We start from the raw sequence: 144,179 nt of genomic DNA, 5'->3' as shown, positions 1-144,179 counted from the left end.
AAAAAAGGGTAAAAAGTAAATGGATGCAAATAAGGATTTTAAAATTGACAATTAATATTTGCATTTGAAGTTATGAAATATGATTCATTAAACATGTTTGTGGTTGTTACAGTAAAAAATATAACGTTTTCTTCTCTGATTTTTATGGTTTTTGTTTGATTTTAGATCAATTGTGTTAATATATGTCCAAAATGAAAATATAACTATAAATTCAGACACGTGAGGTTGTGCTGAAAAGAATGATACCAAACAAGGCAAAGTAAATAGTTTTTAAAGGTGAAATGTGGAGGGAAAATCAAAAGTAGTTAAAAATGGCCAATTATACCCTGGACCCCAGAGGGTTAAACATTTTTTTTTTTTTTTTAAAGTAACGCAATAGTTACTGTTCAAGTAATTAATTACTTTTAGAATATTGTAAGTCAGTTACTTTTTTGAAGTAGTAACTATAATTGAATTACTTTTTCAAAGTAACTTGCCCAACACTGAGTAATGAATAGGACTGAGTATTGTCACTGATTTCTAGATTTGATTCAATTCGTATTTGGAAAATTTTGCCTCAGACAGTCGGAAATATTATAATTCAGATCATGCATCAGTACATTTCCATTTTTTTTATATCTATAAAAACAAAGCTGACACTTGTGAGACTTTATCAAAGGTGTAAGTATCACAACAGATGCCTTTGTGTCAAAGTAACTGACGATAAAACACAGGAAAAACATGAAGGCGATTTTCCTGGCCTGGGATTTTATAAAAATATTCTGCAGTAGAGCAAAATGAAAGAAAACCTTATGAACATTACCTGATGCTGCTGAAGTGAAGCTGAGCAAAGTTACAGAGGTTTTATTAGAGACACAGCCAAGTGTTGCAGTTTTGCATAATTTTGAGTTGAACCTTGTGCTATATTAATGTTATAATAAAATAAGATTAGTTGATTAAATACAAACTATTTATTTCTAATAAAGGTACTCTGTTTGGACATGAGCAGAACATGAGCAGAGAAAATGAAGGAAAATAAAACGTGTATTGTCTGTTGCCTACATTGTAGAGGGTGACTTTGCCTCTAAACAGGAACATGAGCAGGGAAGAGGTTAAAGTGGGATTGAGCAGGTGGGAACCCTAAAATCAGCTGTAGTGGCTCAGCGTGGGGAAAAGAATCACAGCTCACAATTGTTAGGTCTGCGCTAGCAGCCCTTGCTGACTCAGAGACTTATTCCCATGAACAAAGGGAGACAAATGGAGATCGATCGGTTTTAACTTTTGCAAGGGAAGCACAGTCGGAATCTCACAGCTGCAAACTCTCTATTATAATGGAATAAATTAGAAAATTATACATATTTATTATTGGAAAGAGGAAATATAAAAAAGTATAGAGCTGGTAAACATTTATTACTATTCTGAGTGTGTTAGTATGCTGGCATTAATATTTGTGTACAAGCAGGAGAGATGGACATGATTTTAGGCTACGTTCACACTGCAGGCGAAAGCGCATCAAATCTGACTTTTTTGACCCTATGTGACCCATATCCGATCATTGTATGACAGTGTGAACGGCACAAATCCAATATTTTTAAGTCCAATCTGGGTCACTTTCATATGTGGTACTGAATCGATACATATCTGATGTTTTAGAAGGCGACTGCTGTTTGAAGGGTCATGTCGCATTAAATCTGTCGTTTACATCCCTGACACAAGACAGGCGCCGATTCTCAACGCCAGAGAAGCGCCCGAGAAGACATCGCGAACGCTTCCTGGCCATCCAGTGTAGATGTTAGTGAAACTGTTGGGAAGAGAACGTGAACATTTTATTTGTACTGTGTAATCTGCAGATTCTGACAGAAAACTGCAACTATCCTTTGCTGTTTTAGAGAGGGGCTTCAATAAGGATAATTAATAGGCCATATGTAAATAACAAAATAACTTTATGACTTAAACCAAAATTGGGAAACGTAAACTCTAAAACAAGTCTTTACATTAAGGGCCATCAGTCAAACAATACTGGTCTGGGTCTAAACAGAGCGTGTTGTGTGTGACGTCTTCTTTTGCGCATGTCGGCCCGTTTGAGGGCCGTGTACCATTCATACTAGAGCACGTTTGCTGTCACATTTTATTTGTAGTGTGAACAAGCAGACAAAAAATTGGGATTTGATCAAAACATCGGAGTTGAGCATTAAGACCTGCAGTGTGAACGTAGCCTTAGTGTTTAAACAGTCATGAATTATTTTTAACACCAGGTTGGATGTAATGTGTTTCTACTACCAGCAGGTGGGGATAAGAGACCTTTAAGGTGTTTGGTGCCATACTCCACCTTCAGGTTTAAAACTAGTGTTAATGGAGGGAGTTTGAAGGTTGAGTTTGTTCCGCGACTGCATTTCACTCACTGCCTCTGTTTGTATCTCTGTCACTGCAGGACCAACATGGAGAGAGAAGTCAGCGCTCTCAGGAGGCCGACAAACCTCACAGAAGAAAGAGAGAGAAAAAGCACACCTGTGACGAGTGTGGGATGGGTTTTACTTTTAAGGCATTCCTAAAACGGCATCAGGTCATCCACACTGGAGAGAGACCATTCAGCTGTGACTTGTGTGGAAAGTCTTTTTCCTCCATGGGTTCCCTAAAAACACACCAACTCATCCACAGTGGAGTTAAAGCATACAGCTGTGATCAGTGTGGCAGAGCTTTTAATCGCAGTAACGGCTTACAGAGGCATCTAGTTACCCACTCTGGAATTAAGGCATACAGCTGTGACATCTGTGGAAAGAATTTCAGCCAGAGTGGAAGCCGAAATGCACATCTACGCATTCACACAAGAGAAGATGTGTACTGCTGTGAACAGTGTGGCAAACACTTTGCTGCAGACGCACACTTACAACGCCACATGTTTACCCACACTGAGGAGAGACCTTATAAATGTGACCTGTGTGAGAAGACTTTTAAAACTCCATATTACCTGAAACTACACCAAAGGATCCACACCAGAAAGAGACTCTACAAGTGCAGTTACTGTGAGGTATGTATTTATATTTGTATCTTGTCATTTTAGCCTGACTGTTTGGAACAACTCTGCTCATTAAACTGTGTTAGCATGTTAGCAATTCTACTGCATGGAAAAGCAGCTCTGAGTGATTATTCAGATTTTCATGTCAGTTATGATTTTTGTTTACACAATCATGAAAAAATAAATGTGCCTGAACACTGATATGATTCTGTTATTTAATGTTCAGGCAGTGATATTATTTCTGCATAAATGCTTTACAAAGTTGTATTATTACGTAATGGTATTGTAGTATTTTAGCATTAGTATCATTGCTTCCTTATAACTTTAGTACATTCAGACAGTGTTAAAATACTCATTTAGTAATATAATTGCAGTGTCATGGGGGTAGTAGTGTTTCTCTTGTGTCTTGGTCAGCTGAGTGTTTTAACTGCACAGTTAGTGTTATTAATGCAGTTTTAAATTAGTATTATTGGAGTGTTACATTAGTAATTTAGTACTGTGTTGGTACCCTGCAAATATTCGCATGGTGGTAAGTCAGATGTTATTGTAACATGAAATAAGTATTACTGTAGTATTATGGTGGTAGTATTGTAGTTTTTGCAGCCCAGTAAACTTACTGGGCTGCAAAAACTACAATACTCAGTTGAGTGTGTTAACTGAAACAGTCAAATGTAATTGGACGTCTGCAGAGATGCTCTTTATTTCAGGCGACGTTCAGGATAAAAATGTTGAAGGACTGACTTACACTGTGTTTGTGTCTTTGTTTAGAAGCAGAGCGACACAGATGGATCCAGTTCTCAACCCTGTCATCGCTGTGGAGGTGGGAAAGAGTTTCGTTGTGACCTTTGTGGAAAAACTTTCAATTGGCAAGTCTCCCTAAAAAAACATCAACGTAACCACACTGGAGACAAACTGAAATACTGCAAAGAATGTGGGAGAAGCTTCACCACATCACGTGACTTAAAAAACCATGAACTGATTCACAGTGGGGTTAAAAAGCACCTCTGTGATCAGTGTGGGTCATCTTTCACTACTTCAAGTCACCTTAAAACACACAAACGAGTCCACACAGGAGAGAAACCATACAAGTGCAGACACTGTGACAAAAGCTTCTCACGATCAGGTCATCTTAAACTTCATGAACTTACACACATGGAAGGAAACTACAGCTGTGACCAGTGTGACAAGAGCTTCAGGAATCTCAGTTCATACTCCGAACACAAACGATCCCACGTTACTAATAAACTGTTTCACTGTTACCAATGTGCCCAAACATTCACTTCATTGTCTGCTCTGTGCAAACATCAGTGTGATCACTCAGGGCTGAAATCACTCCCATCACAGTGAATCTGAAGAGACAGAAAAATCCTCTTCTGGTTTCTGTGTCAGACTTTAAACTCTTGAGATCAGGCTCCACAGAGTTTAAGGGAACCTCCTGTAAAGATCTGAGGCAGCTGTGGATGAAAATGTTCCAGTAGTTATGTTATAAAAGAAAAACATGTATACTGGACTGGACATACTCACAGATATACTATGTAATCATATATACTCGTATATAACACACACACACTGGAGTGTTTATATAATAGATGCTTTTCACAGTGATTCCAACTTACATGTTTAAAACCACAAGAACAACATATTTAGGTCAAATATTATCTACAATTATATTAATGGTATTTGTACAACTTGTTGTATGAACACATGTTGATCAATAACATGAGATAATTGGGATCAATGAGTAACCTTTGATTGTGCTATGGCCAACGATGATAAGTGCAAACATGGAGCTAATTCAACTTTCTCTCTGTTCATCTTTATTGCCTCATGTTGTGTCCAGTGTTTCCAAAGCCTATTTGGTAAACAAACCTGGCCTGCGGGGGATGCATCTGGGATTGTTTTTCTCGCCTCAGCTGCCAGAAAGCGAGAAAACCACTTTCTTATCATAGATGGAAAGTGGCACACACACTTAAAAAATGGTCAAAATGATTAACTGTTAAATGTCGTTTTGCAGACTCACTTTGGCCATAAAACTGACAATGGGACAGAATTAAAAATAATGGATTCTCGGATTGGCACTCAACGTTATGAAATAGTGCCATAAAGTTAGCGGGAAAAAAGACAGTTATGTAACATGAGTGTAAGATTAAAAGAATCTTACACATATGATACAGATTTCACACCAGCACATTTGGATGGGGTGTTTAGACAATGGACTTGGAAGGGTATTACAGCATACTGTAAAATCTCAACCAAAACGGACATGGACAGCTTCCTACAACTCAGTGAAACTTACGGGTTAAATAAAACAGACTTTTACAGATACTTACAATTGAGACACCATTTTAATAAAAATATTAAAGTTGCAAGGGAGGATTGTGAGGAGGGAGGGCTCATTGATATGTTTGTCGACACATATAAAGGTAAAGTACATAAAAAGCTGATCTCGAAACTGTACTCATGTTTACAATCATACAGGACCCACTCCACCAAGTATGTTAAGAACAGATGGGAGAAAGAAGCAGATATTACACTTACGTATGAAGATTGGTTGAATATTTGTAAAATAAACATAACTACCTCTAGCTCCCCTCTTTGGAGGGGATTTTCCTGGAAGAACAGTATGAGATTTTTCATTACACCTAAGTATAAATCACTTCAGAATGGCAAACCTGGATCCGGTAACTGCTGGAGGCAATGTGGCAAGACTATGGCTGACCACTACCATATATTCTGGGATTGCCCAGCTATTAATTCTTATTGGGCCGAAATACTAATGAGGATTAAAAAAGTAATGGGTTTTGAGATTGAGTTTTGCTTTACTACAATATATTTGGGAAATGTACCAGTTGAGATGAATACGAAAGACAAATACCTTTTTAAAATACTCCTGGCAGCAAGTAAAAAAGCAATAACTAGAAGATGGCTGGACAAGGACCCACCAACGGTTGGAGAGTGGTCAGCCATAGTAAAGGACATTTGTGAAATGGAAAAGATGACCTTTTCTCTAAGACTCTAAAGACAAATTTCAAAGATATTGGTCAAAATGGTTTTTGAGTATGCAAAAGGGTTGTGAATAATGTAGGGAAATGATCTTATTCATTCCCTTCCCGTTCTGTTTTCATTTAACCTGATTTTCCGGTGCTTGACTGGTCTTGATACCTTAAGATGCTGAATGGACACTTGTATAGACATGCACAAAAATATGTCAAAGGGTATACGTGTGTGAGTCTGCGTGCGTGCACATGTAGATATGTATTATGTATGTATATGTAGATGTGTATGTAGACACTTGAAGGTGTGTGTGAGTATGGACATAGACGTAGGTATGAGGGTGTATACAAACAAGCAAGATGCACGGTGTGTCTCCAAATGGAAAAACTACTTTTTAGTAACTTCCCATAGCCCTGGGTGAACCCCTCCCTTCCATTTTTTTTTAATCTTACTTATTTATATTATTATTATTGTTGTTGTTGTTATTATTTTTACCTCTACTTATTTTGTTAAGCTTTTTCCCTTGCCGTGTTTTGTAAATGTTAATGTTCCTGTTCCTAACAATAAATAAAAATAAAGTTAAAAAAAAAAAAAGATTAAAAGAAGCAAAGTACAAGTATGATTAACAACTGATGGAAAATATTGATGAGCATATCACAATGATAATTGGGTTTTTAGGCCATTTTTGAATTTGAAATTTTACTTATGAGGTAAAAACTTCATATGGACCATGAGAGAACAAAGGATGAAAGGGTACCCAACGGCAGGATGAGGTTGATATGCCCCGGGTTGCTATTTTTTGTGTCTGTCATGTTGTGGGTCTCTGCTGTTTGTGCTTAAATGCATTTTGCCACAGGGTAACAAAGTAAAGTAAAACTTTAAGGTACAACGCTGCCCCCTGGTGGGTAAGGTTTAAATTACAAAATAGTTTTAGTTACTAAATGTTGAAGTAGAAAGGATAGACACAGTATCCTGTCATGTCAGTGCTATTATAAGACGTTGTGGGTTTACTTGCATTACACATTTAAACAAGTATCTCTGTGCTTCTACGGCACTTGATACATTTCAGCTCCACAGAAACACGAACCACAGCACAGCATGCATCTTTGCCAGCAGCCATTTGATAGCAGGAAGCTTCAGCTGTGACTAACCTCTAAAGCAGTCTCTCTAAATCATCTATGATGCAGTTTTCTTTTTAATCCTGCTTTTAGGTTCAGTCAGGAAAGATATGTAGTGTAAAAATAATTCTGAATCAAGTGTGTGAATAAAGGAACAATAGTTGTTTTTGTATTTAATACTGCAAGTGTTTTATCTTTACTTTATATCTTTTCTTTCATGAAGTAGCCTCAGGTCACAGGATGGAATAGATGGGTGTAACTTTATGTTTTTAATCATTCTTGCACGGGTTGCTGTGTTTTATCATTTTTCATCTTTTAATAATGTACAGTGTTTTGTTCTTATGGTTTTATTGCATGCTTTTACTGTACTTTATGTTGACTTGTCCCAGAGAGACTCCTCACCTCCTCATCATCCCTAATTGGACACATGCCCTGACAGATCACAGGGTACTGCAATTAATCAGGGCTCCCTTTTTGGCCGTGAAAGGCCAGTGAGGGCCTGGCAGGACAGAGACGGGGCAAAAAAAAGAGAAAGAAATGGAGGAAATTTGAGTATTCTTTCTACTCTCCTGCTCATAATGTCTATACTGGAATTGACTACTTTCTTATATCGGAAGCCTTAGTGAATAATTCTGTAAATTCAAGTATTGGTAATATAGTAATCTCAGACCATGTGCCAATTTTTCCTATTTCTTTGAAATATTTTGCAGACACCTCGAAGCTGCAGGTGGCATTTAAATGTCTCCTTAATTAAAGACCCGGAGGCAGAGTTAACGGCTCTTGAGGCAGTACATTCTCATACAAAAGACGGAGTTATATTGAATAAAATTGATAATGTTAAATATAAGTTGAATGGCTTGTATAACAAAAAGACAAAATATTCTTTATTCGTTGTGTCCTTGGGCAAGACACTTCACCCGTTGCCTACTGGTGGTGGTCAGAGGGCCCGGTGGCGCCAGTGTCCGGCAGCCTCGCCTCTGTCAGTGCGCCCCAGGGTGGCTGTGGCTACAATGTAGCTTGCCATCACCAGTGTGTGAATGTGTGTGTGAATGGGTGGATGACAGGTTGTGTAAAGCGCTTTGGGGTCCTTAGGGACTAGTAAAGCGCTATACAAATACAGGCCATTTACCATTTATTTCATATAAATCAAGCATATTGGGAAATGGGAGAAAAGCCGAGCCATTTATTAGCATATGGTCTTAAAAAGACAGTATGAACCACATCCCAGGCATACGACAATCGAAAGGGGTTATTTCAACTTCTACCAGACAGATAAATGATGGATTCAGGACCTTTTACAACAATCTTTACTCTACACAAGGTAGTTTAGATGAACAGGAACTTGAAGCAGTCTTTACTGATTTAAATCTGCCACTGCTTTCTCTTACTGACCAGCAGATTACAGAGGCTCCAATTACAGTAGAGGAGATTACCTGTGCAATTAACAGTATGTGACTTAATAAGGCTCCAGGATTAGACAGGTTACCGTTGGATTTCTATAGAGCATTGGAGGATATGTTGAGTCCCCTGCTGTTCGATGTTTATAATGAGGCGTTTAAAGTGGGTTCATTACCTCAGTTAATGCACTCTGGACTTATAAGCTTTATCCCTAAAACTGGGAAAGATCCTCTAGACCCAAGCGGCTGCCATCCCATATCTTAGAGCAATCTGGTTTTGTTCTGAACCGGTATGGTTCAGATAATATTAGGCGGCTGGTCAATTTACAAAATTACGTATCCTACAGTTGCCTTATCGATGGACGCTTCTAAAGCCTTTGATTGTGTTGAGTGGGAAGATCTGTTTAAGACATTAGAAAAATTTGGTTTTAGTGACAATTTTATTAGGTGGATAAAAACATTATATGATTCGCCTTCAGCACGCGTATTGACAAACGGATTTATATCTCATCTCTTCTATTTACAGAGATCCACAAGACAGGGCTGTCCCCTTTGCCCCAGGCTGTTTGTTGCTATAGAGCCTTTCGCACAAAAACTAAGAAATAACGTAAACATATTTGGGATTTCGATGGGTAAAATCAGCATAAACATCTACAAAATGCAGATGATATGTTGTTACTTATGACGCAGCCTGGGAAGTGTATTCCAGCCCTATTACAATGTATAGAAAGTTTTACATCGCTTTCAGGGTATCGTGTTAATTGGGATATATCGGAGGCAATGCCTATATCAGGACACTGCCCTCATAGTATATTTAAACAATTTCGATGGTCCGTGAATAGCCTGAGGTATTTGGGGATACAAATTACTTCGGAATATACTAATATGCAGGGGCGGTCCTAGCCTGTTTGTTGCCCTGGGCGAGTATATTAGTGCTATTTCTTAAATTTGTCAAATCTGTAACACAATGTATTGTTTGGAGTTTAGTCTGTTACTGTTACTATTTTTTTAAATTTCTTCTTGGAGCAACTGTAACCCACATAATTTCCTTAGGGATTAATAAAGTATTCTGATTATTTCAGGATGACCTGCCATTATCCAATGACACATCTGCTTACCTGTATCTTTTGCTTGTTTCTCCTCCTCTTCTTTTCTCTTTTTTCTAAACTGAGCACCTGATGGCTTTGAACTTTTCTTGTCCATCTTCCATTGGTTTTAATTTTGCACTCCAGTATGAAGACCCATCCCCCAACCCGAGAATCACCACAACATAACCTACACCTCAGTTCATAGTTTTTTTTCTGGGATTTTGTACAACCTAGGATTCAAATCATGAATACATAATGGGCTTGGATTGACAACATTAGGAATGAAATGTGCACTATTTGGAAGCACCCCCCCCCCCCCCCCCGCCCCCTCCCCTTTTGACAGGTTGTGTGTGAGATTTTAAATCATAAAACTGTAAATGATAAATTTTAAATTGTTATTGATCCCTTTACCCCTAGTCCTAAAGTGTATATTAGTAGTCTGTGCTTTCCAGCACTAGAATTGTTCTCCCTGTCTCTGCAACACCCTTCCACTCATTTGAATACAGACAGCTCCTTGGATCTACTACCATTACAGTGGGATGCAAAAGTTTGGTCAACCTTGTTAATAGTCATTATTTTCCTGTATAAATCGTTGGTTGTTACAATAAAAAAATGTTAGTTTAATATATCATATAGGAGACACACACAGTGATATTTGAGAAGTGAAATGAAGTTTATTGGCATCTCCGAAAACGTTGGAGCAGTTATGCAAATATGTGATGTCTTGATAAATCGAGCAGATATTTGAAGTTTACACAGCACCATTCTCGCATGAAAATATCTTAAAAGTTTATTTTGTGACCCAGAAAGAGTAATATTTCAAACTCCGCTACTCCGTGTTCCTCCGCCACTGCCTCGTTTGAGTTTTGGACGAAATGGATTCTGGGATATTGCATTTCTTCATTTCGAGCTGATTGGAGAGGAGAACAGCCAATCAGATTTTTTTGCATCCAAGTCTGTGATTGGCTGGTTTTGTGGCACAAATATAACGGTGTACAGAAAGAGTTGAGCGCGCACAGGCAGAAATGTTGAGAGCGCAAGCAACACATTGCGAGCAAGTGCAAATGCAAAAACTGAGCGAGAGGGGCTGTTATTGTGTGTGTGTGTGTGTGTGTGTGTGTGTGTGTGTGTGTGTGTGTGTGTGTGTGTGTGTGTGTGTGTGTGTATAATAGCAAACACGGAAATACATTTTTTGTACGCAGCAATGAATTTTGTTCACTCAAATTCAGCTTTTCTTCGCTCAAAATAAATTTCTCCTCAAAATACAACACCTGCACCTGCAAACGTTTTTTAGGTGCGCTCAATTTTTTTTTTACGTGCGCTCAGAATAGTGGCACAAAAATAACGCCATAGACCATCCGACAGCTCTTTGTTACTTCCGAAACATGGCTTAAACAGTTTCTTTTCCACGACGTAATCCGATAAAAAACGATCACTTCACCCGTCGGCTTCCCGTGGCTGTCATGCGACTGGCTATTGCAGTTAATAATACAACAGCTTCTTGCCATTTTTTGTGTTTCTTTTTATCGCTGTGTGACTGTTTTCATGTGCAAGCCTGTGTGCGCTAGTACCGCTTGCCACTAGCATTTGTATTCTATTTTATTCTATTGTCTATTTTATTTTATTTTATTGCATTCCAGTGTTTTCTAATTTCTGCTACATAACTTTGCACTTTTGCTGTAACGAAACAAATTTCCCACCTGTGGGACTAATAAAGGTACACTGTTAGACATTTTATTGTATTTTTACAGTAACTTACTGGCAACACTATTGCCAGTAAGTTACTGTAATTACTGATCTACAGTATCTTTACTGTTGTGATGTTTTACAGTTCAACCACTTTACTGTAAACATATATTACAGTACTGCAAATATTGTACTGCAAATGTGGTTTATGGTATAACACTGTAATTGTGTACAGTATAATTCTGCAACTGTAGTCAAGCTATCACATATATTTCATTCTTAAATGGTGTAAGCTTTAATGGTGTAAAGTATTTACCTCTGTATCATCTCCAGTGTGATGGACGCTGACTCCTGATACTCAAGGTTGAAAACGTAGTATGACGCAAAGAAGACAGCAAGGGTGCTGGCAAAGTCATGCATCTGCTCAGGCTCATAAAATACCTTGCCCTCCAAACTGATCATCCAGTGGCTTGCAGACATGAAATTATTCCCTAAAAACAGACAAGAGTCCAATAAGACAATGTGCTCACCCTTACAAATAAGGTTTCCACAAGAATGCTGGATAGCAGGCCTCACACTGTACAAAAATAAAATCCACACGGTTTGCTGCTATTTCTCTTATTATTTATTATGTAATGAAAATTATGATCAATTACAGGAAAAAACTGTCTAGTGTTTTGGCATTTTGGCCTGTGCTGTAATGTTAGGCTGTTTTTTCCTGTTGGTCATTGTGTATAATAAATAATAAGAGAAACAGCAGCAAACTGTGTGTATTCTATTTTTATACAATATAAAACAGACAAACCCCTGTTAAGTAAGTTGTTGTGGGTACAAATACCACAATAATTACATAGATTTTTTACAAAAATATTACAAGAGGATTGAAACTATTTACTTACCAAGCGCTATTACCCTTGGTGTGATGGGTAAGGTCATCTCTCTCTCAACAGACATCTTGGTGGAAAAAGCCTTTAAAACACAAAAGGAACTGATTTGAATGATGATACCCCAAATCATTGAAATATTTTTCCTTTGTTTATGTTGACAGTATTGAGAGTGCATGTGTAAAATTTTAAATATAATTACGTCAGCCAAGATGAAGATTGAGTCCTCTTTTTCTTGGAAGTACTTCATCAGAAGAAGGATGGCTGCTGTGGCGATCTGGTTGTGGTTCAGCTTTGCACTGTCGCACTCACGTAGCAGATGTTCAATCTCCTTGTTCCACTGAAGTCTCCGGCTTTGAAAGAACTTCAAAATTCTCCTAAACACTGGAGGAAAAATTTTGGAGGGTCTGTCAAGCTGACGTTAAACCCCTTAACAATGGCACTGCAACTATCCATCCATCCATCCATTCGCTTCCACTTATCCTTTCCAGGGTCGCAGGGGGCGCTGGAGCCTATCCCAGCTGTCATAGGGCAAAAGGCAGGGTACACCCTGGACAGGTCGCCAGTCTGTCGCAGGGCCAACACACAGGGACAGACAACCATTCACACTCACACCTAGTGACAATTTGGATTATCCAATTAACCTATCCCCTCAAACTGCATGTCTTTGGACGGTGGGAGGAAGCCGGAGTACCCGGAGAGAACCCACGCAAACACGGGGAGAACATGCAAACTCCACACAGAAAGACCCCGGCCTGATGGTGGAATTGAACTCAGGACCTTCTTGCTGTGCGGCAACAGTGCTAACCACCGTGCCATCGTGCTGCCCGGCACTGCAACTAACTGCGACTAATTTACAGACCACTACACTGTCTTGCTTTTTAAATGGAACCTATGAAACAATAAACCACAGTTGAGATTAGAGCAGGCTAACCTGCATGAGAAACTTCAAAACTGGGTTAGATTGTTTTAGCAGTCTTTAAATTTCCCCAAAAAATGTTGTCTACCTTTATTCTCACTAAATATGTCTTTTTACCTGCTGTTTTGTCTTGTCTCTCAAAGAACTGAGGCTACATCACACTGTCAGCGCGGCCAGCAAGGGCAGGAGGACAGCAATGCACCACACTGGGCGGGAAAAGACAGAGAGACAATTGTTAATTTAATGTTGCATTTATTTAACCCTTGAAAAATATATTTACATATCTTATTTTATCTAATCGTTCCCAGAATCCTTTGCGGTTTTACCCCTGAATGACGTCACATTTTCAATCCCTATTGAACAACACCACCGTAAAATAAGAAGAATGGCGCCGAATTATAGAGTTAATAATACAGACTTTGTAATATGTCACGTGAAGATTCATCAGCCAGAAGAAGTGTGTACTGACAACTGACAGTGATAGTGGACATCATCGTCACTATTCCAACAATCCTCTCGACACAGACAAGCATAAACACTCGACTATCACTAAATCAAATTTAACACATGTTTGTAATGACGCTAATTCATTTTACAATAGGGTTCATTTGCTCGGTCAGCAGGTGGCAGTATCCTCTTACACTGGGGAATAAAGTGCCATTAAACGAACAAAAGAAGAAGAAAACCCCCGCACATGCGCGGTAGGGATCGGGTAGACCTGATTTGTACAAGCTGCTTTTTCATTCAAAGAGACTACAGTAGTACCAACGTTTGGATCGATATCTGCATCGATCTGCCCACCCTTGTCTCCTGGATCGTAGCTGAGATCAGCGTGAACCACGTGGGTCTCTGCTCCCTGATCTGTTTCCTGTGTTTGGAAAGAGTTCCAGCTTCATCACGGAGTTTCTCTCGGTTTGTGGGCTCATCTAAAGGTAAGCACCGAGCTAACTTTACTGTGAGTTCAGTTCATGTTGAGTTTAGCTCCTGAATGAGGTCTTCTGCTGCTCTCCTCGGTGTCTGTTCACAGTTTATTGTCAACACGTTGAGAGAAGAGTGAGAGAGTGTTTGGAGAAAAACACCAACTAATCATTAGCTCAGCATGCTGGGAGAAGTTGAGCGTTTGCTGGCAGGAAGTTGGAGCAGAAAAGTCTTTTCATTGTCCCTGCAGCTGTTTTTCTGCCTGCACCAAACCTCTACAGCCTCATATCTATTTGAAGTGATAACAGGAAATGGATGAGAGCGATCTGCTGCAGTATCAGGGTCACAATAAACTTTATTGTCCAACTGCTGTGGATGAGATGAGAGGAAGTGAACTCCTACAAAGTCTCATTTTAATGAGTCTGGCTGCTGTAAAGTGATGCACAGGAAGATGTTAACAAAAACTAATGAAACAGAGATGAAAGTAAACAGTGTTCATATTTGAAAGCACAGAGAATAAAAATATATTGTGGTGGTTAATGTGCAGCTCTTGTGATTTGGTAGAAATTTTTTTTAATCATGTTGTGGACTGAATGTTGGGTTTTATTTTATCTACAGAAGTTTTTCCCACCTGTGATCGTTCAGATTGATTTGTTGCGTTGACTTGAATCATGTGAAGGGTTAAAGCTGCTCTTCCCCCAAAAAGAATAAAGTATAATCGTGAAGAATGTAATAAAGTCTTCCTGTGTCAAACACAGCTGCAGTCAAAGCAGGAAGGAAAGCACTGATCAAAGCTCATTAATCAAAGACCGGTAATCAATGGCCATGAGTACCATTCACAGTTGGGGAGTCGCTGCAATCACAGCATTTGATCAAAGCTTTGATTAGTGGTTGTTCATGAGAATTTGCATATTAATGCTCAATAACTGACCTCCCAGCCCATTGTTCCTTCAGTGGTGCTCGTTTCAGTCATTATGTAAATGTACTGTTTATAAGTTTGGAGAAAGCTGCAGTCAGTTGTAGTGATGTGAGAATCATGATCTAATTGTTCAATACTCGAGAATCACTTTACTGTAGGGCTGCCACAAACGATTATTTTGATAGTCGACTAGTCACCGATTATTTTTGGGATTAGTCGACTAATCAGAGCATGCATCCATTGGACGTAAAACTACAGCTTATTGCACCAGCATGCATCTGCTCTTATATAACTATAATTAGCTTATAGCTTTAAGTATTTAAGGTTAGGGCTGTGCGATATGACCAAAATCTCATATCCCGATATAAGAATTCTATCGTCGATAACGATATAAATCACAAAAATGTAACATTTTCTGTAAATTCTGTGAATCTCGGGCAGCTCGTCTTGCGGGAAGTGTTTCCAGCTGCGCGACATGTAGCTGGAGTCCAGTATTTTAACAGATGCATGAAACGATACATTTTTAGACATAAGTTGTAACGGCTGCCGTTTTCTTTGTATTTATTACACGGCGTGCTGCGGGGCAAAGCCTGTTCTAACGTTTTAGTCTAAGGTTTATTTTTTAGCACCTGACGGCTCTTTTTTTACTTCTCATCCGTAAATAATCTGCTCTTTCACGTGATTCAGTTTATTTTGAAAAGTCTCAACAGGATCTTGAGCTTTATTGTGAAAGGCTTATGTGGAACATAAACAAGCGGACACGCGATGCTGTTACCATCGTTGTTGCTAACCACAACGCATAAAAACAGGCGCTTGTCCGGCCGTAGTGTGGTTATATAAAATGTAAGCGAAAGAGAGAACTTTAAGAAATTAATGTAGCCACTACAGTGACCGTCAAAACGATGAAAAAATATTGCCGTAAACAGTTTATTTTGCGACACCACGAAACAAACGATAGCGTAAAATGAAACGATAGACGTTTTTATATCGTCATCCGATATATATCGTTATATCGAACAGCCCTATTTAAGGTATGTGCTAACTAAAAATAAAGACAAGATGATAGTTTATTAAATTTTAATTAAATTTTCAGATTGTTTCGGTGGAGTTGAATAAACTCAGCCGTCTGCTCCTTATCTAAAATATAACAGGACACTGGAGTATATTCTCGAGCATCTCACACTTCTGAGAATCAGTTGTCTGCTTGACGTTTATTCATCTGTGTAAAAACTATAACTTTAATGTCAGCCAAACCGATTTACTCAGGAACAAATAAAATACTAAAAATAGCCAAACAATAAAATTTCTAAGTTATCTAAGTGACTTATATATCATGTTTAACGTGAGTGGCGAAAGACGGCGGTGAGTTTGAAAACGATTTGCTGGGAGTCCGCTGTTCTCACCGGCTCTAGTGAGCCTTGCCCCCGGCTAGCTATCGAGCTGGTGGGTAACAGACGTCTCCGAAAACAGAGCGCTTTTGAAAATATGTGGTGTCTTGACAAACTGAGCAGATATTTGAGGTTTACACAGCTACATTCTCACCTGAAAATATGTTAAACTTTTATTTTGTGACCCAGAAAGAATAATAAGAGTAATATTAAAACTAAACTAATTGTTGCAAACTGAGCAGGGCCGCGCTATGAATTCTGGGACACAGCTTCTTCTTCGAGGTTTAACGGCAGCTGGCATCCTTGTACATGCAGTGCTGCCATCTTCTGTTTCAGTCCGTTATTACACTCTTAAATCCTACTACTTATTCCTGCGTCTTTTGGGATCTTACAAAGCTTCAAACGACCCGTCGACTATTAAATTAGTCGTCGACGATTTTAATAGTCGATGTAATCGTGACTAGTCGACTAATCGTGGCAGCCCTACTTTACTGACTTGTGAATCATGATTCACAAACCCAACTGACTCACTGACTTATCCCTGTTGCTGTTAGCAAACTAATTTCATTAGTAGAAATATATCTAGCTTATAATTAAAATTGTGTGGAAAAAAACAGCAGCAAGTTTCTTTAAAAAAAAACAAACAATCCTGCTCTGAAATGGAAGACAAAAGCCAATTTAAAATATTAATGTAGACCGATCTCTAATCCTTAAACCTAACCAAGGATGGAAAAATGGCAGATTAGCCTGGGTAAAAGACTGAAAGTTGAGGCACACAACGACGTGTGCAGCTGGTAGTTTCTGGGCTGCCTTTTCTCATAACAGCCATCCCTCAAGAGTCTCTCCATCCAAAGTAATGCATTATCAGGGACTGCAACATCTGTTCCTTTTAATTGAATCAGTAGAAGCTCACATCAAGAAAATAGCTCCTCGGTTCACAGTAGCATTGCTCTGCTAACATGCTAACAGCAGAGTTACTCACCCCCTCCCTCCTGTGCTGAATCGTAGCATGAACGAATCACTCAGGACTCACTCACCCCCTCCCTCCTGGCTCACAGCTTCTTCTTCTTGGTTGGGAACCATTGTTAAGGAGCATTACCGCCCCCTGGCACACAGCTCAGTGGACATTTAGATGAGAAAATATACATTTGACACATTTTAGGAAAATACTAATAAAATAAAATAACCATAAATAAAATGAATGTTTCCTTTAGAAAATTTTTTTTTTGCTCTATAAAAATAGTTGTTTTTCTTTTTCAATCACTCGTCTTAGCAGTAGGATTTACATGAAAAGAGAGACAAATTAAGGTTGAGTGAAAGTGTACATTTTTTGCACTCTCTGGGGAACTGACTCAAATGACTCAAAAATCCCGATTCACTTTGGTGAGTGACTCATTCAAACTCGATTCAGTAAAAAGAATCGAATTTACACAACCTTTTCTAAAAGCTTAGCAATTAACGGTAATTTAGAGATAGTTCTGTAGCTGCTCCAAAGAGGAGGGTCTAGCTGAGGGTTTTTTTTAAAGTGGGAGAATAGCAGCGTTTTTAAAATAAACCGGAACTATACCAGATGCCAGTGAAGAGTTGATTAAAGTGAGCACATATGGGCCAATAGACTGGAAGACATTTTTGAACAATGATGCAGGTATAATGTCAAGTGAACAGGAGGATGCTTTCACAGAATTCACTAATTTCACTAGCTCAGGTAGTGAAACAGGAGAGAAAGTATCCAAGACAATGGGCCGGGATGGGGTAGAGATTGAGATAACAGGTGCTGAGTATGTAAAACTCATTCTCACGTTATGAATTTTTGCAAGCAGAAAAGAGAGAAAATTTTCACAGTCCTCGTTAGAAAAAATAGGGGCCGCAGGCAGAGCAGGAGTAACAATGTCACTAATGGTGTTGAATAGCACCTCAGGATTGCCTCTGCTCTTTGTAACCAAGTGTGAGAAATGGGCAGCCCTCGCATCTCTGATCGCATTATTAAAAGAAGCTATAAGGTCCTTAAGATAGAGGTGGTGAACATTTAGATGAGTTTTCCTCCACCTGCGCTCCACTTTACGACAATCACGTTTTAGACAGCGAATACTGTCATTTAGCCAAGGAGGAGATTTAGAGGCAGAAACACTCCTCGTCTTAACCGGACAGATTTCATCTAAAATAAAACGGCAATAATTATTAAAAAGACTGGTTGAGAAATCAACACCATTTTGAGGAGATAGCTCTAAGTTAAAAGCATCCACAAATTTCTCTGCTGTGGAGGAGTTTAAGATGCGAGAGCTAACCATCCATCTGACAGGGGACAAAGGCTCATTAAAAGACAAGTTAAAAACAATAACATAGTGATCAGAAATAAAAATGTCCTCAGAGCAAATAAAATCAATATTCAAACCGAAAGAAAAAACAAGGTCCAGTGTGTGGCCTTTCCTGTGTGTAGGACCGGACACATGCTGAGTCAAATGAAAAGAATCCATAATGCTCATAAAGTCTCTGGCGAATGGGTCGGAGTCATCATCAACGTGAATGTTAAAGTCCCCAACTATAAGCACCCTAGACAGCTTCATAGTAGCGGATAAGAAGTCGCTGAGCTCCGATAAAAATAACCTGTTATATCCAGGTGGACGATACACCACAGCACAGTAGAAAGGATCCTTGTTACCAGTTTTAAGCAGCTGCAGCTCAAACGAGCGAAAAAGTCCAGTTTTCACGGAGCGGCAGGAGAAATGGTCCTGGAAAGCCACGGCAAGCCCGCCACCCCGACCAGACAAACGAGGCTGGGTAATAAAAGTATAGCCATCCAGGCAGAGTTCAATAAGTGACGAGTAGTCTACATCCCGCTGCCAGGTCTCAGCCAGGAATAAAAAATCGAGTTTTTTAGATAATATAAAATCATTCAACAAGAATGATTTATTAGAGAGAGATCGAGCATTAAAAAGCGCCATATTCAGTGAGCTAGAAGCCTCATTATTTGCAGAGGCTCGAGTTAGTGGACGTAAATACACAGGGTTTGAGCCGTCACTTGGATGAGTGACGAAACGTTTCTCTTACTGCAAAAGCTACATCCAGACGAACAGAATCAAACTTCAGGGAATGGTGGAGGTGGTGGGACTGGGGGGTGGAAGGTGTGGAAAGTGTGGGGTGGGGGAGTAACAGGTCTGTCCCTGTTTGTGGAAACCACAGGAGGAGCTGTTCAGGCTGTTGCTGGGTGTGAATTGTTGATGGAGTCTTTAAACTTGTAGTTGCTGTTTTCCAGACTGAAGCAGAGTCGTTAGCTGAAAACTGGTTTTAGAGGTTCATTCAGGACACCTTCTCAGGCTCTTACAGCCTTACCTGTATCATAACAAAGTGTATAAACCCCAATCCACCTTTAACATGGTCCTTCTCCCAAACCTTCAAACAGGACTTTCTGGCCCTGTCATAGTAAAGGGCTGCTTAGAATATTAGAGCCAACGTCACAAAGTTCCTCCTGAAGTATAAGTGAGTGAGAGAGTTCCCTCACTTTGCAGCACAACACGTCTCACAAGATTTCTACAAGCAATCAGAGTGAAATTTGTACTTTGTGTTGTCAGATGAACATATGAGACACTTTGACTCTTCAGTGCAGTGTGGAGCCTAACAAAGATCTGTTTTGTGTCCCAGCTGATCAGCAGGAGGAGAAGAGTCTGACGGAGCAGCAGAGGAACATTTTCAGCCATCTGGACTCAGCTGAGTCACTACAGAGGAAACAATGAGCTCAACACAGAAGGTGAGGAAAATATCACAGTTTCACCAAATAATCAGTCACGTCTAAAACTCTCATACTCCCAACCTGTTATATGACTGTGTTGCATATTATTGTATACTATATATTTTTAAATTATGTGTACAAACATTAAGAAGTCACACGCAATTGTTACTCTTTATTATTATTATTATTAGTAGTAGTATTAATTGAATTTTCAATTCAATTCAGTGTTATTTATTATGGAGCCCCGCAAGGGACATGGGAGAAAAAATATAGAGCTGAAGTTTTGCGAGATACTTCATCTTTATTTTTTCATCTTTATGTCCCTTGCAGGGTTCCGTAATTTATACAGCGCCAAATCACAACAATAGTTGCCTCAAGATGCTTTGTATTGTAAGGTAGACCCTACAATAATACATACAGAGAAAACCCAACAATCATATGACCCCCTTTGAGCAGCACTTTGGTGACAGTGGGAAGGAAAAACTCCCTTTTCACAAGAAGAAACCTCCAGCAGAACAATGCTCACAGAGGGGCGGGGCCATCTGCAGTGACCAGTTGGGGTGAAAGAAGGAAGACAGGATAAATGACATGCTGTGGAAGTACATTATTGTAATAATTATTATTATTGTTCAAATGGACATCACATTTTTTCATCACCCCCATTTACTGATATAAATAATATTATACCACTTATCAGAGGAAATGTACCTTTATTCTGTACTTAAGTAGACATATAGATACTATTGTCAAGAAATACTCCAGTAAAAGCTGAAGTACAGATTCAACTTCTTTACTCAAGTAAAAGTAAAAAAAAAGTATGGCCTCTGAAATGTACTCTGAGTAAAAAATTAAGTAGCTGCACCTATTTTTATGCAAACCTAACTGAACCTTGTGCTTTATTAATGTAATAATAAAATAAGAGTAGTAGATGAAATACAAACTATTTATTTCTAATGAAGGTACTCTGTTTGAATCAGTTAAGTAGAAAATGAAGGAGAATAAAACGTGTATTTTCTGTTGCCTACACTGTAGAGGGCGACTTTGCCTCTAAACAGGAACACGAGCAGGGAAGAGGTTAAAGTGGGATTGAGCAGGTGGGAACCCTAAAATCAGCTGTAGTGGCTCAGCGTGGGGAAAAGAATCACAGCTCACAATAATTTCTATTGAGAGCTCCAGTAGATTTTCTTAAAGTACAGGCTGTGATCAGCTGACCTGCTGCTCTCTGTGGATGTACACAACTGAATTCAACCAGATGTCAGCAGATGTTTCATGAGCTGTCCTGGCTGATTTCCATCCTCTACACCAGTGGTTCCCAAACTTTTTTTGCTAGGCCCCCCTTTGTTTTACAAGAATAATGTTTTTTTTAAAACTCCTTTTTTGCGTTTCCGTGTGGACAAGGAATGCAGAGTTCGCCATGCAATGTCAAGGGTATGTGCCTTTTTTCACGTCACGCTGTGCGCCATGTTATTGTTTACATGAGATGAATTGCAGAATGGCAGATAGAGACAAAACACTGTTACTGTTAATCTGATTATCTTCAGTTTTTACATGCTCACATATACACACGCAGTTACTGTCCCTGCATTTAGAAAGGCAGAGGCGTCACGGTGTGATTATTTTACGTGTAGTTAATTTTTTCCTGTGTAATAATATTCAACATTGCTATCAATACATTGTTCCAAAAATGCCTCTCTGTGCAAAATGGGTTTAAAAACATAAACAGCTGTGGGATACTGTTTGTCCATGATTTGAACAGCCCAGCACGTGCTCCCGACGAAGGGAAAACAGGGCTCGCAAAATTTCAAAATCCCTGGTAGCCCTTCGGGCAGGGACTCTTCAGTTTGTGGTAGCCCAAAATAAATTTAAGTAGCCCGAATAAAAAAGAGAGCAATTTTTTGATTGATGTTTTGCTTCCTGTTTCGTTTCCTTTACAATATTATACATTAAAGTATAATATTGTAATGGAAACAAAACATTAATCAAAAAATTGTTGAAACACAAATTACAACATTGTATAAAAATTACGATCATCAACTCAAATACTTGGTTCTAATTGAACAGAAATTTCTATGAACTTGTAAGAACTGTGTAGAACATGAATCAGTCTGTGTCAGATGCTGAATTTTAAATTTCCACTGAAGTCAAGGGTAAGAGATAAGTGGAACCAAGATCTAGGCCATTTTTTTTTAAGTTTGCAAAGACTGCTACATTTTGCCAATGGTAGTTCACTCTTTGCAACATAGTACGCTGTTCTAAACAGATTTTTCATGTTTAGGTTTAGTAACAAAGGCGCTTGTCGACTCAGAAATCGAGGGAAAACTAACAACACACCCGGCAGAACATTATGTTATTTACACGGTGCACGCACGTAAGTGGGCATGCATAAAGCATTCGCTGTCAAAATAAAAGACGTGCACCAGATAAGAAGTTGCAACGCGCGTTTGCATACATATAAAAGGCTCTGTTTTTTCCGCTAGAGTGGGATTTTCATGGCATATTCTGCACCACATCTCTGTGCGTTCATCATTTCTTTGAAGCCAGCTCACCTCCTGCAACCGCTTTTCCGAGAATACGCGCTTCTTTTGCGGTTCGGACTCCTTCTGACATTTCTTTGGAGGTGGAGGAACACCAAAGTAATTGCTTAAAGGAGCTTGCTTCTTCGACATCTTTAAGAGTTATAAACAAGTGTGTGTCGTCCTCCAGAAAATCTTATGTACGCAAACGCGCGTTGCAACTTCTTATCTTGTGCGCATCTTTTATTTTGACAGCGAATGCGCACCTGCAGACCACTTTTGTGCACCCCTGGTTATTTAGCTTGTCATATTCCAGCCACAGAAATTCTTTTGTCCATGAAACCATAAAGCTGCACTTTCTTTTTCCCCTCATAGTCTGATTTGTCATAACTTTTCTGTTTTGTGGTAGGCTTTTCTTTGGCTGTCACTTCTTCACCCTGACCTGTCTTATTTGGCTCAGCACAACTAAAATATATATCCTGCTGCTTTTACACATGCACTCACATAACGCTCAGCGATTCTCTGCGCAATCAAGCTCTCACATGTTTAAACTTACTGTGGGAGATTTCACTTGTCAGATTTGAATAGTAAGCTAATGAGTGATAAGACGATGTCAGAGGAATTGGTGCGCAATTAATCGTCACTCACCAATCAGTACTGCCGCTTTCCATACACAGTTCGCGCGATCGCAAAGTGAAAGCAAAAAACAAGCGCAATGACATGATTACCCAGCTACAATTCTGAAAAAATGCAAAAGCATTGACATATATTTTTCCTTCCTATGATAGCCCGACGGGCAGGGCTGAGATCGATTTTGGTAGCCCGACTGGAAAATTCGCTAGCCCCGGGACGTCGGGCTAGCGATTTTGCGAGCCCTGGAAAACCAATTCTGCAGGGGAGACCTACCTTGGCACTTGTGCAGGTGAAACCAAAGGGAAGATATGCTTCACCATATTTTCTAGTCTTTGTCTTAGAATGAAGTTGGTTTGGAAAGACATTCAGCGATGCTTCTTCTCCTACTTTGCGTTTGTGTGGGCGCCCATGCTAGCAGTGTCCAAGCCCCCCCCCTTTTCATACCGCGCCCCCCCTTCCCTTTAAATCTAACCTCTCTTCTTCCTCTCCTGTCCTGTGTGTCTTATCTTTCTCCATCTCTGAGTGAAGTTAGCTCTTTCTTTTCTCTCCCTGTGATGTACAGCAGCTGGACCTTTAGCCAGCAACACACTGTGAGACAAACTGCACACAACGTGTATGGCTATCTAGAGACTAAAGTACTGCAACTGCAACTTATTAGCACCTGCAGTCGTTCAGGTGCAAAACAAAAATAAACACTGGCCCACTTTAAACCCTGACTATGTTTTACAGACAGTTTTGCCTCTTTCATCTTTTCATGTTTTACTGTTTAGATTCAAATTGGTTTGATGTTTGATGCCTGCAGTGATGACATAACTCCCCTCAAATGGCTTAAACCAAAATGTTTTCCTTCACTAAATCAAGCTAGTAACTGTTACACTGAATTTATGGTAAATGGTAAACGGCCTGGACCCTTATGAAGAGAATATCGAGGGAACAGTTTACCCTGCCCGGGATAGGGTTACCGGGGCCCCGCCCTGGAGCCAGGCCCGGGGAGGGTGCCCGAGGGCGGCGCGCCTGGTGGCCGGGCCTTGGTCCATGGGGCCCGCCGGGCACAGCCCGAAGAGGAGACATGGGCCCATCCTCCCAGGCCCACCACCCGCAGGAGGCGCCATAGGGGTCGGGTGCATTGTGTGCTGGGCGGCGGCCAGGAGCAGAGGCCCTGGCGGACTGATCCCCGGCTGCCAAGACTGGCAATAGGGACATGGAATGTCACCTCTCTGGTGGGGAAGGAGCCTGAGTTAGTGCGTGAGGTTGAGAGGTACCGGCTAGATATAGTCGGGCTCACCTCTACGCATGGCTTGGGCTCTGGAACCAGTCTCCTGGAGAGGGGCTGGACTCTGTCTCAGTCTGGAGTTGCCCCTGGTGAGAGGCGGCGGGCTGGGGTGGGTATTCTAATATCCCCTCGGCTTGCTGCCGGTACGTTGGGGTTTTTCCCGGTGGATGAGAGGGTTTGTTCCCTGCGCCTTAGGGTCGGGGAACAGGTCCTGACTGTCATCTGCGCTTATGGGCCGAGTGGCAGTTCAGAGTACCCAGCCTTCTTAGAGTCCCTGGGGGGGGTGCTGGAAGGTGCCCCATCTGGAGACTCTGTTGTCCTGCTGGGAGACTTCAGTGCTCACGTGGGTAACAACAGCGAGACCTGGAGGGGCGTGATTGGGAGGAACGGCCTCCCTGATCTGAATCCGAGTGGTGTTTTGTTATTGGACTTCTGTGCAAATCACAGTTTGGCCATAACGAACACCTTGTTCGAACATAAGAGTGTCCATAAGTGCACGTGGCACCAGGATGCTCTAGGCCGCAGGTCGATGATTGATTTTGTAATCGTATCACCAGACCTGCGACCATATGTTCTGGACACTCGGGTAAAGAGAGGGGCTGAGCTGTCAACTGATCACCACCTGGTGGTGAGTTGGATCAGGTGGCGGGGGAGGACGCTGGACAGACCCGGTGCACCTAAACGTGTAGTGAGGGTGTGCTGGGAACGTCTTGCAGAGGCCCCAGTCCCCAGTCCGTGAGATCTTCAACGCACACCTCCGGCAGAGCTTCAACAGCATTCCGAGGGAGACTGGGGACATTGAGTCCGAATGGACCATGTTCAGCGTCTCCATTGCCGGAGCTGCTGCAGTGAGCTGCGGCCGCAAGGTGGTTGGTGCCTGCCGTGGTGGTAACCCCCGAACCAAATGGTGGACACCAGAGGTGAAGGGAGCCACCAGGCTGAAGGAGTCCTATCGGGCTTGGTTAGCCTGTGGGACTCCGGAAGCAGCCGACAGGTATCGACAGGCTAAGCGGAATGCGGCTCGGGCAGTGGCTGAAGCAAAACTTCGGGTGTGGGAGGAGTTCGGAGAGGCCATGGAAAAAAACTTCGGACTGCCTCAAGAGATTCTGGCAAACCGTCAGGCGTCTCAGGAGGGGAAAGCGGTGCTCTACCTGCACTGTGTATAGTGCTGGCGGAGCGCTGCTGACATCGACTGAGAAAATTGTCAGGCAGTGGAAGGAATACTTCGAGGACCTCCTTAATCCCACTGACATGTTTTCCGAGGGGGAAGCAGGGTCTGGGGATGAGGGGAATGACCCGCCAATTTCGGGGCGAGGTCACTGAGGCAGTTAAACAACTCCTTGGTGGCAGAGCCCTGGTGTTGATGAGGTCCGCCCGAGTTCCTGAAGGCTCTGGACGTTGTAGGGCTGTCCTGGTTGACACGCCTCTACAATGTTGCGTGGAGATCAGGGGCAGTACCCTGGACTGGCAGACCGGGTGGTGGTCCCCATCTTTAAGAAGGGAGACCGGAGGGTGTGTTCCAACTACAGGGGATCACACTCCTCAGCCTCCCTGGGAAAGTCTATGCCAGGGTGCTGGAAAGGAGAGTTCGTCCGCTAGTCGAACCTCGGATACAGGAGGAACAATGCGGTTTTCGGTCCTGGTCGCGAACACTGGACCAGCTCTTTATCCTCTCAAGGATACTCGAGGGTGCATGGGAGTTTGCCCAACCAGTCTACATGTGTTTTGTGGACTTGGAGAAGGCATTCGACCGTGTCCCTCGGGGTGTCCTGTGGGAGGTGTTGCGGGAGTATGGGGTGTCTGGCCCATTGCTACGGGCCATTCGATCCCTATACAACCATTGCAAGAGTTTGGTTCGCATTGCCGGCAATAAGTTGGACTCTGCCCCGTGGGTGATGGGCTCCGCCAGGCTGCCCTTTGTCACCGGTTCTGTTCATAATTTTTATGGACAGGATTTCTAGGCGCAGCCAAGTGGCGGAGGGCTTTCGCCTGGTGGCCTCAGAATCTCATCTCTGCTTTTTGTGGATGATGTGGTTCTGTTGGCTTCATCAGGTGAAGGCCTCCAGCTCGCACTGGAGCGGTTCGCAGCCGAGTGTGAAGCAGCGGGATGAGGATCAGCACCTCCAAATCTGAGGCCATGGTTCTCAGCCGGAAAAGGGTGGAGTGCCCACTCCGGGTCGGGGATGAGTTCCTGCCCCAAGTGGAGGAGTTCAAGTATCTCGGGTCTTGTTCGCGAGTGATGGGAGAAGGGAGCCGGAGATCGACAGACGGATTGGTGCTGCGGCTTGCAGTGATGCGGACGCTGCACCGGTCCGTCGTGGTGAAGAGGGAGCTGAGTGTAAAAGCGAAGCTCTCAATTTACCGGTCGATCTACGTCCCCTACCTCACCTATGGCCACGAGCTGTGGGTAGTGACCGAAAGAACGAGATCGCGGATACAAGCGGCAGAAATGAGCTTCCTCCGAAGGGTGGCTGGCCTCTCCCTTAGAGATAGGGTGAGAGGTTCGCCATCCGGGAGGGGCTCAGAGTAGAGCCGCTGCTCCTCCACGCCGAAAGGAGCCAGTTGAGGTGGTTCGGCATCTGACAAGGATGCCTCCTGGGTGAGGTGTTCGGGCATGTCCCACCGGAGGAGGCCCAGGGCAGACCCAGGACGCGCTGGAGAGATTATATCTCGGCTGGCCTGGGAACGCCTTTGGTGTTCCCCGGATAAGCTGGAGGAGGTGGCTGGGGAGAGGAAGGTCTGGGCTTCTCTGCTTAGGCTGCTGCCCCCGCGACCCGGCCTCGGATAAAGCGGATGAAGATGGATGGATGGATGGATGGATGGATGGTAAACGGCCTGTACACACATTCACACACTGGTGATGGCAAGCTACATTGTAGCTGGGGCGCACTGACAGAGGCAAGGCTGCCGGACACTGGCGCCACTGGGCCCTCTGACCACCACCAGTAGGCAACGGGTGAAGTGTTTTGCCCAAGGACACAACGACTGAGACTGTCCGAGTCGGGGCTTGAACCGGCAACCTTCCAATTACAAGTCGAACTGCTACCTCTTGAGCCACGATCGCCCCAATTTATTATCATTGAATAGATTAGAAAATTATAGAAATATATGATTGGAAACTCAACAGAAAATATAATAAAGTAGGGAGCTGGTAAACTTGTATTACTATTCTGAGTGTGTTAGCATCCTAGTCTTAATATTAGTGTAAAACAGGAGGGATGGGCATGATCTTAGTGTTTGAACAGTCATGAATTATTTTTAACACCAGGTTGGATGTAATGTGTTGGAACTACCAGCAGGTGGGGATAAGAGACCTTTAAGGTGTTTGGTGCCACACTCCACCTTCAGGTTTAAAACTAGTGTTAATGGAGGGAGTTTGAAGGTTCAGTTTGTTCCACGACTGCATTTCACTCACTGCCTCTGTTTGTATCTCTGTCACTGCAGGACCAACATGGACCGAGAAGTCAGCGCTCTCAGGAGGCCGACAAACCTCACAGAAGAAAGAGAGAGAAAAAACACACCTGTGACGAGTGTGGGAAGGATTTTACTTGGAAGTATGAACTAAAACTTCATCAGGTCATCCACACTGGAGAGAGACCGTTCAGCTGTGACTTGTGCGGAAAGTCTTTTTCCTGGTTGTGTTCCCTAAAAACACACCAAGTCATCCACAGTGGAGTTAAAGCATACAGCTGTGATCAGTGTGGCAGAGCTTTTACTCAAAGTAGCAGCTTACAGAGGCATCTAGTTACCCACTCTGGAATGAAGGCATACAGCTGTGACATATGTGGAAAAACTTTTCGCCACATAGAGAGCCGAAATAAACACCTACGCATTCACACCAGACATGTGGTGTACTGCTGTGAACAGTGTGATAAACAGTTTATAACGGGCACAGATTTGCAACGCCACATGTTTACCCACACTGAGGAGAGACCTTATAAATGTGACCTGTGTGAGAAGACTTTTAAAGCTCCACGTTACCTAAGGCAACACCAACAGATCCACACCAGAATGAGACTTTACAAGTGCAGTTACTGTGAGGTATGTATTTATATTATCTTGTCATTTTAGCCTGACTGTTTGGAACAACTCTGCTCATTAAACTGTGTTAGCATGTTAGCAATTTTACTGCATGGAAAAAAAGCTCTGAGTGATTATTCAGATTTTCATTTCAGTTATGATTTTTGTTTACACAAGCTGGAAAATTAATATGCTGAAAATTAATATTATAGTGTTATTTAATGTTCAGGCAGTTTCCTGGTATATCATGGTATTGTTATTATTTTCTGGCCTTTTGTTTACAGCGGCTCATTCCTCTGTCAGGAGTACATGGAATAAAATAAAAACACAAATGAAAATAAGTACAAAACCAATCATTCAGTAAGCTTCTCTTATGGTTAACAAAGTTGTATCATTACGAAATGGTATTGTAGTATTGTAGCAGTAGTATCATTGCTTATTTATAACTTTAGTGCTTTTAGACATTAGTGTTAAAATACTCATTTAATATTATAATTGCAGTGTCATGGGGGTAGTAGTGTTTTTCGTGTCTCAGTCAGCTGAGTGTTATAACTGCACAGTTACAGTGTTATTAATGCAGTATTAAATTAGTATTATTGCAGTGTTACATTAGTAGTTTAGCACTATGTTGGTACCCTGCAAATATTAGCATAGTAGTACTTTAGTGTAACTCAGACGTTACTGTAATATTAAAGTAGTATTACTGCAGTATTATGGTGATAGTATTGTACTTATTTTAGCCCAGTAAACTGAGTGTTATAATGTAAACAGTAAAATGTAATTGGACGTCTGCAGAGATGCTGTTTATTTCAGGCGACGTTCAGGATAAAAGTGTTGAAGGACTGACTTACACTGTCTTTGTGTCTTTGTTTAGAAGCAGAGCGACACAGATGGATCCAGTTCTCAACCCTGTCATCACTGTGGTGGTGGGAAAGACTTTTGTTGTGACCTTTGTGGAAAAACTTTCAGTCACCAATACACTCTAAAAAGACATCAACGTAGACACACTGGAGAAAAAATTAAATACTGCAAAGAATGTGGGAGAAGCTTCACTACACCAACTAAGTTAAAACGAGATGAACTGATTCACAGTGGGGTTAAAAAGCACCTCTGTGATCAGTGTGGGTCATCCTTCACCACTGCAGTCAACCTTAAAAGACATAAACGAGTCCACACAGGAGAGAAACCATACAAGTGCAGACACTGTGACAAAAGCTTCTCACAATCAGGTAATCGTAACCTTCATGAACGTACACACATGGAAGGAAACTACAGCTGTGACCAGTGTGACAAGAGCTTCAGGAATCTCAGTTCATACTCCGAACACAAACGATCCCACGTTACTAATAAACTGTTTCACTGTTACCAATGTGCCCAAACATTCACCTCATTATCTGCTCTGTGCAAACATCAGTGTGATCATTCAGGGCTGAAATCACTCCCATCACAGTGAATCTGAAGAGACAGAAAGATCCTCTTCTAGTTTCAGGATCAGACTTAAAACCCTTGAGATCAGGCTCCACAGAGTTCAGGTGTAAAAATGTGATGATGAAGCTGAGAATGAACATGTTCCTCTAGTGCACTGAGAAAAATTAAACAGGTGATGAGTAAGATATACATACTGGGTGCTGACCACACTGCGCAGGGATTGACTTGTGAGACTTCTTGAGGACACAGGCTTGTATGACTGGACAACAACGTTGGTTGCTGCATGCACAAACGAGGCTGCTATCAACGTGGGTATGTTCAGTGGCATTGTGCCAAAACTCCAGCAACTCGCTACAGTTGGAGACTCCCTTGTGCACATTCTGTGCACAGCACACACACTGGAGAATTGCTTAAAATCAGTTGATCGCAACTGTGAGACATTTAATCGCTGTGTGGTCAAGCTGCTGCAGTTTTATTTGCAAATAAAAGTGGAGCAAAAAAAAAATGCTTGAAGACCACCTGCCAGCCATTATAATGTAACTGGCTCCAAGTGATAACAGTGACTTGTAGCATATCTGCAATAGAGTGTTTTCAATGCGTACTAAAAACCGTCTCCTGGGACTCACCTGAGTAGCTCACTAAAAAAGTTATGTGCACCCCTGGTTAGAGTCTGACAGCTGCTGGTAAGAATGACCTGCAGTAACGCTCCTTCCTACACTGTGGGTGTAAAAGTCTACTGCTGAACGAGCTGCTCAGTGCTTGTACCGTCTCATGCAGAGGTGGGACATGTTGTCCATGATGGATGTGAGCTTAGACCAGCGGTCCATCATTTGTTTCGTACCAGGTCGCGAGAGTTGAGGCTCGGGCATGAAATTTATGGTTTTCAGAGTTTTTATCGTTAACTCGGTTTCCCTGGGACTTCTCCCGTGTGTTATGAATTAATTTCAAATATTTACATGTTACCATAGCGACCAGAGAGCATTAACGGGCAGAGAGGAGGATGTTACTCTCAATGTTGTTGGCGCATTTTCAGGAGGAGGCTGCTAATGAAGTTAGCGAATTCAGGTTTACTAAAACATTTACAAAATACCACAGTTTTTGTCTTGGTCATATTATTTTATTCTGTTGTATTTATCCGCGACACCTTAAATGCCGGTACGGGAAAATATTTTTTGACATTAAACTGGTCCGTAGTGCAAAAAAGGTTGGGGACCGCTGGCCTAATACATGATAGACACCAAATACACAACAAACTCAAAACGCTGGGTCAAATGACCCAGAACCATGACAGTGACATCTATATAGTCTATATCTAGACATGGTGTTGCAGTGCTATGAAGGAACTGCAGTGTTTGGAGGAGTTAAGCGTGTCAGCTAACATTAAAATTCTGATTCAAAAGTTTCCATTTAAACTGAGAGAAACATGAAACAGGATCTTCAAGAGGACTGGCCAAAGAGCATGTTTCCCAGATTTTGGATAACAAATGGAGTTTCAGCTGTGCAAATGGTCATAGCAAAATGTTTATTCTGTAAACTGTATGGAGGAAAACCCAGCCAACAGTACAGCGTAGTATTGTAAAACGGTATTTAGTAGTGTTCACTTGCATGACAAGCAGAGCCGTGCACCTTGAAGGGATTACTTTTTAGATACTGACTCATGTTTAATGCAACATCACAAAGTTATTGCTTGTCATGAAGTGAAACCAGCTCTCCCTCCAGGACTATTTGACAAAAAAAGACTTTTTACTCCTAGAAGAAGGTGGAAACAAATCCAGTACATTTCAGACCTCTCTGGAAACTGTGGATTTGAGAATATTTACCATTGCTACAAGAATGACAGAAATGGATAAAAAGGAAAATGTGAAGCTACAAACCGATGAACTAGATTACTGGTAGAATGATGTATGAATGAAACATGGTTTGCCCTCTTATGCATATTGTATTAATGTATCATGACTTATTATGGCTCCTTTAAGTTAAAAACCACTCCTGCATGTTTTAGTAATAAAATCTTTCATCAGCTTCATAAATTGTAACACTGCTCATTTTAAGTGTTTTTCATTTAGTGCTCCAACAGCTGGATATTAAACTCATAATCAGCATAAGCAGCTGTTTGTTTTCATTAGTGTGTTTTCACTATGACAAAACACAACATAAAATACTTAATATAACCATGAGATGTGATTTCAGAAGTATTTTGTATATTGTGTAGGAAAAGCTGCCCTGTACCGTAAAAGCTGAGCATCAAAGTCAGTGTCCAGCCAGAGACGTCTACCTCAGATAAAACTGACATATTAGATATCAAATAACTGAAATGGCTGAAACTTTAATCCCAATGTAAAACAGAAGAAAGTTCCTCCCTCCCTTTAATTGTGTTTTGTTCTGTACTGTGTCATAAATCTAGAGTGAGAACAAGAGTCTGAGACATGAAAACACCCGTTCAAAGGCATTGTGTAGTGCAGATTAGTCTGTGTTAGTCAGATGACTTCAAAACACAAATCTAAAGCAGGTTTTCCATCTATGAAAGTTCCTGTTCTGATGAGTCGAGAGAGAAAATTATTTCAGCTGCTAGTTCAATTCCAGCTTCTTTGGTTTTGTTGTTTAAGTCTTTTCAAGTTTCTATCAGTGCAGTTTGAGAATATTGAAAAAAAATATTCAGTGACAGGAAAGAACCAGCGAGGAAAATCTGAGAATATCAGGAACAACATGAGCGTTCAAAGCTGTCATAGAAAATGTTTTTAGTTTAAGGTCAAAAATATATATGAAAGAAATCTAAAGTAAACCATACTCATTAAACTGAACATATTATTACTGCTTTGAGAATTACATTGAAAAAATAATATTAGATGAAATACTAATTCAAGATTAATGTAAAAATGTCAATATAAAGTTGATAGAGCATGTGAGAGTGGTTAAGTTAATGTCTCTTGTCTAGATGAAGGCGTAGAGATTCAGTATCTTCAGTCTTCAGTGGACACTCCATTTCTGGCACAAAACACCTGTAAAAGATGGTCGATTTAGGAGGTGACCCGACAACTTCAGCTTGTCAAACATAGCAATGGAGCAGTATGTTTTTAAAAAAAAAATCTAATTAAGCATGCACTCAGTACCCTAAGAATTATTATGGTAGTTAAACACAGTGATAGTTGTATATCATATTATATTACTTCAAACAGAGGTGATCCAGTAATGCTGCACTAATGAATTAGACTAACTATTCACTTCAGCTAAAGTTATTAAGTTAGCTAAAGAGTTGGGATGGTGTGTAAGACATAAATAAAGCTCAAATACAAAGGTTTGGACACCGTTTTGCATGTTTGCCTACTGTAGGGGTCTCTGCAAGCATACAGGGCTCTGAGAGGGTACAAGATGACAACTTTGGATTTCTACTAGAAACAGTCGATCATATTTGTTTGTCAAAGCTGAATTCAGGGCAAACTACGCTAAATTAGCGTTTTTAGCTAGCAGCTACAATAAGCATAAAACTTACTGTACGGCTATCATTTGTTAACATGACGCTTGTTCTTATACATGTAATACATTTATTACCAACCTGAGAGTTTATCTGCTGGTCATTCGACATGACGAATGACTTCTGAAGTCTTAATTCAGCTCAAGATGCTGTAGATGCCCGTCAGTAACACTTTCAGTCCGCTAGCAAAATGTAGTTCTATTAATCTGCGCTTGAACCGGAACCGGATGTAAGTCCCAAAAAACTGAATTTTGGAACTGAAACTGAATGGTGAGAAGTGAAACTGAAATTATTTGAGAGCTGAATTTTTAAAGGATAAAATGCAGTTTCAAAGCAAATCAATTCATTTTCAAAATATAAAATTCAATTTCAAATTAGACTAATTCAAATTCAGTTTTCAAAAGCTTTTATTCAAGTTACAATTCAGATTCAATCTGAGCAATTCAAATTCAAATTTAACTTATTCAAATTCAGTTTCTGATGGCTCAGATTTCTGCCCATACCGGAACACCAAGGCAGAAACAATGCGCGTGCTCTTCGTGAGCTCGTTCCCAGCTCGTTCCCAGCTCGTAACCAGCGCGCTTTGCTGTCAAGGGCGATCATTGGTTAATGGTGATCATGTGACTGATGAAAGCCAGGTCCTTTTATTTAGTAAAAATGTGATGAATAGTTAAATATTTTTGTTGCGGAGCACAGACAGGACTCCGCACACACATTAAAATTTTTTTTATTAAAAAACAAAAGATTGCCTCAACAAAAGGGCTCTTTGGTCATCCATCAGGAAAGGGGCCGCCCCCACCCCCCTCTGCACGTGCCTGTAAACCAAAGAAAATAAAATAGAAAATAATGTGAGTTATTTTCTATTCCCCCCCTTCTTCAAATCCAACAAAAGTGGTATCAAACGTTTGTGCTGGTTTATGCTGCAAAAATTTTTGTGTTTGTGCTACTATCATTTTAAAGATATTCAAGAAAATTTCTCGAGGTCATCAGAGGTCAACCAGTCCCCCCACAATAATGGAATCAAACAAAACTGGTGTCAATCAACTGTGCTACGTCTGTTTTAAAGATATTAACGAAAATGTAAAGGTCAAAAGGTCAACCAGCCCCCCCACATTACCCAAATCTTCAAAAATGATGTCAAACATTTGTGCTACGTTTGTGCTGCAATCATTTTAAAGATATTAATAAAATAATGTCTTGATGCGTGCTCAATCATCCAGGGAGGTACCTATTTCAATAGGTACCTCCCACAGGTCGCACTTGTTCCGCCAACGATGTGGAGATCGAGCTCTTTTAGATTGTTAAAATCAAGGCACTCAAAAAGATCCTCTGGAAAAGATTAAAATTCTTGGAACAGAGTTTAATACACAGAATCATAACAACAGGAAGAAAATACAGTTTTTCTTGCATTCTGGCAGCTGAGGCGAGAAAAAACAATACCATGTGGCAAAAACTTCATTAATACAATTGTAGATAATATTTGACCTAAATATGTGGGTCTTGTGATTTTAAACATGTAGGTTAGATGCTTATCACAGTGATTCCATTATATAAACACTCCAGTGTATGTATAGTGTATACATGTCAGTATAAGTCAAGTGTATACAGGTATATATGTCATACAAAATCCACAAAAATGCCTTTTGTGGCGTTTTTGCATTCAGCAGTTGCCTCATTGTTCTGACAAAGAAAACAAGCCTTTCGACTACACTACACACTGGAAACATGGTAACAAATAGGGATGGGTATCCTTTAAGTTTTATCCGATACCAGTGCCAAACCGGAAACTTTGAAACCGTGCCGGTGCTTAAACGGTGCTCGAACTGGAGCTTAAAGAATGGAAAACACAAACTTTGTACAAAAACCTCTTATGTTTTTATTTTTAGCAGTCTCTTTTTTTCTGCAAAATAATAACCAAGTTAGCCTTTTCTGTCGATAAAACATACCTCCTTTGGTTGGAACCGGTGCTACACTGGCAGGGCTAGAGGCCAGGACTCTCCTCTTCGGGTTCATGGGAGATGTTGCTAACTCCTGGTCCGATAACAGGCACCACATCCGCAGTAGATGTGCTCGGTGTGAGGTCTCGCAGCAAGCTATCAAATACAGTGCGTTTTCTAGCTTTTACAAAAACACTATGCATCACCAGGTGTTTCATCAGATGCTGTGAAGTACAGCCAGACTTGAGTGCTTCGCCTTGGGCATTTTTAATCTGTAGATCTGTTGGAGGGTGTTTTGGTACCATTCTTTATTCATGGCTGTGTTTGGGGGCAAAATTGTGAGCAGACTCCCTTGGATGAGAAGCAACCCCACACATGAATGGTCTCAGGATGCTTTACTGTTGGCATGACACAGGACTGATGGTAGCGCTCACCTTTTCTTCTCCGCACAAGCCTTTTTCCAGATGCTTCAAAAAAACCGGAAAGAGGCTTCATCTGAGAATATGACCTCAGCAGTCCATTCACCATGTTTACATGATTTTTGTTTAATTAAATCATGTTAACATGAAATAAACAGAAAAGGAAAATTGTGACAACAAATTCTCTTTCTGACTTCTTTAGAAATATATTTTTCTTTTGGTTTTTTTATTCTTAGTTTTTTGTTTTTTTTTCCAGCTCCAGTCCGTAAAGTTAATCTCCAACAAGTAGGACAAAGGATCACCTGCAGCTCAGACGGGATCTACCCTCAACCTGAGCTCACCTGGTCCACCAGCCTTTCATCCAGCATCACCAACAACACAACAGTCCATCAGACTGACCAGCAGCTTTACAGTATCAGCAGTTCTCTGATACTTCCAAACAGTGACATGGATCTATATTACATCTGTGCAGTCAGCACTTGCAGAAACAGGAAGAGAGCAACCGTCAAATAAAGAGATTATACATCCATCTAGTGCAGACGTTCCCAAAGTGTGGGGCCCGCCCCCTAGGGGAGGCGCAGAGCTATTGCAGGGGGGGCGCGGCATGAAAAGGGAAAAAACAAAACAAAAAAACGCTTGGACACTGCTACCACGCAAAGCAGGAGATGAAGCATCGCTGAATAGGTTTCCAAACCAACTTCATTCTAAGCCAAAGACTAGAAAATATGGTCAAGCATGTCTGCCCTTTGGTTTCACCTGCACAAGTACTGAGGTAGGTCTCCCTGCAGAATTAGGTTTCCCTGCGTCGGGAGCAGCGCTGGGCTGTTCAAATCAGGGACAAACAGTATCCCACGGTTGTTTATGTTTTTGAACCCATTTTGCAGAGGGATTTTTTGAAAAATGTATTGATAGCAATGTTGAACATTATTACACAGGAAAAAAAACAACTACATGTAAAATAATTACACCGTGATGCCTCTGCCTTTCTAAATGCAGGGACAGTAACTGCCTGTATATGTAAGCATGTAAAACCTGCAGAGTCAGATTCAGTGGCGTGTCTAGAAAGTTTTTGTTGGGGGGGCCAGGTAGGGGCACAGATTTGGAGAAGGGTGGCAGATGTAATTGGCAGATAATGTTAAAAAAAGAATTCTACCAACCGTTAACCATAATTCAATAACCCTATAAACCGAATAACTGAATTAGCTTTTAACTCTTATTAGAATGAGATTTTAACCACTACAGTGCAAAGTTTTTAGATACTGCGTTAATAAAGTACAAGAGATACAATCAGTGCTTTGTCAGTGTTTACTCAGCAATCAAGGACAGCAATATTTGCATAGTATTTTTACTGACATATAGTGCACATATGTTTTAGGCAAAAACATTTTTGAATATTAAAATATGAACATTTTTAACATACAACTGTCAAATTAGCCAATGCCAATGCAAAACTTTATCTGCCTATTAAAAAAAGAAGATAATCTTATTGCAAACTGGTGTTTGATTTTGAAACAGGAAAAAAGTGGGGAAACAACTGAAAAGACTAATATTTGAATAAAACCTGAAAGCAAGTAAATACTTTCTATGCTGCCTTATGGTAAACTTTGGTAATATTGATGTATAAAGAACAACACTGGCTGATGATGAAATACAGTCAGCTGGCATGGTGACACTGCCAGTATTAACCCGCAGGGCTGGACTGGGACAAAATTGGGCATTTTGACTACAGACCGGCCCACCAGGTATTGGCTACTGGGTGACCCCCTCGTCTGGGGATCTCCTCAGCCCTTCCCAGGAAGGTGGCACGGATGCCCCTCCGGTGGTACTCCTTGGGCTCTCGCACTCTGGGGCCTCTGGATGTCTGGAGCCTGGATCTCCTCCATGCCTGCTTCATGCCCTGGGGACGGGGCTATGGCCCTCCACACCCTCTAGCAGACCGTTACATGGGGAAACCTTTTTATATACAAGCGCTGATCCACACAGGTGTGCACACGGGTGTTCACTGTTCGTAGACAAACTACACCTTTCTTAGCTGCTACTTCAAAGCACATTGTGCGCTGTCTGTCCTGCGTGCTGCACAACAACTTTCAATATTTAGTATTTACTGCTGTTCACACTTAGCTAGATTAACGTGATGGTGTTGTGTTTAGTATGTTGCTTTGGTTTTTTTTGGTTTTTTTTTTGCTTGTCTTCTCCTTTTCTCTCAACAGGTGATCCAGGAGATTTTTTTTTTCTCTTTGTCTTTGTAAGTGCCCTTTCTCACTGTCCCTTTTCCTTCTGTTTTTCTTTTTTCCTTCCTCTCTTTCTTTCTCCCTTTCCTATCCCCCAGTCATGTCTGTCTCATCTGTAACAACTGAAAATAAAATAAATAATAATAACAAAGTTTGATCAAATGGACCAATACGGCAATGCCATGATGATCCATTTGGCAAAATAAATCCATTTGGTATCCTTGTTGGTCTTCAGACAACAATTCTGACGGCTTAAGAACCAAATGGGACAGGCAAAAAAAAAAAAAAAAAAAAAAAAAAAAAAAAAAGGGGGGGGAAACAACTGAAAAGACTAATATTTGAATAAAACCTGAAAGCAAGTAAATACTTTCTATGCTGCCTTATGGTAAACTTTGGTAATATTGATGTATAAAGAACAACACTGGCTGATGATGAAATACAGTCAGCTGGCATGGTGACACTGCCAGTATTAACCCGCAGGGCTGGACTGGGACAAAAATTGGGCATTTTGACTACAGACCGGCCCACCAGGTATTAAAACCATAAAGCCTTTGAATGAAAACAAACGCTGTTGTGACAGTGATGTACACTGTCTTTTGGTATATGTATGATTTCTATAAATTTTACGTCAGATAAAAACTTTGTTCGCAAGATTCAGATAGTTATTTAATAACAGCCAGACATTTTAAATGAGAATAAGAAAGTATTTCTTTGTGCCCCCCTTTCCCTGTTAATGCCCTACCTGGCCCCCTGGCAAAACTTTGCTAGACCCGCCCCTGCACAGTTACCAGCTGTCAGCTACTTAGAAAAGGATCCTGGTGTTATTTGTCTCTCAGAAACAGCTCATAACTTCCCTTCAACTCATTCATGTCACCTAAAAGGTAAACCTGTTTCTCCATCACCTGTTCAGCTCTGATGATTCAGCAAGGACATCTCCTGGTTTCATCTTCATGTTTCCCTCTCACCACATATACAAACCGATATCATGACCAGGAGCTTTTACAGCTGTGGCTCCAGCAAACATCAGCTGATACTAGAAATTAATATTAAATAAATTCTAACAACAGCTGATCAAGCTTAAACGTGCTGCTGTTGTTTAGCGCAACATCCGCTGGTTTCCTCTTTCTGGCGCAAAGTGGGTGATAAACAAACAAGAGAGAAAAGCCGATCAGCTGATCATTGATCAGTTTCATGATTGAAGTAGGAACAGGAGAGGGAGGGGGAGAGAATGAGAGAAGAAGAGGCAGCTGTGCAGCAAAGACACAGAATAAATCCAGCTTTGTGTCTTTTTCATTATAGCTAAAGTCCGGGACAAACTGCGTCTCTTCTCAGCTCAATACCAAACGCGTAATATTTTCTCTGAATGAGGGACCATTCCATTTTTTAAGGAGCCGTTGGCAACTCTACTAACTAACCTTATGAATAAAATAAAGTTCACCATCAGTAACATCACAGCACCCACCCAGCTGTGTAGAAACTCCGTCATGCTAGCTAGTACGCAGTACGAGTTATTGTAACTGACTGTAAAAAGTCAGCACAACGAAAATAAACTCCACCTAAACTTGGTTCATATCTGACCCAGATAGACTGCAGGTCATAACTTCTTACCTGAAGTTCAGTTCACCTGACACTCGGACTGGCGGCCGCCTCGGGTCTCTCCTCCTGCCTCCCCTTCTCTCATCCACCTGCTGGCCTCTCATTGTTCATTACAAAGAAAATAAATAAATAAGTCATTAGCCCACCGGGCAAATGCCCGATGGCCAGTCCAGCTATGTTAGCCTGTTAATCTTTCGCAGAAAAATTGTTTTCTGCAGCGCCTCTTTCTTGCTTGGCTCTCCTACTTTGCTAACATGACGCTCATAGCGCAGAAGCCGATGCTGCATTCACTTACACTCGGATATCTGAGCTTCACTGTGAAAACATAATCGTGCATTTGATATTTCATTGAATTTTATTGTTTTAGCTTCGGGGTGGCACCTGGGGTGGCCAGTCTGGTTGGGGGGGTGGCCTGTGCCCCCCCAGGCCACCCCGCTGGACACGCCACAGGTCAGATTAACAGTATTTTGTCTCTATCTGCCATTCTGCAATTTATCCCATGTAAACAATAACGTGGCGCACAGTGTGACGTGAAAAAAGGCACATACCTTTGACATTGCGTGACAAACTCTGTATTCCCTGTCCACACGTAAACGCAAAAAAAGGAGTTTTAAAAAATCTCCGTTCTCGGTGATTCGATACGCCGTTTACATGTGGCCGAAACAGCTGCGTGTTCAAAAATACCCGTGTAGGTGCGGACGGAGCGTAAAAGAGTTAGTAGTTTATTTTCTTACTACCTGTAATTTATTGCAGATTATTTGTATTTGCTTAATTGTTTAATAAATGTTTGAGGTGTGAAATAAACCACAATGGAGCAAAATATGGGTCTGTGGTTGAAGGATGTGTTTGTGCGTGCTGGGGGGGCATGAACATTTTTCTTGTAAAACAAGGGGGGGCCCAGCAAAAAAAGTTTGGGAACCACTGATCTAGTGGAACATTTTCATCAGATCTTTACAGGAGATTCCATCTGAACTCTGTGGAGCCTGATCTCAAAGGTTTTAAGTCTGACACTGAAACCAGAGGATCTTTCTGTCTCTTCAGATTCATTGTGATCCAGTGATGAGTGATCACGCTGATGTTTGCACAGAGCAGACAATGAAGTGAATGTCTTGGCACATTGGTAACAGTGGAACAGTTTATTAGTAACGTGGGATCGTTTGTGTTTGGAGTATGAACTGAGATTCCTGAAGCTCTTGTCACACTGGTCACAGCTGTAGTTTCCTTCCATGTGTGTACGTTCATGATAGTTACGACTACCTGATCGTGAGAAGCTTCTGTCACAGTGTCTGCACTTGTATGGTTTCTCTCCTGTGTGGACTCGTTTGTGTTTTTTAAGCCCACATGCAGTGGTGAAGGATGATCCACACTGATCACAGAGGTGCTTTTTAACCCCACTGTGAATCAGTTCATGTTGTTTTAAGTCACTTGATGTGGTGAAGCTTCTTCCACATTCTTTGCAGTATTTCAGTTTGTCTCCAGTGTGTCTACGTTGATGTCTTTTTAGGGAGCCTTGCCAACTGAAGGTTTTTCCACAGAGGTCACAACGAAAGTCTTTCCCACCACCACGGTGATGACAGGGTTGAGAACTGGATCCATCTGTGTCGCTCTGCTTCTAAACAAAGACACAAAGACAGTGTAAGTCAGTCCTTCAACATTTTTATCCTGAACGTCGCCTGAAATAAAGAGCATCTCTGCAGACGTCCAATTACATTTTACTGTTTCAGTTAACACAGATGAAAATATAAATACATACCTCACAGTAACTGCACTTGGAGAGTCTCTTTCTGGTGTGGATCTCTTGGTGTTGTCTCAGGTGATGTGGAGATTTAAAAGTCTTCTCACACAGGTCACATTTATATCGTTCCTTACTGTGGGTAAACATGTGTTGTTGTAAATGTGCGTCTGCTGTAAACTGTCTGCCACACTGATCACAGCAGTACACATCATGTCCGGTGTGAATGCGTAGGTGTGTATTTCGGTGCCTTATTTGGCTGAAAGTTTTTCCACAAATGTCACAGCTGTATGCCTTAATTCCAGAGTGGGTAACTAGATGCCTCTGTAAGTTGCTACTGTGAGTAAAAGCTCTGCCACACTGATCACAGCTGTACGCTTTAACTCCACTGTGGATGAGTTGGTGATGTTTTAGGGATTCCTTCCAGGAAAAAGACTTTCCGCACAAGTCACAGCTAAACGGTCTCTCTCCAGTGTGGATGACCTGATGACGTTTTAGTTTAGTCTTCCCAGTAAAATCCTTCCCACACTTGTCACAGGTGTATGTTTTCTCTCTCTTTCTTCTGTGAGGTTTGTCGGCCTCCTGAGAGCGCTGACTTCTCGCTCCATGTTGGTCCTGCAGTGACAGAGATACAAACAGAGGCAGTGAGTGAAATGCAGTCGTGGAACAAACTGAACCTTCAAACTCCCTCCATTAACACTAGTTTTAAACCTGAAGGTGGAGTGTGGCACCAAACACCTTAAAGGTCTCTTATCCCCACCTGCTGGTAGTTCTAACACATTACATCCAACCTGGTGCTAAAAATAATTCATGACTGTTCAAACGTTTCACTGTAGAAAACATTGGATTAAATTTTGATTAAAGGCGATTAAATGTCATTCATTTTCAATCTATATTAATCGCATTTCAATTTGTATGAGCAAAAAAAAAACAAAAACAAAAAAAAAAACAAAAACACACAAAAGGGAAAATATACACACTTAATGTGTTTACTGCCAGATATCGGGCTACCGTTGTGCTGCTTTGAACGTACATTTTTTGGGGTGATGAACTAATATTAAGTCTGTTTGAACAACAATAATACCAATAATAATAATAATATTTTAATAGTAATCAGAATAATAATAACAATAACAATAATAATGTACTTCCACAACATGTCTTTTATCCCAACCGCTCTCTGCAGATGCCCCCGCTCCTCTGTGAGCCTTATTCTTCTGGAGGTTTCTTCCTGTTAAAAGGGAGTTTTTCCTTCCCACTGTCGCCGACGTGCTTAGTTATAGGGGGTCATATGATTGTTGCGTTTTTCTCTGTATGTATTATTGTAGGATCCACATTTAATATAAAGCACCTTGAGGCGACTATTGTTATGACTTGGTGCTGTATAAATAACACTGAATTGAATTGCAAATTTAACTAATATCTATGGGCTCAAAATGTAGTCATTAATATTTTGTACTTGTAAATCAGGATTTGTATGTGTAAAAAGAATTTATGTGTGCGTAAAAAAGATTTGTGTGTGCAGAGCGACTGAAAGCTATTTTCCCCATAGTACTAAGGTGTGAGGTAGGGCTGCACGATTAATCGTTAGAAAATCGCGATCTCAATTCATACTTATGTGCGATCTCATTTCCAAATGACAACGATTTTTAAAAAAAGAGGAAAAAAAAGACAACGACGATTGTACCGCATTTTGATCCAGGACGTAATCTGCATGAAAACAAGCGCTCACTCTTCCTGCTCAACAAATGACAAGGGCGGAGCCTTATACCACGTAATACCGAAGCCAGCTGGCAGGGAAAAAACAACGGAGAGCACGTCAGGGATGACGAGAAAGTGACAGGAGAAAATCCGTCCCGGTCAACCACCCAAGCATCAATAACGGGAACCTTATACAGCGCTTCCCCATACACGTCGAACTCCCGCAGGCACAAAGAAATTACGGAGGCTATTACTTATCACCTGACCAAAGAAATGGTTCCCATCAACACTGTGCAAAACGAGAGATTTAGGAAAATGATCAACACCCTCGACAAACGCTACACAGTGCCGTCCCGCAACTATTTTTCTATTGTTGCTATTTTTCTATTGTTGCACTACCTGCTCTATACAACGGTGGAGACGGAATTTCAAGCAGTACAACATTTTGCGGCAACCACAAAATGTGGGGCATTTATTGTTTTTATGTTTATTTATTGTTTTTATGTTCAGTCTCAACTGTTACGAAGTTGATGTGCAGTTAATAAGTGCAATAAATATTTATATTGGAAAAGAAAATCGTGAGAGAATCGAGGTCTCAATTCTAAGCAAAAAAATCGTGATTCTCATTTTATGCAAAATCGTGCAGCCCTAGTGTGAGGACGGAACAGCAAGATGAATAGCAGATGATGATCTGAGAAGGCGGGAAACAGTGGTGATATGGAGCAGGTCACACAAATATGAAGGAGCAGATTTTTGGATACACCTGTATGTAAGAAGTAGGATTTTAAAATGTATCCTGGCTTCTATGGGCAACCAGTAAAGCTGATGAAGAACTGGGGTAATATGAGCTCTTGAGGGAGTGCAAGTTATGACCCAAGCTGCAGAATTTTGAAGAAGTTGGAGTTTATGAAGGGACCTTTTAGGGAGACGAAATAGGAGGGAATTACAGTAATTAATACGGGACGTAATAATCACTCAGAGCTGTTTTTACAAGCAGTAGAATTGCTAACATGCTAACACAGTTTAATGAGCAGAGTTGTTCCAAACAGTCAGGCTAAAATGACAAGATACAAATATAAATACATACCTCACAGTAACTGCGCTTGGAGAGTCTCTTTCTGGTGTGGATCTGTTGGTGTTCTCTCAGGCAATGTGGAGCTTTAAAAGTCTTCTCACACTGGTCACATTTATAAGGTCTTTCCTCAGTGTGGGTAAACATGTGGCGTTGTAAGTGTGTGTGTTTAGCAAAGTGTTTGCCACACTGTTCACAGCAGTAGACACCATGTCCGGTGTGAATGCGTAGGTGTATATTTCGGTCCCCTATGTGACTGAAGTTTTTTCCACAAATGTCACAGCTGTATGCCTTAATTCCAGAGTGGGTAACTAGATGCCTCTGTAAGCTGCTACTGCAAGTAAAAGCTCTGCCACACTGATCACAGCTGTACGGTTTAACTCCACTGTGGATGAGTTGGTGATGTTTTAGGGATTCCTTCCAGGAAAAAGACTTTCCGCACAAGTCACAGCTGAACGGTCTCTCTCCAGTGTGGATGACCTGATGACGTTTTAGTTTAGGCTTCCCAATAAAATCCTTCCCACACTTGTCACAGGTGTATGTTTTCTCTCTCTTTCTTCTGTGAGGTTTGTCGGCCTCCTGAGAGCGCTGACTTCTCGCTCCATGTTGGTCCTGCAGTGACAGAGATACAAACAGAGGCAGTGAGTGAAATGCAGTCGTGGAACAAACTGAACCTTCAAACTCCCTCCATTAACACTAGTTTTAAACCTGAAGGTGGAGTGTGGCACCAAACACCTTAAAGGTCTCTTATCCCCACCTGCTGGTAGTTCTAACACATTACATCCAACCTGGTGTTAAAAATAATTCATGACTGTTCAATAGTGGTGCAACGGATCAAAAATCTCACGGTTCAGATTGGATCCATTTTCGGATCAGCAAAAATAGAAAAAAAACAAATTAAGGCGCAATATAGACATTATGGACCATGCTGGGCATCCTCTGCACGTGGCCATAAACAACCAGAGGAGTCTGTTCAGTGACAGGTTGCTTCTCCCAAAGTCAAGGACCAGCAGACTTAAAAAGTCCTTTGTCCCACAGGCCAACAAACTGTTTAACTCCTCGCTGGAGGGGAAACGGGGACAGAGGAGAGGGGAACAAGTAGCTGCAGTGGCTTTTCACTGTGCAATAGTTTTTGTTAATATCCAACGGTGTAATAGACTCACAATACTTAAAATGTGCCGTTCCCTTGTGTTCTTATTCCTATTTATTCTATTTATCCCTTTTGTATTCTCTGTATTTATAAATGTGTATATTTGGTATATGTCTGCTCACATTCTGCAACTTCTGTCGGTGCTGTGCTACTGGAAACTGAATTTCCCGGAGGAACCCACCCGAGGGATAAATAAAGTTTCATCTAATCTAATGTAATCTATAGGGCGGTGCAGGGCTTTGTATCTACCACTCCGCTGTGATATAACGAGCGGTCACGGTCACGTGGCTTTCCGTAGCGCTGGAGCTCCACCCATTTGTAGTTAGAGCAACAGAAGATGCCTGGTACAGTTCAGCCATAACTTTAAACTTCTCCTGCTCATACATGCTTGGAACGATCTTGTCACTGAAGTGGACGCGCAACGAGATATCATAGCGTGGCTCAAGCACGTTCATCATAGTTTAAACCTTGTTTTGCACAACAGACGACGGCCTCCCGTCTGCAGCTAAACACCCCATTAGCTTGAGCCCGGTCGGACTGGGCAGCAAAGGGCTGCTTAAATGCCGCAAACCCCTCTGCTCCACTACTTGGACCGCTAGCGCTGATCATAACTACCGCTTGACAGACTGACCACGCGCACCATACACATACTTTTTTTTCTTTTTCGAATCTTCGGATCACGTGCGTAGCGAACCGTGGAGTGGGATCGGTTCGGATTTCGGATCAACCGTGATCCGTTGCACCACGATGCGCAGTAACTCGTTAACGGAGATTTGCCGTGTTCATCTTGTCTCTGCCTGCAGGTGAAGCGATGGGGGAGGAGGGGGAGTTGTGTTCAGCGAAGGAGAGGCGAGGTTGAGTAACGTTGTGTAAAGACAAAAGTGGACGAAAGAGAAGGAAACTTGCGGCTCCGCAACTATAATTATAACGTAATATAGACTATATCAATATAAAGGATATTGTCACATCTTATATCTCGTATAAAAATAGGAGAAAACGCAAGCCACTGTAAGTCCTAATGTGTTTAAATCAGACATTGGGTCTGTACATGGACATTATGTTTTTTCATATACTGAAAGATGCTGCAAAACAATCTGAGGCAGATTAACTGTGTTATTTAAAGGCTGCATGAAGATCCTCTGCAGGTTAGTGCAGGATAAACAGGTTAGTTTGCAGAACTGTGATGGATTTAAAGTAAAGAACAGTGTGTGACTGGTGCACAGTGACTGTGGTGCTCATGTCAGAGTTAGATTACATCAAGTGTAGCAGAGATTCATTTAAACTGAAGCTCATGATGCTGACATTCATTCACTGAGTTCCACCTTCATACCAACAGTATAGTGTCTAATATAAAGACAGTGTACTGTCAGTGTAGAGGATGGAAATCAGCCAGGACAGCTCATGAAACATCTGCTGACATCTGGTTGAATTCAGTTGTGTACATCCACAGAGAGCAGCAGGTCAGCTGATCACAGCCTGTACTTTAAGAAAATCTACTGGAGCTCTCAATAGAAATTATTGTGAGCTGTGATTCTTTTCCCCACGCTGAGCCACTACAGCTGATTTTAGGGTTCCCACCTGCTCAATCCCACTTTAACCTCTTCCCTGCTCGTGTTCCTGTTTAGAGGCAAAGTCACCCTCTACAGTGTAGGCAACAGAAAATACACTTATGTTTTATTTTCCTTCATTTTCTACTAAACTGATTCAAACAGAGAACCTTTATTAGAAATAAATAGTTTGTATTTCATCTACTAAGATTATTTTATTATTACATTAATAAAGCACAAGGTTCAGTTAGTTTTGGATAAAAACATTCTTCAAGGAGCTACTTTTACTTTCTTACTCTAATTACATTTACTAGCCTGTACTTTTTCACTGTTACTTGAGTAAAGAAGGCTCTGTGAGCCTGGTTCTGCTGGAGGTTTCTTCCTGTTAAAAGGGAGTTTTTCCTTCCCACTGTCACCAAAGTGCTGCTCATAGGGGGTCATATGATTGTTGGGTTTACTCTGTATGTATTATTGTAGAGTCTACCTTACAATATAAAGCACCCCGAGGCAACTAGTGTTGTGATTTGGCGCTGTATAAGTAACACTGAATTGAATGAAAATTGAATAAATAACACTACTACTAATAATAATAAAGAATAATAATTGCTTGTGATTTCTTAATGTTTGTAAACATAATTTGAAAATACATAATATGCAACACAGTCATATAACAGGTTGGGAGTATGAGAGTTTTAGACGTGACTGATTATTTGGTGAAACTGTGATATTTTCCTCACCTTCTGTGTTGAGCTCATTGTTTCCTCTGTAGTGACTCAGCTGAGTCCAGATGGCTGAAAATGTTCCTCTGCTGCTCCGTCAGACTCTTCTCCTCCTGCTGATCAGCTGGGACACAAAACAGATCTTTGTTAGGCTCCACACTGCACTGAAGAGTCAAAGTGTCTCATATGTTCATCTGACAACACAAAGTACAAATTTCACTCTGATTGCTTGTAGAAATCTTGTGAGACGTGTTGTGCTGCAAAGTGAGGGAACTCTCTCACTCACTTATACTTCAGGAGGAACTTTGTGACATTGGCTCTAATATTCTAAGCAGCCCTTTACTATGACAGGGCCAGAAAGTCCTGTTTGAAGGTTTGGGAGACAGACCATGTTAAAGGTGGATTGGGGTTTATACACTTTGTTATGATACAGGTAAGGCTGTAAGAGCCTGAGAAGGTGTCCTGAATGAAGCTCTAAAACCAGTTTTCAGCTAACGACTCTGCTTCAGTCTGGAAAACAGCAACTACAAGTTTAAAGACTCCATCAACAATTCACACCCAGCCAACAGCCTGAACAGCTCCTCCTGTGGTTTCCACAAACAGGGACAGACCTGTTACTCCTCCACCCCACACTTTCAACTCCTTCAGCCCCCCAGTCCCACCACCTCCACCATTCCTACAAGTTGGACTCTGTGCAGCCATTCCCCAACTCTCTGTGAACGGTACTGTCCCGATTCTTTGATGTTGGGCTGAGAACAACAAAACATTACTCAGACCTTTTCCAGTCAACAACAATTATTTATTAAGCACATATGTGGGAGATGTACACGACACCACCCTCAGCGTAGTCCAGTAGATCTCAAAGAGGAAGCACTTCGATACACAGTTTTATGTCAGGGTTCACGCCCCTTCATGCGTAAGCAGATAACATAACATGCGCCAGTGACGGTGAGTGACAGTTGTCTGCAACTACTTTTATAGTATTGATGTTTGTTCCTCACTAACGGTTTCAACACTCTCTCACCTCCATCTGTTTCCTATTTCTCGTTGTGAGGCCCCATGATCGTATATGACACATCCTGAGTCCATCCTGTTCTAATCTGCACAGGCACGTATGCAGTTACAAGCAAAACACTACTTTAAATGTCTTCCAGTTTAAACCTTCTATCACCTCTTGATTAATATGGCACTTATTTAATATTGCAACATTTATATTTCCCACAGTACTGATGGTCATTGATCAGTGGTTTCAGTGCTTTCCTTCCTGCTTTGACTGCAGCTGTGTTTGACACAGGAAGACATTATTACATTCTTCACACTCTCCTGCACATTAACCAGCACAACATATTTTTATTCTCTGTGCTTTCAAATATGAACACTGTTTACTTTCATCTGTTTCATTAGTTTTTGTTAACATCTTCCTGTGCATCACTTTACAGCAGCCAGACTCATTAAAATGAGACTTTGTAGGAGTTCACTTCCTCTCATGTGTTCATCCACAGCAGCTGGACAATAAAGTTTATTGTGACCCTGATACTGCAGCAGATCGCTCTCATCCATTTCCTGTTATCACTTCAAATAGAAATGAGGCTGTAGAGGTTTGGTGCAGGCAGAAAAACAGCTGCAGGGACAATGAAAAGACTTTTCTGCTCCAACTTTCTGCCAGCAAACGCTCAACTTCTCCCAGCATGCTGAGCTAATAATTAGTTGGTGTTTTTCTCCAAACACTCTCTCACTCTTCTCTCAATGTGTTGACAATAAACTGTGAACAGACACCGAGGAGAGCAGCAGAAGACCTCATTCAGGAGCTAAACTCAACATGAACTGAACTCACAGTAAAGTTAGCTCGGTGCTTACCTTTAGATGAGCCCACAAACCGAGAGAAACTCCGTGATGAAGCTGGAACTCTTTCCAAACACAGGAAACAGATCAGGGAGCAGAGACCCACGTGGTTCACGCTGATCTCAGCTACGATCCAGGAGACAAGGGTGGGCAGATCGATGCAGATATCAATCCAAACGTTGGTACTACTTTATTCTCTTCGGATGGAAGAGGATATCCATCCGACGCCTCCACCATTGACTGTAGAAAACATGGACGACGCGACTCCGCCTCCTACCATTGTGCAAAAATGAAGCCAAAATATCCCGCCAGAGTCTGCGCAGTAGTGACTTGAGGTGGAGCGACTGTGTAACTCTCGGCCCACACACCAGCTGGACATGACCGCAAACACGCCCCCCTACACTTTTTACGTAGCCCGGCTGCTCGAGTTTTTTTGCTGGTTTACCGCGACTGACGACTCGTTTAATTAAGGTAAATACAACCATGTCACTGTTATAAAACAAGACGCACAGCTTATCATCTTATAGTTCTAAAACCACTTTGTTGTTAATTCGTTAGCTAGATTAGCCGCTAGCATACGCGCTGTGTTGGAGGCTTGCTGCTAGCTAGTTAGCAATGCTACACACCTGCTACTCTAATAGTCTGTGTTATTGAAGGATTCAGCACTTCTTATGTTTGTTTTTATCCATTTTTAGACAGCGATGAGATCATCTGTACACTCTTCAGAAGCCCAGAGTTACTGTTAATATCAAAAATATAATGCTGTCCTTTGAGATTTTAACATAAGACTGTGAGTGTCATGGATCTAAAACTGTTTAAATCTTCAGAGCCCTCTACAGCTTGGTAACATGGAAACTTTAAAAACATCAGCAGGACCTTTCAGTAGTGTAGTCTAATTTGTTCTTTTCATTTAATAATAGAGTCCATATTATTGTGGTGTAATTGCATTGTACAGTAGATGTTAATGCAGCCGGTCAGTGTAGTTAGGCTGATGGCAGCTAGAGGGCGAGACCGGTGTGTTTGTGAATGGAATGTTATGTTATGTGGGGAGCCGAGCAAGAACGGATAAATAAAGTCTGGTTATGAATCGTACAGTGGACCCGCGTATAATTGAATAACACGACATGGTGTCAGAAGTCCTGTACTGATCCATATAATCTCGACTGAACGAACCTGTGTCTGGGGGAGCTCGCGGAAAAACGAGGGGAGAATATGGCGGATGAGACTGCACAGAGAGCACCGGCGGGGCCGAGCGCGACATTCAGCATCCAGCCACCAGAGTCCTTCGACTTTTCAAAACCGCAGGAGTGGTCCAAATGGATACGGAGGTTCGAGAGATTCCGTCTCGCCAGTAATTTGAACGTCAGCTCGGAGGAGAACCAAGTCAACACGTTGATTTACTGCATGGGAGACGAGGCGGACGATGTGCTTCGCGGTCTGAGTTTAACAGCTGAGCAAAGGACAACACATGAGGGGGTACGTGATGGTTTTCAGGCTTTTTTCATTGTGAAGAAAAATGTGATCTATGAGCGCGCCAAATTCAATATGCGCCGACAGGGAGAAAATAAGTCAGTGGATGCTTTTGTGACAGCACTGTATGCGCTAGCAGAACATTGCAACTATGGAGTGCTACATGATGAGCTGATACGTGATAGGCTCGTTGTCGGTCTCACGGACAAATGGCTGTCAGAACGCATGCGGCTTGACCCAGATTTGACTTTGCAGAGGGCTATCAACATGGCGAGGCAAAGTGAAGAGGTAAAGCGACAACAATCCTCCTTGCGAGGTGACTCTAGAGCTGAGGCTAGCAATGCTAAGTCCGTAGATAGAGTGCACAAAATCAGTCGTAAGCCTGTTAGAACCAAACCGCTCCAGACTGATAGTTGTCAAGCTAAAACATGTGGATTCCGAGAAGACGGCAAAAAAGGGCCAACCTGTCAGAAATTTGGTGGCGCTCCATCCCATTCAAAGCAGGGTTGTCCAGCGAATGAAGTGAAATGCCATGCATGTGGGAAAAAAGGACATTACAGGCGTGTATGCAGGGCACCCAAAACCGTGCATGAGGTTGAAGAGGATGAACATGGTTTGTTCCTAGGCAGTGTTAAGTGTGAGGGTGAGCCGTGGACTGTCGACTTAAGCATAAACAACAAGAATGTGTCATTTAAAATTGATACAGGTGCCGATGTGACAGTCCTACCCCTTAAGGTGTTTAAAGAGCTCTACAGACACAACCACCCCCCCAGTCTCCACAAACCAACCAAGGCTCTGCTGGGTCCCGGGAGGAGTCGTTTGGATGTCGTTGGTGTCAGTGAGCTTGCACTGAGGAAGGGAGACAAAGAAATACTAGAGGATGTCTTTGTCATCAGACACCTGCACACTGCTTTGCTGGGGAGACCTGCCATTAGCAAGCTGGAGCTTGTGGCCCGTCTGGAGAGCATAACTATAGAGACGCTTAAAAAGTGCTACCCAAAGCTATGCAGTGGTCTCGGTGAAGTACGTCAGCCGTACGACATCAAACTGAAACCTGGAGCTCAACCTTTTTCCTTGAAGACGCCACGGAGAATCCCATTGCCTCTGATGGACAAAGTTAAGCAGGAGCTGGCCCGTATGGAAGAACTAGGGGTGATCAGCAGGATTGAGGAGCCAACTGATTGGTGCTCAGGCATGGTGGTGGTACCGAAGAAGACAGAAGATGTACGCATATGTGTCGACCTTATACACCTCAATGAGTCTGTGTGCCGAGAGAAGTACATACTGCCATCGGTGGAGGAAACATTGGGCAGATTGGCTGGAGCCAGCATATTCAGCAAGCTGGACGCTAACATGGGGTTTGGGCAGATACCTCTGACGGAAAACTCAGCCAAATACACCACTTTCATCACACCGTTTGGGCGTTATTACTTCAAGAGACTGCCCTTCGGGATTGCTTCAGCACCGGAGCATTTCCAGAACAGGATGGTCACAGAGGTCACAGATGGTATGGAAGGGGTGGTTTGCCACATGGATGACGTGCTGGTCTGGGGCAGAACACAGGAGGAGCATGACTCTCGCCTACACGCTGTGCTGGGCAGGATCCAAAAAGCTGGCATCACCCTAAACATTGACAAGTGCGACATCGCGAAACAGCAGGTGACGTTTTTAGGGCATGTTCTTTCAGCCAGCGGTATCAGCCCTGACCCAAGCAAGACCCAGGCTGTGAGGGAGATGAAGGAGCCACAATGTGTGAGTGAGTTAAGGAGCTTTCTGGGAATGGTTAACCAGCTTGGGAAGTTTATCCCACAGCTCGCAGAGAGAGACAAACCTCTAAGAGACTTACTGTCTAAGAAAAACTGCTGGAGATGTGACATTGACCAGGCTAGAGCATTTCAGGACCTGAAAGATGCGCTCACATCACCGCCAGTATTGGCCATGTATTACCCAAGCCGTGACTGCAAGGTGTCAGTGGACGCATCATCATATGGCTTAGGGGGTGTGTTGCTTCAAAGATGGGACGAGGAGTGGAGACCCGTTGCCTACGCGTCACGCTCCCTCACTGCAACAGAACAGAGATACGCTCAGGTTGAAAAGGAGGCTTTAGGTCTGACCTGGGCTTGTGAGCGGTTCCGCAACTTTCTTATTGGCAAACACTTTCAAATGGAGACAGACCATAAGCCGTTGCTGAGTCTGCTGGGGGCACAAACTCTGGATGCGCTCCCTCCCAGAATTCAACGCTTTAGGATGCGCCTCATGCGATATTCCTACTCAATTTCGCATGTACCAGGCAAGCACCTGTGGACAGCTGACACACTCTCATGATCCCCAGTGAAAGCAAAAGAAACACTTCAAGACAAGGAGTTGTTGGAGAGCACAAATATTTACGTGGACATGTTAATGGACAATCTGCCAGCTAGCAACAATTTCTTGGAGCAGCTGAGGGAGGAGCTGAAGAGAGACAGCGTATGTGCTCGTGCGATGTAGCTGTGTGAGGAAGGATGGCCCACACATTTCAACAGCGAACCAGCACTAAGACTGTACCGCGCAGAACGGGCGTTCCTCACCGTACATGACGGTCTGCTACTCAAAGGGGACAGGTTGGTTATACCTGCAACTATGAGAAATGATGTGCTCACCAGGCTACACGAAGGTCACCAGGGAGTGGTTAAGTGCAGAGAGCGGGCACGACAGTCGGTTTGGTTTTTGTATATCAATCAATCAATCAATTAGGCGGAATCGTCGGCACCTTGTTCCCATGAAACGCTCTCCAGACCAATCTGAGAGCGATAATGGGGAGCCAGAATCTGCAGAAGCCGGGGAGCAGTGCTCCACGGACATGCCAGAGACAGTTTCTCCAGAGCTTCCATCTACACCCAGAACCACAAGATCTGGAAGAGTGGTTGTGCGACCGACCCGATTGGACTTGTAACGGATCAGAGGGAAAGAACAGTTTTACACAAGAATACCCCTCTTCCGTAGTATTCTTTGCACAGTAAGGGGAAAAGTGTAAAAGTTAAAAGGTTGTCATTTTCAAATATGCATGTTCAGAAGTTGGGCAATACAGGGGGTGTGACGAGTTACCATGTAAGAATTTGTGTTACTTAACGGGTTAATTAGAGTTAAGATTTTCGTTATATAGTATTCCTTACAGGTAAGCACAGGACCAGACCTTCCAGCCACAGAGGCAGAATAACCCTCTAAGGTCTGGTGAGTCAATGGTAGTCTACCCATTGATTCTAGAAAGGGGAGATGTGGTGTAATTGCATTGTATAGTAGATGTTAATGCAGCCGGTCAGTGTAGTTAGGCTGATGGCAGCTAGAGGGCGAGACCGGTGTGTTTGTGAATGGAATGTTATGTTATGTGGGGAGCCGAGCAAGAATGGATAAATAAAGTCTGGTTATGAATCGTACAGTGGACCCGCGTATAATTGAATAACACGACAATTATATCCACAGCTACATTCACCCTGGAGAGAAACTAGTGAGGGAGACCATCAGGACCAAGCTGGGTTTCCTGGGTCCAGAGGTTTGGAGAAACTTCTTCCTTTTCTTTCATCACAGCTGTCCTGTGCCAGATGTTCTGTTGACCGACTGGGAGAGACTTCATTTAAGAAACGCCAGGAAGACTGAAGCTCATCGCATTGATCAAACAGGATACTCCCCAGAGGCTCCAGACTTTTACATAAAGATATTATATTCAGTCCTTTAGAAAGTTATATATTTAAAAATATATGATCCTCTCTGGTTACTCTGGTATGAGTAACTCTGAATCACTTTATGGTAAATAACACATCTGCAAAAAACTGTGAAAGAATTCCAGATGACAAGTTTGTAGTTCAACATACAAGTGACGATCTTTGACCTTCATCAAGTTTTATTTAATTGTGTCAGAGAAAATCTCATATGCTCTTCATGCAGCTGAGTACATCACGTGTTTAAAACAGAAGCTGTGCTGGTCTGAGATCAGCAGCTTTGTGAAACACCAAACTGAGGTCCTGTTAATGCTGATATATAGTGACACAGTTACATGAGTGATTAATCCTTTTGTTTTTTTGTCTTTAATTTTATCAATAAAGCTGCAGCTTTCACTACAGCACGTGTGGTACTTTAACCTTTGTACTGTTTTCATCAGTTCATTTTGCAGTGAACATGTTGGATGATCTGTCTGCTGTCACTGGGTGGTGCTGAGGTCTGAATCTGAGGGCAGCGCCTGTAATCACAAAGAGAACAGAACCATCAAACTCAAATATAAATTTTATCCCTCAAAATTGAAATAAAGCTGATTCTTCTGTCCTCACACACTCAGGATCTGAAGTTCTTCTCTTACATTTTTTCAGTATTACAGTACACTACAGTACTTTAATCCATAGTTCCTGATTAATGAGGAGTTACTGAAGTACAAGCTTTTAAAAAAGATGTTACTGTCTTTACAGATGTGGCAAGAGACTGAAAACATGCTGTTGTTTGCATATATTTGATATTCAGTTCTGCACAGGAGCTGAATCAGCGTGCAGCCTGTTGCTTTTACAGTATAATACTTGTAATAAAAGTACAGTAACAGTAATTAGTGACTGATTAGCCCGGAACGTTTCCCTTGATTTCTTTAGTAAGTTCATTCACCTGCACTGATTAGCTGAACGAACCCCGATAGCCGAGTGCTCATCTTAGCTAGCTGGGTCTCAGGACCTAGCTAAGGACAGTAGTTACGGATTAGGACTTCCTCTCTTTGCCAGCATTGCGACATTCAATATATTTGAATGAGGGGTCCGCGGCAAGATGGCGAACTAAGCGGCTGTCCTTAACTTAGCTCTGGTGCAAGGTACCTTTTATCCCTCCTTTTTTGACGCTTTGTTCCCTCAAAAATCTTACGCTGACTTCACAAAGATGCCAAAAGAACAGAAGAAGGACAAAAGGGAAACCAAGTCTTCCCAGAATGATAAGATACAAGATTTGGCTTCAGCTGCGGATGACCACGACTACTGCCTTTCAGACATGGAGCTTGAAAGTGGCGAGGGGAAAAAAGAAATTTGGAGGAAATGAATGAGTTGCTTCTCTCGACTCCGTCTAAAGGTGACCATCCGAGAAAGATTGCTAGACCCAGTCCCACAGCGAGCGACATTCTGGCAGCTATTCAAGCTCTCCACGTGAGATTTGATAAACAAGATGACAAAATGACGGACATTAACAACAAACTATCGGAGAATGCCTCGTTGATTGCCAGTCTTGCTGAGTCCATTGAGTTCAATGCAGCTGAAGTCCGTGATTGTAAAGATAAAATTGCGGGTTTGGAGAAGGAAGCCTCAACCTTACGGAGAGAAGTTGACGATCTCAAAGAAAAGGCAAGAGAACGAGACCGGTATTCATGAAGGTGGAATCTAAGGATTAAAGGAATGAAAGAAGGCATGGGCGAAGATATCAGAAAAGAGGTGATCAAAATTCTCGCCAAGATAGCCCCAGAATGGTCTGATAATATGGAGTACATCGTCGACACTGTGCATCGGATTGGAAGAAAAGAAGAGGGCAGAAATCGCCAAGTCATAATTCAGTTCACAAAGCGCCTACACCAAGATGGAATATGGAAGAAGTCCAAAAATGCTTAGATTTGTGAGAGGGAAAAAATCCGTTTTGCCGAGGACTTGACGAAGGAGGATCGTCTGGAAAGGGAGAAAGTTTGGCCGAAAATTTTACAAGCCAGAAATGCGGGGGAGAAGGCTTACTACAGAGGAGCTGTCGGTTATATTAACGGCCGTCGCGTTCTGGCGGATGGCTGAAAGCTGTTCACTTTTACTTGTTCTCTGAACTCTACTTAAAGAGGGACGCTTGACAGTTTTGAATGGGATGGGAGGTGCCGGCACCGCTCTTCTTTCACCTTTCCCTAAACAGGAAAGTAAACTAAAATTTCTCTTTTTTGTATATAGTCAAGTTTGATATTATTAATATTTTGATCTCTTTTTTTGTTTATTTTTAATGCTACGCACGTGTTTATCCTTTGTGTCATTGAATGTTAGAGGTCTCAGGGATAATGTTAAAAGAAAAGCAATGTTTATGTTTATCAAAGGGCTAAAAGCGAATTGTGCCTTACTACAAGAAACTCATTCAAGTGACGCTGATGCCACCTTCTGGTCAAATCAGTGGGGTGAAAAAATCCTCTTCAGCCACGGATCCAACCACTCTGCTGGAGTAGCTCTCTGTTTCTACCGATGTCCAGGGAAGGTCGTGACTTTTCAGGCTGATGTTTCAGGACACTGGCTGGCAGTTGTATTGAATATTGATGGTTCATTTGTGATTCTAGTAAATGTTTATGGGTACTCTTCTGTAACTCTAAATAAGCTCATGCTGGAAAAAATAACAGATATCCCTTCCGAGTATAAACTTTTATACCACACAGACCATGTATTACTAGGCGGTGACTTTAATCTTGTTCCAAATGAATGGCAGGATAGAAACCCTCCTAGATACGGTATTAATCAGTGGAATCTAACTCTAACAAAGTTCATTGATTCAAACAATTTAAGTGACATATGGAGAGAGAAAAACCCTGGAGTTACTCAATTCTCTTGGATTAAACCAAATGGTAATAATATGTCCAGATTAGATCTGTGGTTGGGCTCATCTGTACTATATAGATATGTTTCACATGTTTCCATCTCAGCAGCCCCGTTGACAGATCACAGTATTATTACTCTTAAACTTAACCCTGAAAATAAAACACAATTTAAAAAAGATTACTGGAAATTTAATGCAGATCTGTTAATTGATGATGGGTATGTTAAGATGGTTAAAGATCTCATCCATAAAATTTACAATGATGGAACAATTGGTACTTACACACACAGATGGGAATTCATAAATGTCGCTTCTTGAAAATTACTCCGATCTTTGCTGCTTTTAAAAATGAAGTCTTTTTATTGAAGGCTTCATTAGACAAGTGTAATTTAAATAAAGCTCACACCTTACTTGAATTTTTGATGCTGCTTTTCAACTAATGTAGCTAGACTGTATGTGCGTACTTTTCTTTTTCTTTTTTTGTTATTATTACTTTCCTTTTTTTATTTTATTTTGTATCTTACTTTATAAGGAAGGTCATTTAATGTAATTGTATGCTGCTTTATATTATCTCTGACCTATACTGTTCCTTTCTTTTGTTCTCTGTTCGATGGCTGCTTTGTTCTTAACCACTTATACTTTTACATTTCTTTTTGATTTGTAAGATATGCGCTGTATTTGTTAACTTGTACAATTAAAAAAATAAATTAAAAAAAATAAATAAAAATAAAGTAGTTACGGATTAGCTTACAAACACGATTAACTTACCGAAAAAGTGCAGCGTGTCCTCGGGTCCTTCTGTCGGGTAGTCCAGTTTACTGAAGAACACCTCAGGCTGTCAGGTTAAAACAGGCGGTCGTGTTTTCGTAGCGTAAACGCTGGCCCGCCTCTCAGAGCCTACGCTCTATCTGCTATTCCCGAACAGAGATACGCAAGTTTCTCCGTGACTGCAGCTGCCAGTCAAAGCTGCTATGATGACGTTTCACCCCAATTTAACATCACCGCGGTAGGAATTAGAATCAAACTTGTGGGAAAGGAGACCCCTTGGACATCAATCAGCATGATGAGAACTATTGATAACAAAAGAAAGAATATTTGGAAAAAAATTATCTAAGGAGAATAAATTTATTTTAGTCTGACCCCAGTCCCATCCGCTAACATGGAGGAGGCGGGGTTTATGACCTATACTGCAGCCAGACACCAGGGGGCGATAGAGACGTTTTGGCTTCATTTTTGGGGAGCTGTGGCATGTTTTCTTACTTTGCTCCGCCCCCTTCTTCTTCTTCTTTACATCATTTATTGGCGGTTGTCAAACAACAAAATGATGCATTGCCGCCACCAACTGGTGTGGAGTGTGAACTGGAACATCGACCCTCAAATTCTTCCAAACAATTTTCTCTCTTTTAAAAACTGGAATAAGGCCTGATCACGTTCACTTCTTCAGTCCTTTTGCAGTAAATCAATAAGATCCAGTTTCATTTTTATGTCACTGAGGTTTTGGATCAGTTACCTTCTCACAGTGTAATATAACATGTTCTATAGTTTTCTTTTCTCTTTGTTGAATGATTTGAATGGAGGTTATAATCCACCATCACTGAACTGAAATGAATCTCTAAGTAGGAAGTCATCAGTTCAGTTTTTGATCAATTTGAGTGTATTTTACTGTGCAGGCTGAGTTTGATTAGATGAGATTTTCTTAGCGGTTATGTATGTATTTCCTTTTATATATAGCAGTTATTTACAATGGGAGTTTCCAAGGTGTGCTATTGCAAGGTAAATGTCATTTAGAGATTTGTAAACATATTCTAATAATATCTTATCTTTTAACAGGAGTGACTAGTTTTAAAAAAGGGATTCTTTATGTCTGTGTAATATTACTTTAGTCTCTGCTACTCTGTTATTTCTCTCCATACTCAACCTTGTTTCTGTTTTTCCCCTATAACACACAGTTATACATCACATATTATAAATCTGACTTTGATAAATATTTAGATCTTCACACATTTGAGGGTCCAAGTGTAAGCTGACTGAAGTGTTGGGTTTTATCCCTACAACATCCATAAGTTTCACTGTTGTGTATGAGCAGAAACCTAAAACCAAAAACAACATGATATATGCATTACTGTCTTCAGCCTCTAGGCGGCATTGTTGTTCAGGAAGTACATTCTCCTCTGACAAGCTGCTAAAAGCACTTCTCTAACCAAAGACTGTAAACGGAACGTAAAAGTTTATGAACTGTAAAACAGAATAGATACACTGAACCCACAGTGGTATTAAACATACAGCACTGACAGTGATGACAGACAACATTACAGGTCAGCTAAGGTCAGTTTCAAAAACAATAATAAAACAATAACGCTATCAGGATAACTGGTGACATAAATCCAGTATGCCTCTGATGACTGGACATGAGAATTAATACAATTTATAAACTAATGAAAGATTTTATTATTAAAAACTTAAGGAGTGTTTTTAAAATAAAATCTTTGTGGGAAATGAAGGTGTTGCAACAAAAATAAATAAATATATATTGGCAATAACTCAAGTTGTTCAAAGTTGGAAGGAAGCATGATCTCTGGGTGAAGACTGTAGTAACAGGAAGTGGATGAGAAACAATGATGGTTTAATGAGCACTGAATAACAGAGGATCTGTATGTCTTCCATACAGTTACTGGATGAAATGTTGGAGTGAAGGTGTCAGTCTTTGTGGGCGTTTCACTTTCCTCCCTTTCAGGTATTGCTTTTTGTTCGTAGTGTCCTTCTCTGGTTTCACGTGTCTCGTATTTCTTCACATGTGTCGTATTCCGGTGATAGTGAGCTCCTGTTGGTGATTCAATAATGACTTGGTTTCCAGTTCTGCTTACAACGGTGTTGCGTTGAATGGTGTTGTAAACTTGTCCACTTTGTCTTGTTTAACCAGCACTGTGTCTCCCGTGTCAACTTTCGAATACTCAGCTCCCCTTCGTTCATCAGCAGAAATCTTTGATTTTCCTTTCTGTTCTCTGTCACGCACGTCCAGCTCCGTTGTTTTTACCTCACTGATGTTCGGTAACTTTCCTCTCATTTTGCAGTTGAACAGGAGTTACGCTGGACTTTTGCCCGTGGTTGGATGTTCAATGCTGCGATAAACTGCCACATATTTTCTTAGCTCTCGCTCCCAGTCAAGTCCTTCGGCTTGTGCGATCCTGATTCTTTTCATCAATGATGCATTTTGACGTTTCACTTCTCCATTTGCTTGATTCCATTTTTGGTGTAGTTCTTATATGTTTGATTCCATTAGTTTCACAATATTCTCTGAACAACTCAGATTTGAACTGTGGGCCGTTATCAGATTTGATGGTAACTGGTAGCCCATGTCTGCTAAATATACAGTCAATAGAGTCAATGACTTTTTCAACAGTTGTCATTACATCATATTCATAGTACCGACAGTACAAGTATTGAGTGGTTCGAAGGTAGCGGTCCCAGTAAGTCTACCGCCACATCTCGCCATGGTCCATCTGGTAAAATTGTGTTTCTCAGTGGTTCAGGTAGATCTGGTCTGGCTACTATTTGACATCTGTGACAAGCTTTACAAAATTTTTCTGCAGCTTTGTCCATCCCTGGCCACCAAACTTTTGTTCTGAGATGCTGTTTAGTTCCAATGATTCCTAAATGTCCTTCATGAGCTAGTGACAGGGCTTGAGCTCTGGTTTTCTGGCAATACAATGCGAGTTACCCGCAAAACTATGTAGCCGATGACACACAGTTCATTTGCAATGGGTGCATATGTTTTGCAAGTGTTCATTTTCAATAGCTCTTCGCACTTCTGTTAATTCTGAGTCTGTAGCAGAGGCTTCTTCAACCTCTCTTGTTGTGAGTGCTTTTGGAGTAGCATTAACTGCAACAAATCTCACATATTCTTCAGATTCATGCTTATGTATCTCTTTTGACGTGGTGTCAGACAGCAGTCTTGACAGTGAATCCGCAATGTTTTGTTTTCCCGCAATGTGCACTACTTTAAAGTCATATGGTTGCAGTCTATGAACCCATCTTTCTATGCGTGCACAAGGTTTAGATCTCTGGCTGTATATGACCTCTAATGGCTTGTGGTCTGTGATGAGGTCAAATTTCCTGCCATACACATATGGATGTAGTCTCTCACATGCCCATACCAGTGCTAGGGCCTCTCTTTCTGTTTTAGAATATCTTCGCTCACAGTCTGTTAAACTCCGACTTACGTAGCACACTGGTACCTCTTCTCCGTTCTGTATTTGTATTAGCACTGCACCCAAGTCCTACAGGGCTTGCATCTGCTATGACTGTGGTTGGGGCTTCTTTGTCAAAATAGGCTAGGGTACCTGCTCTGGCTAACTCAGTCTTTAGTCTTTCAAATGCTTGCTTTTGCTCTGGCCTGAATGTAAACATAGTTTATTTTCGAGTTAAACGTCTAAGTGGTTCAGAGAGTGCAGCAAACTGTGGTATGAACCTGCTACTGAAGCCTACCAGTCCAAGAAAGCTTCTCACCTCAGTAGCATTCTTCGGTTCTCGGGCTTCCACCACAGCTCTCACTCTTCTTTAGTTGGGCCAATGCCTTTCTGCGTCAGCAGTATTCCCATGAACACAAGTCTGTCCATGTTGAACTGACACTTCTCTGAGTTTAGCGTCAGGTCACAGTCAGAGAGTCTCTTCATCACCGCATGCAGGCGCTTATCATGGGTTTCCTGGTCTGGCGTGTGTATGATTACATCATCTGAAATGTTCTCAACTCCTTCAATGCCAGCTAGTGCATTGGCGATCTCATGCTGATATTGCTCACTAGCTGATGAGACTCCAAATATTAACCTTTTGTATCGGTATAGTCCGTTGTGCACTGCAAATGTAGTTATTGTCAGGAGTTGCTGAGTGGATGTGGAGTAGAGGACTCAAACGCAGGACTCACGGTGAAGGTTCAGGGTGTTTATTGTGAGGGACAAATGACAGGAACAGGAGATGCCTGACTGACTGAATAACTGAACTGAAAGATTGGCTGACTGATCTGAACTGAAAACCAAACACATGGAATGGACAGCAGTGACAACAGCAGTGACAACATCAATGACGCGACAATGAACTGGTGAGACTAAGGAACTTAAATACACAGGCTGAGTGATGACGATAATTGGAAACAGGTGAGTACAGGGCTGAACATAATCTGACTAATGACGCATTATGTTCTAATAATGCACAGAGACAGTAGGGTGGCACAGATAAACTCGAGCACGTAGAAAATAAACTAAACACGAACAAACTGAAATCACTGGGCCAACGACCCAGGAACCCTGACAGTTATCTCTCTTGACTCCAGGGTAAGCTCTAGCTGATGGTATCCCCACTTGAGATCGAGTTTGGTGAAGATTGCAGAGCCGTTTAGTCCTTGCAAGATTTCATCCACAGTGGGTATGGGGTATCTTTCCCTGATTATTGCCTCATTTGCTTTTCTCATGTCTAAGCACATTCTGATATCTTTGTCACATTTCTTTGGGAGTACCACTACAGGATTTACCCAAGGTGTAGGTCCTTGTACACGTTCTATAATGTCCATGTCGATTAGTTCATTGATCTTTTTCTCCACTGCATCCCTCAAATGATAAGGTTTGCGCCTCAAAATACAAATGAATACAATATTGATCAATATTGATAGTAATTAATTACTTTTTTAAAGTAAGTTACCCAACACTGTCCAGGACTTACATAAACATGACTCTATGATCGAGCTCAGTACTAAGTTTAATGAGGTTGGTTAAACATGTTTGTACATTTTGTTTTATCACTGTATACTTTTTACAGTTTATTACTTTTCAGACTCAGACTTCATATACAATATAATCAGCTTTAAGGAGACAAATCTTTCTTAATAATAATGGATTGCATTTATATAGCGCTTTTCAAGGCCCCGATAGCGCTTTACGATTCCACTATTCATTCACACACTGGTGGAGGCAGCTACACTTGTAGCCACAGCTGCCCTGGGGCAGACTGACAGTGGTGAGGCTGCCATATTGCGCCATCGGTCCCTCTGGCCATCACCAGTAGGCAGTAGGTGAAGTGTCTTTGCCAAAGACACAACGACCGAGACGGCAACCTTCCGATTACAAGAGAAACTGCCAACTCTTGAACCGCGAGCACCCCATATAGAAAACCATATAGATTAATTAAATGTGAAAATAAAACTTATAATCTAAAAGTCACTGATGCACCATTTAATTTGATCATTTAAAGTCATCAGTGCCATTAGGTTCTTTAAAATGTGCTGTAGAAACATTTCATCCAGTAACTGTATGGAAGACATACAGATCCTCTGTTATTCAGTGCTCATTAAACCATCATTGTTTCTCATCCACTTCCTGTTACTACAGTCTTCACCCAGAGATCATGCTTCCTTCCAACTTTGAACAGCTTGAGTTATTGCCAATATATATTTATTTTTGTTGCAACACCTTCATTTCCCACAAAGATTTTATTTTAAAAACACTCCTTAAGTTTTTAATAATAAAATCTTTCATTAGTTTATAAATTGTATTAATTCTCATGTCCAGTCATCAGAGGCATACTGGATTTATGTCACCAGTTATCCTGATAGCGTTATTGTTTTATTATTGTTTTTGAAACTGACCTTAGCTGACCTGTAATGTTGTCTGTCATCACTGTCAGTGCTGTATGTTTAATACCACTGTGGGTTCAGTGTATCTATTCTGTTTTACAGTTCATAAACTTTTACGTTCCGTTTACAGTCTTTGGTTAGAGAAGTGCTTTTAGCAGCTTGTCAGAGGAGAATGTACTTCCTGAACAACAATGCCGCCTAGAGGCTGAAGACAGTAATGCATATATCATGTTGTTTTTGGTTTTTGGTTTCTGCTCATACACAACAGTGAAACTTATGGATGTTGTAGGGATAAAACCCAACACTTCAGTCAGCTTACACTTGGACCCTCAAATGTGTGAAGATCTAAATATTTATCAAAGTCAGATTTATAATATGTGATGTATAACTGTGTGTTATAGGGGAAAAACAGAAACAAGGTTGAGTATGGAGAGAAATAACAGAGTAGCAGAGACTAAAGTAATATTACACAGACATAAAGAATCCCTTTTTTAAAACTAGTCACTCCTGTTAAAAGATAAGATATTATTAGAATATGTTTACAAATCTCTAAATGACATTTACCTTGCAATAGCACACCTTGGAAACTCCCATTGTAAATAACTGCTATATATAAAAGGAAATACATACATGCATTAATAAAAAATAAAATCAAAATGACCCAAGATGCAGATCAACGCAGGGATGCGAGTAAGTTTTAGTGCAGGAGGGGAAAACAACAAACACGAGGACAAAACTGAAACGTAACTTAAACTGGGGAAAAGTAGTAAACAAACCTGAAATCATACGAACATGGGAAAACCACACGGAGAATGTTGGGGTTAGAGACACAGCGATACACAGACGAAACAACGACAAGCAGAGATAGACACACTATAAATACACAAGGTAATCAGGAAAGACACACAGGAGGGATGTACAGCTGAACACAGACCTTCACAGTAAAACAGAAAAATTCAAAAACACAAACTCAGGGACCTGAACAGAGCGGGGGGGGTGACATGGGTAGATATAGAAAACACTAAACACATAAACCCTAAGAACAAGAGAACAAGAAGAAAGAAAAGAAGAATTAACCCGAAACATAAGATGATACCAATATTAAACACAAAACTAACGACACAGGACCATGACAATAACCACTAAGAAAAAATGACCTCCTATTAACAGTTTAATTTCAGTTCAGTGATGGTGGATTATAACCTCCATTCAAAGCATTCAACAAAGAGAAGAGGAAACTATAGAACATGTTATATTACACTGTGAGAAGGTAACTGATCCAAAACCTCAGTAACATAAAAATGAAACTGGATCTTATTGATTTACTGCAAAAGGACTGAAGAAGTGAAAGTTATCAGGCCTTATTCCAGTTTTTAAAAGAGAGTAAATTGTTGCTGGTCGACGTTCCAGTTCACACTCCACACCAGTTGGTGGCGGTAATGCACCATTTTGTTGTTTGACAACCACAAATACAATTTCCAGGAAGAAGGAGGAGGCGGGACAAAGTGACGACGCTCCACGAGAGGAGGGCCGTTTATCAATGCCCAAGTACGCGAGTACGTACTCGCGTTCTCGGTGAGTACGTACTCGCCGAGAACGCGAGCACGGACTCGTTGGCCGTTTCTCAATTCTCAAGTACGCGAGCACGGACTCGTGATTTGTACAGTCGGAACACCAGCGTACGTGATGATGTCACAGGTCCGGAGTTTTTACTGCCGTCCCCTCTTAATGTAACTGTAAGTAACATGTTATGAAGCTTACCTTTAATCACAGCCAAACCGGTTTACTCAGGAACAAATAACACACTGAAATAAACCAAACATTAACATTTAGAAGTGATCTACGTGACTTATATATCATTTTTAACCTCAGTAGTGAAACCTCTATTAATAAAAATAGTGTACATGTACATACGTGTACATACCTTAATAAAAACAAGCAGGTGAGATGTTAGAACGCTTTTATTTCTATTCTAGTGGACACTCAATACTATAGACAGCTGCTGGAGTTTCTTTAACCTGAGTAGTGAGAAGACCGCGAGCGGGGGGGGCGATGTGCCGGGAGTCCGCTGTTGAGTTTTGGACGCAATGCATTCTGGGATATATAGCTGTCCCAAGTCTACACCGATGCATGCTCGATAAAATGGGCGGATCGAGAACACATCCGGGACTTTTTCGCGTTCTCGGCGTGATGCGTACTTCGAATTGGAACAGTACTTGGTCTCCGACTGATGACGTATCACGAGTACACGAGAACGCAAGTACGCACAAGTACGCATATTGATAAACGCCCCTTGTCTCCTGGATCGTAGCTGAGATCAGCGTGAACCACGTGGGTCTCTGCTCCCTGATCTGTTTCCTGTGTTTGGAAAGAGTTCCAGCTTCATCACGGAGTTTCTCTCGGTTTGTGGGCTCATCTAAAGGTAAGCACCGAGCTAACTTTACTGTGAGTTCAGTTCATGTTGAGTTTAGCTCCTGAATGAGGTCTTCTGCTGCTCTCCTCGGTGTCTGTCCACAGTTTATTGTGAACACGTTGAGAGAAGAGTGAGAGAGTGTTTGGAGAAAAACACCAACTAATCATTAGCTCAGCATGCTGGGAGAAGTTGAGCGTTTGCTGGCAGAAAGTTGGAGCAGAAAAGTCTTTTCATTGTCCCTGCAGCTGTTTTTCTGCCTGCACCAAACCTCTACAGCCTCATTTCTATTTGAAGTGATAACAGGAAATGGATGAGAGCGATCTGCTGCAGTATCAGGGTCACAATAAACTTTATTGTCCAGCTGCTGTGGATGAACACATGAGAGGAAGTGAACTCCTACAAAGTCTCATTTTAATGAGTCTGTCTGAAGTAAGGTGATGCACAGGAAGATGTTAACAAAAACTAATGAAACAGAGATGAAAGTAAACAGTGTTCATATTTGAAAGCACAGAGAATAAAAATATATTGTGCTGGTTAATGTGCAGGAGAGTGTGAAGAATGTAATAATGTCTTCCTGTGTCAAACACAGCTGCAGTCAAAGCAGGAAGGAAAGCACTGAAACCACTGATCAAAGCTCATTAATCAAAGACTGCTGATCAATGGCCATGAGTACCGTTCACAGAGAGTTGGGGAGTCGCTGCAATCACAGCATTTGATCAATGAGCTTTGATCAGTGGTTGTTGATCAATGGTCATGAGAATTTGCATATTAATGCTCAATAACTGACCTCCCAGCCCATTGTTCCTTCAGTGGTGCTCGTTTCAGTCATTATGCAAATGCACTTTTGAAGATTGGGTTAAGCTGCAGTCAGCTGAGACTGAAGAAGTCACTTGGATGATTGACGAAACGTTTCTCCTACTGCAAAAGCTACGTCCAGACGAACAGAATCAAACTTTGGGGAATGGTGGAGGTGGTGGGACTGGGGGGCTGAAGGTGTGGAAAGTGTGGGGTGGGGGAGTAACAGGTCTGTCCCTGTTTGTGGAAACCACAGGAGGAGCTGTTCAGACTGTTGGCTGGGTGTGAATTGTTGATGGAGTCTTTAAACTTGTAGTTGCTGTTTTCCAGACTGAAGCAGAGTCGTTAGCTGAAAACTGGTTTTAGAGCTTCATTCAGGACACCTTCTCAGGCTCTTACAGCCTTACCTGTATCATAACAAAGTGTATAAACCCCAATCCACCTTTAACATGGTCCTTCTCCCAAACCTTCAAACAGGACTTTCTGGCCCTGTCATAGTAAAGGGCTGCTTAGAATATTAGAGCCAATGTCACAAAGTTCCTCCTGAAGTATAAGTGAGTGAGAGAGTTCCCTCACTTTGCAGCACAACACGTCTCACAAGATTTCTACAAGCAATCAGAGTGAAATTTGTACTTTGTGTTGTCAGATGAACATATGAGACACTTTGACTCTTCAGTGCAGTGTGGAGCCTAACAAAGATCTGTTTTGTGTCCCAGCTGATCAGCAGGAGGAGAAGAGTCTGACGGAGCAGCAGAGGAACATTTTCAGCCATCTGGACTCAGCTGAGTCACTACAGAGGAAACAATGAGCTCAACACAGAAGGTGAGGAAAATATCACAGTTTCACCAAATAATCAGTCACGTCTAAAACTCTCATACTTCTAACCTTTTATATGACTGTGTTGTAGGGCTGCCACGATTAGTCGACTAGTCACGATTACGTCGACGACTGATTTAATAGTCGACGCGTCGTTTGAAGCTTTGTAAGATCCCAAAAGACGCAGGAATAAGTTGTAGTATTTAAGAGTGTAATAACGGACTGAAACAGAAGATGGCAGCACTGCATGTACAAGGATGCCAGCTGTCGTTAAACCCCAAAGAAGAAGTAGCTCTCTCCCAGAATTCATAGCGCGGCCCTGCTCAGTTTGCAACAATGGCGGCAGCTAGTTAGTTTTAATACTACTCTTATTATTCTTTCTGGGTCACAAAATAAACGTTTAACATATTTTCAGGCGCGAATGTAGCTGTGTAAACCTCAAATATCCGCTCAGTTTATCAAGACACCACATATTTTCAAAAGCGCTCCGACGTTTGGGGAGACGTCTGTTACCCACTAGCTCGATAGCTAGCCGGGGGCAAGGCTCACTAGAGCCCGTGAAAACACCGGACTCCCGGCAAATCGTTTTCAAACCCACCGCAGTCTATCGCTACTCAGGTTAAACATACGTAAGTCACTTAGATAACTTAAACATGTTATTGTTTGGCTTTCTTTTAGTATTTGTTCCTGAGTAAATTGGTTTGGCTGACATTAAAGTTATAGTTTTTACACAGCTGAATAAACTTCAAGCAGACACCTGATTCTCAGAAGTGTGAGATGCTCGAGAATATACTCCAGTGTCCTGTTATATTTTAGATAGCAAGGAGTTTATTAAACTTCACCAAAACAATCTGCAAATTTCATTAAAATTTAATAAACTATCATCTTGTCTGTATTTTTAGTTAGCACATACCTTAAACACTTAAAGCTATAAGCTAATGATAGTTATATAAGAGCAGATGCATGCTGGTGCGTTTTACGTCCAATGGATGCATGCTCTGATTAGTCGACTAATCGCAAAAATAATCGTTGACTAGTCGACTATCAAAATAATCGTTTGTGGCAGCCATACTGTGTTGTATATTATACTGTAGTATGTATTTTTAAATTATATTTACAAACATTAAGAAGTCAAAAGCAATTATTATTCTTTAGTATTATTATTATTATTATTATTATTATTGTGATTATTATTATTATTAGTAGTAGTAGTAGTGTTATTTATTCAATTTTCATTCAATTCAGTGTTACTTAAACAGCGCCAATTTTTTTCAACTTTTGGAGAACAGCAAATGAACTGTACAAAAGAAAATGCAAATGCTATTTATGGTCTCCTCACAACAATGATAAGAAAAATAAACTGGGCCAAACTGGGATGTTTGTTAATACAGAGATACACGTGTTAATGTGATCTCTGGTATCCCACTCAGAGACACAGGTCTCCGAGTGTCCAGCGTTCAGACGGCCACCTGATGACAGTCTTTGTCCTGGTCAAAAATGACTCCAAGGTTCCTCACAGTGTTACTGGAGGCCAAGGTAATGCCATCCAGAGTAAGAATCTGCTTAGATAACATATTTCTAAGATTTTCAGGGCCGAGTAAAATAACCTCAGTTTTATCTGAATTAAGAAGCAGAAAGTTAGCGGCCACCCAGGTCTTTATGTCTTTAATACATTCCTGCAGTTTAGCTGATTGGTGTGTGTTATCTGGCTTCATGGATAGATAGAGCTGTGTGTCATCTGCATAGCAGTGAAAATTTATGCTATGTCTTCTAATGATGCTGCCTAGGGGAAGCATGTATAATGTAAACAGAATTGGTCCTAGCACTGAACCCTGTGGAACACCATAATTGACCTTAGTGTGTGAAGAGGACTCTCCATTTACTTGAACAAATTGGAGTCTATTAGATAGATATGATACAAACCACTGCAGTGCAGTACCTGTAACACCTACAGCATGTTCTAATCGCTCTAATAGGATATTATGGTCAACCGTATCGAACGCAGCACTGAGGTCTAGCAGGACAAGCACAGAGATGAGTCCACTGTCAGAGGCCATAAGAAGATCATTTGTAACCTTCACTAAAGCTGTTTCTGTGCTGTGATTAGCTCTGAAACCTGACTGAAACTCTTCAAATAAGCCATTCCTCTGCAGATGATCTGTTAGCTGTTTGACAACTACTCTTTCAAGGATTTTTGATATGAAAGGAAGGTTGGAGATTGGCCTATAATTAGCTAAGACTGCTGGGTCTAGAGATGGCTTTTTAAGTAAAGGTTTAACTACAGCCACCTTGAAGGCCTGTGGTACATAGCCGATTATTAGAGATAGGTTGATCATACTTAAGATTGAAGAATGAATTAATGGCAGGACTTCTTTGAGCAGTTTTGTAGGAATGGGGTCTAAAAGACACGTTGATGGTTTGGAGGAATTAATTATTGAAGTTAACTTAGAAAGATCAATTGGAGAAAAAGAGTCTAATTGAATATCAGTGGTACTAAGAGTAGCTGTAGATGATATTACATCTGTGGGATGATTATTGGTAATTTTTTTCTCTAATGATAAGAATTTTCTTTGTGAAGAAGTTCATGAAGTCATTACTAGTTAACGTTAAAGGGATTGTTGGCTCAGTAGAGCTCTGACTGTTTGTCAGCCTGGCTACAGTGCTGAAGAGAAACCTGGGGTTGTTCTTATTTTCTTCAATCAGTGACGAATAGTAAGATGTTCTGGCTTTGCGGAGGGCTTTCTTATAAAGCAGCAAACTATTTCTCCAGGCTTAATGATGATCCTCTAAATTTGTGGCACGCCATTTCCTGTCCAGCTTACGAGTTATCTGCTTTAGCCTACGTGTTTGAGAATTATACCACGGAGTCAGGTACTGATTTGAGGCCTTAGTTTTCCCAGGAGCTACAGTATCCAGAGTCGTACGTAGTGAGGAGGTAAAATTATTAACAAGATAATCGACCTCTGTTGGAGTAGCGTTCAGATAGCTGCTCTGCTCTATGTTGGTACAGGGCATTGAAGATGATAACAGTGGGTGGATTATATTCTTAAACTTAGTTACAGCACTTTCAGAAAGACATCTACTTTGATAAAGTCTACTCTCCACTGCTGTGTAATCAATTATTGTAAATGTAAATGTTATCAGGAAATGATCAGACAGCAGAGGGTTTTCAGGAAACACTGTTAAATGTTCAGTTTCTGTGCCATATGTTAAAACAAGATCTAGAGTGTGATTAAAGTGGTGGGTGGGTTCTTTTACATTTTGAGAGAAGCCAATTGAGTCTAATAACAGATTAAATGCCATGTTGAGGCTGTCATTTTTAGCATCTGCATGGATGTTAAAATCACCCACAATAATTATTTTATCTGAGCTGAGCACTAAATCAGATAAAAAGTCTGAGAAATCAGAGAGAAACTCTGTGTAAGGCCCAGGTGGACGATAGATGATAACAAGTAAGACTGGTTTCTGAGTTTTACAGCTGGGGTGGACGAGGCTAAGCATCAGGCTTTCAAATGAATTAAAAGTTTGCCTGGGTCTTTGGTTGATTAAGACCAGTTCAATTGAGGTTTGAATGAATCTCTGCTACACTTGATGTAATCTAACTCTGATTTGAGCACCACAGTCACTGTGCACCAGTCACACACTGTTCTTTACTTTAAATCCATCACAGTTCAGCAAACTAACCTGTTTATCCTGCACTAACCTGCAGAGGATCTTCATGCAATCTTTTAATACTCCAGTTAATATGTCTCAGATTGTTTTGCAGCATCTTTTAGTTTATGAAAAAACATAAAGTCACATGTACAGACCCAATATCTGATTTTAACACATGAGGACTTACATGTAAGCTTTAATCTGCAGTTGATCAAATCCCACTGAGCAGTCCTTCCCTTTAAATCTAACCTCTCTTCTTCCTCTCCTGTCCTGTGTGTCTTATCTTTCTCCATCTCTGAGTGAAGTTAGCTCTCTTTCTTTTCTCTCCATGTGATGTACAGCAGCTGGACCTTTAGCCAGCAACACACTGTGAGACAAAACTGCACACAAACAGTTTGTGTGTTTGCTGATGTTTGTTGAGCTGATAGAAATGCTGCATTTGAAATTACCTGCCACTTAAAAATATTACTCCATTTATGCTCGCTCGTCTTCTGCATGGATAGCTAGATGCTGAAGTAGAGCTGGGCGATAGAACGATAACGATATGTATTGTGAAATAAGTTTTTCTCGATAGAAAAATTAAACTATTGCGATAGACCTCACCTCTCTTGTCCTCTTAAAAAAAAAAAGAAAGAACAGCCAATCCAAATTAAGTAGCGCAGAGCCGAACCAATCACAGCCGCAGCGTCACGTCACGTGACTTGTTACGTACAGCACAAGTGCCAAGGCGCACATGTGTATTTGTTTTTGCAGCCGTGCAGCCCGGGTAATGAAGGAAATGAGTTTGCCGACTAGAGAAAAATCAACCGAGAGCGTGAGCGAAGGTTACCGAAAAGAAAACCTATGATGGTTCCAATGCCGGAGAGCTTGTTGAGCGGAAGGGCCACAGAAGTTCCGTAGTGTGAAGGTATTTCGGCTATTTCAAGTCTGACAAAAAACAGAGTAGCGCGCACTGTAAATTGTGCCGAAAGCAAGTCTGGAAATACAATAAAGCGGTGCATGCTCAATCTCTGACTGAAAGCGCTGATTCGTCATTCGGCTTTTGTCAAACTAAAGTCACTGTTAAAACTGTTTGAAAAGCTAAGCTATACAACAAGGAGAGATTGAGAATTTCCTTTTAGTTCTCAGTTTATTTGATATTGACAAAAGTTAGTCAATTTTGTCTTTTCTTCTGTAAAACGAACTAAGATTTATTTTTAGAATTAAAATTTTCTTTCTAAGTGGAATTGACAATTTAGTCTGTTTTGTTTGTTCTATTTTGGAACTTAAACGCTTTAGCGGCTGCGTTTTGTGTAGTTTGCAATATTTGCCTTTATTTATCTGAAACTGAAGTCTCATGTTCCTTAAGTACATCTACTATGCCTGCACGATTTTGCATAAAATGAGAATCACGATTTTTTTTGCTTAGAGTTGAGATCACGATTCTCTCACGATTTTCTTTTCCAGTATAAATATTTATTGCACTTATTAACTGCACATCAACTTCGTAACAGTTGAGACTGAACATAAAAACAATAAATAAACATAAAAACAATAAATGCCTCACATTTTGTCGTTGCCGCAAAATGTTGTACTGCTTGAAATTCCGTCTCCACCGTTGCTCGACACTGCGTGTATAGAGCAGGTAGTGCAACAATAGAAAAATAGTTGCGGGACTGCGTAGCGTTTGTCTAGGGTGTTGATCATTTTTCTAAATCCCTCGTTTTGCACAGTGTTGATGGGAGCCATATCTTTGGTCAGGTGATAAGTAATAGCCTCCGTAATTTCTTTGTGCCTGCAGGAGTTCGACGTGTATAGGGAAGCGCTGTATAAGGTTCCCGTTATTGATGTTTGGGTGGTTGACAGGGACGGATTTTCTCCTGTCACTTTCTCATCATCCCTGACGTGTTCTCCGTTGTTTTTTTTCCTGCCAATTTGAGCATCACACGGCACAGCTTCTGTATCACGTGGTATAAGGCTCCGCCCTTTTCATTTGTTGAGCAGGAAGAGTGAGCGCTTGTTTTCATGCAGATTACCTCCCGTACCAAAATGCGGTACAATCGTCGTAGTCTTTTTTAAAAAAATCATTATCATTTGGTGTCAGATTTATTCTAAAACACTTCTTCAGTTGAGAATCAAAGAGGAGAAACACACACTGCAGTTATTTACTTGCAAGCAAGGGCAGCCACAGCACTCGCACAGAAGTGCGGGCTCTGAGACTTGCGCCGTGCCACTGCCCTGGTCTTTATTTATACATCATTGTGTGTGTTTGTGTGTGTATGTGTGTGTGGGGTCAGAGTGTGACCCCATAAATGACTTCCTTAAACCTGCTGGTCTGGAAGTCCAGCAGTTCATCTAAACTAAAGGCACTTAGACTAAAACAGACATAGATACGTTTATCCTATCATAAAACAATAAGACAAGGTATGACCTCTCCCATGCTCCCAGGATGTGGGTTTAAATGACAGAACACCCTGGAATGCACACAAAGCCTTTTACAGCCTACTAAAGATCACACATCCTATCACTACACAATCGATTATACACCTCTAAGCATATATGGAAACTTATATTATTAAAAGATTATACTGACTACTAAGTACAATTTTCCATTGACATTCCCTCCTGTTGTCAGTATAACTTTTAAGTGAGATATCAGTATGTAACATCTTGTTATACATTTTCTGTTACATCGTCATTAATCACACAAAGTCTTCATGTTCCAACAGGTCGGAGTCATTATCATCACTTTTCACGGCCATGTATGCAGCAATAGTCGAAAATATTATGTGGTTAATCAATCATATCATATACATGTTACAAAAACACAAAATAAAAGTAAAAATACTCCCACTCCGATGAGTAGTCTTTTAGCACCTGGCTTCAACCTTAAGTATTGTGTTTTTGGCAGGTCATAGATGTTCACTTATATTATTAAAAGATTATACTGACTACTAAGTACAATTTTCCATTGACATTTGGAAATGAGATCGCACATAAGTATGAATTGAGATCGCAATTTTCTAACGATTAATCGTGCAGCCCTAACATCTACCCTGTTGAACTTATTATGGGAAATAAATATTTAAATCAAAACAAGCTGCAGATTATTTCACATTTTACTCGTGAGCAACGGCACATTTAAATCTTACAAATACAGTTATTTGGCTTATATCGTGATATATATAGTTATCGCCTGAAATGAAAGAAACATATGATATGAAAAAATCTTATATCGCCCACCTCTATGCTGAAGTATTGTTACTGCAACTTATGAGCACCTGCAGTCATTCAGGTGCTGTGCAAAAACAAAAAGAAGAAAAACATTGGCCCACTCACAGTTTTGCCTCTTTCATCTCTTTTTATATTTCACACCCTGGTGATACGTACATGAACAGGATTTCCTTTCATGTGTTACTGTTTAGGTTCATATTGATTTGATGTTTGATGTCTGCAGTGATGAAATAACTCCAAAAGTAACACATCTGTTTTTTTAAATGTAAGGAGTAAAAGTAAGAACCCTCAGGTTACAAACAGACATTTTCCTACATTGAACAAAGCTAGTAACTGTTACACTGAGTTTATTATGATTGAAGAAATCAGAAATTCATGGAGATATATAAAGTTCAAAAAGTGTAATTGCATTCAGGCATATTGATCAATTGATTGCGATTAAATACAGAAAGTTGAGCGATTTATTAGTTTATTTATTAGGTTATTATTTTTAATCTATTGACAGCACTGCTTTAAATGTATCAATAAAAGAGCTGCAGCTTTCACTGACAGCACATCTTGTGGTACTTTAACCTTTGTACTGTTTAATCAATTAATTTTGCAGTTAACATGTGAACATGTTGGATGATTTGTCTGCTGTCACTGGGTGGTGCTGAGGTCTGAATCTGAGGGAAGCTCCTGGAATCACGAAGAGAACAGAATCATCACAAACTGAAAGATAAAGTTTTTCCCTCAAATCTGAAATGAAGCTGATCCTCTCTGTCCTCACACACTCGGGATCTGAAGTTCTTCTCTTACATATTTTCCTTTCTACAGCTCTGCTGACAGCTGACATATGAGCTGTTTATCAGAAAAGGACAAAGCCTTATATACTAACAGATTTTGCAATATGTTTTGAGTTGTTGGTGCTTTGTAAATTGATAAAAATGATATGATGGAGCAGGTTTCGGTCCTTGTTCAGTCTGCTGCTGCACTGTGATCACCAACATACGCAGGTATTATAACTGGTGTTTCAGCGCTTGCCTGGGTATTGGACAAGAAATACTAAAGCTTCAAATTATTTCTCTCAGAGCATGTAAGCTGTACAGAGTAATGTACATGTAACTGTGAACAATAACTTATTAAGAATCATCCAGACTGTTTCTTTTAACCAGAATATTTGAAACAAACTTTATTTTAATGTAAGCTACCAAACAGCTGTAGTTGGTTTCAGTGCATAAATATTGGGCTTTACTATTTTAATCTATAGTTAATGATTGAAAAATTATCTGAGCAGATTGCTTTATTTATTTCTGACCCCACTCCCGTCTGCTAACATGGAGGAGGCGGGGCTTATGATCTATATCGCAGCCAGACTTATTTTTAACACCAGGTTGGATGTAATGTGTTAGAACTACCAGTAGGTGGTGATAAGAGACCTTTAAGGTGTTTGGTGCCACACTCCACCATCAGGTTTAAAACTAGTGTTAATGGAGGGAGTTTGAAGGTTCAGTTTGTTCCACGACTGCATTTCACTCACTGCCTCTGTTTGTATCTCTGTCACTGCAGGACCAACATGGAGCGAGAAGTCAGCGCTCTCAGGAGGCCGACAAACCTCACAGAAGAAAGGGAGAGAAAAAATACACCTGTGACGAGTGTGGGAAGGATTTTACTGGGAAGGCTAATCTAAAAAAACATCAGGTCATCCACACTGGAGAGAGACCGTTCAGCTGTGACTTGTGTGGAAAGACTTTTTCCTGGAAGGATGCTCTAAAACAACACCAACTCATCCACAGTGGAGTTAAAGCGTACAGCTGTGATCAGTGTGGCAGAGCTTTTGCTCAAAGTGGTAGCTTACAGAGGCATCTAGTTACCCACTCTGGAATTAAGGCATACAGCTGTGACATCTGTGGGAAAACTTTCAGCCATATACGGAATCGAAATAGACACCTACGCATTCACACTGGACATGATGTGTACTGCTGTGATCAGTGTGGCAGACATTTTACAACACATGCAAAGTTACAACAACACATGTTTACCCACACTGAGGGACGACCTTATAAATGTGACCTGTGTGAGAAGACTTTTAAATCTCCACATTACCTGAGAGGACACCAACAGATCCACACCAGAAAGAGACTCTACAAGTGCAGTTACTGTGAGGTATGTATTTATATTGTTATCTTGTCATTTTAGCCTGACTGTTTGGAACAACTCTGCTCATTAAACTGTGTTAGCATGTTAGCAATTCTACTGCATGGAAAAGCAGCTCTGAGTGATTATTCAGATTTTCATGTCAGTTATGATCTTAGTATTACTGTAGTATTATGGTGGTAGTATTGTAGTTATTGCAGCCCAGTAAACTGAGTGTGTTAACTGAAACAGTAAAATGTAATTGGACGTCTGCAGAGATGCTCTTTATTTCAGGCGACGTTCAGGATAAAAATGTTGAAGGACTGACTTACACTGTCTTTGTGTCTTTGTTTAGAAGCAGAGCGACACAGATGGATCCAGTTCTCATTCCTGTCATCACTGTGGTGGTGGGAAAGACTTTCGTTGTGACCTTTGTGGGAAAACTTTCAGTCACCAATACACTCTAAAAGTACATCAACGTAAACACACTGGAGACAAACTGAAATACTGCAAAGAATGTGGGAGAAGCTTCACCACATCAAGTAGATTAAAACGCCATGAACTGATTCACAGTGGGGTTAAAAAGCACCTCTGTGATCAGTGTGGGTCATCCTTCATTACTGCAAGTCACCTTGAAAAACACAAACGAGTCCACACAGGAGAGAAACCATTTAAGTGCAGAGACAGTGACAAAAGCTTCTCACAATCAGGTAATCGTATTTTCCCTGAACGTGCACACATGGAAGGAAACTACAGCTGTGACCAGTGTGACAAGAGCTTCAGGAATCTCAGTTCATACTCTGAACACAAACGATCCCACGTTACTAATAAACTGTTTCACTGTTACCAATGTGCCCAAACATTCACCTCATTGTCTGCTCTGTGCAAACATCAGCGTGATCACTCAGGGCTGAAATCACTCCCATCACTGGATCACAGTGAATCTGAAGAGACAGAAAGATCCTCTTGAGGTTTGAGGGTCAAACTTAACGTCAATGCTGACATCACGATTACGTGATTAAAAAATGTTACACAATTAATCCGTTCTGGAGCGCAGAATGACTCAAAATCCCTGAAATGTCTCTGTCAATGCATTTTACACAGTTTGTCCAAAGTTGGTGCATTCTGCGCTCCAGATGGGTTAAAAATTGTAATCGTGTCAATCTTAATGACAGCATTAACAGCATATATGTAAAAACTGAGTGTGAGGGCCCTCGGTGCACCTGCTTGCTGCTGTGCTGACGTCTCACACACAACCTGTTGAAAGGGGAGGGGGCGGGCTGCTTGATTATGATTCATATTGTCACTCCAAGCCTATTATGTATCAATAATTTTTCCTGGGTTGTGTGAAATCCCAGAAAAAAACCACACATCTGCTTACCTGGTATTGTCCTGAAACAAGATAACATTCATTAGTAGGGATCGAGAAAACTGCTGTTTACCTTTGTTAGCCACTTGGCTATGATAGTAAACAGTAGACAGACAGTAGAGACTGATGTGACTTATTGAATCTTTTGGACTGTGTTCAGCATAATATTAATGGGCCACTAATTGGAAGAGCTGTATTGTTGATTTGTCTGATATTTCAGTGTGTGATGAATTATAATGACTGTTTGTTATCCATTTGCAAATTCGTTATGTTTGTGCTTAAAGGCTCTTCACCATGGGGTTTGCTTCACTTTGCTTTCTCGCTATATTCTGTGTGTAATTTCTTACTGTCCATATAATTCTGTGTATTAAACTCTGTTCCAAGAATATTACTCTTTTCCAGAGGATCTTTTCGAGTGCCTTGATTTTAACTGAATCTAAAAAATAGCTGGATCTTCACAGAGATCCATGATGCCTTTGCGACCAAAGCAGACAGCGGTATAAAGGCTGTCTCCAGCTATACTACACAATACTTCTATACGATTTGAGTAAGACAAAAGTTGTACAAACGCATTCATTTTTTAGAAGGGTTTTAAAAATGTCCAATGTTGAGGAGGTCCTGATGTGAAGGGGCAGTTTGTTCCATAATTTAGGAGCAGTCACAGCAAAGGCCCGGTGTCCTCTGTGTTTAATCTGGACTGTGGACAGCTAAGAGCATCTGATCCACAGACCTCAGTGATCTTGCAGGAATGTACCAATTTAAAAAATCAGAAAGGTATGAGGATGCAAACCCATGCAACACCTTAAAAACAAATAAAATCTTAAAATTAATTCAAAAACTGACTGGGAGCCACTGTAAGGATGCCAGTATGGGACATATGTGGTCTCGGTTGCGTGTGCCCGTTAGTAACCGTGCTGCAGCGTTTTGGACCAGCTGCAGTCGGCTGACTGATGACAGACTAACACCAGAGTGAAGACTATTACAAAAGTCGAGGCGAGCTGAAATGTATTAGCTAATATATATTTGTGTGTTGCCACACCTTCATTTTCCCGAGACATTCTATTTTAAAAACACTCCTTTAGTTTTTTGTCATAAAATCTTTCATCAGTTGCATAAATTGTAACACTGCTCATGTCATGTCATCAGAGGAATACTGGATTGATGCCCTTAAGGTCACCAGTTATCCTGATCTTAGTGAGGTCTAATGTCTTTATTTACAGTGGCTTGCAAAAGTATTCGGCCCCCTTGAACTTTTCCACATTTTGTCACATTACAGCCACAAACATGAATCAATTTTATTGGAATTCCACGTGAAAGACCAATACAAAGTGGTGTACATGTGAGAAGTGGAACGGAAATCATACATGATTCCAAACATTTTTACAAATAAATAACTGAAAAGTGGGTGTGCGTAATTATTCAGCCCCTGAGTCAATACTTTGTAGAACCACCTTTTGCTGCAATTACAGCTGCCAGTCTTTTAGGGTATGTCTCTACCAGCTTTGCACATCTAGAGACTGAAATCCTTGCCCATTCTTCTTTGCAAAACAGCTCCACAACTGCCCTGTGACGGCCTCAGAGGTTGTCTCAGAGAATATTGGGAGCAACAACACCATGAAGTCCAAAGAACACACCAGACAGGTCAGAGATAAAGTTATTGAGAAATTTAAAGCAGGCTTAGGCTACAAAAGATTTCCCAAGCCTTGAACATCCCACGGAGCACTGTTCAAACCATCATTCAGAAATGGAAGGAGTATGGCACAACTGTAAACCTACCAAGACAAGGCCGTCCACCTAAACTCACAGGCCGAACAAGGAGAGCGCTGATCAGAAATGCGCCAAGAGGCCCATGGTGACTCTGGACGAGCTGCAGAGATCTACAGCTCAGGTGGGGAATCTGTCCATAGGACAACTATTAGTCGTGCACTGCACAAAGTTGGCCTTTATGGAAGAGTGGCAAGAAGAAAGCCATTGTTAACAGAAAACCATAAGAAGTCCCGTTTGCAGTTTGCCACAAGCCATGTGGGGACACAGCAAACATGTGGAAGAAGGTGCTCTGGTCAGATGAGACCAAATGGAACTTTTGGCCAAAATGCAAAACACTATGTGTGGCGGAAAACTAACACTGCACATCACTCTGAACACACCATCCCCACTGTCAAATATGGTGGTGGCAGCATCATGCTCTGGGGTGCTTCTCTTCAGCAGGGACAGGAAGCTGGTCAGAGTTGATGGGAAGATGGATGGAGCCAAATACAGGGCCATCTTGGAAGAAAACCTCTTGGAGTCTGCAAAAGACTTGAGACTGGGGCGGAGGTTCACCTTCCAGCAGGACAACGACCCTAAACATAAAGCCAGGGCAACAATGGAATGGTTTAAAACAAAACATATCCATGTGTTAGAATGGCCCAGTCAAAGTCCAGATCTAAATCCAATCAAGAATCTGTGGCAAGATCTGAAAACTGCTGTTCACAAACGCTGTGCATCTAATCTGACTGAGCTGGAGCTGTTTTGCAAAGAAGAATGGGCAAAGATTTCAGTCTCTAGATGTGCAAAGCTGGTAGAGACATACCCTAAAAGACTGGCAGCTGTAATTGCAGCAAAGGTGGTTCTACAAAGTATTGACTCAGGGGCTGAATAATTACGCACACCCCACTTTTCAGTTATTTATTTGTAAAAAATGTTTGGAATCATGTATGATTTCCGTTCCACTTCTCATGTGTACACCACTTTGTATTGGTCTTTCACCTGGAATTACAATAAAATTGATTCATGTTTGTGGCTGTAATGTGACAAAATGTGAAAAAGTTCAAGGGGGCCGAATACTTTTGCAAGCCACTGTATAGTCAGTATCTTTGTTCTGTATTAGCGTTATTGTTTTTGCAAATGACCTGTAATGTTGCTTGTCATCACTGTCAGTGCTGTATGTTTAATATCACTGTGGCTTCTGTGAATCTGTTCTGTTTTACTGTTTCTGAACTCTCACATATTCTGTTTACAGTCTTTGGTTAGAGAAGCGCTTTAAGCAGCTTGTCAGAGGAGAATGTACTTCCTGAACAACAATGACCCCTAGAGGCTGAAGACAGTAATGCATATATCATGTTTTTGATTTTTGGTTCTGTACGTACGTATAACAGTAAATGTTTAGGATGCTGTGGGGATAAAAACAAGCACTTCAGTCAACCCACACTTGGACCCTGAAATGTGTGAAGATCTAAATATTTATCAAAGTCAGATTTATAATATGTGATGTATAACTGTGTGTTATAGGGGAAAAACCAAAACAAGTGTGAGTATGGAGAGAAATAACAGAGTAACAGACACTAATGAAATATTACACAGACATAAAGAATCCCATTTTTAAAATCAGTCACTCCTGTTAAAAGATAAGATGTTATAGAATACTTTTAAAAGGCTCTAAATGACATTTACCCTGCAATTCCACACCATTGAAACTCCCATTGTAAATTAGTGCTATATATAAAAGGAAATACATACATGCATTAATAAAAAAAAAAACTAATGACATTAATATAACCACTAAGAAAACCTATCTCATCTAATCAAACTCAGCCTGCACAGTAAAATTCACTCAAATTGATCAAAAACTGAACTGATGACTTCCTACTTAGAGATTTCTTTCAGTTCAGTGATGGTGGATTATAACTTCCATTCAAATCATTCAAAAAAGAGAAAAGAAAACTGTAGAACATGTTATATTACACTGTGAGAAGGTAACTGATCCAAAACCTCCGTAACATAAAAATGAAACTGGATCTTATTGATTTACTGCAAAAGGACTCAAGAAGTGAAAGTTATCAGGCCTTATTCCAGTTTTTCAAGGAGAATAAATGGTTTGGCTCGAGTTGAGGGTCGATGTTCCAGTTTACACTCCACACCAGTTGGTGGCGGTAATACACCATTTAGCTGTTTTCCAACCGCCAATAAACGATATAAAGAAGAAGAAGAAGAAAGCAAGAATGTTCCACGAGAGGAGGTGTTTGCACACAGAGCTGCTTTTTCATTCATAGAGAATAAACCACTACCAACGTTTGGATCGATATCTGCATCGATCGGCCCACCCTTGTCTCCTGGATCGTAGCTGAGATCAGCGTGAACCACGTGGGTCTCTGCTCCCTGATCTGTTTCCTGTGTTTGGAAAGAGTTCCAGCTTCATCACGGAGTTTCTCTCGGTTTGTGGGCTCATCTAAAGGTAAGCACCGAGCTAACTTTACTGTGAGTTCAGTTCATGTTGAGTTTAGCTCCTGAATGAGGTCTTCTGCTGCTCTCCTCGGTGTCTGTTCACAGTTTATTGTCAACACGTTGAGAGAAGAGTGAGAGAGTGTTTGGAGAAAAACACCAACTAATCATTAGCTCAGCATGCTGGGAGAAGTTGGAGCGGAAAAGTCTTTTCATTGTCCCTGCAGCTGTTTTTCTGCATGCACCAAACCTCTACAGCCTCATTTCTATTTGAAGTGATAACAGGAAATGGATGAGAGCATTATTTTAAAATATTATTACTCAAGTAAAAGTGAAAAGTAGAATAGAATAGAATAGAATAGAATAATCCTTTAATTGTCCCACAAGGGGAAATTTGCTTGTATCAGCAGCAAAAACACACATATACAAACAGAACAGGACACAGAACAGAAGCACAATTTTTACATATTTACATCATGGACAATAGTTATCAGAGCAGAGTACAGTACAGTTGTTTAAATTAGCGTACACATAGTGTGCAAACATAGCAGGACACTGAAAGATGTTTAAATAGTTAAGAATATTTAGAATAATTAGAAAAGTACAGATTGTTTATTGTACCTGTGTATTAAAAAGTAGACATGTAACTTCCAATAAGTTAGTGTCTATATAAGCTGAGAAAAGTAATGTGCAGTTATAACAGTAGAAGTTGTTACAGCACAGATGTAAACATCTATGTTTGTTGGGAGCAGTTCTGACTGTACAGTCTGACAGCTTCGGGGAGGAAGGACCTGCCGAAACGCTCCTTCATGCATCTAGGATGCAGCAGTCCGTCACTGAAGCAGCTCTGCAGTTCAGCAACATTTACATGCATGGGGTGGGAGACTCTGTCCATCAGAGATGTTATTTTGGCCAGAGTCCTTCTGTCTCCCACCACCTGCACTGGGTCCAGGGTGCATCCCAGAACAGAGCTGGCCTTCCTGATGAGTTTATCCAGCCTCTTCCTCTCAGCTGCCGATAAACTGCTGCTCCAACATACCACACTGTAAAAAATGACAGATGCCACCACAGAGTCATAGAAGGTCTTTAAAGCGCTCCCTGTACTCCAAAGTACAGGGTCTTCAAAAAGTTACTCAAGCAAGAGTAAAAAAGTACTTGGCGAAAAAGACTACTCAAGTAGCGAGTAACTGTTTGAAATGTCCGATTTATTTTAAAATAAATGCTATCAGACAAAGAAAAATAAATAAATATACAAATTTTACTATTTTCAAAAGGATTATATGTAAAAACATCAACAAAATAAGGCACAACAATTCTAATTTCCAGATTTCATTTTTTCACAAGATAAAGCTTTTTTCACCAATACCTACAGTAAATAATATAAATATATAAACAGTGCAAATAATTTCCAGTGACAAGATATGCTGTAAACTTGTAAATATTCATTTTTGCTCCAAATGGCACAACAGCCTCAGAGAAAACATTCGAACGAGGCATCTTCAACACATGTACATACAAGGCAGCTCAGTTTACCATAAGTTGTATGGGTGTGAATTTATTTCTGCATATTTAGCAAAAATGTGCCATTTCTTCACTCAGTGAAGTGATGGTTAAGCTTCAGCAGCAGTTTGCTCTCAAGGTTCTTTCTGTGAAGTTGTGACTGTTTAGCAGTGAACAGGAGTCCTGCCTGACTAAGAAGTCCTTCACAAGCTCCAGATGCAGGAAGAGCTGTACTGATTTTGATCGACAGCTTCTTGATGTGAGGAAAGCCATGCAATAGATCCACACCTCCAGTGAATGGACATGAAAGGCACCTCTCCAGCTCCCCTGCTTCTGCCTTTCCTGACCCCATGGATCCATCACCTTCGGTTGATGGTTCGGTTAGGCTGCCGTTTGTGCTGGCCTCATCCAGCTCTGTGTCTAGGTGATGTCTGATGAAGTTGAGACCTGTGGAAAGATGTATGGTTTTCAAAAGAATTGGGTCTGGTCATTATAGTGCTGTATACACTGCCACGCTGCAGATGTTTGGCAAGAAAATTTGATCACACTGGAGATGTTTTTTACTAACTTTTGTTGAAAAAGTCAAAGGAGTTTGCAAAGAAAAGCGTCTGGACTTCTTTAAGTTGCTTGAAGACGTTTCACCTCTCATCCGAGAAGCTTCTTCAGTTCTAAGGTCAAATGGCCGAGAGTCCCAGATTTAAACCCAGTGGGAGTATCCCCCCCAATGAGGGACAAAGGACCCCCTGGTGATCCTCTAATCACATGCGCCAAGGTGTGAAAGCGGGTGTGGGACCTAATCAGCCAGGGTTTCGGGTGAGCCCATTGTGAAACCTGGCCCCACCTTGTCATGTGAATTCCTGAGGTCAGATGGCCCAGGATGTGAGTGGGCGTTAAGGCGTCTGGGGAGGGAACTCAAAACTGGATTATAGATGGCAGACAGTTGGTGTCGTAAACCACCGCCTCTGTTCAAAGATGGTCGCTCACAGTGGACATAGATGGCCTCTTTCACTCCTCTTTCAAACCATCTGTCCTCTCTGTCCAATATGTGAACATTGGCATCCTCGAAAGAGTGACCTTTATCCTTAAGATGCAGATGGACTGCTGAGTCTTGTCCTGTGGAGGTGGCTCTTCTATGTTGTGCCATGCGCTTGTGAAGTGGCTGTTTGGTCTCTCCAATGTAGAGGTCTGGGCATTCCTCGCTGCACTGTACAGCATACACCACGTTGTTCAGTCTGTGTTTTGGAGTTTTGTCTTTCGGGTGAACCAGTTTGTGTCTGAGTGTGTTGCTGGGTCTTGTTGCGTCTGTCTTTCTTATCCTCCCTCGCTGGTGTCTGATCTTCTTTTCTGTGCCTCTTTGCTGACTTTATGAACGCCCAGTTAGGATAACCGCATGTTTTGAGTGCTTCCTTTACATGTGTGTGTTCCTTCTTTTTCCTTCAGGCTTGGAGGAACATGTTCTGCCCGGTGGTGTAGGGTCCTAATTACTCCAAGTTTGTGTTCCAGAGGGTGATGGGAGTCAAAGAGGAGGTACTGGTCCGTGTGTGTGGGCTTCCGGTAAACTTCAATGTTGAGGTTGCCATTCTCTTCAATGTGCACCACAGTCCAGGAAAGGCAAACAGTTATCCTTTGTGTCTTCCCTGGTGAACTTGATGTTTTTATCCACAGCATTAATGTGCGCAGTGAAGGATTCCACTTCTTGTGTCTTGATTTTGACCCAGGTGTCGCTCTACATATCTGTACCAGTGGCTGGGTACTCCTCCTTTGAAAGAGCCAAGAGCCTTTCTTTCCACTTCCTCCATGTAAAGGTTGGCTACAATAGGTGACACAGGGGAGCCCATGGCACAGCCATGTTTTTGTCTGTAGAAGCCTTCGTTGTATTTGAAGTATGTTGTGGTAAGGCAGAGGTCTAACAGTGTGCAAATCTGATCGGGTGTGAAGTTGGTCCTGTCTTCCAAGGAGCTGTCTTCTTGTAGTCGTTTTCTGACAGTCTCCACTGCTTCCGTGGTGAGTATGCAAGTGAAGAGAGAGACTACATCAAAGGACACCATGGTTTCATCTGGATCCAGGGTAAGTTTCTGGACCTTGTCGGTGAAGTCGGTGGAGTTCTTGATGTGGTGTGGGGTGTTCCCCACGAGAGGTGCAAGGATGGTAGCAAGGTGTTTCGCAATGTTATAAGTGGCTGAGTTTATGCTACTGACTATGGGTCTGAGTGGGACCCCTTCCTTGTGGATCTTAGGAAGTCCATAAATGCAGGGTATGCTTCTCGGATGAGAGGTGAAACGTCTTCAAGCAACTTAAAGAAGTCCAGACGCTTTTCTTTGCAAACTACTTTGACTACGATGACCTGGATGACTGAGAACCTTCACAGACCTTTTGTTGAAAAACAAAATCTTGTCATTCATATCCCGTATTCCAGATTAAGTTTAAAATAAGAACGCGTGAAAGGCTAAGCAGTGCTAGCCAATAGATCCTCCTGTTTGGCTGTTACTCTGGAAAAAGACGAGAAAGACAGTGATGGAATGGAAGCTGTGACTGGAGCTGCGATGTAGCTTATATAATATTTATATTGCATGAACGTGAGAATTACGTATATTGTAATAACATGATATTATATAGTTCAAAAGTGAAAGGTATATTGTACCTACATGAATTGAATGAATTGTGAGATAGAGCAGGGCGATATGACCAAAAATATTTATCACGATATACATTTGAAAATTTGCGTTAACGATATAACTGACAATATAATTGACGCGAGACAAAATACTTTACAACTCCACAACTTTATTAGTGCAAAAAACCCCATCAATGTATTTACACTTAAACAAGCAGCTGTTTTTTTGTGTATTAAAGTTATATAAAAATGTAACAGTGCAAATTCCTTGCTGACAGTTTAACCAAAAGGTCATTGCAGCATATAATGTGTTTTCCTGGATACACTGCTGCTTTTTCAGCATTCAAAGATTGATGGCACCGTGTCAGAGCTGGCTATGAATTTCAGATGGATCAGGCCTTAACTTAACAAAAAAGTTATCAATACAGGGAGTGCAGAATTATTAGGCAAGTTGTATTTTTGAGGAATAATTTTATTATTGAACAACAACCATGTTCTCAATGAACCCAAAAACTCATTAATATCAAAGCTGAATGTTTTTGGAAGTAGTTTTCAGTTTGTTTTAGTTTTAGCTATTTTAGGGGATATCTGTGTGTGCAGGTGACTATTACTGTGCATAATTATTAGGCAACTTAACAAAAACAAATATATACCCATTTCAATTATTTATTTTACCAGTGAAACCAATATAACATCTCCACATTCACAAATATACATTTCTGACATTCAAAAACAAAACAAAAACAAATCAGCGACCAATATAGCCACCTTTCTTTGCAAGGACACTCAAAAGCCTGCCATCCATGGATTCTGTCAGTGTTTTGATCTGTTCACCATCAACATTGCGTGCAGCAGCAACCACAGCCTCCCAGACACTGTTCAGAGAGGTGTACTGTTTTCCCTCCTTGTAAATCTCACATTTGATGATGGACCACAGGTTCTCAATGGGGTTCAGATCAGGTGAACAAGGAGGCCATGTCATTAGTTTTTCTTCTTTTATACCCTTTCTTGCCAGCCACGCTGTGGAGTACTTGGACGCGTGTGATGGAGCATTGTCCTGGATGAAAATCATGTTTTTCTTGAAGGATGCAGACTTCTTCCTGTACCACTGCTTGAAGAAGGTGTCTTCCAGAAACTGGCAGTAGGACTGGGAGTTGAGCTTGACTCCATCCTCAACCCGAAAAGGCCCCACAAGCTCATCTTTGATGATACCAGCCCAAACCAGTACTCCACCTCCACCTTGCTGGCGTCTGAGTGGGACTGGAGCTCTCTGCCCTTTACCAATCCAGCTACGGGCCCATCCATCTGGCCCATCAAGACTCACTCTCATTTCATCAGTCCATAAAACCTTAGAAAAATCAGTCTTGAGATATTTCTTGGCCCAGTCTTGACGTTTCAGCTTGTGTGTCTTGTTCAGTGGTGGTCGTCTTTCAGCCTTTCTTACCTTGGCCATGTCTCTGAGTATTGCACACCTTGTGCTTTTGGGCACTCCAGTGATGTTGCAGCTCTGAAATACGGCCAAACTGGTGGCAAGTGGCATCTTGGCAGCTGCACGCTTGACTTTTCTCAGTTCATGGGCAGTTATTTTGCGCCTTGGTTTTTCCACACGCTTCTTGCGACCCTGTTGACTATTTTGAATGAAACGCTTGATTGTTCGATGATCACGCTTCAGAAGCTTTGCAATTTTAAGACTGCTGCATCCCTCTGCAAGATATCTCACTATTTTTGACTTTTCTGAGCCTGTCAAGTCCTTTTTTTGACCCATTTTGCCAAAGGAAAGGAAGTTGCCTAATAAGATAAGATAAGATAAGATAAGATAAGATAAGATAAGATAACCTTTATTAGTCCCACACGTGGGAAATTTGTTTTGTCACAGCAGGAAGTGGACAGTGCAAAAGTTATGAAGCAAAAATTAGAATAAAATAAAATAAGAATAAATACAGTACACAACTGTACAGAATAGAATAAAATAAAATACTATATACAGTAAAATAAAATAGAATAAAATATACAATAAGATAAATAATAATAATAATAATTATGCACACCTGATATAGGGTGTTGATGTCATTAGACCACACCCCTTCTCATTACAGAGATGCACATCACCTAATATGCTTAATTGGTAGTAGGCTTTCGAGCCTATACAGCTTGGAGTAAGACAACATGCATGAAGAGGATGATGTGGACAAAATACTCATTTGCCTAATAATTCTGCACTCCCTGTAGTTCTTTTCATCTTTTCTTATTACCCACAGCTACACCCACTTCTGTCAGGCCTAGGCTGCTCACTAGGGCTGGGTATCATCACTGATTTCTATAATCCATTCGATTCCGGTTCTCAAAGTCCTGATTTGATTCAATTTAGCCTCAGACAGTCAGAAATATTATAATTCTGATCATTTATCAGTACTGATACACATGAGACTTCATCAGAATTGTGAACATCACAGCAGATGCCTTTGTGTGAAAGTAACTGAGAATAAAACACAGAAAAACATGAAGGAGATTTTCCTGGTCTGGCTTTTTATAGCAGATAACCTTAAAAATATTCTGCAATATTCTGCAATTTTGCATAATTTTAAGAAGTTTAAATTTCTTCAGTATTGAACAGCAGAAATTAGGCTTTCTTGTCCGAGGTCATTTAAGTGAAAAAAAGAAAAAGACAGCGGCCGACAGCGCTGTAAACAACGGTAGACTGGTGGGTAATAAGCGAATGAATAATGCAGAAAACAGCGATTTGAGACGGGAAACTGTTCTTGAAGTACAGAGAGAGAGAGAGAGGGAGAGAGCTGTGCATGAAGTGTGATTTTTATTGTGGTGGAAGCAAAACAGCAAAACTCAGAGGGAATTCATGACGACATTGATCAAATGTGAAGCCTAGTTTGCTGCTTCTTTTGCTGCTGGCTTGGCGAATTTTGGTTGGAGAGACAAAACCTGCAGCTTAGAATCAGCGCAAAAAAGACGGGGAAACAGCGCGGACCCGACGCATCAGAATCGCTAAGCTCCGACAGCGTGTCCGTGTTCGGGCCGTGGGGTGAGAAAGCTGAGAAAGACAAAGCTGATTCTGATGCGTCGGGTCCGCTCTGTGTTTACGTCTTTGTGTGGAATCCGTTAATGAATCGATATCGCTTTATTCAAGCTACTCACCTCTCTCTTCCACCTGCACTTTCAACTGAACCAGGGCCAATCAGAGAGGTCCCGCCCCTGACTATCTCTGATTGGTTTAGTCCACGATAAGAGCATAATGTGTGTCTGTTGTTGACCACACGGAGAGTAGCAGAGATTTTTTTGTTTTTTTTTTTGTTTTTGTTACCCGAAAATATTTGGTCACACAGGTGCGACCAAATGGGGTTTTCTTTAGTCGCACCACTGAAAAATTTGGTTGCATTTGCGACCAAATTGGTCGCACTCTAGAGCCCTGTTATAAATAAAATTGTGTGGAAAAAAACAACAGAAAGTTTCTTTAAAAAACACATTTCTGCTCTGAACTAGAAGAAAAAACCCTAAGTAGAAGCTCACATCAAGAAAATAGCTCCTCGGTTCACAGTAGCATCGCTCTGCTAACATTCTAACAGCAGAGTTACTCACCCCCTCCCTCCTGTGCTGAATCGTAGCATGAACGAATCACTCAGGACTCACTCACCCCCTCCCTCCTGGCTCACAGCTTCTTCTTCTTGGTTGGCAGCTAATCTTAAGGAGCATTACCGCCCCCTGGCACACAGCTCAGTGGACATTTAGATGAGAAAATATATATTTGACACATTTTAGGAAAATGCTGATAAAATAAAATAACAATAAATAAAATGAATGTTTCCTTTAGAAATCTTTTTTTGTTTCTTGCTCTATAAAAGTAGTTGTTTTTCATTTTCAATCACTCATCTTAGCAGTAGGATTTACATGAAAAGAGAAACAAATTAAGTTTGAGTGAAAATGTAAATTTTTTACACTCTCTGGGGAACTGACTCAGTGACTCAAATGACTCAAAAAACCTGATTCACTTTGGTGAGTGACTCATTCAAACTCGATTCAGTAAAAAGAATCGAATTTACCATCACTAGTCAGTTGAGACTGCATTGATTCAGTAAAGGGACTCGATGTTAAAATCCCTGATAATGCATTGCTTTAAATGGAGAAAATCTTGAGGGATGACTGTTATGAGGAAAGGCAGCCCAGAAACTATGAGCGGCAGTCATCGTTGTGTGCCTCAACTTTTGGTCTTTTACCCAAGATAATCTGGCGTTTTTTTCCTTGGTTGGGTTTAGGGGTTTGAGATCTGGTCTAAATGATCATATTAAATCTGGGACATATTGTCAGTAGTCTTAGCAGCTGGGGATTAGTCCCCCAGGCCTCCGCTCCTGGCCGCCGCCCGGCAGAAATGAGCTTCCTCCGAAGGGTGGCTGGCCTCTCCCTTAGAGATAGGGTGAGAGGTTCGGCCATCCGGGAGGGGCTCAGAGTAGAGCCGCTGCTCCTCCACATCGAAAGAAGCCAGCTGAGGTGGTTCGGCCATCTGACAAGGATGCCTCCTGGGCGCCTCCTGGGTGAGGTGTTCCAGGCATGTCCCACTGGGAGGAGGCCCCGGGGCAGACCCAGGACACGCTGGAGAGATTATATCTCTCGGCTGGCCTGGGAGCGCCCTTGTATTCCCCCGGATAAGCTGGAGGAGGTGGCTGGGGAGAGGGAGGTCTGAGCTTCTCTGTTTAGGCTGCTGCCCCCGCGACACGGCCTCGGATAAAGCGGATGAAGATGGATGGATGGATGGATATTGTCAGTATTGTACTGGCAAAAAAGCCCCTGCAGTCAGCTGAGACTGAAGAAGTCACTTGGATGAGTGACGAAACATTTTCTCTACTGCAAAAGCTACGTCCAGATGGACAGAATCAAACTTTTAGGAATGGTGGAGGTGGTGGGACTGGAGGCTGAAGGTGTGGAAAGTGTGGGGTGGGGGAGTAACAGGTCTGTCCCTGTTTGTGGAAACCACAGGAGGAGCTGTTCAGGCTGTTGCTGGGTGTGAATTGTTGATGGAGTCTTTAAACTTGTAGTTGCTGTTTTCCAGACTGAAGCAGAGTCGTTAGCTGAAAACTGGTTTTAGAGCTTCATTCAGGACACCTTCTCAGGCTCTTACAGCCTTACCTGTATCATAACAAAGTGTATAAACCCCAATCCACCTTTAACATGGTCCTTCTCCCAAACCTTCAAATAGGACTTTCTGGCCCTGTCATAGTAAAGGGCTGCTTAGAATATTAGAGCCAATGTCACAAAGTTCCTCCTGAAGTATAAGTGAGTGAGAGAGTTCCCTCACTTTGCAGCACAACACGTCTCACAAGATTTCTACAAGCAATCAGAGTGAAATTTGTACTTTGTGTTGTCAGATGAACGATGAGCATATGAGTAGGGATGGGTATCGTTTTGTATTTTATCCGATACCAGTACCAAACCGGTACTTTTGAAACGGTGCCGGTGCTTAAACGGTGCTCGAACTGGTGCTTAAAGAATGAAGAACACACGTTGTCCAAAAACCTCTCATGTTCAGCTGTTATTTTTTTTGTAAAAAGATAACAATGTTAGCCTTTTCTGCAGCTATAGGGCATATATGGTATCACTCTTGGCTGGAAGCAGTGCTAAACAATGGGGAAAAAACACCAACTTTATCCAAAAACCTCTCATGTTTAGCTGCGTTACCTCCTTTGTACAATATCACCTTAAAGCACTTGTTGCAGGCTGCTGAGTTTGCATTTTTGCTGTGAAGTACAGCCAGACTTTTGACTGCTTTGCCTTGGGCATTTTTAAAAGAACGTACGTAGCTGGGCCCGCCTACTATGCTCGCAAAGGTAAAATGATTGGCTAGAATCCAAAGTGTATGACATCTCAGTAAATAAGAAAAAGCACCGAAATAAAGCATCGAAATGTGCACTGCTTTTCGGTCTGTTTACTACCGTTTATGTCAGAACCGGTGCCAGATACTGGTACCCATCCCTACATATGAGACACTTTGACTCTTCAGTGCAGTGTGGAGCCTAACAAAGATCTGTTTTGTGTCCCAGCTGATCAGCAGGAGGAGAAGAGTCTGACGGAGCAGCAGAGGAACATTTTCAGCCATCTGGACTCAGCTGAGTCACTACAGAGGAAACAATGAGCTCAACACAGAAGGTGAGGAAAATATCACAGTTTCACCAAATAATCAGTCACGTCTAAAACTCTCATACTCCCAACCTGATATATGACTGTGTTGTATATTATTATATATACAATCACTTCACTAAATAGTCTGCCTCAGATTGTTTTGTAGCATCTTTCAGTATATGAAAAAACATAATGTCAATGTACAGACCTAATATCTGATTTCAACACATGAGGACTTGTAAGCTTTACATTTCCAGTTTATTAAATGCACTGTGGACAACTGTACAACAATGTACAACTGAATTAACATTGACTTGATCAAATCCCACTGAGCAGTCCTTCCCTTTAAATCTAACCTCTCTTCTTCCTCTCCTGTCCTGTGTGTCTTATCTTTCTCCATCTCTGAGTGAAGTTAGCTCTCTTTCTTTTCTCTCCCTGTGATGTACAGCAGCTGGACCTTTAGCCAGCAACACACTGTGAGACAAACTGCACACAACAGGCTAGCTAGGTACTGAAGTACTGCGACTGCAACTTATGAGCACCTGCAGTTGTTTAGTGCTGTGCAAGAGGGAAAAAAACAAAAAAAAACCACCAGCCCATTTTAACCCCTGACTATGGCACACAGTTTTGCCTCTTTCATCTTCATCTTAGCTTTCATGTGTTACTGTTTAGGCTTAAATTGGTTTGATGTTTGATGCCTGCAGTGATGAAATAACTCCCCGCAAATGCCTTAAACCAAAAGTAAAAAGCCTGTTTTGTGAATTTAAGGAGTAGAAAATACAGATATCTATTTTTTTAATGTAGGGAGTAAAAGTAAAAAATTCCTCAGGTTACAATCAGACTCTGACGTTCTCCTTCACTGAACCAAGCTAGTAACTGTTACATTGGATTTATTATCATTTAATAATTTAGAAAATTATAAAAATATCTAATAGGAAACAGCAATGGGAAATATAAAAAAAGTATAGACCTGGTAAACATTTATTACTTTTCTGAGTGTGTTAGCATGCTAGTCTTAATATTTGTGTACAGCAGGAGGGATGGGCATGATTTTAGAGTGTTTGAACAGTCATGAATTATTTTTAACACCAGGTTGGATGTAATGTGTTAGAACTACCAGCAGGTGGGGATAAGATACCTTTAAGATGTTTGGTGCCGCACTCCACCTTCAGGTTTAAAACTAGTGTTAATGGAGGGAGTTTGAAGGTTCAGTTTGTTCCACGACTGCATTTCACTCACTGCCTCTGTTTGTATCTCTGTCACTGCAGGACCAACATGGAGCGAGAAGTCAGCGCTCTCAGGAGGCCGACAAACCTCACAGAAGAAAGAGAGAGAAAACATACACCTGTGACGAGTGTGGGAAGGATTTTACTGGGAAGGATTCACTAAAGCGGCATCAGGTCATCCACACTGGAGAGAGACCGTTCAGCTGTGACTTGTGTGGAAAGACTTTCTCTTGGAAGGATGCTCTAAAAAAACACCAACTCATCCACAGTGGAGTTAAAGCGTACAGCTGTAATCAGTGTGGCAGAGCTTTTACTCAAAGTAGCCAACTGCAGAAGCATGTAGTTACCCACTCTGGAATTAAGGCATACAGCTGTGACATTTGTGGAAAAACTTTCAGCCACATAGAGAGCCGAAATAAACACCTACGCATTCACACCAGACATGTTGTGTACTGCTGTGATCAGTGTGATAAACAGTTTATAACAGGCACAGATTTACAACAACATATGTTTACCCACACCGAGGAGAGACCTTATAAATGTGACCTGTGTGAGAAGACTTTTAAATCTCCACGTAACCTGAGACGACACCAACAGATCCACACCAGAAAGAGACTCTACAAGTGCAGTTACTGTGAGGTATGTATTTATATTTGTATCTTGTCATTTTAGCCTGACTGTTTGGAACAACTCTGCTCATTAAACTGTGTTAGCATGTTAGCAATTCTACTGCATGGAAAAGCAGCTCTGAGTGATTATTCAGATTTTCATTTCAGTTATGATTTTTGTTTACACGATCATGAAAAACTAAAAGTGGTGAAAATTGATATGATGGTGTTATTTAATGTTCAGGCTGTTTCCTGGTATATCATGGTATTGTTATTATTTCATCATAAATGGCCTTTTGTTTACAGCAGCTCATTCCTCTGTCAGGTGTACATGGAATAAAATAAAACACAAATGAAAATAAGCACAAAACCAAACCATTCAGTAATCTTCTCTTATGGTTAACAAAGTTGTATCATTACGTAATGGTATTGTAGTATTGTAGCAGTATTATCAATTCTTATTTGTAGCTTTAGTACTTTTAGACATTAATGTTAAAATACTCATTTAATGTTACAATTGCAGTGTCATGGGGGTAGTAGTGTTTGTCTTGTGTCTCAGTCAGCTGAGTGTTATAACTGCACAGTTACAATGTTATTAATGCAGTATTAAATTAGTATTACTGCAGTGTTACATAGTAATAACATAGTAACATAGTAGTTTAGCACTGTGTTGGTACCCTGCAAATATTAGCATAGTAGTACTTTAGTGTAACTCAGATGTTACTGTAATATTAAATAAGTATTACAATAGTGTTATGGTGGTAGTATCGTAGTTATTGCAGCCCAGTAAACTGAGTGTATTGAAACAGTAATTGGACGTCTGCAGAGATGCTCTTTATTTCAGGCGACGTTCAGGATAAAATGTTGAAGGACTGACTTACACTGTCTTTGTGTCTTTGTTTAGAAGCAGAGCGACACAGATGGATCCAGTTCTCAACCCTGTCATCACTGTGGTGGTGGGAAAGACTTTCGTTGTGACCTCTGTGGCAAAACTTTCAATTGGGAAATCTCCCTAAAAAACCATCAACGTAAACACACTGGAGACAAACTGAAATACTGCAAAGAATGTGGGAGAAGCTTCACCACACCAACTGAGTTAAAACGACATGAACTGATTCACAGTGGGGTTAAAAAGCACCTCTGTGATCAGTGTGGGTCATCCTTCACCACTGCAAGTCACTTTAAACGACACAAACGAGTCCACACAGGAGAGAAACCATACAAGTGCAGACACTGTGACAAAAGCTTCTCACATTCAAGTAATCGTAACGATCATGAACGTACACACATGGAAGGAAACTACAGCTGTGACCAGTGTGACAAGAGCTTCAGGAATCTCAGTTCATACTCCAAAAACAAACGATCCCACGTTACTAATAAACTGTTTCACTGTTACCAATGTGCCAAAACATTCACTTCATTATCTGCTCTGTTCAAACATCAGCGTGATCACTCAGGGCTGAAATCACTCCCATCACTGGATCACAGTGAATCTGAAGAGACAGAAAGATCCTCTTCTGGTTTCAGGGTCAGACTCAAAACCCTTGAGATCAGGCTCACCAGAGTTCAGATGTAAAAATGTGATGAGGCAGCTGTGAATGAACATGTTCCTCTAGTGTACTGAGAAAAATTAAACAGGTGATGAGTAAGATAATCATGTTAAACTGAGTTATAGACAGGGATCCACCTAACTGCTACGCAGGTGCGCATGTGCGACAAAAATTACAAATACATAGTGACACTTATGTTACCAAGCGCCTTTGCGTACTTGACCATCTCATTCAACCTGACACGTGTTGCTGCAGCTTCTTTGGTGTTTCGCCACCACCTAAGAAACACCAACCGGAGCCAGAGCCGAAGAAAAGACTTTTTTCTAAAAAGTGGCTCCAAAGTGCCGTGGCTTGAAGCTAACAATGAGTGCACTGAAATGTGGTGCAAGTCATTGCTAATAAACAAGCTAGCTGAGAAGAAATGTCCATATTTATATTCTGAGGATATTATTATTGTAGCGGCTAGGAGTAAATGTCAGACGTGCATATTCACCTGAAAGGGGCACGGATCGTGCAGAGCATCACGCCATCAGCTGGGAGTTAGGAGCCAAATTGCAGTCTGGCAAATTTTGGGGGATGCTTTCTGATGGATCTGTGGACATCACAAAAGTCGAGCAGGAAATCATTTACATTGTGTCTGTGTCCATCAACGGAGAGTTTACCTCTGACTCTCTTGGACTGATTGAACTGGGTGCTGACCGCACCGCACAGGGATGGACTTGTGAGACTTCCTGTGGACACAGACTTGTATGACTGGACAACAACGTTGGTCGCTGCGTGCACAACCGAGGCTGCTATCAATGTGGGTATGTCCAATGGCATTGTGCCAAAACTCCAGCAACTCGCTACAGTTGGAGACTCCCTTGTGCACATTCTGTGCACAGCACACACACTGGAGAACTGCTTAAAATCAGTTGATCGCAACTGTGAGACATTTAATTGCTGTGTGGTCAAGCTGCTGCAGTTTTATTTGCAAAAAAAAGTGGAGCAAAAAAAAAATGCTTGAAGACCACCTGCCAGCCATTATAATGTAACTGGCTACAAGTGATAACAGTGACTTGTAGCATATCTGAAAAAGAGTGTTTTCAATGTGTACTGAAAACCGACTCCTGGGACTCACCTGAGTAGCTCGCTAAAAAAGTTATGTGCACCCCTGGTTAGAGTCTGACAGCTGCTGGTACGAATGACCTGCAGTAACGCTCCTTCCTACACTGTGGGTGTAAAAGTCTACTGCTGAACGAGCTGCTCAGTGCTTGTACCGTCTCATGCAGAGGTGGGAGGTGTTGTCCATGATGGATGTGAGCTTAAACCAGTGGTCCGTCATTTGTTTCGTACCAGGTCACGAGAGTTGAGGCTCGGGCATGAAATTTATGGTTTTCAGAGTTTTTATCGTTAACTCGGTTTCCCTGGGACTTCTCCCGTGTGTTGTGAATAAATTTCAAATATTTACATGTTACCATAGCGACCAGAGAGCATTAAGGGGCAGAGAGGAGGATGTTACTCTCAATGTTGTTGGCGCATTTTCAAGAGGAGGCTGCTTTTCCGATCCGGGAAAATATTTTTTGACATTAAACTGGTCCGTGGCGCAAAAAAGGTTGGGGACCGCTGGCTTAATACATGATAGACACCAAAGACACAACAAACTCAAAACGCTGGGTCAAATGACCCAGAACCATGACAATGACATCTATATAGTCTATATCTAGACATAGTGTTGCAGTGCTATGAAGGAACTGCAGTGTTTGGAGGAGTTAAGCGTGCCAGCTAACATTAAAATTCGGATTCAAAAGTTTCCATTTAAACTGAGAGAAAAATGAAACAAGAGGACTGGCCAAAGAGCATGTTTCCCAGATTTGGGATTACAAATGGAGTTTCAGCTGTGCAAAGGGTCATAGCAAACTAGCAGCTTGAAGGGATTACTTTTTAGATACTGACTCATGTTTAATGCAACATCACAAAGTTATTGCTTGTCATGAAGTGAAACCAGCTCTCCCTCCAGGACTATTTGACAAAAAACAACTTTTTACTCAAAGAAGAAGGTGAAAACAAATCCAGTACACTTCAGACCTCTCTGGAAACTGTGGATTTGAGAATATTTACCATTGCTACAAGAATGACAGAAATGGATAGAAAGCAAAAGTTGTTTTGTGCCTGGAGATGTTGTCATGATTGGAGCCCAATGTAAAAACCTCGAGGGTCTTGGGTATTCTGAAAAAATCATAACAACCTTTGCAGATAAGAAAGGTCTGGTACGTGTAGTTCATCTTCACACAAAAACAAACGTGATTGAAAAACGTGTAACAAAAATTACTTTTGTTATGTGAAGCTACAAACTGATGAACTAGATTACTGGTAGAATGATGTATGAATGAAACATGGTTTGCCCTCTTATGCATATTGTATTAATGTATCATGACTTATTATAGCTCCTTTAAGTTAAAAACCACTCCTGCATGTTTTAGTAATAAAATCTTTCATCAGCTTCATAAATTGTAACACTGCTCATTTTAAGTGTTTTTCATTTAGTGCTCCAACAGCTGGATATTAAACTCATAATCAGCATAAGCAGCTGTTTGTTTTCATTAGTGTGTTTTCATTATGTTAACAAAACACAACATAAAAAACTTAATATAACCATGAGATGTGATTTGAGAAGTATTTTGTATATTGTGCAGGAAAAGCTGCCCTGTACCGTAAAAGCTGAGCATCAAAGTCAGTGTCCAGCCAGAGACGTCTACCTCAGATAAAACTGACATATTAGATATCAAATAACTGAAATGGCTGAAACTTTAATCCCAATGTAAAACAGAAGAAAGTTCCTCCCTCCCTTTAACTGTGTTTTGTTCTGTACTGTGTCATAAATGTAGAGTGAGAACAAGAGTCTGATACATGAAAACACCCATTCAAAGGCATTGTGTAGTGCAGATTAGTCTGTGTTAGTCAGATGACTTCAAAACACAAATCTAAAGCAGGTTTTCCATCTATGAAAGTTCCTGTTCTGATGAGTCGAGAGACAAAATTATTTCAGCTGCTAGTTCAATTCCAGCTTCTTTGGTTTTGTTGTTTAAGTCTTTTCAAGTTTCTATCAGTGCAGTTTGGGAATATTGAAAAACAAAATCTTCGTTGACAGGAAAGAACCAGCGAGGAAAATCTGAGAATATCAGGAACAACGTGAGCGTTCAAAGCTGTCATAGAAAATGTTTTTAGTTTAAGGTCAAAAATATATATGAAAGAAATCTAAAGTAAACCATACTCATTAAACTGAACATATTATTACTGCTTTGAGAATTACATGGAAAAAATAATAACAGATGAAATACTAATTCAAGATTAATGTAAAAATGTCAATATAAAGTTGATAGAGCATGTAAAACTACATAGTACAGAATTATTAAAAGTGCATGTTAAAATGAGATTTTGTTCATGTTCATCTTGTTATATTCACACATACTTGACTCGACTTTTGTAATTCCTTTATGATCACGTTGTTCTAAAAATTCCCTAAAAAGCTTCCAGTTAATCCAAAATGACAAGTCCCAGAGAGTCCCAGATTTAAACCCAGTGGGAGTATCCCCCCAAAGAGGGACAAGGGGTCCTTTGAATCTGGTACTCTCGGCCATTTGACCTTAGAACTGAAGAAGCTTCTTGGATGAGAGGTGAAACATCTTCAAGCAACTTAAAGAAGTCCAGACGCTTTTCTTTGCAAGCTCCTTTGACATCAGAGGAGAATGTACTTCCTTAACAACAATTCCCCCTAGCGGCTTAAGACAGCAATGCATATACTATGTTGTTTTTCGTTTCTGCTCATAGATATAGACAGAATAAAATGTTTAGGACACAACGGGGTAACAGAGGTTAATGAAATATTAAACAGACATAGAGAATCCCTTTTTCCTTAACCAGTCACTCCTGTTAAAAGATAAAATATTATTAGAATACTTTAAAAGAACTGAAAATGACTTTTACCTTGCAACAACACACCTTGAAGACTCCTATTGTAAATTAGTGCTATATATAAAAGAAAATATATACATGGATTAATAAAAAATAAAATGAAAATTGAAGTGAAATTAATATAACCACTCGCAAAAGCAAAAATCATCTAATCAAACTCAGCCAGCACAATAAAATACACTGAAATTGACCAAGAACTGAACTGATGACTTCCTATTTAAAGATTCTTTTCAGTTCAGTGATGGTGGATTATAACCTCCATTCAAAGCATTCAAAAAAGAGAAGAATAAACTATAGAACATGTTATATTACACTGTGAGAAGGTAACTGATCCAAAACCTCAGTAACATAAAAATGAAACTGGATCTTATTGATTTACTGCAAAAGGACTCAAGAAGTGAAAGTTATCAGGCCTTATTCCAGTTTTTAAAAGAAAGTAAATTGTTTGGGAGGATTTGAGGGTCGATGTTCCAGTTCACACTCCACACCAGTTGGTGGCGGTAATGCACCATGTTGTTGTTTGACAACCACAAATACAATTTCCAGGAAGACGGAGGAGGAGGCGGAACAAAGTGAGGATGCTCCAAGAGAGGACGTGTTTGCACAGAGAGCTGCTTTTTCATTCAAAGAGAATAAAGTAGTACCAACGTTTGGATCGATATCTGCATCGATCTGCCCACCCTTGTCTCCTGGATCGTAGCTGAGATCAGCGTGAACCACGTGGGTCTCTGCTCCCTGATCTGTTTCCTGTGTTTGGAAAGAGTTCCAGCTTCATCACGGAGTTTCTCTCGGTTTGTGGGCTCATCTAAAGGTAAGCACCGAGCTAACTTTACTGTGAGTTCAGTTCATGTTGAGTTTAGCTCCTGAATGAGGTCTTCTGCTGCTCTCCTCGGTGTCTGTTCACAGTTTATTGTCAACACGTTGAGAGAAGAGTGAGAGAGTGTTTGGAGAAAAACACCAACTAATCATTAGCTCAGCATGCTGGGAGAAGTTGGAGCGGAAAAGTCTTTTCATTGTCCCTGCAGCTGTTTTTCTGCATGCACCAAACCTCTACAGCCTCATTTCTATTTGAAGTGATAACAGGAAATGGATGAGAGCATTATTTTAAAATATTATTACTCAAGTAAAAGTGAAAAGTAGAATAGAATAGAATAGAAGAATAGAATAATCCTTTAATTGTCCCACAAGGGGAAATTTGGTTGTATCAGCAGCAAAAACACACATATACAAACAGAACAGGACACAGAACAGAAGCACAATTTTTACATATTTACATCATGGACAATAGTTACCAGAGCAGAGTACAGTACAGTTGTTTAAATTAGCGTACACATGGTGTGCAAACATAGCAGGACACTGAAAGATGTTTAAATAGTTAAGAATATTTAGAATAATTAGAAAAGTACAGATTGTTTATTGTACCTGTGTATTAAAAAGTAGACATGTAACTTCCAATAAGTTAGTGTCTATATAAGCTGAGAAAAGTAATGTGCAGTTATAACAGTAGAATTGTTACAGCACTGATGTAAACATCTATGTTTGTTGGGAGCAGTTCTGACTGTACAGTCTGACAGCTTCGGGGAGGAAGGACCTGCGGAAACGCTCCTTCATGCATCTAGGATGCAGCAGTCTGTCACTGAAGCAGCTCTGCAGTTCAGCAACATTTACATGCATGGGGTGGGAGACTCTGTCCATCAGAGATGTTATTTTGGCCAGAGTCCTTCTGTCTCCCACCACCTGCACTGGGTCCAGGGTGCATCCCAGAACAGAGCTGGCCTTCCTGATGAGTTTATCCAGCCTCTTCCTCTCAGCTGCCGATAAACTGCTGCTCCAACATACCACACTGTAAAAAATGACAGATGCCACCACAGAGTCATAGAAGGTCTTTAAAAGCGCTCCCTGTACTCCAAAGTACAGGGTCTTCAAAAAAGTTACTCAAGCAAGAGTAAAAAAGTACTTGGCGAAAAGACTACTCAAGTAGCGAGTAACTGTTTGAAATGTCCGATTTATTTTAAAATAAATGCTATCAGACAAAGAAAAATAAATAAATATACAAATTTTACTATTTTCAAAAGGATTATATGTAAAAACATCAACAAAATAAGGCACAACAATTCTAATTTCCAGATTTCATTTTTTCACAAGATAAAGCTTTTTTCACCAATACCTACAGTAAATAATATAAATATATAAACAGTGCAAATAATTTCCAGTGACAAGATATGCTGTAAACTTGTAAATATTCATTTTTGCTCCAAATGGCACAACAGCCTCAGAGAAAACATTCGAACGAGGCATCTTCAACACATGTACATACAAGGCAGCTCAGTTTACCATAAGTTGTATGGGTGTGAATTTATTTCTGCATATTTAGCAAAAATGTGCCATTTCTTCACTCAGTGAAGTGATGGTTAAGCTTCAGCAGCGGTTTGCTCTCAAGGTTCTTTCTGTGAAGTTGTGACTGTTTAGCAGTGAACAGGAGTCCTGCATGACTAAGAAGTCCTTCACAAGCTCCAGATGCAGGAAGAGCTCTACTGATTTTGATCGACAGCTTCTTGATGTGAGGAAAGCCATGCAATAGATCCACACCTCCAGTGAATGGACATGAAAGGCACCTCTCCAGCTCCCCTGCTTCTGCCTTTCCTGACCCCATGGATCCATCACCTTCGGTTGATGGTTCGGTTAGGCTGCTGTTTGTGCTGGCCTCATCCAGCTCTGAGTCTAGGTGATGTCTGATGAAGTGGAGACCTGTGGAAAGATGTATGGTTTTCAAAAGAATTGGGTCTGGTCATTATAGTGCTGTATACACTGCAAAGCTGCGGATGTTTGGCAAGAAAATTTGATCACACTGGAGATGTTTTTTACTAACTTTTGTTGAAAAACAAAATCTTGTCATTCATATCCCGTATTCCAGATTAAGTTTAAAATAAGAACACGTGAAAGGCTAAGCAGTGCTAGCCAATAGATCCTCCTGTTTGGCTGTTACTCTGGAAAAAGATGAGAAAGACAGTGATGGAATGGAAGCTGTGACTGGAGCTGCGATGTAGCTTATATAATATTTATATTGTACTAACGTGAGAATTACGTATATTGTAATAACATGATATTATATAGTTCAAAAGTGAAAGGTATATTGTACCTATATGATAGTATATTGTACAAACATGAATTGAATGAATTGTGAGATTAGAGCGGGGCGATATGACCAAAAATATTTATCACGATATACATTTGAAAATTTGCGATAACGATATAACTGACAATATAATTGACGCGAGACAAAATACTTTACAACTCCACAACTTTATTAGTGCAAAAAACCCCATCAATGTATTTACACTTAAACAAGCAGCTGTTTTTTTGTGTATTAAAGTTATATAAAAATGTAACAGTGCAAATTCCTTGCTGACAGTTTAACCAAAAGGTCATTGCAGCATATAATGTGTTTTCCTGGATACACTGCTGCTTTTTCAGCATTCAAAGATTGATGGCACCGTGTCAGAGCACTGGCTATGAATTTCAGACGGATCAGGCCTCAACTTAACAAAAAAGTTATCAATACAGGGAGTGCAGAATTATTAGGCAAGTTGTATTTTTGAGGAATAATTTTATTATTGAACAACAACCATGTTCTCAATGAACCCAAAAACTCATTAATATCAAAGCTGAATGTTTTTGGAAGTAGTTTTCAGTTTGTTTTTAGTTTTAGCTATTTTAGGGGATATCTGTGTGTGCAGGTGACTATTACTGTGCATAATTATTAGGCAACTTAACAAAAACAAATATATACCCATTTCAATTATTTATTTTACCAGTGAAACCAATATAACATCTCCACATTCACAAATATACATTTCTGACATTCAAAAACAAAACAAAAACAAATCAGCGACCAATATAGCCACCTTTCTTTGCAAGGACACTCAAAAGCCTGCCATCCATGGATCCTGTCAGTGTTTTGATCTGTTCACCATCAACATTGCGTGCAGCAGCAACCACAGCCTCCCAGACACTGTTCAGAGAGGTGTACTGTTTTCCCTCCTTGTAAATCTCACATTTGATGATGGACCACAGGTTCTCAATGGGGTTCAGTTCAGGTGAACAAGGAGGCCATGTCATTAGTTTTTCTTCTTTTATACCCTTTCTTGCCAGCCACGCTGTGGAGTACTTGGACGCGTGTGATGGAGCATTGTCCTGCATGGAAATCATGTTTTTCTTGAAGGATGCAGACTTCTTCCTGTACCACTGCTTGAAGAAGGTGTCTTCCAGAAACTGGCAGTAGGACTGGGAGTTGAGCTTGACTCCATCCTCAACCCGAAAAGGCCCCACAAGCTCATCTTTGATGATACCAGCCCAAACCAGTACTCCACCTCCACCTTGCTGGCGCCTGAGTCGGACTGGAGCTCTCTGCCCTTTACCAATCCAGCCACGGGCCCATCCATCTGGCCCATCAAGACTCACTCTCATTTCATCAGTCCATAAAACCTTAGAAAAATCAGTCTTGAGATATTTCTTGGCCCAGTCTTGACGTTTCAGCTTGTGTGTCTTGTTCAGTGGTGGTCGCCTTTTCAGCCTTTCTTACCTTGGCCATGTCTCTGAGTATTGCACACCTTGTGCTTTTGGGCACTCCAGTGATGTTGCAGCTCTGAAATATGGCCAAACTGGTGGCAAGTGGCATCTTGGCAGCTGCACGCTTGACTTTTCTCAGTTCATGGGCAGTTATTTTGCGCCTTGGTTTGTCCAGACGCTTCTTGCGACCCTGTTGACTATTTTGAATGAAACGCTTGATTGTTCGATGATCACGCTTCAGAAGCTTTGCAGTTTTAAGACTGCTGCATCCCTCTGCAAGATATCTCACTATTTTTGACTTTTCTGAGCCTGTCAAGTCCTTCTTTTGACCCATTTTGCCAAAGGAAAGGAAGTTGCCTAATAATTATGCACACCTGATATAGAGTGTTGATGTCATTAGACCACACCCCTTCTCATTACAGAGATGCACATCACCTAATATGCTTAATTGGTAGTAGGCTTTCGAGCCTATACAGCTTGGAGTAAGACAACATGCATGAAGAGGATGATGTGGACAAAATACTCATTTGCCTAATAATTCTGCACTCCCTGTAGTTCTTTTCATCTTTTCTTATTACCCACAGCTACACCCACTTCTGTCGGGCCTAGGCTGCTCACTAGGGCTGGGTATCATCACTGATTTCTATAATCCATTCGATTCCGGTTCTCAAAGTCCTGATTCGATTCAATTTAGCCTCAGACAGTCAGAAATATTATAATTCTGATCATTTATCAGTACTGATACACATGAGACTTCATCAGAATTGTGAACATCACAGCAGATGCCTTTGTGTCAAAGTAACTGAGAATAAAACACAGAAAAACATGGAGATTTTCCTGGTCTGGCGTTTTATAGCAGATAACCTTAAAAATATTCTGCAATATTCTGCAATTTTGCATAATTTTAAGAAGTTTACATTTCTTCAGTATTGAACAGCAGAAATTAGGCTTTCTTGTCCGAGGTCATTTAAGTGAAAAAAAGAAAAGAAAAAGACAGCGACCGACAGCGCTGTAAACAACGGTAGACTGGTGGGTAATAAGCGAATGAATAATGCAGAAAACAGCGATTTGAGACGGGAAACTGTTCATGAAGTACAGAGAGAGAGAGAGAGGGAGAGAGCTGTGCATGAAGTGTGATTTTTATCGTGGTGGAAGCAAAACAGCAAAAGTCAGAGGGAATTCATGACGACATTGATCAAATGTGAAGCGTAGTTTGCTGCTTCTTTTGCTGCTGGCTCAGCGAATTTTGGTTGGAGAGACAAAACCTGCAGCTCAGAATGAGCGCAAAAAAGACGGGGAAACAGCGTGGACCCGACGCATCAGAATCGCTAAGCTCCGACAGCGTGTCCGTGTTCGGGCCGTGGGGTGAGAAAGCCGAGAAAGACAAAGCTGATTCTGATGCGTCGGGTCCGCTCTGTGTTTACGTCTTTGTGTGGAATCCGTTAATGAATCGATATCGCTTTATTCAAGCTACTCACCTCTCTCTTCCACCTGCCAATCAGAGAGGTCCCGCCCCTGACTATCTCTGATTGGTTTAGTCCACGATAAGGGCATAATGTGTGTCCGTTGTTGACCACACGGAGAGTAGCAGAGATTTTTTTTGTTTTTTTTTTGTTTTTGTGCGACCAAATGGTTTGTTTTTTTTTAGTCGCACCACTGAAAACTTTGGTCACATTCTAGAGCCCTGTTATAAATAAAATTGTGTGGAAAAAAACAACAGAAAGTTTCTTTAAAAAACACATTTCTGCTCTGAACTAGAAGAAAAAACCCTAAGTAGAAGCTCACATCAAGAAAATAGCTCCTCGGTTCACAGTAGCATCGCTCTGCTAACATTCTAACAGCAGAGTTACTCACCCCCTCCCTCCTGTGCTGAATCGTAGCATGAACGAATCACTCAGGACTCACTCACCCCCTCCCTCCTGGCTCACAGCTTCTTCTTCTTGGTTGGCAGCTAATCTTAAGGAGCATTACCGCCCCCTGGCACACAGCTCAGTGGACATTTAGATGAGAAAATATATATTTGACACATTTTAGGAAAATGCTGATAAAATAAAATAACAATAAATAAAATGAATGTTTCCTTTAGAAATCTTTTTTTTGTTCTTGCTCTATAAAGTAGTTGTTTTCATTTTCAATCACTCATCTTAGCAGTAGGATTTACATGAAAAGAGAAACAAATTAAGTTTGAGTGAAAATGTAAATTTTTTACACTCTCTGGGGAACTGACTCAGTGACTCAAATGACTCAAAAAACCCGATTCACTTTGGTGAGTGACTCATTCAAACTCGATTCAGTAAAAAGAATCGAATTTACCATCACTAGTCAGTTGAGACTGCATTGATTCAGTAAAGGGACTCGATGTTAAAATCCCTGATAATGCATTGCTTTAAATGGAGAAAATCTTGAGGGATGACTGTTATGAGGAAAGGCAGCCCAGAAACTATGAGCGGCATACATCGTTGTGTGACTCAACTTTTAATCTTTTACCCAAGATAATCTGGCGTTTTTTTCCTTGGTTGGGTTTAGGGGTTTGAGATCTGGTCTAAATGATCATATTAAATCTGGGACATATTGTCAGTAGTCTTAGCAGCTGGGGATTAGTCCCCCAGGCCTCCGCTCCTGGCCGCCGCCCGGCAGAAATGAGCTTCCTCCGAAGGGTGGCTGGCCTCTCCCTTAGAGATAGGGTGAGAGGTTCGGCCATCCGGGAGGGGCTCAGAGTAGAGCCGCTGCTCCTCCACATCGAAAGAAGCCAGCTGAGGTGGTTCGGCCATCTGACAAGGATGCCTCCTGGGCGCCTCCTGGGTGAGGTGTTCCAGGCATGTCCCACTGGGAGGAGGCCCCGGGGCAGACCCAGGACACGCTGGAGAGATTATATCTCTCGGCTGGCCTGGGAGCGCCCTTGTATTCCCCCGGATAAGCTGGAGGAGGTGGCTGGGGAGAGGGAGGTCTGAGCTTCTCTGTTTAGGCTGCTGCCCCCGCGACACGGCCTCGGATAAAGCGGATGAAGATGGATGGATGGATGGATATTGTCAGTATTGTACTGGCAAAAAAGCCCCTGCAGTCAGCTGAGACTGAAGAAGTCACTTGGATGAGTGACGAAACATTTCTCCTACTGCAAAAGCTACGTCCAGATGGACAGAATCAAACTTTTAGGAATGGTGGAGGTGGTGGGACTGGAGGCTGAAGGTGTGGAAAGTGTGGGGTGGGGGAGTAACAGGTCTGTCCCTGTTTGTGGAAACCACAGGAGGAGCTGTTCAGGCTGTTGGCTGGGTGTGAATTGTTGATGGAGTCTTTAAACTTGTAGTTGCTGTTTTCCAGACTGAAGCAGAGTCGTTAGCTGAAAACTGGTTTTAGAGGTTCGTTCAGGACACCTTCTCAGGCTCTTACAGCCTTACCTGTATCATAACAAAGTGTATAAACCCCAATCCACCTTTAACATGGTCCTTCTCCCAAACCTTCAAATAGGACTTTCTGGCCCTGTCATAGTAAAGGGCTGCTTAGAATATTAGAGCCAATGTCACAAAGTTCCTCCTGAAGTATAAGTGAGTGAGAGAGTTCCCTCACTTTGCAGCACAACACGTCTCACAAGATTTCTACAAGCAATCAGAGTGAAATTTGTACTTTGTGTTGTCAGATGAACGATGAGCATATGAGTAGGGATGGGTATCGTTTTGTATTTTATCCGATACCAGTACCAAACCGGTACTTTTGAAACGGTGCCGGTGCTTAAACGGTGCTCGAACTGGTGCTTAAAGAATGAAGAACACACATTGTCCAAAAACCTCTCATGTTTAGCTGTTTTTTTTTTTGTAAAAAGATAACAATGTTAGCCTTTTCTGCAGCTATAGGGCATATATGTTCTCACTCTTGGCTGGAAGCAGTGCTTAAACAATGGAAAAAACACCAACTTTATCCAAAAACCTCTCATGTTTAGCTGTTTCCCACTTTTTCTTTGGTCATTTTAGCCTTTTTGGCTAGAGTGAAGGGAGTATCTGCCATCAAACAAGAAGACAGCCGCATGTAACTATGATGATGTTTTCTAGTTCACCTTACGTGCATTAATGTAATAATGTGGTTAGCCTACTCAACGTGAATTACACACGAACAACATTAAGCTACTCAGAGAGGAACGGCTGCTGCTGCCATCATCATCAGTCATCATTTCTGCTACGCTGACAGGGCTAGGTGCCAGGACTCTACTCTTCGGGTTTTTGGGGGATGTTGCTAACTCCGGGTCCGATAACAGGCACCACACCCGCAGTAGATGTGCACGGTGCGAGGCCTCACAGCAAGCTATCAAATACGGCGCATTTCTCGGTTTTAAAAAAACGCTATGCGTCGCCAGGTGTTTCATTGGATTCGAGGTGTTACTTCCTTTGTACAATATCACCTTAAAGCACTTGTTGCAGGCAGCTGAGTTTGCATTTTTTGCTGTGAAGTACAGCCAGACTTTTGACCGCTTTGCCTTGGGCATTTTTAAAAGAACGTATGTAGCTGGGCCCGCCTACTACGCTTGCAAAGGTAAAATGATTGGCTAGAATCCAAAGTGTATGACATCTCAGTAAATAAGAAAAAGCACCGAAATAAAGCACCAAAATGTGCGCTGCTTTTTGGTCTGGTTACTACCGTTTATGTCAGAACCGGTGCCAGATACTGGTACCCATGCCTACATATGAGACACTTTGACTCTTCAGTGCAGTGTGGAGCCTAACAAAGATCTGTTTTGTGTCCCAGCTGATCAGCAGGAGGAGAAGAGTCTGACGGAGCAGCAGAGGAACATTTTCAGCCATCTGGACTCAGCTGAGTCACTACAGAGGAAACAATGAGCTCAACTCAGAAGGTGAGGAAAATATCACAGTTTCACCAAATAATCAGTCACGTCTAAAACTCTCATACTCCCAACCTGTTATATGACTGTGTTGTATTTTATTATATATACAATAACTTCACTAAATAGTCTGCCTCAGATTGTTTTGCAGCCACTTAAGAAATATTACTCTATTTATGCTCGCTCATCTTCTGCATGGATAGCTAGATGCTGAAGTATTGTTACTGCAACTTATGAGCACCTGCAGTTGTTCAGGTGCTGTGCAAAAACAAAAAGAAGAAAAACATTGGCCCACTCACAGTTTTGCCTCTTTCATCTCTTTTTATATTTCACACCCTGGTGATTAGTACATGATGACGATTGCCTTTCATGTGTTACTGTTTAGGTTCATATTGGTTTGATGTTTGATGACTGCAGTGATGAAATAACTCCTCAGACCAAAAGTAAAAAGTCTGTTTTTTAAATGTAAGGAGTAAAAGTAAAAACGCTCAGGTTACAAACAGACATTTTCCTTCATTGAACTAACCTAGTAACTCTTACTATGACTTTATTAAGAAATTAGAAATTTATGGAAATACATGAAAGGAAACATAAAGAATAAATTAATGATACTTAATTGTGACTAATCCAAATGAATCCACAGTAACCCTGTGATAAATATGATTAAACATTTTAATTTTTTAACAGCACTCATATATATTATATATTATTTTATACTTGTATGCTTACTATTTAGGCTTTTTAAAAAGTTGTATTTCACAGGAGAGAACCTGTGTTAAAAGATTGAAGAAAACACAAAGCAAATATTCTTTGTGTTTATTCTGCATTTACTTCATTATATTGCATCAATGTCTGTTACATGCTTAAATATAAAGTTCAAAAAGTGTAATTGCATTCAGGCATATTGATCAATTGATTGCGATTAAATACAGAAAATTGAGCGATTTATTAGTTTATTTATTAGGTTCGCTTATCCCCACCAGCAGGTGGTGATAAGAGCCCTTTAAGGTGCTTGGTGCCACACTCCAACTTCAGGTTTAAAACTAGTGTTAATGGAGGGAGTTTGAAGGCTCAGTTTGTTCCACGACTGCATTTCACTCACTGCCTCTGTTTGTATCTCTGTCACTGCAGGACCAACATGGAGCGAGAAGTCAGCGCTCTCAGGAGGCCGACAAACCTCACAGAAGAAAGGGAGAGAAAGCATACACCTGTGACGAGTGTGGGAAGGATTTTACTGAGAAGGCTAATCTAAAACGTCATCAGGTCATCCACACTGGAGAGAGACCGTTCAGCTGTGACTTGTGTGGAAAGTCTTTTTCCTGGAAGGATGCTCTAAAAAAACACCAACTCATCCACAGTGGAGTTAAAGCGTACAGCTGTGATCAGTGTGGCAGAGCTTTTACTCACAGTAGCAGCTTACAGAGGCATCTAGTTACCCACTCTGGAATTAAGGCATACAGCTGTGACATCTGTGGCAAAACTTTCAGCCATATAGGGAATCGAAATAGACACCTACGCATTCACACCGGACATGATGTGTATGGCTGTGATCAGTGTGGCAAACAGTTTACAACACATGCAAAGTTACAACAACACATGTTTACTCACACTGAGGAGAGACCTTATAAATGTGACCTGTGTGAGAAGACTTTTAAATCTCCACTTAACCTGAGCCTACACCAACAGATCCACACCAGAAAGAGACTCTCCAAGTGCAGTTACTGTGAGGTATGTATTTATATTGTTATCTTGTCATTTTAGCCTGACTGTTTGGAACAACTCTGCTCATTAAACTGTGTTAGCATGTTAGCAATTCTACTGCATGGAAAAGCAGCTCTGAGTGATTATTCAGATTTTCATGTCAGTTATGATCTTAGTATTACTGTAGTATTATGGTGGTAGTATTGTAGTTATTGCAGCCCAGTAAACTGAGTGTGTTAACTGAAACAGTAAAATGTAATTGGACGTCTGCAGAGATGCTCTTTATTTCAGGCGACGTTCAGGATAAAAATGTTGAAGGACTGACTTACACTGTCTTTGTGTCTTTGTTTAGAAGCAGAGCGACACAGATGGATCCAGTTCTCATTCCTGTCATCGCTGTGGTGGTGGGAAAGACTTTCGTTGTGACCTTTGTGGGAAAACTTTCAATCACCAATACACTCTAAAAGTACATCAACGTAAACACACTGGAGACAAACTGAAATACTGCAAAGAATGTGGGAGAAGCTTCACCACATCAAGTAGATTAAAACGCCATGAACTGATTCACAGTGGGGTTAAAAAGCACCTCTGTGATCAGTGTGGGTCATCCTTCATTACTGCAGGTCACCTTGAAAAACACAAACGAGTCCACACAGGAGAGAAACCATTTAAGTGCAGAGACAGTGACAAAAGCTTCTCACAATCAGGTAATCGTATTTTCCTGAACGTGCACACATGGAAGGAAACTACAGCTGTGACCAGTGTGACAAGAGCTTCAGGAATCTCAGTTCATACTCCGAACACAAACGATCCCACGTTACTAATAAACTGTTTCACTGTTACCAATGTGCCCAAACATTCACCTCATTGTCTGCTCTGTGCAGCAAACATCAGCGTGATCACTCAGGGCTGAAATCACTCCCATCACTGTATCACAGTGAATCTGAAGAGACAGAAAGATCCTCTTGAGGTTTGAGGTCAAACTTAACGTCAATGCTGACATCACGATTACGTGATTAAAAATGTTACACAATTAATCCGTTCTGGAGCACAGAATGACTCAAAATCCCTGAAATGTCTCTGTCAATGCATTTTACACAGTTTGTCCAAAGTTGGTGCATTCTGCGCTCCAGATGGGTTAAAAATTGTAATCGTGTCAATCTTAATGACAGCATTAACAGCATATATGTAAAAACTGAGTGTGAGGGCCCTCGGTGCACCTGCTTGCTGCTGTGCTGACGTCTCACACACAACCTGTTGAAAGGGGAGGGGGCGGGCTGCTTGATTATGATTCATATTGTCACTCCAAGCCTATTATGTATCAATAATTTTTCCTGGGTTGTGTGAAATCCCAGAAAAACACACACATCTGCTTACCTGGTATTGTCCTGAAACAAGATAACATTCATTAGTAGGGATCGAGAAAACTGCTGTTTACCTTTGTTAGCCACTTGGCTATGATAGTAAACAGTAGACAGACAGTAGAGACTGATGTGACTTATTGAATCTTTTGGACTGTGTTCAGCATAATATTAATGGACCACTAATTGGAAGAGCTGTATTGTTGATTTGTCTGATATTTCAGTGTGTGATGAATTATAATGACTGTTTGTTATCCATTTGCAAATTCGTTATGTTTGTGCTTAAAGGCTCTTCACCATGGGGTTTGCTTCACTTTGCTTTCTCGCTATATTCTGTGTGTAATTTCTTACTGTCCATATAATTCTGTGTATTAAACTCTGTTCCAAGAATATTACTCTTTTCCAGAGGATCTTTTCGAGTGCCTTGATTTTAACTGAATCTAAAAAAAGCTGGATCTCCACAGAGATCCATGATGCCTTTGCGACCAAAGCAGACAGCGGTATAAAGGCTGTCTCCAGCTATACTACACAATACTTCTATACGATTTGAGTAAGACAAAAGTTGTACAAACTCATTCATTTTTAGAAGGGTTTTAAAATGTCCAATGTTGAGGAGGTCCTGATGTGAAGGGGCAGTTTGTTCCATAATTTAGGAGCAGTCACAGCAAAGGCCCGTGTCCTCTGTGTTTAATCTGGACTGTGGACAGCTAAGAGCATCTGATCCACAGACCTCAGTGATCTTGCAGGAATGTACCAATTTAAAAAATCAGAAAGGTATGAGGATGCAAACCCATGCAACACCTTAAAAACAAATAAAATCTTAAAATTAATTCAAAAACTGACTGGGAGCCACTGTAAGGATGCCAGTATGGGACATATGTGGTCTCGGTTGCGTGTGCCCGTTAGTAACCGTGCTGCAGCGTTTTGGACCAGCTGCAGTCGGCTGACTGATGACAGACTAACACCAGAGTGAAGACTATTACAAAAGTCGAGGCGAGCTGAAATGTATTAGCTAATATATATTTGTGTGTTGCCACACCTTCATTTTCCCGAGACATTCTATTTTAAAAACACTCCTTTAGTGTTTTGTCATAAAATCTTTCATCAGTTGCATAAATTGTAACACTGCTCATGTCATGTCATCAGAGGAATACTGGATTGATGCCCTTAAGGTCACCAGTTATCCTGATCTTAGTGAGGTCTAATGTCTTTATTTATAGTCAGTATCTTTGTTCTGTATTAGCGTTATTGTTTTTGCAAATGGCCTGTAATGTTGCTTGTCATCACTGTCAGTGCTGTATGTTTAATATCACTGTGGCTTCTGTGAATCTGTTCTGTTTTACTGTTTCTAAACCTTTATGTTGTCTATTTACAGTCTTTGGTTAGAGAAGCGCTTTAAGCAGCTTGTCAGAGGAGAATGTACTTCCTGAACAACAATGACCCCTAGAGGCTGAAGACAGTAATGCATATATCATGTTTTTGATTTTGGTTCTGTACGTATAACAGTAAATGTTTAGGATGTTGTGGGGATAAAAAGAAACATTTCGTTCAACCCACACTTGGACCCTGAAATGTGTGAAGATCTAAATATTTATCAAAGTCAGATTTATAATATGTGATGTATAACTGTGTGTTATAGGGGAAAAACCAAAACAAGTGTGAGTATGGAGAGAAATAACAGAGTAACAGACACTAATGAAATATTACACAGACATAAAGAATCCCATTTTTAAAATCAGTCACTCCTGTTAAAAGATAAGATATTATAGAATACTTTTAAAAGGCTCTAAATGACATTTACCCTGCAATACCACACCATCGAAACTCCCATTGTAAATTAGTGCTATATATAAAAGGAAATACATACATGCATTAATAAAAAAAAAACTAATGACATTAATATAACCACTAAGAAAACCTAACATATCTAATCAAACTCAGCCTGCACAGTAAAATTCACTCAAATTGATCAAAAACTGAACTGATGACTTCCTACTTAGAGATTTCTTTCAGTTCAGTGATGGTGGATTATAACCTCCATTCAAATCATTCAAAAAAGAGAAAAGAAACTGTAGAACATGTTATATTACACTGTGAGAAGGTAACTGATCCAAAACCTCCGTAACATAAAAATGAAACTGGATCTTATTGATTTACTGCAAAAGGACTCAAGAAGTGAAAGTTATCAGGCCTTTTAAAAGAAAGTAAATTGTTTGGGAGGATTTGAGGCTTGATGCTCCAGTTCACACTCCACACCAGTTGGTGGCGGTAATGCATCATTTTGTTGTTTGACAACCACAAATACAATTTCTAAGAGGAAGAAGAGGGCGGAACAAAGTGAGGATGCACCAAGAGAGGAGGTGTTTGCACACAGAGCTGCTTTTTCATTCAGAAAATAAAGTAGTACCAACGTTTGGATCGATATCTGCATCGATCTGCCCACCCTTGTCTCCTGGATCGTAGCTGAGATCAGCGTGAACCACGTGGGTCTCTGCTCCCTGATCTGTTTCCTGTGTTTGGAAAGAGTTCCAGCTTCATCACGGAGTTTCTCTCGGTTTGTGGGCTCATCTAAAGGTAAGCACCGAGCTAACTTTACTGTGAGTTCAGTTCATGTTGAGTTTAGCTCCTGAGTGAGGTCTTCTGCTGCTCTCCTCGGTGTCTGTTCACAGTTTATTGTCAACACGTTGAGAGAAGAGTGAGAGAGTGTTTGGAGAAAAACACCAACTAATCATTAGCTCAGCATGCTGGCAGGAAGTTGGAGCAGAAAAGTCTTTTCATTGTCCCTGCAGCTGTTTTTCTGCATGCACCAAACCTCTACAGCCTCATTTCTATTTGAAGTGTGTTGAAAGATTTTATTATGTTTATGTTTAGAAGTACATTTTGTTTAAGGTTTTCTAGATGTGTTTGCTCTTTTTTACTAGAGAAGTTACGTTGTGCAAGCTTTGTGTGCATTCCAGAGCTCTCTGACTTTCACACCCACATCCTGGGAGCATGGGAGAGGTCACACCTTGTCTTATTGTTTATTGCCATTTATGCTTAGAAATATTTACTCATATATGCTTAGAAGTATATAATCATTTGTAGATTGAAAGAATGTCTCATCCTAGGAGGTCTGTAACAACTCTGTGTAGTATGAAGAGGGGAGTGCGTTCACTCCTCAGAGTGTTCTGGCATAGATCACACGTCTCCTAGGAGAGGTCGTATCTCCTCTTCCTTATATATGGTATAACAAACACACGTATATCTGTTTGAGTTTAAGAGCCTTTTGTTTAGATGGACCGTTAGACTCCTGGCACCAGCTTTGGGGAGTCTTCACGGGGTCATATCTCGACCCCACACACACACACACACACACACACACAAGGTATACGTTATATGTTAATGAACCTATGCATATTCATGGAACCACAATAAAAGAGCAGTGTTACGGGGGAACGGACGAGAGCAACTGGGGTCAAGCGAAGGAACGGCGCCTGTCCAGTTCTCTCCCGTGCACGTTAATTTGTAAAACCTGTCTGAGTGTCATTTATTCCAATCTGAGTTGCATTACAGGAAAACTCCTTACATTTCTTGGTCCTCCGAGCCGGATCAATTTAACACTTTTGTGTGATCCTACGGGAAAACCTCATCGAGTCCTGACGTCGTGAGAAGCCCGCGCTGAAGTCTGTCGACAGCTCCTGTCTAGGTACAGGACAAAAGACCAGAGACGTGAATTCGGGTTCTGGCCAGCGTTTTTAGAAGTGGTGCACGACGGTGGGGGACGGTGGGGGTCGATGAGGCGGACCTGAGAGACCGGCAGTGAATCAGCAACCAGGTGAATATTGACACTCTGAGACACGTTGCGTAAAACCGTGTAAGCTCGCCTGAAGAAGGCTGGTAGCAATTTTAAAATAAAATAGAGCGCGCATAAAGGTATTTATTGTTTTATTTTTTGTGTTGATGGAATAAGTTGATTTTACAGCACAATAAGGAGGCTGAACTATTCCATTAATTTGTTTACTGTTGGTCACCCAAGTACTGGTGAAGAGAGAAAAAGGTCGTGTTTTATCACATAAAGGTGACACCGCTTTCAAGAATAGCTTGAAAGTAGAAGGCCGTGTCAACTAACTCTCTCGATTCTCGTGCCAGAGAAGGTGCCGCAGTTGTGTAGTTGTAAAGTATTCAAATTAAAAGGATTAAAAGGATTAAAATGGGTAACGAAGCTTCAAAACTCACTGCTGACGAGCAGTGGTTAGAAAAAAAATGTCCAGGCGCTGGACAAATTAGTGCATATAGATAGAGAAATCCAAAGAAAACCTAAATGTCCCACGTGGGAGGGAAAATGTATAACTAAATTATAAGAAACCCTCCAAGCAGAAATAAATACTGAAAAGGATGCTAAAAAGAAAACAAAGCGTACACAAGAGGTGTAATATTTTAAAGCATGGAAAGAGGAATGAAGTGGAATAAACAAAAGGTTAAATTAAAATAGAGCCTATCTAATGTATTCAAATTGATGATAGAAGGATAACAACCTGTAAACTGGTATTAACAATGAAATATAGTTGGCAGGACGACTGTGCCTAGAATGAATAGAATGCATGAAACCAGATAATTCACACGGAAATATATCAAATAAATAGAGAGATGCATAAGGTATATTAAGGCTGTGTCATTGTTCAGCCAAGGAAAGTGTGTGAAAAGGAAAATGTCTCCAGCTTGGGAAGGGGTGAAACTGCAGATCACCCCCATCCCTCGATGGATGCAAAATAAAATATAAATAAAATATTGTAATATACTATTGCTGTTATATAAAAAGATAATAACATTAATAATGAAATAATATTAATATGAAGAGGCACCTCAGTCAGTTGTGATGTGAGGTGGATAATTGTTAAAAGTAATCTGCATCAAGCTTAAGGTTTGCTCAAACTCAGTACAATGACATATGAGATGAAGAAAATAAAGAAAATATGTAAACTAATTAGGTGCATAGAGACACTTGACCCGCTTGTAAACCTGTCATCCTAGATGAGATTTTGTTAAGATGAAGAGCAAACCTATACTACCAAGCTAATGAGCAAGATACACACTTTTTATATTGTATATATTTTTTTTGTTTTTCAGAGCAGAAGCTGCATGATATTAAAAGCTTTTGTTTGTTTGTTTTGTTGGTTTGACAAACAAATTTGTGATCATACTTGTGGATCACAGTGACACGAAATGATTAGGCACATGATTTACTGATGCCTAGTTTTAGAGCTGTGAGCTACGAGCTGTAAGCAATGCAAAGTTTTTCCCAACTTAGAAGTTTGACATATGTAACATGTATGAGATATATGAATTATTTTAAAACGAAATAGAAATTGTCCAAAATGCCTAAAGAAAATATGTAGTGCTGTATCTACAGAGGAAAAAAAGAAGAAGAAGCATTCAGTAACTTGGAAATAGCCTTTCTACTTACATGTAGATGGAAGTGCAGGTTACATGAAAGCTGTTTTAACACAGGCATTTGGAGAAAAACAACGTCTGCTTGCATTTTACTTCTGCAAATTAGACTGTTGTGTGCAGGCCGGTGTAGCTGCAGCAGAGGCAGTAAAAAGTCAGCTGACATTGTTTTAGGACACACTTTAATCATCAAAGTACCCCATGCAGTGACTTCAATTTTAAATCTAAGCCAATTTGTCTTACCTGACACATGTGAGACAACTCTCAAATGTTGGACACTTATTGTCGCTATATGGAAAGTTCAACAAAGAGTTTGGTTAGTCTGGAGAAACAGGAAATATGTGTGCCTGTGGTATGTCTGTAACAGGAACTACATGCCCATAAAAGGAGCTGACTGTGTCAAGGACGCAGACAGACAGAGAGACACACAGACAGTTAGTATGTTTTTTCAGCAGTACATCATTTTGCAAAAATTTGGCAGAATAGAGGTATGATTACTTCTACTGGAAATCCAGTGCAACATGGAAATCTTTTAAAGGCACTGTTGGAAGTGATAACATTGCCAAAACAGTTAGCATTATGTAAATGTGCTGCACACCAGAAGGACAACTCAGAGGTTACTAAAGGCAATAACCCATGAGATCAAGCCGCAAAAGCAGCAGCACAACAAACAATAGACACATTAATGTCTGAATCCTCAATGCAAATACCACTTGATGTGCTTAAAAACGAATAAAAAGCTGCACCAACCGCAGAACAAAAGAAATGGTTAAAATGTGGTGCACAGCTAAAAAATGATTTGATGACCTGTAATGGTAATCCAATACTACCAAAATCCCTACACAAAACAGCAGCATTAGTGACACACGGTTCCACTCATGTGTCAACCGGAGGGAGACGGTAGATATAATCTCTAAACATTTCTTTACTCAAAATTTCGAAAATTCAGCAAAAGAATTTGTCAGAACATGCATGATTTGCCAAAAACATAATGCACAGGGAAACCTCAGACCAAGAAGAGGTAATTTTCCCACACCACCTCATCCTTTTCATACCATTCACATGGATTTTATTAAGCTAAATGAAAGCCAAGGTTCAAAATACGCTCTAGTGATTATAGACGTGTTCTCAAAATGGCCAGAAATTTATCCTGTGAAAAAGGCAGATGCAATTTCTGTAGCAAAATGCCTATGCAGCCATTTTGTTCCAACATATGGCATCCCCACTCTGATAAGATCAGACAATGGGACACATTTTGTTAATGAAGTAATCAGCAAGGTCTCTGAAGCGCTAGGATTCAGTATCAAACACCACTGTGCTTACCATCCTCAAAGTGCCGGACTAGTGGAAAGAACTAACGGCACGATAAAACAGAGAAGAAACAGGGAGACTATGGGCTGAATGTAAAGGTCTAGTGAAAATGTGGATGAGATTAACACAAGGCAGGCTCACAAAAATTGACGCCATTTGAAATAATTCATGGAAGACCTTTTCCCACTACTAATACTGAGTGAACCAGTAAACAAATTAGCTAGAGAGACTACTCTAGCAGAGTGGATGGCAAAGTTGCTAGAAAATACAGAAACTGTGTTGAACAACAAACTGCTGTGTGACTCTTCTCCAGTATCTTGCAGGTTGAAGGCAGGTGATTGGATCCTGATAAGGGTGCTCCAGAGGAAAAATGGGAGCTCACCCCGTTGGGAAGGACCCTACCAAGTACTCCTGACCACACCAACAGCCTGCAAAATAGCAGAAAGACCGTCCTGGATTCATCAAAGCCACTGCAAAAAAGGGAGTGACAACCTAGACGTTTAGACGCCGACACCCCTAACTCCTGGTGATCTACTTCTCGCCGGTAGTCTACTCATCAGAGGTCACAGGTGTGTCTGGTCATCATGAAGACATTCGTCCTCCTAGTGGCTAGTATTGCACTCCTGGTGAGTTTATTGACACTCACCCGAAGGAAAGAAGATGAACAACACCACCAACTGTAACCAAACCGCTGCCAGCGGAGAGGGTGCACCTGTAAACATGTCTACGCCCAGCAACGGCACCTATTGGGTGCAAGGAATGGCCTGGCTGTGTGGACAACGTGCCTACTTCATACTGCCACCCGGATGGACGGGCACCTGTGCCCCAATCTTCATTTCAGATCACACCTTCAGGATGTCAGCTGTAAATAGCTCTCAGACTACAAGACGACGACGAGACGTCTCCGCGGTGCAACCACATGACCCCATCTATGGCAGTGATGTGCCAGAGGAATTTAAGCTTTGGACCACCGGACAAAAGGTCCTCCACTCACTGTTTCCATGGGTGGGCACCGGAAAGAACATGTTAAGAATTGAAACTTTGGACTACCGCTTTGGACTGTTCCTGAATGCCTCGTGCAAAATCAACAATCAACAAAATGAAGAGATTGATGCCCTGCGCATAACTGTGATGCAACACAGAGTGGCACTGGACATGATTCTGGCTGAAAAAGGAGGACTCTGTATACTCTTTAACAACACATGCTGCACGTACATTCCAGATAATGTTCACTCTTCCAACATGACTGATGCTCTGAACATACTTAGACAACTCAGGGATGCACAACAACAAGACTATGTTACAAACACAGAAGACTGGCTCACGTGGTTGTTAAGCGGCTCTTGGAAATCCCTGCTGATTAAAGGACTTGTTTTAGTTGGTGTTCTACTATTGTTATTGTGTCTTTCTACTTCATGCGTCATACCTTGTTTGAAGAACATGGTGTCAAAAATGGTAACTGCTTCAATTAATGCTTACATCACCCTACCACAGAATGAAGAAGATGATAATGAGATAGACATTTGGATATAACATATTCACAAAACCCACTAATTAATGATGTCCTGGCTAAAAATGTTTTACAACTGGCCATAGACTGATACAGTGTTAGTGAGTTGCTATGTATATATATATATAGGAGAAAAGATCAAACAACAGGAGGGAATGTTGAAAGATTTTATTATGTTTATGTTTAGAAGTACATTTTGTTTAAGGTTTTCTAGATGTGTTTGCTCTTTTTTACTAGAGAAGTTACGTTGTGCAAGCTTTGTGTGCATTCCAGAGCTCTCTGACTTTCACACCCACATCCTGGGAGCATGGGAGAGGTCACACCTTGTCTTATTGTTTATTGCCATTTATGCTTAGAAATATTTACTCATATATGCTTAGAAGTATAATCATTTGTAGATTGAAAGAATGTCTCATCCTAGGAGGTCTGTAACAACTCTGTGTAGTATGAAGAGGGGAGTGCGTTCACTCCTCCTCAGAGTGTTCTGGCATAGATCACACGTCTCCTAGGAGAGGTCGTATCTCCTCTTCCTTATATATGGTATAACAAACACACGTATATCTGTTTGAGTTTAAGAGCCTTTTGTTTAGTTGGACCGTTAGACTCCTGGCACCAGCTTTGGGGAGTCTTCACGGGGTCATATCTCGACCCCCCCCACACACACACACGGTATACGTTATATGTTAATGAACCTATGCATATTCATGGAACCACAATAAAAGAGCAGTGTTACGGGGGAACGGACGAGAGCAACTGGGGTCAAGCAAAGGAACGGCGCCTGTCCAGTTCTCTCCCGTGCACGTTAATTTGTAAAACCTGTCTGAGTGTCATTTATTCCAATCTGAGTTGCATTACAGGAAAACTCCTTACAAAGTGATAATAGGAAATGGATGAGAGCGATCTGCTGCAGTATCAGGCTCACAATAAACTTTATTGTCCAGCTGCTGTGGATGAACACATGAGAGGAAGTGAACTCCTACAAAGTCTCATTTTAATGAGTCTGGCTGCTATAAAGTGATGCACAGGAAGATGTTAACAAAAACTAATGAAACAGAGATGAAAGTAAACAGTGTTCATATTTGAAAGCACAGAGAATAAAAATATATTGTGGTGGTTAATGTGCAGGAGAGTGTGAAGAGTGTAATAATGTCTTCCTGTGTCAAACACAGCTGCAGTCAAAGCAGGAAGGAAAGCACTGAAACCACTGATCAAAGCTCATTAATCAAAGACTGCTGATCAATGGCCATGAGTACCATTCACAGAGAGTTGGGGAGTCGCTGCAATCACTGAGCTTTGATCAGTGGTTGTTGATCAATGATCATGAGAATTTGCATATTAATGCTCAATAACTGACCTCCCAGCCCATTGTTCCTTCAGTGGTGCTCGTTTCAGTCATTATGCAAATGCACTGTTGAAGATTGGGGAAACCTGCAGTCAGCTGAGACTGAAGAAGTCACTTGGATGATTGACGAAACGTTTCTCCTACTGCAAAAGCTACGTCCAGATGAACAGAATCAAACTTTGGGGAATGGTGGAGGTGGTGGGACTGGGGGGCTGAAGGTGTGGAAAGTGTGGGGTGGGGGAGTAACAGGTCTGTCCCTGTTTGTGGAAACCACAGGAGGAGCTGTTCATGCTGTTGCTGGGTGTGAATTGTTGATGGAGTCTTTAAATTTGTAGTTGCTGTTTTCCAGACTGAAGCAGAGTCGTTAGCTGAAAACTGGTTTTAGAGCTTCATTCAGGACACCTTCTCAGTGTCTTACAGCCTTACCTGTATCATAACAAAGTGTATAAACCCCAATCCACCTTTAACATGGTCCTTCTCCCAAACCTTCAAACAGGACTTTCTGGCCCTGTCATAGTAAAGGGCTGCTTAGAATATTAGAGCCAATGTCACAAAGTTCCTCCTGAAGTATAAGTGAGTGAGAGAGTTCCCTCACTTTGCAGCACAACACGTCTCACAAGATTTCTACAAGCAATCAGAGTGAAATTTGTACTTTGTGTTGTCAGATGAACATATGAGACACTTTGACTCTTCAGTGCAGTGTGGAGCCTAACAAAGATCTGTTTTGTGTCCCAGCTGATCAGCAGGAGGAGAAGAGTCTGACGGAGCAGCAGAGGAACATTTTCAGCCATCTGGACTCAGCTGAGTCACTACAGAGGAAACAATGAGCTCAACACAGAAGGTGAGGAAAATATCACAGTTTCACCAAATAATCAGTCATGTGTAAAACTCTCATACTCTCAAACTGTTATATGACTGTTGCATATTATAATGTAGTATGTATTTTTAAATTATGTTTACAAACATTAAGAAGTCAGAAGCAATTATTATTATTATTATTATTATTATTATTATTATTATTGTCGTCAGCTGAGCTCTGTAGCGTGGGTAATTATAATGAAGCTGTTCATCATAATTTGTTGATTGAAGCTGCTCTTCATATGTTTGGTCAGCAGATGTCAACAAAGAGGACTGTGTGAGGCAAAAGTACATTTACTCCATTTACGCTCTATATTAACAGTTACACACTATATAGAACAACTTTATAGGATTATATTCTTTCGCAGATGTTGGCAGCTGTCAGCAAATAGTTATCAGCTATTTTGAAACAAAAAAAGACACTTTTTATCCATAACAGTAAATGAACATCTAGATGCATTCTCAATCATCGAGGAAAGTAAATCTCCAAAAGTTGATTCTGTTCATCTCTTGTACGTTGGAAACCAACGCAACATACGGAGAGTGCCCTCAGTGACCAGAAGAGACAAGGATGCGACACGCAGGAAGTGGACAAGTGTGTAAAGAATTTGCCTGACAGACAACTCACCCAAACAGAGAAAAACATCCTTACTAAAGGGTTGAATTTTGCTGTCCCATTGAGACAAATCCCGCTAGTGGAGCTGATCACAGAAACAGCAATTCGTGACAACAATATTGCAGAAGTGCAAGCAGAGCAACTACAGAAGAAAGTTTCGGCCTGTCTCAGCAATGCAAAGCCCCCATGGTGATGTTGGATCCAACATCACCATGGAGGAGAGGAAGGCACTCACATCACTTAGTGATGACAACAACATTATCATCCTTCTGGCAGACAAGGGTAGGTGCACAGTATTGCTAAACCAGAAAGACTATCATGAGAAGATTTTGTCACTACTCAGTGATTTTTTTTTCTTTAAACGCTACGTCAAGATGAACAGAATCAACTTTTGGAAAACAGCAAATGAACTGTACAACTGAAAATGCAAATGCTATTTATGGTCTCTTCACAACAATGATAAGAAAAATAAACTGGGCCAAACTGGCATGTTTGTTAATACAGGGATACACGTGTTAATGTGATCTCTAGTCTCCCACTCAGAGACACAGGTCTCCGAGTGTCCAGCATTCAATCGGCTAACTGAGGACACTCATGTGAGAGAAAATCTGCTCACACAGATATTAGAGCCAAGTACTGTCAATAAGGCCTCTGCAATGTTCTGAAAACAGTTAACCTTGTCAGGCAGTGATGTCAAGCAGGTGAAAATGCAAGCTCCATGAACACACACTGATTTTAACAATAAGAAACCTCCGGCAGAACAAGGCTCAGGGAGGGATGGCCATCTGCTGCGACCGGTTGGGGTGAGAGAAGGAAACAGGATAAAGACATGCTGTGGAAGAGAGACAGAGATTAATAACAGATATGATTCAATGCAGCGAGGTCTATTAACACATAGTGAGTGAGAAAGGTGACTGGAAAGGAAAAAGTCAATGTATCATGGGAATCCCCGGCAGCCTAAACAGATAAAGATATTTGGGTAATACAGACATTTTAACCACATTCACTCTCCCAACTAACGAGAGAGGAAGCGGTGACCATTTTGTCAAGTCTCGTTGCATACTGAAGTGTAACTTAGCAAATTTTTATTTAAAGAGATCACTGAAGCCCTGACGGGTTCCACGATGTAAGTGGAATGGTTTAGAATAATGGTTATTAGTGAGTACCATAGCTGAAGGACAGGCATAGAGTAATTTCACTCAGGATAAAAAGGAACTTCCAAAGCCAAATCTTTGCAAGGCCTCGAAAAGATAGTCCCATTCTACTCTATCAAAAGCCTTCTCCGCATCCATGGAGAGAAGGCATTTAAAAGCAGCTTGGCTGGGGAGTACATTATATTAAGTAGTATTTCTTTTATTCCTAACACTGTTCAACTTTGGAGGTTTAGGCGACATGACAGGCCATCAAATGTTCCGACGGCTTCACCAAATCACCAAGATATTTGCCTCAAAAGATAGGTTAGGTGGGCTCGCTCAAATAACTAAAAGTTGCGGGAACTAAGGGAGAGAGTGACTACCCCATTCTTGTCCAAACCGGAAGTGATATATAAGTCACTTAGATCAGCGGTCCCCAACCCCCGGGCCTCGGACCGGTAGCGGTCCGTGAGTCGTTTGGTACCGGGCCACGAGAGTTGAGGCTCAGGTGTGAAATGTATGGTTTTCAGGGTTTTTAGCGTTATTTTGTTATCGTTTTTATCGTTAACTCTGTTTTCCTGGGTCTTTTCACGTGTGTTTTGAATAAATCTTCTTTTTTCGGTACCGGTACTAGTTTTATTTTGTTGTATTTATCCGCGACACCTTAAAGGCCGGTCCGTGAAAATATTGTCGGGCATGGTAAATGGCCTGTATTTATATAGCGCTTTCTAGTCCCTAAGGACCCCAAAGCGCTCTACATATCCAGTCATTCACCCATTCACACACACATTCACACACTGGTGATGGCAAGCTACGTTGTAGCCACAGCCACCCTGGGGCGCACTGACAGAGGCGAGGCTGCCGGACACTGGCGCCACCGGGCCCTCTGACCACCACCAGTAGGCAACGGGTGAAGTGTCTTGCCCAAGGACACAACGACCGAGACTGTCCGAGCCGGGGCTCGAACCAGCAACCTTTCGATTACAAGGCGAACTCCCAACTCTTGAGCCACGATCGCCCGACGGACCGGCATAAACCGGTCCGTGGCGCAAAAAAGGTTGGGAACCGCTGACTTAGATAACTGAAAAATGTTATTGTTTGGCTTTTTTCAGTATTTTATTTGTTCCTGAGTAAATCGGTTTGGCTGAGATTAAAGTTATTATTTTTACACCACTGAACAAAGGCCAAACAGACAACTGATTACCAGAAGTGTGAGATGTTCGAGAATATACTCCGGTGTCCTGATATATTTTAGATAGCAAGGAGTTTATTAAACTCCACTGAAACAATCTGCAGATTTCATTAAAATTTAATAAACTATCATCATGTCTTTATTTTTAGTTAGCACATAAAAACCTCTGATGTTTAGCTGTTTCCCACTTTTTCTTTGGTCATTTTAGCCTTTTTGGCCAGGGTGAAGGGAGTATCTGCCATCAAACAAGAAGACAGCCGCATGTAACTACAATGGTGTTTGCTAGTTCACCTTACATGCATTAATTTAATAACGTGGTTAGCTTACTCAATGTAAATTAAAAATGAACAACATTAAGCTACTCAGAGAAGAACGGCTGCTGCTGCCATCATCATCCGTCATCATTTCTACTACACTGGCAGGGCTAGGGGCCAGGACTCTCCTCTTCGAGTTCTTGGGGGATGTTGCTAACTCCGGGTCCGATAACAGGCACCACACCCACAGTAGATGTGCACGGTGTAAGGTTTCGCAGCAAGCTATCAAATACGGTGCATTTCTCAGCTTTTAACAAAATGCTATACGTCGGTAGGTGTTTCATGAGATTTGAGGTGTTACCTCCTTTGCACAGTGTCACAGTATCAGCTTAAAGCACTTGTTGCAGGCTGCTGAGTTTGCATATTTTGCTGTGAAGTACAGCCAGACTTTTGACCGCTTCGCCTTGGGCATTTTTAATCTGTAGCTCTGCTCTTAAAGAACGTACACCTGGGCCCGCCTACTACGCTTGCAAAGGTAAAATGATTGGCTAGAATCCAAAGTGTATTACATCTCAGGGAAAAAAAAAACACTGAAAGAAAGCACTGAAATGTGCGCTGCTTTTTGGTCTGGTTACTACCGTTTATGTCCCAACCTGATTATTTTAGACCTTGCATGTGAGGAGCAGGATTTTGAATTCAATTCTGGATTTAACAGGAAGCCAATGAAGGGAAGCCAAAACAGGAGAAATATGCTCTCTCTTTCTAGTCCCTGTCAGTACTCTTGCTGCAGCATTTTGGATTAGCTGAAGGCTTTTCAGTGAGTTTTTAGGACATCCTGATAATAATGAATAGTCCAGCCTAGATGTAATAAATGCATGAAGTAGTTTTTCAGCATCACTCTGAGACAGAATATTTCTAATTTTAGAGATGTTGCGCAAATGGAAGAAAGCAGTCTTACATATTTGTTTAATATGTGCGTTGAAGGACACGTCCTGGTCAAAAATGACTCCAAGGTTCCTCACAGCATTACTGGAGGCCAAGGTAATGCCATCCAGAGTAAGAATCTGGTTAGATACCATATTTCTAAGATTTTCAGGGCCGAGTACAATAACCTCAGTTTTATCTGAATTAAGAAGCAGAAAGTTAGCGGCCATCCAGGTCTTTATGTCTTTAAGACATTCCTGCAGTTTAACTAATTGGTGTGTGTTACCTGGCTTCATGGATAGATAGAGCTGCGTGTCATCTGCATAGCAGTGAAAATTTATGCTGTCTTCTAATGATGCTGCCTAAGGGAAGCATGTATAATGTAAATAGAATTGGTCCTAGCACTGAACCCTGTGGAACACCATAATTGACCTTAGTGTGTGAAGAGGACTCTCCATTTACATGAACAAATTGGAGTCTATTAGATAGATATGATACAAACCACTGCAGCGCAGTACCTGTAATACCTACAGCATGTTCTAATCGCTCTAATAGGATATTATCATCAACAGTATCGAACGCAGCACTGAGGTCTAGCAGGACAAGCACAGAGATGAGTCCACTGTCAGAGGCCATAAGAAGATCATTTGTAACCTTCACTAAAGCTGTTTCTGTGCTGTGATGAGCAGAGATGGGCAGTAACTGGGAAGTTACTGTAATCTGATTACTTTTTTTCAAGTAACGAGTAATGTAAGGGATTACTATTTCATGTAGGAACGCTGCGTTACTGCGTTAATAAAACCGTGATTTTTTGCGAGAATGTCTCATGACAGTGACGTAAGCGAGTGCAACGTTCGTGACAACAGCTGTGTGCAGATCAACAATGGACAGTGCGGGAGAGAGTATGAGCATGCAGCGTTTAAAGCGTGGAAGTAAAGTAAATAAGTAAAGTAAAATTTATTTATATAGCACTTTTTAAGACAAAACGGTGTTACAAAGTGCTTCACATGAAGGCATGTCAAACAAACAATATAGCAATATAAAGGAAGTATAAAAGCATATCAAACAAAACAATAGTACAGTATAAATATAGAATAAAACAACATATTACGCACTAACATTACCCAAATGCCTGTCTAAACAGATGAGTTTTAAGCTGTTTTTTAAAAGAAGCCACAGTGTCGATGGTGCGTAGTGGGGAGGGTAAACCGTTCCACAGTATTGGAGCCAGGGTTTGAAAAGCGTGATCCCCCAAAATAAGTACTGACCTTATTTTGAGTTTGATTCCATAAAAAGTGACAAAAACATTAGTGTCCGTTGTGCGTGGGAAGAGAACTTCTTTTTACAGCGAAAAAACCCCCTAAACTTCCAAGCAAGCAGCGAGTGCGCTACGACGTAATGTGAAATTCACAGAGAAACTCGCGGATTCTTCAACTGACCGCTGCGGCACACCTGCACCAGGGTAAACCTCCACCTACCCCAGTCCTGCTTTACAGGTGAAAATAGAGCAACAGGACCGCTAGTCTTTGATTTTATTTATTTTCTGCTTTGTTTTACTTGCATCTATTTGAAAGAGTGAGTGTAAACACAAAAAACTATTTTATTTTATGTGCTGGAATGTGCAGAAAATAGGTTTAAATGTTAAACAAATTTCTTCCAGTCAGAGAATGTTGCATATAATTAAGTTTTTGCTTGATGCATAAAGTTAAAAGATTTAAAGTTTGAAGTTTTAAAAAGAGACGTTTCCATTTGATTACATTTTGTATGATGGATTATGCAGAAAAAGTAGAATTGGGCTGAAAGATCTATCGCTTTATTACCTATTCAGGTTGTAAATCGTGTTTTTAAAAAGTAACTAAGTAATTAATTACTTTTCAAAAAAAGTAATTAGTAAAGTAACAGGATTACTTTTTGGGGGAAGTAATCAGTAATTACTAACTGATTACTTTTTTCAAGTAACTTGACCAACACTGGTGATTAGCTCTGAAACCTGACTGAAACTCTTCAAATAAGCCATTCCTCTGCAGATGATCAGTTAGCTGTTTGACAACTACTCTTTCAAGGATTTTTGATATGAAAGGAAGGTTGGAGATTGGCCTATAATTAGCTAAGACAGCTGGGTCTAGAGATGGCTTTTTAAGTAAAGGTTTAACTACAGCCAGCTTGAAGGCCTGTGGTACATAGCCGATTATTAGAGATAGGTTGATCATATTTAAGATTGAAGAATGAATTAATGGCAGGACTTCTTTGAGCAGTTTTGTAGGAATGGGGTCTAAAAGACACGTTGATGGTTTGGAGGAATTAATTATTGAAGTTAACTCAGAAAGATCAATTGGAGAAAAAGAGTCTAACTTAACACTGATGGTACTAAAAGTAGCTGTAGATAATATTACATCTGTGGGATGATTATTGGTAATTTTTTCTCTAACGATAAAAATGTTATTTGTGAAGAAGTTCATGAAGTCATTACTAGTTAACGTTAAAGGGATTGTTGGCTCAGTAGAGCTCTGACTTTTTGTCAGCCTGGCTACAGTGCTGAAGAGAAACCCGGGGTTGTTCTTATTTTCTTCAATCAGTGACGAATAGTAAGATGTTCTGGCTTTGCGGAGGGCTTTCTTATAAAGCAGCAAACTATTTCTCCAGGCTAAATGATGATCCTCTAAATTTGTGACACGCCATTTCCTCTCCAGCTTACGAGTTATCTGCTTTAGGCTACGTGTTTGAGAATTATACCACGGAGTCAGGTACTTCTGATTTGAGGCCTTAGTTTTCCCAGGAGCTACAGTATCCAGAGTTGTACGTAGTGAGGAGGTAAAATTATTAACAAGATAATCGACCTCTGTTGGAGTAGCGTTCAGATAGCTGCTCTGCTCTATGTTAGTACAGGGCATTGAAGATGATAACAGTGGGTGGATTATATTCTTAAACTTAGTTACAGCACTTTCAGAAAGACATCTACTTTGATAAAGTCTGCTCTCCACTGCTGCGTAATCAATTATTGTAAATGTAAATGTTATCAGGAAATGATCAGACAGCAGAGGGTTTTCAGGAAACACTGTTAAATGTTCAGTTTCTATGCCATATGTTAAAACAAGATCTAGAGTGTGATTAAAGTGGTGGGTGGGTTCTTTTACATTTTGAGAGAAGCCAATTGAGTCTAATAACAGATTAAATGCGATGTTGAGGCTGTCATTTTTAGCATCTGCATGGATGTTAAAATCACCCACAATAATTATTTTATCTGAGCTGAGCACTAAATCAGATAAAAAGTCTGAGAAATCAGAGAGAAACTCTGTGTAAGGCCCAGGTGGACGATAGATAATAACAAGTAAGACTGGTTTCTGAGTTTTACAGCTGGGGTGGACAAGGCTAAGCATCAGGCTTTCAAATGAATTAAAAGTCTGTCTTGGTCTTTCGTTAATTAATAGGCTGGTCTGTTCTCTGATTGGATTGTTACATTTGTGATTGACATGACATTGACCAATCAGATGAAAGGAAGACAAATAGGGTCAAAATTAGTACTTGTAACTTGCAGGTGTTTTTTTTTGTTTTTTGGCTAAGTCCAGAAATCTTTTTTACACACACACAAATCTTTTTTTACACATACAAATCTTTTTTACACACACACACACCACATTTTGAGCCCATAGATTTAACTTTCGGAGGATTTGAGGGTGGATGTTCCAGTTCACCCTCCACACCAGTTGGTGGCGGTAATGCACCATTTTGTTGTTTGACAACCGCCAATAAACGATAAAAAGAAGAAGAAGAAGAAGAAGAAGAAGAAGACGCAGGAGCTGACAGGGGTGCAGCTTCTGGAGCTCTGGAGGCGGTGGATTGGCATAATCTGGATTGTGACTGGGTCAGAATGGCAAGCAGTAGTGGAGGGTTTTCTGATGATGAGGACATGGATGTTGATTGGCGTAAAGTTGGACATGGTAGAAAGGTAGGGTTTGGAAAGGACAAGTTGAAATCCACGCCGACTGGTAAGCGGGCACTTGAAGAGGAAGATGCTAGGCTTGCTCAAAGAAAGAAAGTGCTGATGGAAGAATTTAAAGTGTTATTGAAATTCAAACCTGGGAATGAAATAGTGGGAGTGAGTCCAATTGCTCTGACGAATGGCTTGAAGAAAGCGATCGGTGATGTTGAGCTAGCTAAGGTGCTCAGAGACGGGTGTTTGTTTGTTAAATGTAAAAATGCAGAGCAATGGAATAAAGCGCTTAAGTTGCAAACACTTTGTAAAAAGGAGGTTGTGGACAGGAAGGTGGTTGGTGAGAGGAGAGGATGTAGAGGAGCGATTTCAGGTATTCCCGCTGGGGACAATCTGGAGGAGTTGAGGAAATTGATCAAAGGAGGGGAAGTCACTGGAATAAAAAGATTGCAAGCTGTCAGAAATGGGGAAAAAGTGGATAGTCCATCAGTACTGCTTGAGTTCCACGGAAATCACTTGCCTGAGAGAGTTATGTTGGGGTACATGAGTTTTAGTGTCCGTGTCTATGTGCCTCCTCCACTCAGGTGCTACAAATGTCAGAGGTTTGGTCACATAGCTAGTGTGTGTAAAGGACGAATGCGGTGTGGACGATGCGGAGGAGAACATGTGTGTGGCGAATGTGCCAGTAGTCAGGTGAAGTGCTCCAACTGTGGGGGACCACATGCAGCAGCGTATGGTGGGTGCACAGTAAGGAAGCAGGCAGCAGAAGTTCAACAAATTCGTACAGAGGAGAGGATATCTTATGCAGAAGCTTTGAAGAGAGTTGCAGACAAGGGCAGAAGACCTGATGAGGGGCAAGGAATGAGTGGTGGGAGAGGGATGGGGGAGACAGGCAGGAATCTCCCTGACGTCCAAATGGATAAACTTGTCTTGTTCTTGGCGTATGTCATTAATTGTTCAGAACAAGCCAAAACAAAGACAGAAAAGATCAAGATAATAGTAAAAGCAGCAGCGAAGTTTTTCGATATGCGGGATTTGTCTTGGGAAAAAATACATTCAGACCTTAGTCATGGAGAAGGTGCATCAGACCCACAAGTTGTAACTTAATGCTTATTCTTCAATGAAATGCTAGGAGCCTCATTGCGAATGGGCAGGAACTGAAGGGCTTTATTTGTGCATTAAATTCAAAGCCAGATATTATCTGTGTACAAGAAACATGGCTTAAACCAAGGCTGGATTTTGTTATTCAAGGATATACAAGCATTCGCAAGGACAGGGTGGGTAAAAATGGAGGAGGGTGTGCAGTGTTTGTTAGGAGTGGGATTTCGTATAGTCAGCTGGACACTGCAGTAGAATTAGAGGTGATAGTTGTAGAAGTATGGTCTAGGGCAGGAAGTATCAAAGTAATTAATTTTTATAATCCATGCCAAAAGTTGGAGAGGAGAGATCTGGAACTACTTTTAAGGGATTGGAGAGGGAAAATAGTTTGGTGTGGGGATTTTAATGCACATAGCACTTTGTGGGGGGCGCCGTGGTGACACTAATGGGAAAGTGGTTGAGGATGTGGTTGTGGAGAAGGATTTGGTGGTTTTAAATGATGGCTCTGGCACAAGGGTGGATTTGGTACGAGGTACTGAGTCATGTCCTGACATTACAATGGTTTCGCAATGTTTGGCAGGTAGGAGCACATGGAAAGTGGTTAAAGAGAGTACAATTGGTAGTGATCATTATCCAATACTTTTTGATCTTTGTGCAGATACTGATGCGACACGAGAAGATAGACAGAGGACATGGAGGTTTGAGGAAGCAAACTGGTGTTTGTTTAAAACATTAAGCGAAAGGAGATTGACAGATGTTGATTCTGGACAGCCTATTGATCAGTTGACTTCTACTATTAGTCAGATTGTGATTGAGGCGGCAACGGCATCCATCCCAAAGAAAGGTGGCAGTAGAAGGACAAAGGTAGTGCCGTGGTGGACCCGAGAGTGTACAACCGTGATTAAAGCCAGGAACAAAGCGTTTAAAACGCTGAAAGGAGCACTGTGTGTTCAGAATCTGATATGCTACAAAAGGAAACAGGCGGAAGTACGAAGGGTAGTTAAGTCAGCAAAGAGGGACTATTGGAGGAAGTATTGTGATACTTTGGGGAGATCGACACCGTTGGAGAGAGTGTGGACAACTATTAGGAAAATGTCTGGGAAGAGGAAGGAGTATGGTTATCCAATGATGAAAGATGGTGACAGAATATTGGTAGATAATGGGAGTAAAGCTGAGTTATTGACCAGAATGTTTTCAAAGGTTCACAGCACAGAAACTCTAAATACGGCAGAAATCAGGGGAAGGGAGGAAACACGAAGGAAACATCTGGAGGACTTCCAAGATGCGGAGGAACATGAAGGTCTGATAAATATCGTGTTTTCAGTAGCAGAGTTGAAAACTGCATTACTGAAAGTAAACAATACCACTCCAGGTAGAGATCAGATTAGTTATTGTATGATTAGAAACTTGAGTGACACTAGTAAGAGTATACTGGTTAAATTGTTTAACAAAGTATGGGAAGAGGGTAGGCTACCTGACCAGTGGAAAGAGGCTATTGTTGTTCCCATATGTAAGCCAGGAAAGGATCCAGCCTTGGCGGAAAGTTATAGACCAATTGCTTTGACGTCACATTTGGGGAAAATAATGGAAAAGATGGTGAATGAAAGATTACTTTACTTTTTGGAAACTAATGATAAGATCAAGTGGTATCAGAGTGGGTTTAGAAAAGGGAGAAGCACGATGGATCCGGCTGTGTGTCTAGAGCATGAAATAAGGTGTGCCCAAGTGAATAGGGAGAGTGTCGTAGCCGTATTCTTAGGTGTCGAGAAGACGTACGATATGTTGTGGAAAGAAGGACTCCTGATCAGGTTGCGTCAGATTGGTATTACAGGGAGGATGTATAGCTGGATTGAAAGTTTTTTAACTGGACGGAAGATTTTTGTGCGAATAGGAAAGGAGTTCAGTACAGGATATGATGTCCAGAATGGCACTCCGCAAGGCAGTATAGTTAGTCCGGTATTGTTTTCCATAATGATTAATGAGGTGTTTGGTGATATAGATCACTCAATGGGGGTTTCATTGTTTGCTGATGATGGAGTTATTTGGAAGAGAGGACGAAACTTACAGTTCACCATGGCTAAAATTCAATTCAATTCAATTCAATTTTATTTATATAGCGCCAAATCACAACAAAAGTCGCCTCAAGGCGCTTTATATTGTACAGTAGATAGCACAATAATAAGTACAGAGAGAAACCCAACAATCATATGACCCCCTATGAGCAAGCACTTTGGCGACAGTGGGAAGGAAAAACTCCCTTTTAACAGGAAGAAACCTCCGGCAGAACCAGGCTCAGGGAGGGGTGGGGCCATCTGCTGCGACCGGTTGGGGTGAGAGAAGGAAAACAGGATAAAGACATGCTGTGGAAAAGAGACAGAGATTAATAACAGATATGATTCGATGCAGAGGGTCTATTAACACATAGTGAGTGAGAAAGGTGACTGGAAAGGAAAAACTCAATGCATCATGGGAATCCCCGGCAGCCTCGTCTATTGCAGCATAACTAAGGGAGGATTCAGGGTCACCTGGTCCAGCCCTAACTATATGCTTTAGCAAAAGGAAAGTTTTAAGCCTAATCTTGAAAGTAGAGATAGTGTCTGTCTCCCGAATCCAAACTGGAAGCTGGTTCCACAGAAGAGGGGCCTGAAAACTGAAGGCTCTGCCTCCCATTCTACTTTTAAATACTCTAGGAACAACAAGTAAGCCTGCAGAGCGAGAGCGAAGTGCTCTAATAGGGTGATATGGTACTACAAGGTCATTAAGATAAGATGGGGCCTGATTATTTAAGACCTTGTATGTGAGGAGCAGGATTTTGAATTCAATTCTGGATTTAACAGGAAGCCAATGAAGGAAGCCAAAACAGGAGAAATCTGCTCTCTTTTCTAGTCCCTGTCAGTACTCTTGCTGCAGCATTTTGGATTAGCTGAAGACTTTTCAGTGAGTTTTTAGGACATCCTGATAATAGTGAATTACAGTAGTCCAGCCTGGAAATAATAAATGCATGAACTAGTTTTTCAGCATCACTCTGAGACAGGATATTTCTAATTTTAGAGATGTTGCGCAAAATGGAAGAAAGCAGTCTTACATATTTGTTTAATATGTGCGTTGAAGGACATGTCCTGGTCAAAAATGACTCCAAGGTTCCTCACAGCATTACTGGAGGCCAAGGTAATGCCATCCAGAGTAAGAATCTGGTTAGATACCATATTTCTAAGATTTTCAGGGCCGAGTACAATAACCTCAGTATTATCTGAATTAAGAAGCAGAAAGTTAGCGGCCATCCAGGTCTTTATGTCTTTAAGACATTCCTGCAGTTTAACTAATTGGTGTGTGTTACCTGGCTTCATGGATAGATAGAGCTGCGTGTCATCTGCATAGCAGTGAAAATTTATGCTATGTCTTCCAATGATGCTGCCTAAGGGAAGCATGTATAATGTAAACAGAATTGGTCCTAGCACTGAACCCTGTGGAACACCATAATTGACCTTAGTGTGTGAAGAGGACTCTCCATTTACATGAACAAATTGGAGTCTATTAGATAGATATGATACAAACCACTGCAGCGCAGTACCTGTAATACCTACAGCATGTTCTAATCGCTCTAATAGGATATTATCATCAACAGTATCAAACGCAGCACTGAGGTCTAGCAGGACAAGCACAGAGATGAGTCCACTGTCAGAGGCCATAAGAAGATCATTTGTAACCTTCACTAAAGCTGTTTCTGTGCTGTGATGAGCTCTGAAACCTGACTGAAACTCTTCAAAGAAGCCATTCCTCTGCAGATGATTTGTTAGCTGTTTGACAACTACTCTTTCAAGGATGTTTGATATGAAAGGAAGGTTGGAGATTGGCCTATAATTAGCTAAGACAGCTGGGTCTAGAGATGCTTTTTGAGTAAAGGTTTAACTACAGCCAGCTTGAAGGCCTGTGGTACATAGCCGATTATTAGAGATAGGTTGATCATATTTAAGATTGAAGAATTAATTAATGGCAGGACTTCTTTGAGCAGTTTTGTAGGAATGGGGTCTAAAAGACACGTTGATGGTTTGGAGGAATTAATTTTTGAAGTTAACTCAGAAAGATCAATTGGAGAAAAAGAGTCTAACTTAACATCAATGGTACTAAAAGTAGCTGTAGATAATATTACATCTGTGGGATGATTATTGGTAATTTTTTCTCTAATGATAAACATTTTATTTGTGAAAAAGTTCATGAAGTCATTACTAGTTAACGTTAAAGGGATTGTTGGCTCAGTAGAGCTCTGACTTTTTGTCAGCCTGGCTACAGTGCTGAAGAGAAACCTGGGGTTGTTCTTATTTTCTTCAATCAGTGACGAATAGTAAGATGTTCTGGCTTTATGGAGGGCTTTCTTATAAAGCAGCAAACTATTTCTCCAGGCTAAATGATGATCCTCTAAATTTGTGACACGCCATTTCCTCTCCAGCTTACGAGTTATCTGCTTTAGGCTACGTGTTTGAGAATTGTACCACGGAGTCAGGTACTTCGGATTTGAGGCCTTAGTTTTCACAGGAGCTACAGTATCCAGAGTCGTACGTAGTGAGGAGGTAAAATTATTAACAAGATAATTGACCTCTGTTGGAGTAGCGTTCAGATAGCTGCTCTGCTCTATGTTGGTACAGGGCATTGAAGATGATAACAGTGGGTGGATTATATTCTTAAACTTAGTTACAGCACTTTCAGAAAGACATCTACTTTGATAAAGTCTACTCTCCACTGCTGTGTAATCAATTATTGTAAATGTAAATGTTATCAGGAAATGATCAGACAGCAGAGGGTTTTCAGGAAACACTGTTACATGTTCAGTTTCTATGCCATATGTTAAAACAAGATCTAGAGTGTGATTAAAGTGATGGGTGGGTTCTTTTACATTTTGAGAGAAGCCAATTGAGTCTAATAACAGATTAAATGCCATGTTGAGGCTGTCATTTTAGCATCTACATGGATGTTAAAATCACCCACAATAATTATTTTATCTGAGCTGAGCACTAAATCAGATAAAAAGTGAGAAATCAGAGAGAAACTCTGTGTAAGGCCCAGGTGGACGATATATGATAACAAGTAAGACTGGTTTCTGAGTTTTACAGCTGGGGTGGACGAGGCTAAGCATCAGGCTTTCAAATGAATTAAAAGTCTGTCTTGGTCTTTCGTTAATTAATAGGCTGGTGTGAAAATTGCTGCCACACCGCCCCCTCGGCCTGTGCTTCGAGATTTCTGGTAGTTAGAATGACTCGGGGTGTTGATTCATTTAAACTAACATACTCATCCTGCTGCAACCAGGTTTCTGTAAGGCAGAGTAAATCGATTTGTTGATCAATTATTAAGTCATGTACTAACAGAGACTTGGCGGAGAGAGACCTAATATTTAATAATCCACATTTCACTGTTTTACTCTTTGGTTCAGATGTGGATACTGTATTGTTCTTTCTTTGTGATTTTTTATGTTTAAGTTGTTTATTGCTGGTTTTAGTTTGTTTTTGTCTTTTGGGAGCTGACACAGTCTCAATGGAGATGGGTTTTGGGGGTAGCAGGAGGAGAGAAGCTGCAGAGAGGCGTGTAAGACTGCAACTCTGCTTCCTGGTCCCAACTCTGGATAGTCATATTTTGGGGGGGTTAATAAATTTGTCCATATTTCTAGAAATGAGAGCTGCTCCATCCAAAGTGGGATGGATGCCTTCTCTCCTAACAAGACCAGGTTTCCTCCAGAAGGTTTGCCAATTATCTATGAAGCCCACATCGTTTCTGGGACACCACTCAGACAGCCAGCAATTTAAGGAGAACATGCGGCTAAACATGTCACTCCTGGTCTGATTGGGGAGGGGACCAGAGAAAACTACAGAGTCCGACATTGTTTTGGCAAAGTTGCACACCGATTCAATATTGATTTTAGTGACCTCCGATTGGCGTAACTGGGTGTCATTACTGCCGACGTGAATTATGATCTTACTGTATTTACGTTGTATTTACTAAAATGCAGCGAGAATTACAAAAGGTGGAGAGTTGGGCTCTGGCATGGGGGTTTAGGTTTTCTGTTTCGAAAACAAAGTGGATTATTTTTACGCGTAAGAGAATACATTGCCAGTTGAGTCTCAAGTTATATGGGAGTGACATAGATAAGGTTGATTGCTTTAAATATTTAGGTATTTGGTTTGATGAACGGCTTACATGGAAAACACACATTGGGAAAATGACTGAGAAATGTAAAAAGGTTCTGAATATTTTACGGTGTTTAAAAGGTAATGACTGGGGAGCAGACAGGACAGCATTGAGAGCTCTATATGTAGGTCTCATTAGGTCAGTGCTGGATTATGGGTGTCTGGTTTATGGCTCAGCAGCTAAAACTTTGCTGAATGACCTGGACAGAGTTCAATATCAAGCTCTGAGGTTGTGTTGTGGGGCTGTTAAGACTACTCCAGTGGCTGCTTTGCAGGTGGAAATGGGGGAGCAACCATTAGAACTCAGGAGGCGTCAAATTGCTTTGACTTACTGGGCAAATTTGAAGGGACATAGTGACAGTCATATAGCGCAGAGTGTACTTAACCCTTGCAAAGAACAAGAAAAAGGGACTGGTCAATGGAGAAGTTTCGGGTGGACTATAGGAAAAGAAGTCAATGAGATGGGATTTAGTTGCACAGACCTTAGCCCAGCAGTAGCCTTGTCAGTATTGCCACCTTGATTATATGACCAAATAATTCCTGACTTGTATTTGCTACGTAAGGGAGGGGGGTGACTAAAAGCCAGGTGCAAGATCATATAGTGGGAAGGTACTCAGGTTATGTGAAGATTTTTACTGATGCGTCAAAACTGTTGGATAACAGAGTGGGTGTTGCATTTGTTCTCCCAGACATAAGTTATATGGTGAGTGCACGAAATACAGATGGTTTGGCAGTTTATACTGGGGCGCTTGTAGCAATTTTAATGGCTTTGACCTGGGTGGAGGACGCACCACTGGGGAGGTATTTGGTTTGCTCAGACTCTAGCAGCGCACTGGTGAGTATAGGTAATATGTCTTCGGACTCTAGACAAGATATTGTTTTTGAGATATTTCATTTATTGTATAGGATTAAACATAGAGGGATAGAAGTGGTTTTCTTATGGGTTCCTGCGCATATCGGTGTTGATGGTAATGAACAGGCCGATAAGTTTGCAAAAAGTGCGGCAAGAAGAAGCTATGTGGGTTTGACTATCAAATACAGTAAAAGTGAGGTGAAAAGTTTAATCAAGGTAAAGTTGAAGGAGAAGTGGCAGGCACAATGGGATGGAGATGGGAAAGGCAGGTATTATTATAGCATGCAGAAAACAGTCGGGCAATGTAGAAGGAGCTTTAGAAGTAGAAGAGACGAGGATATAATCTCAAGGGTAAGATTTGGTCACACAGGCTTGAATAGCACGCTTAAAAAGATGGGCAAACATGACACGGGGACTTGTGACTTCTGTGGACAGGAGGAGACATTTGAGCATGTAGTGTTGGAGTGCGATAAGTACAAGCGAGAAGGGGAAAGATTGCAGTTTGAATTGCAAGAAAATAGTGTTCACCTAAAGGTAAGAGACATATTTCAAAGGAATGCAGGGGATGTTGTTTATAGGGCAGTGTTTGGCTTTTTAAGATTGACGGGTGTGTATCCGAGACTGTAGCTTACGAAACCGTTCTGACCCACACTCCTTTCCAGAAGGTGGCGGTAAATGCACCTAAAAGTTGTTTGCCAACCGCCATTAAAATGTAGGAGAAGAAGAAGAAGAAGAAGAAGACGCGGGCGGAGCAAAGTAAGAATGTTCCACAAGAGGTGTTTGTACAGAGAGCTGCTTTTTCATTCAAAGAGACTAAAGTAGTACCAACGTTTGGATCGATATCTGCATCGATCTGCCTACCCTTGTCTCCTGGATCGTAGCTGAGATCAGCGTGAACCACGTGGGTCTCTGCTCCCTGATCTGTTTCCTGTGTTTGGAAAGAGTTCCAGCTTCATCACGGAGTTTCTCTCGGTTTGTGGGCTCATCTAAAGGTAAGCACCGAGCTAACTTTACTGTGAGTTCAGTTCATGTTGAGTTTAGCTCCTGAATGAGGTCTTCTGCTGCTCTCCTCGGTGTCTGTTCACAGTTTGTCAACACGTTGAGAGAAGAGTGAGAGAGTGTTTGGAGAAAAACACCAACTAATCATTAGCTCAACATGCTGGGAGAAGTTGAGCGTCTGCTGGCAGGAAGTTGGAGCAGAAAAGTCTTTTCATTGTCCCTGCAGCTGTTTTTCTGCCTGCACCAAACCTCTACAGCCTCATTTCTATTTGAAGTGATAACAGGAAATGGATGAGAGCGATCTGCTGCAGTATCAGGGTCACAATAAACTTTATTGTCCAGCTGCTGTGGATGAACACATGAGAGGAAGTGAACTCCTACAAAGTCTCATTTTAATGAGTCTGGCTGCTGTAAAGTGATGCACAGGAAGATGTTAACAAAAACTAATGAAACAGAGATGAAAGTAAACAGTGTTCATATTTGAAAGCACAGAGAATAAAAATATATTGTGGTGGTTAATGTGCAGGAGAGTGTGAAGAATGTAATAATGTCTTCCTGTGTCAAACACAGCTGCAGTCAAAGCAGGAAGGAAAGCACTGAAACCACTGATCAAAGCTCATTAATCAAAGACTGCTGATCAATGGCCATGAGTACCGTTCACAGAGAGTTGGGGAGTTCAGTGGTGCTCGTTTCAGTCATTATGCAAATGAACTGTTGAAGATTGGGGAAAGCTGCAGTCAGCTGAGACTGAAGAAGTCACTTGGATGAGTTACGTTTCTCCTACTGCAAAAGCTACGTCCAGATGAAAAGAATCAAACTTTTAGGAATGGTGGAGGTGGTGGGACTGGGGGGCTGAAGATGTGGAAAGTGTGGGGTGGGGGAGTAACAGGTCTGTCCCTGTTTGTGGAAACCACAGGAGGAGCTGTTCAGGCTGTTGCTGGGTGTGAATTGTTGATGGAGTCTTTAAACTTGTAGTTGCTGTTTTCCAGACTGAAGCAGAGTCGTTAGCTGAAAACTGGTTTTAGAGGTTCATTCAGGACACCTTCTCAGGCTCTTACAGCCTTACCTGTATCATAACAAAGTGTATAAACCCCAATCCACCTTTAACATGGTCCTTTGAAAATGCCAGAAAACACTGGGGCCAGCTTGTTTGCACAGTGTCTGAGGGTGGCAGGAGACTCACCGTCTGGGCCAGGAGCTTTCCGAGCATTCAGACTCTTAAACTGCTTCATGAATATGAAGTGTTGTAGTGGGAGAAGGTGGTGTGAAATCCTCAATGGTGTGGGGTGAGGAGGGGGGTGTTGTAGGTAAAGTGTTTGATGGTGGTGATGGCTCTATGGTGGGGGGAGAGGTGGGGGAATGAGTGTCCAAAGTGTCTCCATTGTTGGGGCTGTTGGGGGTGTGAAGGCTGCTTGATGGCTCGTCAAAACGGCAGTAAAAGTCGTTAAGGGTGTTGGCCAAGAGCAAGTCATCAGTGGAGTGGAGGGTTTTAGGCTTGTAGTTGGTGATATTCATTAGGGCTGTGCGATATGAACAAAATCTCATATCCCGATATTAAGACATCTATCGTCCGATAATGATATAAATCACAAAAATGTAACATTTTCTGTAAATTCTGTGAATGTCGGGCAGCTCGACTTGCGTGAAGTGTTTCCAGCTGGGCGTCGCGTACCTGGAGTCGAGTGTTTTAATTGATGCATGAAACGATACATTTTTAGACATATGTTGTAACAGCCACCATTTTCTTTGTAAGTATTTATTACACATCATGCTGCGGGGAAAAGCCTGTTCTAATGTTTGAGTCTAAGGTTTATTTTTTAGCACCTGACGGCTCTTTTTTTGCTTCTCATCCGTAAATACTCTGCGTCTTTCACGTGATTCAGTTTATTTTGAAAAGTCTCAACAGGATCTTGAGCTTTATTGTGAAAGGTTTATGTGGAAAATAAACAACCGGACACGCCGTGGTTTTACCGTCATTGTTGCTAACGACAGCGCATAAAAACAAGCGCTTGTCCATCCGTAGTGTGGTTATATTAAATATAAGAGAAAGAGAGAACTTTAAGAAATTAATATAGCCACTACAGTGACCATCAAAATGATGAAAAAATATTGCCGTAAACAGTTTATTTTGCGACACCACGAAACAAACGATAGCGTAAAATGAAACGATAGACGTTTTTATATCGTCGTCCGATATATATCGTTATATCGAACAGCCCTAATATTCATAAAACTTTTTCACACAGAGGCCGAGTCATTCTCTGAGATCTGCTGCTGCATCTTCTCAGAGTGCTGATGTTTAGCAATGTCCACTTCTTTAGTGAACCTGTACTTGGCCTCTCTGTAGCAGTCCCTGTCTCCGCTTCTGAACGCCTTTCTCTATAAACCCCAATCCACCTTTAACATGGTCCTTCTCCCAAACCTTCAAACAGGACTTTCTGGCCCTGTCATAGTAAAGGGCTGCTTAGAATATTAGAGCCAATGTCACAAAGTTCCTCCTGAAGTATAAGTGAGTGAGAGAGTTACCTCACTTTGCAGCACAACACGTCTGACAAGATTTCTACAACCAGTCAGAGTGAAATTTGTACTTTGTGTTGTCAGATGAACATATGAGACACTTTGACTCTTCAGTGCAGTGTGGAGCCTAACAAAGATCTGTTTTGTGTCCCAGCTGATCAGCAGGAGGAGAAGAGTCTGACGGAGCAGCAGAGGAACATTTTCAGCCATCTGGACTCAGCTGAGTCACTACAGAGGAAACAATGAGCTCAACACAGAAGGTGAGGAAAATATCACAGTTTCACCAAATAATCAGTCACGTCTAAAACTCTCATACTCCCAACCTGTTATATGACTGTGTTGTATATTATAATGTAGTATGTATTTTAAAATTGTGTTTACAAACATTAAGAAGTCAGAAGCAATTATTATTCTTTATTATTAGTAGTAGTAGTATTAATTACATTTTCAATTCAATTCAGTGTTATTTATACAGCATCAAATCACAATTATTTCCACCTGCAGTTGTTCAGTGCTGTGCAAGGGGGAGGAGGGGGAGGAGGGGGGGGGGGGACCCCCCAGCTCATTTTAACCCCTGACTATGGCACACAGTTTTGCCTCTTTCATCTTCATCTTAGCTTTCATGTGTTACTGTTTAGGCTCAAATTGGTTTGATGTTTGATGCCTGCAGTGATGAAATAACTCCCCGCAAATGCCTTAAACCAAAACTAAAAAGCCTGTTTTGTAAATGTAAGTTGTAGAAAATACAGATATATATTTTTAATGTAGGGAGTAAAAGTAAAAAAATCCTCAGGTTACAATCAGACTGTGACGTTTTCCTTCACTCAACCAAGCTAGTAACTATTACATTGGATTTAATAATTTAAAAAAATTATAAAAAAAATATCTAATAGGAAACAGCAACGGGAAATATAAAAAAGTATAGACCTGATAAACATTCATTACTTTTCTGAGTGTGTTAGCATGCTAGTCTTCATATTTGTGTACAAGCAGGAGGGATGGGTATGGAAGAAATATAGTATCATCAGAATCCAACTATTTTTAGACATCGAATTTATAACACTGAATTTTTATCCTCCAAATTTCCTGCAAAAATATTCACCTGCAAAATTCACCTGCAAAAATTCAACTGCAAAAAATTCACCTGCAAAAATTCACCTGCAAAAAATTCACCATCAAATATTCACCTGCAAAAAATTCACCTGCAAAAATTCACCTGCAAAAATTCACCTGCAAAAATTCACCTGCAAAAAATTCACCTGCAAATATTCACCTGAAAAAATTCACCTGCAAAAATTCACCGTCAAATATTCACCAGCAAAAATTCACCTGCAAAATTCACCTGCAAAATTCAACTGCAAAAGTGATGAACTTAAATGACCCAAGCCAGAGCAATCAGCACTAGATCGAGTCGAGCGGCTCTCAGCCAATTAAATTACGCTGTTTGATCACATGACATCGTTAGCCAGC

At 41.0% G+C, this 144,179-nt stretch overlaps 2 protein-coding genes and 2 long non-coding RNA genes across 4 annotated transcripts; 3 read left to right on the top strand and 1 right to left on the bottom strand.

The window, feature by feature from the left end:
• Positions 1-40,677: 40,677 nt before the first annotated feature.
• On the bottom strand, positions 40,678-44,102 carry LOC120441991. Its single transcript, XR_005614436.1, has 3 exons — positions 44,076-44,102; positions 41,309-41,902; positions 40,678-41,167 (listed from the first exon to the last, which is right to left on the bottom strand). It is a non-coding gene; the product is annotated as an uncharacterized LOC120441991 (long non-coding RNA).
• A 23,866-nt stretch (positions 44,103-67,968) lies between these two features.
• LOC120441685 (zinc finger protein 431-like) lies at positions 67,969-78,722 on the top strand. The gene is made up of 3 exons (XM_039616937.1): positions 67,969-67,989; positions 76,399-76,995; positions 77,321-78,722. Exons 1-3 carry the CDS (start codon positions 67,972-67,974, stop codon positions 77,933-77,935), a joined length of 1,230 nt encoding a protein of 409 aa, XP_039472871.1. The 5' UTR covers positions 67,969-67,971; the 3' UTR covers positions 77,936-78,722.
• A 14,055-nt stretch (positions 78,723-92,777) lies between these two features.
• LOC116329934 (zinc finger protein 883-like) lies at positions 92,778-96,908 on the top strand. The gene is made up of 4 exons (XM_039617288.1): positions 92,778-92,798; positions 94,040-94,636; positions 95,510-95,997; positions 96,656-96,908. Exons 1-4 carry the CDS (start codon positions 92,781-92,783, stop codon positions 96,906-96,908), a joined length of 1,356 nt encoding a protein of 451 aa, XP_039473222.1. The 5' UTR covers positions 92,778-92,780.
• Positions 96,909-115,076: 18,168 nt separating this feature from the next.
• Positions 115,077-119,858, top strand: LOC120442071. The gene is made up of 3 exons (XR_005614495.1): positions 115,077-115,142; positions 116,121-116,382; positions 119,620-119,858. It is a non-coding gene; the product is annotated as an uncharacterized LOC120442071 (long non-coding RNA).
• The last annotated feature ends 24,321 nt before the right edge of the window (positions 119,859-144,179 follow it).

This window comes from Oreochromis aureus, linkage group 9 (assembly GCF_013358895.1).
Source record: "Oreochromis aureus strain Israel breed Guangdong linkage group 9, ZZ_aureus, whole genome shotgun sequence".
NCBI classification, from domain to species: domain Eukaryota; kingdom Metazoa; phylum Chordata; class Actinopteri; order Cichliformes; family Cichlidae; genus Oreochromis; species Oreochromis aureus.
This window is presented reverse-complemented; position numbering and strand designations above follow the sequence as displayed.

What these genes read in the sequence shown, in the direction of transcription:
- LOC120441685 (XM_039616937.1), top strand. An exon ending in ACAAGTGCAGTTACTGTGAG is followed by an intron (nt 76,996 to 77,320) that starts GTATGTATTTAT and finishes GTCTTTGTTTAG; the next exon opens with AAGCAGAGCGACACAGATGG.
- LOC116329934 (XM_039617288.1), top strand. An exon ending in ACAAGTGCAGTTACTGTGAG is followed by an intron (nt 94,637 to 95,509) that starts GTATGTATTTAT and finishes GTCTTTGTTTAG; the next exon opens with AAGCAGAGCGACACAGATGG. An exon ending in ACTAATAAACTGTTTCACTG is followed by an intron (nt 95,998 to 96,655) that starts TTACCAATGTGC and finishes TTCACCTGAAAG; the next exon opens with GGGCACGGATCGTGCAGAGC.